This window comes from Talpa occidentalis, unplaced genomic scaffold, assembly GCF_014898055.3.
Source record: "Talpa occidentalis isolate TD23 unplaced genomic scaffold, MPIMG_talOcc4v2.1 talOcc4.3, whole genome shotgun sequence".
Lineage (NCBI taxonomy): Eukaryota > Metazoa > Chordata > Mammalia > Eulipotyphla > Talpidae > Talpa > Talpa occidentalis.
In genome coordinates, this window is record NW_023603184.1 from 62440477 (window position 1) to 62584655 (window position 144179).

The following is a 144179-nucleotide window of genomic DNA, read 5'->3' on the forward strand; positions in this document are numbered from 1 at the left end:
GATTCACCAGAGACAGAGTGGGGAACAGAACAGGCAGACTGATGAAACACACTGCTGAGGGGAGCAGTGGGCAAGACAGGAGAGGTCTGCTGTGCCATGTGGGATTCTCACCGGCTGGCTGGGACCGAACCTGCATTACAGAGGCTGCGGACAGCTTCACAGTGCGGCACTCAACCACCTGCGCCCCCAGGGAGGCCCTGATTATGCGTTTTCTTTGTGCTGTATACTATGCTCCTCTGAACTAAAATATGACAGTCAAGAAAACATGTGTGACCAAGAAGACTATATGACCTAGAGACTCACAGTTCATTCCCTTAAGGAAACTAACAAAATAAGGAATCAAATTCAAATTAAGAGATAAAGCAATAAAAATAAACTGGTTCAATATTAAAATATTGTCTCTAGTGCTGAAAATAGGAGCTAGCATTTTTCATTCTTTGTCCTTATTTCATTTCTTATTCCTGCTATAGCACAGCAGTTGAAAAAAGCCTTTGGTGACAATTTCACTGATTATTGAAAAATAAACTTATAAGTGGTGAGGGTTTCTCGGTTGTGATACCAACTCTATCACTGAAAATGTGAATTCAGTGGTGACCATCCCCCCCACCCCCCATTCCTCCTCTCTGGAAAGAAAGGCTGAAGGTGGATGGCCTCCAAGCCCAGCTCTAATGCCCACGTCTGCCATGTCTTTCAGGGCACCAGCTCAGTCATGCAGAGAATATCTACTGCTGTTGCAAGCTTGATACACAGTCCATTTAGAAGCAGATTCTGAAAAAAACTAAGTAATGTTCATTTGTTTCATTACAACAATTTAATAGGAACAACCATCCAAAAAATGGAAAATGTCAAGTGGGCTATTAAAGGCCTCCAGCAGGAACGGGTGCTTCTAGGCGCAAATATTAAATAGTAGCAATCTCCAGAAAGGAATACAGAGGGGAAATCTGGTGGCAGCAGTTCATACCCCATTTTTGTTTTAAGAGATGATCATGCAGAAGGCTAAAGATCCACAGCAGTGCTGGAGTTTCCACGGTGCCCAGAGGAGCCTTGGCTGGCCTTCCTCGAGCAGTGAATGATATACTCCAGCCGGCCCTTTCGTATAATTCATTGTTGGATTATTGAGTGTGGGTCTGGGACAGGCACTGTGGTAGGGCTAGGGATTCAGAATGGAATGAGGCACAGAATCTGTCCCCATAGATCTCACCAATCTTTGAGGAGAAACAAAAGCAAAGAGCTAATTTCAATATTGTAGAGGAATGTGCAGCAGATGTGTAACAGGAGCTTGTTGTGAGCCCTCAGCATGGCCTCCTGAGCCCTGACACCTGAATAATTACTAGCCAGAGGCATTAGGAAAGCTGAGGGGTATTAGGAAAGATGAGAATGTAGGAAGAGTGTCCTGAAAATCAGCATGTTCCACACAGAGCAGCATCCTGCCCAGCGAAAGCCCTGTGGAGGAAGGAAAGTAGGGCTAGTGCTGATTGAATCCTCTGCAGGGTCAGGAGCTTTAAGGTAGGCAGTCACAGGTCCAGATCATTGGGGGCTTGGGAAACAGCCCCTCCATTATCTGGCAAGAAATTACATCTAGGAGACCAAGAAAATATAACCAAGGAGGGCCTCCCTGCTGGCACAGCGGGTTGAGCACAGTGCTGTGAAGCTGTCTGCAGCCTCTGCAGTGCCGGTTCAATCCCCGCCAGTCGTGGAGATACCCACATGGCGCAGCAGACCTCTCTTGTCTCGCCCGCTGCTCCCCTCAGCAGTGTATTTCAGTAGATCTGCCTGTTCTGCTCCCCTCTCTGTCTCTGGTGAATCCTCTCACCTCCCGCGCATCTGGCCTGTACCCCAGTTCTTGTGTAAATAAATAAATCTTAAAATAATATATATATAACCAAGGACCTGCCCTTGATCCCCACACCACCCCATGCATCCCGTCCCCAGGAGGCTTATTTAGAAATATAATCATCTTTCATAAGCCACATTTGAAACAAAAGATTGCTGGAAAAAAACTTTGGGAAGGGGTGGGAAGAACCCCCCCCCTCCCCACTTGCCTTTGGCCTTCCTTCCAACTACCTGACAGTAGAGAAATTCAAAGAGCAGAAAGTTGGGTCCTCTTGTTTCCAGTTCTCCACGCTTAATTCTAATTTGCAGCTTGTTTCAAGGTCTCTGCTTCCACTTAAATTAAATCTGTAAAAAATAATTATCTGGTAATTTTCCAGTGGAGGAAAAAAATCAAAACAAACCATGTTCGCCCTGCACCTTGCTACCATTTTCTGGACCCTCTCTTCCAAAACTGGGATCCATACTGCCCAGGCACAGTACTCACCATCAAGGACACAGAGGCAGAGCCAACTCGGTGAGTGGTAGCCTCTGGACTCAGTGGGAATATTGCTCCTGGGTGCCAGGGGGCCCTGTGAAAGTCTTAGAAAGGAGGAAGGGGTCACGGAGAAATGGGTGATGGGAGGAACTGCGAGCTAGCAGACTCTGGCAAGACTATGGGCAGAAAGACCGCCCTCTCCTTGATCACAATTAATGCTGTGTTCTTTTCCAGAACATAATCAGTATCATTTATTCCCATCAAAAAAAAGAGGAGGCTAGTCCCAGCACACAAAATGAACTTCGGAATATTTTAAGAAACCAAGAGATCATCCCCCAATGTGGACTGCCCTTCATTAATGATTTTGCCTGTTATTTCATTCCACTAGAATACAGATGCAGTGCAAGCAGAAGGCAGGTTTAGAGAGAGCTGCAGGCTCTTGGGAAGACTTACGCTGACTCAGTGTTTCAAACACTCCCAGCCTCAGCATCCTCTTCTGGAAATGAGAGCAATGAGCAACACTTTACTGATAAAAAGATCTGACAGATACACCAGGCGCTGTGCCACGCCCCACATTCTACCTTCACAGATGTGATGGCTGTGACTGCAGCAGTCCTTCTGTGGTCATGAGGAAAAGGCCAAGACAAGCACATGTATGTCGGTCCTGTCAAATCTGAGTCCTAAAAGCCAGCAGGAAACTGCTTTCAATTACTTGTTATAGAAGAAAAAGGAAAAAAAAAAATGCATCTTAGTGCTTTAAGCCTCAATGATTCAGGTTTTCTGTTACTTCAGTCAAATTAAATGTTGCAAGAACTTTGCTGGGATAATTAAGATAATGTTTGGACATTGCATAGCGCCACTCCTAGAAAACTGCAGGAGTTCAATGTTATCAGCCCTTCCTCTTATCAGTCTTTTCTTTGAAAATAAAATTTTTCCTGGAGCTGAAGCACTGTCAGAGGGAGTGAAGGTGCATTGCTGGTTTGCAGTGTGGAACCAGGCTCTGAGGATCAGGAGGACCCTCCTGTCACACCCTAATCTTGCAGATGAGGAAAGAGATGTCCAAAGAAGAAAATCATTCTGCCCAAGGTCACCAAAGTGTAGGCGGCAGAAATAGCAGACACCTGACAAGCACCTGCTGACATCCTCATGGGAAGGGCCCAACTCCAGAGAGAAGCTGGCCTTAGCCGTCTGACTGCTCTGCAGATGAGCTCTCAGCCTCCGAATCTCCCAGCTGTTCCGAATCTGCCTAGCTGTTCCTTCCTTTTCCTGCCAGTTCCCAGTCCAGGCCTCCAGCTCTTCTCTGGGGTAGTCACAGGCCTCCCACCTGCCACCAGACTCTCCCTCCTCCAGCCAAGTATGGGCCACGTGTGCACCCACCACCACCAGTGCAGGCCTCGCCTCTAACCCTGAATGACCCCGTGAAGAAGCCTCCATTCCGGGCCAGGTTGAGATCAGACTCCATCTAGCCTGTTGCTCCACCTCCACAGCTGACTCTATTCATGTCAAGCAGTTACTCCCCTCCCTGCCCAGCACATCTGGGCAGCCTCTGGATGGTATTTGCCCCATCCCAGCATTTCTGCTTCTTTGGTGCTATTAAAAAATGACCGATATCTCAACAGCCTATTCTTCCTTCTCAGAAATCTAGGAAGACTTATTTTCAGCACTAGACATTTTGGCACTTAGCATGGAAGGCCTCAAATCCCTGCTTAACTCATGTCACTAAATGCCCAATCCTTTCACCTAGACGGCAACTTCTTAGGTGCAAACACTGCTCTGTGTGTCTGGGAATGAGTGCGGGGGAGACTGTCCAGCACGGTAGTGGCCGACCCGCAGCACAAGCAACAACAAATACAGGAGTCAGAGTTGTTGCCTCTAACACCTTCTGAGAACTTGCTACTCACCAATGTTAGCTAGGATTCTGGCAGGGAACATGATGAGCTCACTGGAATCTTGAAAAGACTGAAGAGACTTTTTACAGGTATAAATCAGCATGTATGTGGTATTGACCTCAAACCAAAACAATCAGTTATTCCATCCACAAAGGGTTTATTCAGAAGCAAAACAAACAACCGAAGAGAAGGTAGATGGGAGAGACCCACACGTACCTTCCCAATGGCTGGAGTGGGAGGTTGGGGGTATGGGGAGGAGCAACGTGATTATGCTGATTTTGCTTGCGTGGGCACTCTCTAGACTCCTGACCGCCTTTAAATAAGGTTCTAAATAGTAATCTTCACAGTACGGGTGAGGAAACTGGAAACGATGGTGGTGCAGCTGAGACTGAAGGAAAGGGGAGGAGACCGTATTGGCCAGGGCTCAGGGAGACCGTGAATCATGGAGAAGGACCCAGCCACAGAAGCCATCACTGTACTGTGGCTGAAGGAGCCCAAAACTCCTTTTTGGTGCAAAACTCACAGCAAAGCCGGAAAGAAGCATGGAAGAAATGGGTTAAGACACAGCACTATAAGCTACCTGCAGCCACTGCAGCATGAGTAAGATCCCTAGCCAGAGAGATGACTCACATGGCGCAGCAGACCTCTCCTGTCTTGCCCGCTGCTCCCCTCAGCAGTGTATTTTGGTCAGTCTGCCTGTTCTGCTCCCCACTGTGTCTCTGGTGAGTCCTCTCACCTTCCATGTCTCTGGCCTGTACCCCAGTTCTTGGATGCATAAATAAATCTTTAAAAAAGAAAAAGAAAAAAGAAATACCACCCTCTCTCTCTTCTCCTATCTCTCATCTGCTGATGCTTCCCATTGGCCAAACTCAATGGAAGACCAGAGGCAAAGAAATCTAAATGAGTTCAAGGGGCTTAGCCTCACCCATATTTCCCCAGGACATAGAACAAAAAAAGTCCAGAAAGTAGGGAAAGGAGGAAGCAAAGAGATCAAATGGAGAATAAAGACACAGACAGGCACTGGCTTAACCACTTGCCTGCATTCATTATATCATTTAAGCCTTCCAATAATCACATCAGAAAAGGATTTTGATTCTCATTAACAAATGAGGAAACTGAGGCACAGGGAAATTCATTAACTTGCTCAAAGTCAGAGTTAAAAAGTGACTGAGGCAGGATCTGGATGCAGATAGCCTGAGGCCAGACCCTGCCTGTATGTTTACACAGCATACTAAAATGTTTTATGTACTGAACAAAGGGATAAGCAAATGTAATTAATTAGTGTAATAGTTAATTGTCTCTTCTGCATCAGTCCTTGTTCTGACAAAGCCTAGAGAATCTCCCTCGTTCCCACCAGGGTGAATTTCTCTCCCTACCCTACCCCTCTGTGGAACACACAACCATAACCTAGTTCTCAAAAAATTTTACTCTCAGAACCCTTTACTTTTAAAATTTCAGAGAGTCTTCAGAGCTTTTGCTTATCTGAGTGATATTTGTCAACATTTGTCAAATTAGACAGTCAAACCAAGAAATATTTTCAAAATGTTCAGACACAGAAAAACGATGTCATCACATGTCATGTTATATTGTTTTTACTCCCGGTAAAGGGAGTTTAAAAAAAAAAGTCATCAAATAATATTGCAAATAATTTGAAAATAGTTTTGATCTGAAGAATCACCTTGAAGGGTCTTGGGGAACTGCCAGACCAGAACTTGAAAACTATCAATCCGAATCTTTATTTCATTAAAATAATTCATGTCAACCGCAGCCACACACACACACACACACACACACACACACACATGTATCTATATATATATATATACAGCCTGGTGTGATGCCCCAAACCTTGATTTTCCTTTCTTTTCTTTTTAGTCTTGTGACTGACATCCACTTGATCCAGCGAGCAGGGCACTCTTGGAGGCCACGTGCCAGAACTGGAGCCTAGGAAAGGAAGGCATCTCCAATCAGGCTGCAAGTTAGGAGAAGGTGGCAGGTTATATAGCAAGGGGCATTGTGGAGGCCTACTCAAAGAAGCTGGTAAATTGGCAACATTCTAGGAGGGCCAGTTAGGATATTCACAGGAAGTGACCCTCCCAGAGGAAGCCTGGAGAAAGAAGGGAGGTGCAAGGGATAGGAGCCAGCTCTGCAGTTTGAACACTGCAGACACAGCCATGCTATCATTTTGGAAAGTCTTGCTTTGTGTTCTTGAACATCACAGCAAGACAAGAGAGGGAGACAACCCCCTATCCTTACAGGTGGTCATCTCGCTCACTGAAATTCTAGGCTCGAATAAACTGAAATGCAATCAGAAAAATGGTGGAGGAGATGCTGCATGGATTTATTTGATAGCAAATAGTGTCCTTTTTATCTTGTTTTATACTTTATCTTTCTTTTATGCTATCTTTAAGCTATTTGATTTCGTCCACCTACTTTCTATTCTTCAGCGAGAGTATTTATTTCCTGCAATGGAAAGAAAGATTTCCTATCCTAACCTCTAACATGAAACTATTCCATGGGAAATGGATGTGACCTTGTCTCAGTCTCCCTTCTTGCCCAGGAAGAAAGGAATCCTGTTTTGAAATCATCTCTTCTAACTTACATTGGGCGCCATGCATTCCCAGTCAAGACTCAATACACCTCATCAACTCCACAATCGTTTCTATTTTTCATTCGCTGTGTGTTGAGCACACAGACACACACCCAGATACACTATATAGAGACATGGATATGGCTTTGATACAGATAATTCTAAGCTTACCTCCAGTGCTTAAATGCCCAATCTTCCTTTTACCTAGATTGCAAGCTCCGTATGAACAAAGACTGCTCTGTCTGTGCATATCTTGGGAATATATATATATATATATATATATATATAGAGAGAGAGAGAGAGAGAGAGAGAGAATATGTATATAATTCCTTGGCAATATCTATATATACATATATAGAAACATATAAATAGAGTTTCTAAGCTTCATCACAACACAGGGCAGCTCTATTGAGTGTATATTGTAGATGAAAATACAAAAGAAACTGCGACTGCAAGAAGTAATGTACTTTGTCCAGTTGGTAAATAATTAAGGCACAATTTGGACCCAGGAAGTCTAACAGGCTCAAAAACCCAAGTTAAGCTAGTTTCCACGATGTCTTTCAGCCATGTTTTTCTCCCTAATCAGGAGTAGTCTTGTCATGTGATCCCCTCATGCACCCCAAACTTTTTCACTGTCCTATTACCACAACACAGACACAGACTATGCAGGGGCAGGTGGGGAGCAGGTGACAGACTATAAAGCAGAGGGCACTGGGGAGCCCTCCTCCACTAAGCGCGGCACACAACCCAGCTTCATGATTCCTCACTAAGAAGCAGCCCATTGGACTTCCCAGACGGCCACGCAGAAGGGATGGGCACCACTTCTTGGGCTTGCAGCTGACATTTCCTCCCTGGGCTATCAATGAGAACATCATTCCTTCCTTTCTTAGAGATGATTCCTTCAGTGCATTGCTAATTACCTCCTGCCTGTCCTTAGTGCCTGCAATTCCAATCACTTGTTTAAAAACAAATTAAGTAAATCTTCTTGCTCACTCTGTGTGTTTATTCTCATTGTCCTTGAAGAAATTAACTCTCCCTGGGCATTTGAGGGGGAAAAAAATCCTGAAAAGTAAAAATAGCTGTTTTAATATACCATAGAAAAAGTTCAGGAGGATTGAATGAATGCTTTATTTTCTTCAAATATCAGCTTTTCAAAAGCTCCTGCCACCAACCTTTTTCCCACTCCTAACAGGTTAACCCAGCAGATGAACAAATGTTGCACTTTCCTAACTCAGAAGCATTTCCTGCAGCTAGCCCTGGTTTGAGTGATCTGCACGTGTGCGCATGGGGACTGTGTTCTGTGGACAAGAAGCAGGAGTGCCCAAGTAAATGGTGCTACCCAACACCTACTCTCGGTAGACTTAGACTCCCCGAGGTCTCGAAAAACATGGAAAAGCAAAGACAAAGACATTAATTCACAAGATTAAATTCAGCTCAGGGAGAACGAGGCACATCTCTTATTCATGAGTGTTGGAGATTGCAGAGGTGTGACTCCTGCACTATATTCCTTTTGCTTAGAGTGATGTCATCAAGATGGCAACTTATCTTATTACCAGCTTCAGGCTCCTTCACAAGATGAGCAGCTGGCATCCATTCACAGATAAGACTTTACTGTGAAAGTCCGAAAACCTGAGAGTTAGACACAAATCCACCCATTCCCTTTGACTACAGAAACCAAGAAGGACCTCATTTGAAAGATGAGAGGGTAGATATCACTTCGCCTGCATTGCCCTCCCCCAGGCAGCTCAATGCTACTCCATGAGAGTCCCCATGGGGCCTGTGTCCACCAAGGGGAATGAGAGCCCAAGGTATAAGCCCAAGGTGGATCCAGCTCCCCCTGGTTTGTAGGATACTTCCCAAGAGGTCCACTCAGGACTCACCTCACAGGGATTGTGGCAGGAATCTATAGGTCTCTGCCACTGAAGGTCAAGAATAGAGGCAGGGTTTAAAGCAACCAGCACTCAGATTTTGCTGGACTGTATTTCCATTTGCATGGCATCCAAGCAGAGCCTGGACAGCAGCTCTGCACATCTGTACAGCTAAACTGGTGGCTGAGTGGCCTAGACAATGGATCATAGCACTGCGGAGCCTCTATGGCCAGTGTGCAGAGGGCCGGTGGGTACATGAACAGGAGACTAACATCACTAATCATTAGGGAAATAAAACCAAAAGCACAAAGAGATATCGCTGCACCCCTGTTAGAATGGCCAACATCAAAAAGACAGGGGAAAAAACAAGTGTTGGCAAGGATGTAGAGAAAAGGCAACACTTATGTAGTCTTGGTGGGAATGTAAATTGGTGCAGCCACTATGGAAAACAGTGTAGAGTTTCCTCACAGATTAAAATAAGAAGTATCATATCATCCAGCAATTCTGTGTCTGGGTATATATCTAAATGAAATCAAGTCACTGTCTCGATGAGATATCTGTACCTACCCCATTTCACTACAGCAGATTTTATAATAGCTTAAACATGGAATCAACTCAAATGTCCATCCACATGGATGAATGGATAAAAGAGGTTACAATTATATGTGTGTGCGTACTGTTACATATGTATGTATGATTATCTATCATATATATCACATCCATCGCCTCTCATATATATATATATCACATTATATTATATACATATATATCAAATGAAACAGAGTACAGCCATAAAGAAGAACAAAATCACTGTCATTTATGACAAATCGATGAATTTGAGGACATTATGCTAAGTTAAATAAGTCAGATAAAGAAAGACAAATACCATATGATCTTATTTATAAGTGAAATAAAAAAAACTCATAATAACAAAAAGCAGATTGGTATTTGCCAGAGGAGGGACAGGAATTGAGGGGAACGGGTGTAGGTGATCAAGCCTATAAACTCAGGGTTGTAGGCTCTGAGGATATCATGCACAGCACGGTGACTATAGTTACCACAATTGCATTATATACTTGAAAACTGCTAAGAGATTAGATCTGGAAACTTCATACTTCCCGTCCCCTGGAAAAAAACCCAACTTGGTGAGGTGATGAATCTGTTACAGAATGTCCATGTTCCAGAAACCTACATTCCTTATAAGCAGAGCCCATTATCAGAACCCAAAATGAGAGAGGACGCTCCCTTGGGCATGTGGTGGCTGTGCTTGAGGATGTCCGTGTGCACTGACAAGCCAACACCTGGCATTGGGATCCTTCCCCTGATTTCCTCTGACTGGAGGCCACAGGTCATAAACCATGAACATTCCTGCTCTAACCAGCCATTTACTAATCCCAAAAGAAGACAGAACGTGAAGACAAGGATGCCAAACTGGTGTTTCTGGAACACAGGGATTGAAAGACATTACATGAAACAGGAAAGGATAGGAGGTCAAATAAACACAGGGAAGAAATCCTGCAAAAGCGGACCCTCTGGAGAGTCACAGGGCACGCAAAGGTCCTGAGGAGACCTGCCAGGGAGGAAGAGGCTAAACTGTGTCCAATCTCATTTCCTTGACCACACTCTTGCATTTTCTATGTGACTTGGCTTATTAGTCTTTTATGGAACTGATGTTCCCCTGAGCAGTTTGGGGAAAAATGTTATTCTAAGTTAAAAGGAAGTGCAGGCTGTTTCTGTCAAGGAATTATTTCTCACAAAGGAACCATTGTAAAAAAGCAAAATAACAGCGAGAGAGAGAGAAAATGAATGTAAAATTGAAAATACTCACCCCATCAGCCCTGCCTAAGTAACTTCATATCTCTTTGTGGTTGTCTCTTGTAAACCTTCTGCAAACTTTTATGTTAATTATGTGTGCACATGTGTTACTATCTGTGTAATGTGTGCACATGTGTACATTGATATGTGTGTATGGGGGGAGTCCCCAGGAATGAAGAAAAAGTAGGCTTCATTTAAATCCCTCAAAGGAACAGCAGCTCCTCCTGAACATTGTGAGGAAGGAAAATGCTGCCAGAAGGGTTTTCAAATTGTGCATTAAAAATTAAAATTAAAATGCAATACCTTGGAGGTGTTTTCTTCTCCTTCTCCTAGCTAATTAGTGTAGGAACAGATAAAAGTCAAGTGATCTGGAAAGAAGAATCATGCTGAAGTTTCTCTGTCCAGGCCTGTGCAATTTACAAGAGAATGGGCTCCCGCCACCACACCCATGACCAAATTCCACCTCCCTCCTCCGTGCCTGTGCGGGTCTCAGCCAGCCGCATCCCTCCATCATTGGCCGTCTTCCACGCCTGGGGGCTAATAGAGGGAGACTGGAAGACAGGAGCTGGGGAACAGAGATGTGCTCTGTTTTTTTGGTTACTGGCCCTGCCAGTGTCACCCTAGAAATGGCCCCAGTTCCAGCAGTAGAAATTAGTTCTGATCCCCAGCTCACACAGAACCAACTTGGTTGCTGATCCTCCAGACAAAATCCCGAGTTCCCCAGAGACTCTGTCTGACTTCTCAGGCACCAAGGTATCCCCTCCAGCTGATACCCAGCTCTGGAGGGCCCCTTCTCAGAGCTACTAGATGGTGTAACCCCAGCCGCACGCTCTGCAGGGAACAGTGCTTTCTGCATACTCACCTCTGGTTTACCTCAGTGTTCCCTTTTTACTCCCCTGCTATCCCCCAAGACCTGTGCAGTAGTCCCTATTTAGCCTTGCTTCCTCTTTCTACGGTTTGTTACCCATGATCTGAAAATATCACCTACAATTACATATTTTGAGAGAGCACATTCACATAACTGCTATTGTCACATATTGCTATAATGCTCTATTTTATTATTTGTTATTGCTTACTGTGCCTAATTCATAAATTGAACTTTACCAGAGGTGTATCTATACAGGAAAAACATGGTATGTACATAGCGTTCAGTACTATCACGTTCTGAGGAATCACTGGGGGCCTTGGAAGGTATCCCTTGTGGAGAAAAGAGAGTCTACATCATACACAACTCAACATTAAATTCCCTTTCTGAAATACCTTGTGCTGTTGCTGTGTGTTCCTGACTCATAAAGGACACAACACCTGCCAGCATCTCAGGAAGGCAAATGCAAAGACAAAGCTGCAGACACCCTGAGAGGAAATTTTGCAGAGGCTGCAGCTTTCATGCTGTCCCCCAATGGCTCTTTCACAGACCCTGGCAGCTAAAGTCACCCAGTTGTGCTGCCAATCCTCCCTCAGCCCTATTAAGCAGCCAGCCTCAGCGCTGCCGGGAGAGCCCCAGGAACTCTTTCTCCAACGTCTGACTACTCTTAGCAGCTCAGGAGCCTCGCTTCTGTGTGGCCCACTGGTGAAAGGGCATTAGACATCCCCAGGGAGGAAGGAATGGGGCGAGCAGCCAGCAGCAACGTGCAGGAGAGAGCCGGGAAAAGCAAGCTTGTCTCCTTGCACACACCGAGCATGGTCTCGCTCCCCAGCTTCAGAGTCACACCCTCCCCCACTATTCCCTAACCCTTATTCAGCCATGTTTCCTCCGCCACTCAATAGACCCGACACATAAGAGGTGGTTAGCCAGCATCTGTTGTTTCTTTTTAAATTAAGGTTATTAATGAAGAAATGTCATCAAGGGGCTTCCTATCCGATGAGGCTGATAGAAAAGGTGAGGGGACACTTCCATTCTGAATGAAAGTTCCCATTCCTGATCTATAGAGAGATTTCTCCTGGCCTGAACTGTGTTCCTTCAAAAGTCCTATGTTGAGGTCCTGAACCTAACACCTAGAATGTGACTGTATTCCAAGGCTGGGCCTTTAAAGAGGAAGTTAAGGTAAAATGAGCTCGTAAGGGTAGGCTCTCATCCAAGCAGACTGGACGAGGATCCAGACACACGCAGACCATGTGAAGACACAAGAAGGCCATCTATCTACAAGCCAAGGAGAGAGGTCACAGGAGAAATGAAACCACCGAAACCTTGATCCAACTCCCCACATTCAGCACATAAGAAAATAAATTTCTGTTGTTTAAACCATCCGGTCTGTGATATTTTGTTATCCTAGCCCTAGCAAACTAATAAAAGACCATATATTGCAAATTAAAATCCAGGGCCCAAGTGTCAAAGGATTTGACAGTGGGCAGAGCTGTGTCTGGTCACTCAAGAAAGTCCTCCAGCAAAAACGCTGGCAGTGGGGCCTCCCTCGTGGCACAAGGGGTCAAGACAGCATATGGGGCTGTCCGCAGCCTCTGCAGCACGAGTTTGATCCCCAGCCGGGGACATACATACATGTTGCAGCAGACCTCTCCTGTCTCAGCCGCTGCTCCCCTCGACAGTGTATTTTAGTCAATCTTCCTATTCTGTTCCCCACTCTGTCTCTGGTGAATCCTTCTACCCTCCTCTCCTCTGGCCTGTACCCCAGTTCTTGTACACATAATTTAAAAAAAAAAAACAAAAAAACCGCTGGCAATGACAGTCAAGTCCAAAATGTATTCTAATGATAGGCCTCATGCATATAAACATCTGTCTCAAGAACCATCCTTAGACAAGAGTTTGCTCAAATTGGATTTAATGTGACTTGGAAACATAGAGAATTGTTCCACCTCTTATCAGTCAAATATCAGAGTCAGTCCATATATGCTGAATAGCTTTCTGGCTTGAACTTCCCTAGACAGCCTTCCTATTCCTTTGGAGTTCCTCTCTAAATCAACCCGTTCTCTGGAGTACTAGTGAAACATGCAGCCCATCCTCACATTAGCCATCATCTTCATGCAATCATGGAATGTTCATTGAGCAGGCAGTGTCATGGGCCCCTCCCTGTCATACATGACCCTGCTCACCACACATAGTCACACCACACCACTGCACTTTTTATTTAAAGACAGTTATCAGGATAGCACAGGTGTACACAGTGGTAACAAATAGTCCCTGAAACTCAATGGTTTCACAAAACAGAAGTTTATTTCTCATTTAGTCCCATGTGGGGCTGAGTGGTACCCTAGGGCTTTGGCAGTCTAGAGTGTTTTCATTGTGTGGCTCCACGTATCGCAGGCACTTCAGGCTCACTGAGGCAGGGGAAGGAGATAGACATATTCACTTGTGGGTTTGTCATTGCCCAATCCACACACTTTGCATCCACCCTCATTTCTCTGTCCAGTAGTCACCATCTAAACATGAGGGGCAGGGAGGTAAAACATCCATGACCCCCCTCCAAAAAAAAAGAGAGCAGACTTTGGTGCATGCTAGTAATGTGAGCCACTGACCCGCAGGGGCAATCTTGTGAGAACCCACAAAACACAGAGCCATAATAGACAACAGTGCAGTGGGGCCCACTTGGGCCAGGGAGACATAATCCAGAGCCAAGAATGCCAAGCCACAGCTACTCCCCACTAAGTAAAACTTTGCCAAATTTTACTCCACAAATTTTTATCATTAAGTAGAACCACATTGGATAGCACGTCCCTCTGTATCAGATTATCCTGCTTTGCCCTTAATTGATGTGCCATCTATTACTTATCCGTGGGAGCAGCATGGTGCTGAAAGGTCAAGATGTCACAGCGAATGCTCCTGGATGCCAAGTGCCCACAAGGAGATGAGGGGAGTTCCCAGGACAAAGATGTGACAGGTGGCATCACAGGCAGGCTGAAATCAATGGTGATAGTACAAGGTCCCGAAACTGGGGTGGGTGGGACTGTGGCCAGAGAGTGCCCAGGGTTCCACTTCAGAGCTAGACGAGATAGCCAGCCCATGACGGCCCTACACACACAAGCTATCAGCAAAATCACCCAGGACTTGTGAAGCAGTGGACTTTATCTTCAGCTACCATAAAAACCCAAATAATGGCTGACAATGAGATTCCGGGCCTGGGAAAACGTACTGAGGCCACTCACTATAAACTAACACATATTGAGTCCTAAGAAGTCTAATCTCAAGGGTTTTCCAAACAAATAAATGTTGAAAAATTATATGGTTTGGTTCCTAATGAAATAGTTGCAACTCTTCCCTTACCTTAGAAACATTTTTATAAATACAGAGACCTGTGTATCTATTTCTTTACCCTAAATATTAAAAGATTAAAATACACTCTCTGGGCCTCCCTGGTGGCGCAGGCAGTTGAGCACAGTGCTATGAAGCTGTCCGCAGCCTCTGCAGTGCCAGTTCAATCCCCACCGGCCTCAGAGCAACCCACATGGCGAGCAGACCTCTCCTGTCTCGCCTGCTGCTCCCCTCAGCAGTGTATTTCAGTCAATCTGCCTGTTCTATTCCCCAATCTGTCTCTGGTGAACCCTTTCACCCCCACACCTCTGGTCTGTACCCCAGTTCTTGTATGCATAAATACATAAATCTTTAAAAAAAGATTGCCTTCCTTTCCAAGTTGCTTCAAAAGCAGCTGAATATGGAAACCTCAGCCAAGCAGCCCTACAGCCTGTACCCAGGCCAGGAAACCACATGCTCAAATGGAGGAGTTAGTTCAAGGATGGAGACAGTAGTCTCACACCAAAAGGGAGACTGAAGACAATGGCACAATGTCTGATGGTGCTGGGAAGGCCCTTGCAACATTTCTTACTGTTCAGTCCCCTGGGATGTGTACCTGCCTCCACTGGGGAGAAGCAGACTCAAACCCAGTCCCATTAATCCAACCTTGCACTCCTGCTGCAAATTTTCCTCAAGAGAGAAACTGTCAGTCAAGTAACAAGATGTGATTCATCCCGTTCAAAGGGAAATTTCAATCTATTAGTGGTCAAGATGCTGGTATGGAGACTGTTTTTAAGGCTAACTCCCATTTATAGAAGACACTTAGTACATTGATTTATATCAGGTAATAAAATTTGAACTAACACAGTAGCTTATAAATCCTGAACATAAACCCAAAGGAATCATTCTTTTAGGACTATCAAATTATCTGCTTGGCTAAAGCAACACACTGACCCATCCAATGGTTTCATTCAGCCAGAGCGGATGCTTTCTGGGTTTGAGAGGGAACAGTTTTCCTCAATACGTAACTTGAGGATTCATTCTCTCCTGCACCTGCAAAGTGAATACACTGAGTCCACACAAGAACAACTATGTGCCTTGTGTCCTTCCTCATTGAGTAGAAAGAACCCCTGGCAGACTGGGACCCAAGGAGAGATTATTAAAATGTAGGTGTTCTAGTACCTTCGCTCCATGGTGCTAAGAACGCACAGGTGTGAGCAATGGACCAGATCAAGATTTGCACCCAGGTCTGCCTGTTTCCCAGCTGTGCTTCCTCCATCACACACTGAGCTGAATTGAGGGCCAAGTTTCTTACATGCCACAGACTCTGCCTGCCCAGGTTGATTTTTCTGCCACTCTCTTCTTGTACTTTCTTGGGGCACTCTCCTAAGCAAAAGCACCCTGTCAAGTGGGGAGAAGTAAAATCACAATATCAATAACTCTGTTCAGGGCTGGCTTATTTCAAACTTATGAAAGCATCTGGAAAAAGGTGAATCAATATGTGCTTCTGCCTTTCTAGATGTATAGCAACAATTCCATGCCTTCCATGAGTTCTAAGAAATGCCAATCATTTTCTAGCAGTCAGGGAGCTGTAACTTTTGCTTTTGCCAATATACACCTCAGCCTGAAATGGAAAATCATTTTGTCAAACAGGAGGAGACCATTATTTAAATATAAGATTCATATATGATTCGCGTTTGGGACATGATGTTGAAAATCCTCCTCTCAATCCAGTGACATCGCCTTGGCTTTACACAATGATTGCAAGTCCCTGCACTTTCTAAAAGAATCCCTGCAGCCCTCCAATATGCTGAGACTGCCCCTAAAAACGCTAACCATTGTCAACTTTCCTAAGTAACTTTACTTCCAAGGACATGTGAAAAGTTGGAAAATGAATTCCTCTTCAGTCCAATCCTCTTATGAAAAATATACTTTGCTTACAAATTCTATTAGAAGAGATACACACCTATATGAATATTTTTCCCAGAAAAGAGATGACTGAGTATCCTTTGAATTTTCAAACATCAAGTAGGAAAAGAATTATTTCCATATTCTCCTGTGCTATACAATTAGAAAAGGCCCAGGAATTACACACACTTCTCAAGTATTCTTCCCCTGTAAGATGCCTAAAGTCCAACCCTCTGAAAAGCTTTCCTTTGGGCCAAGTGCTGTCTTTTCCTGCCCTTCCGGAAATGAAATAATCTTAGGAGAAATATAATTAGTTCCATCACACCTACATTGCCTTTAAGAAACACTCACGAGTGCTTGCCCTGTGTGAAATGAACAGGAACATGTCACTCCTGGAGAAGCTGGTGGGGTGGGGGAAGACAGGCAGATGCTTGCTCCTCACAGACTGTGTAAGATGCACAGTGACTGGAGGTGTGAAATATTTCAGAGAAGCCCTTTGGGTGGGGGAAGGAGGAGCTTCAGGTTGGATGAAACTCAACGGGGATATTTTTAGAAGGCAGATGCTCAAGAAGATGTTTAGAAGGCAGACAAGGTGAGAAATGCCCTTTGGAGACCGGGAGCAGCAGGCGTTCTCACTCCAGTGAAAATCTGTAGAACGCATTTGTCGGACTTCTGGGACTTAAATAGGGATGGGTGTGTGGAGTCGTCTTTTCTCTGCCAGGATGGGCTGTAGCAACACTCAGTGTTAGTTGGGGGTGGGGGCAGAGGAGAGGCTACTGCAAGAGGGAGAAGAATACAGAGCAAGTGTTGGGACACACAGACAAATGTCACACAGGCTCCCCCACCTCTCTGACAGTTGAGCCTGAAAGAGATGAGAGAAGTGGTGGGGAGTGAGGGACAGACCAAAGGTGGGACCCTATAAGCAGAAGTCAGAGCCGGAAGGGAGTTTAATCCAACCTTCTCCCAGCAGCTCCACATGCCTGCTTCTTAGCTGAGGCGCTGGCCACACGGGACATGCAGCAACAGCAGTGAGTCAAAGCTGAGCCACAGCTCTCAGTTACCTCCCACTGTTCTGTGGGCTCAGCCCACATGGTGCTACCTGGACACGTTCCTGGGAGTCAGATGAAGCAGAGGATGGCACACAAGGCTATCTCCAGGCTGGATGGCAGAGGGTGTCCCAGTATCTGACAGTTGGTGAGATGAAGGCACAGAAACAGCCCCTGGGAAAGACTTCCAGAACAGGAACTGTGGCAACACTGTGAAATGAATAGTTTGTTCTGGCTCCTCTTGAGTGTCTACCACAGCCCTGAGACTTGATTCACCCACAGAAGGTGAGCACAGGGCCAGCAGGGAAGCTGAGCACAACATAGACCCTGCATGCTGATGTCTGGTACATGCTCCAATGTGTTTGCCATCATTCCTGGTTCTCTCTGCATCTGACCCAAAGGTCACTCCCCCACTGAACCAATTCCTTACCCCAGGAATCTTTGCCAAGCTTGCCACAGCCCTTAGGAAGAAACGTATTACTTTTCCAGCTGAACTCTAGGTTTTCTATAGAACTATGATGTCCAATACACTGTCCAAGATGGTAGCCATGGGCCACATGTGGCTACTGAGCACTTGACATGTGGCTGGTCTGAACAAGTCTGAACAAGCTAAAATACATACCAGAGTCAAGAGTTAGTATAAAAAAATGCAAAATTCTACATTAATAACTATATTGATTACATGTATAAAATAGTATCTTCATATATTGGGTTAAATAAAAGGTAACTAATTCATCTTCTCCTTTTATTTTTTTGAGTATGGCTACTAGAAACTGGAAGATGACACACATGGCTCTCATCATGGTTCTCCTGGGTTTCCAGTTCTCACTTCTCCAGCTTCGCTGCTCAAAATTTTTGTCTCCTTGTCCAGTAGGTGAGTAATGCCTGGCTGGGGAAAACAGCCAAGTGTTAATATGCACAGATCAACAGCTCACACCATGTGGGCAGCAGAATGCCCCTGTACTACTCTCAGTATCCGAACATCATAACTGAGTAGTGTAGCTGATGGAGAACCCCTCTGGGGCTCTCCACCTGTCCCATGGACTCTTTTCCTCCTGACTTTCTCTCCTCCTTATGGTTCCCTCCATTCATTCTCTGCCCTGAAGTCATCTACCCTATGACAAGCTGAAGAATAGAATTCAGCATCCCTAGCTCCATCTTTCCTGTTGTCCTTCACACATCTAAGCCTGAAGAAGGTGAAACTACATATTGTGAAGAACAAAGTGTCAGCCTCAGAAACCAAGGACATGGGCTCTCATCCTGACTCCACCTTTGTAAGTGTATGGCCTTGCGTGCATTCAACCATCTCTGCGCTTCAGTATCCTCTGCTGTCAAGTGAACTCCACTTATCACCTCTGATCATTGTGTGTCTCAGATGAGAGGATGCTGTAAGACTGGCATGGAGCTTGCTTCCCTGGGACCTCCTCCCTGCTGCTCCTAAAGAGATGGTTTAGACCCCTGCAGCCAAGAATACAAGAGTTTAAGCATTGACTCAGTAAGAAATGCATGAAGGCATGGACAGTGGCTGGGCACTGCCAAAAAATGGAGGAGCAAGTAATTTGCACTTGGGAGACTGAGGCACATGGATCCTTGCTCAGAGTCAGTCCCACTGTCACTAGTTTGCTCGGACACACACCTGTGTGCCCCCAGTGGAGGAAAACAAGCCTTGAAGAATCATGGAGGAGACCTGTGTAGAGAGGGAAGGAGAGAGGAAAACAGAAATCAGAAAGGCCAGGTGAGGTAATGTAAGAAGGAATGAGAGAGAGCACGTTTTGCCTGAGGCCTGCCCTTGATGTCACAACTTGAAAAGCAAACTCGTTGATGTGAGGCCAGGAGAACTAGCATGGTTCAACTCCTGATACAAATTTTATACAGCAAATATACAGGGAGCATGGGGAAATAGATGAAACCAACACACTGAACACACAGGACTCATGGGACACCTTCAGAAACCAAAAGTTCTTCTTCCCTCCTACTTCCTCTTACCAAATTCATAAGTAAGGTATAGTTTTATCTCTGCCCTGGACAGAATTATTGACTATCTGAAGAATTTTCTAATCTCTCTTAGATAATAAAACATTCTAGGATAGTGAAATCTCAAACACTGCCATAATACAGAAAGTAGAACGTCCAGTCACATATAATAAGCAACATGTAGAGTCCAGGTGACACTCTTGCCTGTCCCAGAGAAGATGTGCGGGCAGAGGGGGCCAGAGAGGAAGGGGATGCCTTCGTTTCTGTTCTTCCTTAAAAGATCACCATTTCTTTGTTCTTCGAGTTTCCATTGAAACCCAAAATTTGAGTCCCTTCTGCATCTTAAGAGTGGAGGGGGTAAATGGTAAGGTGAACAGCAAAGATATTCTTGGGCATATTGTCATGAGATGGCTTTGTCCTCTCTTGCCTACCAAGGTTTAGAATTGCCTCCTTTTATGGGGGTTTTCATGACTTCTTTGCCAAATGGTGCTGTGGCATTGCCAGTACCTCTCCTTCCCCTAGCCAAGGCTGCTCTGACTTCAGGATGTACATGTACACACACACACACACACACACACAGACTCTCTGGTGGGATCTGTTACTCCCCTGGTGGTCATTTGAGTCAATGAGTCAGTGGCTCTGGACCAGATCTGTCTCCAGAGGAGCCACATCCTTCTAGTTCATGAGTTACAGCCTCACAGATTGTACGTGTGCTGATATTCTGGCAAGCAGGGTTGCCTGGCTGCAGCTATTCTCTTTAGGTCCCATGTAGTAAATAACTCTGACCAGTTGCTGTGTACACAGGGATAAGGAGGAAGTCACAGCACCCCCTGCTGCAGAGGATCTAGGTCAAATTCCCCAAGTGTCCAACTGAGCCCCTCTCTCGCCTTGTACCTCCCCACTTGGGTGGGAAAGAACTTTAGAGAAAGGTAGAACCACCCCCAGAGAAATCCCTCTCCCCAGCCTCTCATTGTGTCTACTCTTTGGAGTAGGTACAGAGAGACTTAATTTGAATGAGAAGTTCAAGAATCAGAGAGCCAACTCTTGGCCACCTACTTTGAAATTTTTGCAAGGTATTCTTTTAAGAACATATAAAACATCATCTATGTTTTCATGTGCCAAAAGCAAACTTTACTCAAAAGATATCAATCTATATATCTTGCTCTTTATGTTTATTTTTCCCCAGCCACTTTCATAGAGGATTTGTGGGTAGAAACTATGGTTCATACCTGAGCCCAGGGAAGCAAACTGATTGCTATGGATCTAACCATGGAAGATATGGGCAAGAGTGCCGGGTGATCCAGGCAGACAGGGACTCCCCACTAAAGAAGACAAAGCTCCGAAAGAGTGATTCACCCCACCCATTTCCCCCAGGAGCAGGAAGCATTGGGGAGTGAGGCAACACAGCGCAGTTGTGTTGGAATGTACCAGGGTTGCAGAGAAAGCCCAGGCCACAGACTGCAGAGATGCGGGTCTGAAACCCAAGAACAGGGTGAGTGGCAGTAACACAGGTACCAGCTAAGCCACTTCACTGGCAGTGGATGTCTCTAGGGCTTTCCCCAACTCATTGAAGTCACAGTAACAGATTAGTTCTCCCTGACATACAGCACTATCTACTGTGAAAGTGGTAGTTCTGCCCTCTTCCTATTTAGAAAGCAAATAATAGGGGGAACCAAAGAAAACACAATAAATGGAAACCTGAGTCCTCAGGTAAATACAATGCCACTGAGAGAGAACAAATCTCCACAACCGAACCACAAAGACATGGAAGATATTTTCTTCCTCTCAAATACAGAATTCAAAATTGCCATAATAAATAATTCAAAGAAATGGAAGAAAACAGAAAAGTTAATCAAAGAAATACAAGAAAACTCAAAAACACAAATGAATGTCCTCAGAAATAAAGTCACTAAATACAAGATTGAAATGGAAGCTTTCAATTACAAAGTAATAGAGAAGCAGAATATAAGATGATCACTAGAGGAGATAAAAGAAAATCTGGAGGGAGAGAGAAAGGAACAAAGAAATAATTTTAAAAATAATACAGAAAAACTTCCCACACCTGAAGAAGAAACTAAATATACAAGTCCGGGAGCTAAAAGAATGCCAGAGTGTCCAGACAGAATGACACCCACGCCACAGTAATGAAACTTCCAAGAGTTCAAGACAAGAGAAAGAACATTGAAGCTGCAGAAGGAAAGGAGACAGATAATTTATAAAAGAAACGTCATCAGGGAGGGCCTCCCCGGTGGCGCAACGGTTGAGCGCTGGGTTGCGAAGGTGCCCGCAGCCTCTGCAGCGCAGGTTCAATCCCCGGCTGCTCCCCGGCCACCGGAGGAGGGTCCCACATGGCGCACAGACCTCTCCTGCCTCCCGCTGCTCCCCTCAGCAGTGCACTTCCGTCCTTCTGCCTGCTCTGCTCCCTGCTCTGGCTCTGGTGAATTCTCTCACCCTCCCACGCTTCTGACTGTACCTAGTGCTTGTATAAATAAATAAATAAATCTTTAAAAAAAGAAAAAAACCTCATCAGTCCTCATCTGACTTCTCTGAAGAAACACTACAAGCAAGGAGACAATGAAATGATGTGATCAAGATACTTAAAGATAAAAACCACCAACCAACAATACCTTATCATTCAAGGACCCCCTTCAGGTAAAAAGGAGAAATAAAGGCTTTCTCACACAAACAGAAGCTGAAGAGCTCGTAAACACTAGACCTCCCTTCCAAGAAATGTTGAAAGGAGCTCTAAATCTAAATCTAAATTGAAGAACATGACAAAGAATTGAACAAGGAAAAGAAGATCAAAATTAAAACAAAATGGCAGGAGCAAACTTTCATATATCCACAATCACTCTAACTATAAATTGCCTGAACTCACCAACTAAAAGGCACAGATGTCTGGTTGGATTAGAAAACAGAATCCAGCTTTCTGCTATCTCCACCTGAGCTCCAAAGATAAACATAGGCTCAGAGTAAAGGATTGAAAATAATCCTACAAGTAAATAAAACCCAAAGGAATGCAGAAACTGCCAGACTTATATCAGAAAAAAATAGATTTCCAGCTAAAAAGGCTACTATAATAATGAGTAAGGAAACAAAAGTGGCAGTAACTGGTCCAGCCACTATGCAAAGCTGTGTGGAGTTTCCTCGGAACACTAAAAATGGATCTACCATATGACCCAGCAATTCCACTCCTAGGGATCTACCCAAAGGACACAAACACACTCATCAAATGGAAACCTGCATGCCTATGTCCACTGCAACACTAGTAACAACCAAGCTAGGACAACAACTTAAGTGCCCCAAAACAGACAGGTGAATCAAGAAGTTATCTTATAGATACATAAGGAAACACTGCTTAGCTATTTAAAAAAAATAAACTCTTATCATTTGTGACACATATGGAACTGGAGGAGACTATACTAAGCAAAATAAACCAGAAGGAGAAAGACAAATACCAGGTGGTGTCATTTATATGTGGAATACAGAGAAACAAAACAAAGGGTCAGAAAAAGCCATACTAATAACAAACTCCCAGCATCTGGCTGTGGAACTGAGGTCACCAATGAGGGAAGAGGGGCAAGAACAAAACCAGGAGGGGGCACTATGGATTATGGGGATGGACTGTGGGTGCTTTGGTGGGGGGCGTGGTATAGTAACAACAGCTGAAAGGATTGATTCTAATTTACTGAAACACAAACAATGTTGTCAGCCAATGTCACCTCAAATAGAAAAAGAAAATAACAATTCAAATACCTTTTCCTCACACCATGTTCCCCCAATTCCATATTTATTTATATCTTTCATAATTAAGCTTCTCAAAAAATAGTTTTCACATCTTCATTTGCTACTCTCTTTTATATATATATATATAAAATATTTAGTGGTTTTTTTTTTTTTAAAAGATTTATTTGTTTATTTATTTATTTATTTATACAAGCACTGAGTACAGTCAGAAGCGCGGGAGGGTGAGAGAATTCACCAGAGCCAGAGCGGGGAGCAGAGCAGGCAAAAGGACCGAAGTGCACTACTGAGGGGAGCAGCGGGCGGCAGGAGAGGCCTGCGCGCCATGCGGGACCCTTCTCTGGTGGCCGGGGAGCAGCCAGGGATTGAACCGGCGCTGCAGAGGCTGCGGGCAGCTTTGCAACCCAGCGCTCAACCGCTGCGCCACCAGGGAGGCCCAATTTAGTGTTTTTTTTTTTAAGATTTATTTATTTATACAAGCACTGGGTGCAGTCAGAAGCACGGGAGGGTGAGAGAATTCACCAGAGCCAGAGCGGGGAACAGAACAGGCAGACTGACGAAGTACACTGCTGAGGGGAGTAGCGGGCGGCAGGAGAGGTCTGTGAGCCATGTGGGACCCTCGCCTGGCGGCCGGGGATCGAACCAGCACTGCAGAGGCTGCGAGGCTTCGGGCAGCTTCGCAGCCTAGTGCTCAACAGCTGCACCTCCAGGGGAGGCCCTCTCTTTTATATTTAAGAAAGAAAAGAATGCTACCACCCCCACCCCCGAGGTCTTCTTCTCCTGGACAGTGAGTGAGAAACAGAAAATATCTGTGACAACATCTCTACAATTAATATAAACTTCATCTCAGTGAAAACAATTCTTGGGAGGCTACAAAAACTGGGTCTGGCACTAGGGCTCAGGGTGGAGATGATACTAATGATGCCGACCATGTTTGCCAAAAAGACAGACTTCCCACTATTGAGAATAACTGCTTTGGCCCAAGCTGAGCCCATTTCGTGCACTGACCATAGAACTCATTTCAGACTGTGTGTCTGAGCACAGGTCTGGCAACATTTTGGGGAGAAAGAGATTTCTCACTGGTGAGCGAATGAAAATAGATGGTTGGATGAAGCAAAAACTCGCTGATTCTTCAGCCATGAAGAGGAACGCAAGCAACTGACCAGGTGTGGTCCTAGCCACCCTCTTGTGGGGGGATGCTCATATCTAACTTTTTCTCAAGTAGCAAAGACAAGTCCAACCACAAAATGTGACCAAGAACCAGAAGCAGCAGCTGTCTGGGGAGGTGTGGTGGGGGATGGGGGAGCTGGGAAAGCTTCATAGACAACAGACCTCATGGCTGGGCCTCCACCATCACTTGGGAGGGGCTCGGGGACTGGTGTCCAGACCCTGACCACCTCAACCTCATGATCCCCTGGCTCACACCCATCGCTGCCCACCTGCTGGGTGGCACACTGCCTGCCTGGCAAAGAGACTCCACCACTTGGTCCTGCCAGTTAAATCTAGGCTTAATAGAAAGAGGCAGAAAGTACAGCCCCTGCCATGCAAACTGATTGCTCCAGTGACCCAGAACACAGCTGAGCCTCATGGCAAAAAAAAAAAAAAAAAAAAAAAAAACGGACATGGTGAGCAGACCCAGCCTTTATGAAAGAGTCAGAAAAGGAGGACATTCCAGTTCCAGAGGCTTCCTGAAAAGGTTGTGCATTCTTGCATTCTGTTTGTAGGATGGTGGTATCGCAGTATGGCTGTGATTAAAGCTTGGAGCAGATTTAGCCTGACAATTTGATGGAGACCCAGGGCCTTGCCTGTGGTAGTTGCCAGTAGCTCCTGGTTGAGGGCTATATCAGCTGCACGGGGCTGTTGTGAGCAGGCAGGACTCGGGTATAACTATAAATTTGCTTCCTCAGCCCCTGCTAGTGGAAACGCCCTCAGAGAGTCAATATCTGCTCATCCCATTGTACTTCCTCAGATATACAAATACCCTCTCAGGTCAGTACTAAATATGTACAGTTCCAAGTAATACTTGAAACCCATTCTAAATCAAATGGACCCACACCCCAAGCTCAGTCATGTTATGACCAGTGGCTGAAGTGGCAAAGGAGGGTGAGGAGTTGGATGGACTCCCAGGTTATCCATTTTTCCCTTTTATAGGTCCATCCGCCTTGCTATTTAAAGTACCCAATCACTCCAGTGTAAGTGTTCAAAGAAAGAAAGATATTTAAGGAGTACAAGAAAGTTCTAGTTTAATCCATTATCAGTCAATAGCCCAGCACCAGAGCAATCTGGGTTTGGCAGAGACTTAGAAAGGGCTCCTATATGGGGGGAGGGAAGGGCCATATATGAATTCTTCAGAGATCCCTGTTCTGTTCCTTAGATGGGAAAATGCATCTCTTGTCAGCATCTCCTGAACCCCTAAGCACCTGGAGATGCCTCTGCGATCTTTATGCCCAATCAGCCCTTCCCTGCTGGTGTCATCTTGAGTGCATGGCCAACACTTTAATCCACTGGAAATAACAAGTATTCCCAAATGACCCAAAACACCTCAAAGGGCAGGATGCCCTGACACAGTCGCCCCACCTTGATTTCACCTTCAGAATGTTTTTTCTCATTCTGATTATGTAAGCATCTTTCCATAAAATTAAATTGAGAGTTTGCAAATGGACTGCATAATTTGCAATTTATTAAATCCTTCCACATACAATCAGTTAAATGTCTGTGCCATGTGAATTCCATTTAATCACTACATTCATTTCTCCACGCAACCAGTAGGAAGGTGAAAAACCCAGTAAAGCCCCTTGACAACCTTCACAACAGGTTAAAGATAACAGCTTGTTTTGTGGAGTTGGATTCCTTCAAATTCTACAGTCTTTTGGTGGCCTGTGTTGCTGTATTCATTCAGACGAATTTGCATGTAGATATGACTTTCAAAAGACAACAGGCAAAAGAGGTCAGCCAAGTGCTCCCAAAGAAGAAAGGAATTCTTGATGGACAGATTCCTGGTGAGATCAGACCAGCCTCTGGCAGAACTGTGAGGAGAGAGAAGGATGTCTGTGGACAGAACATACTACATAATTTGTGAGACTCAGTGCAGAATGAAAATACAGGGCCCCTTGTTCAAATTTTCAAGACAGCGACAGCAGAACATCTGTACCATATCGGCTGTGCCCCACTGAATGGATTGCAGGCCTGTCTGCAGGAGAGAGAAGGAAACTGACATCCAATGAGCAACTGGACTCAGTGCTCCTTGGCACAGTTTAGTAAATGTTGTTCCATAGGATGCTCAAACAACCCAGAGAAGGAGAATGTACTGTCCTGATTTTGCTATGAGGCCCTTGCAGCTGTGAAAGCCTAATGTTTGTCCAGATCAAAAAGCTGTTAAGTGGCAGGTCTGGGATTCGAATCTCACCTTTCCACTGAAGTCACTGCCTCCATCTCTGTCCCCTTCTGCACATTTTCCCTGCCTTCCCCATCCTGAATCCTGCCAGGAGAAAAATAGGATATTACCTCTTATTAGTCCCAGGGGGTCACTCATACTCTGGGATGGGCTGGGATGGGATGGGATGATCCCTATGAAAGACATTTCTCTCATAAAAGAAGATACAGGAGCAAGATTTGACAGGTTGACTTCCGTCCCCCAATTGACTGCTTCTGACATCTTCCTCCGCTGGGTGCTCCAACACAAAATGGCAGCTGCAGAAACTCATAGAAATGCCCCCAAAAGTCCCAAATGCTTTTAAAAAATTTCCAGTCTTAAGTTGAGTAGAAACATTAACTTGTCCTTTTATATAATTCTTCCTCAAATATTAACCTTCTAATTGGAAAACAATATACTGCTCAATATTGAATTGAGTGCTTCTCTTTAGTATCTTCCTAGTCTAATGTTAGATTTATATTAATTGCTAATTAATACTTTTTTGCTTTTTATCCATGCAGAAAGAATCAATGCTTTAATTACAGACTGCTTAATAATATTCCTTTTTCTGTCCTTTAATGGCCCTGCCAGTTTATTTAGATGCAACATCTAAGGATTTTTATATCCCCTGGAGCAATTTCTCTTTTAAATACATTCAGTGATACAGTTGCTTTAAAGCAATAAGCAAACCAAGGAGACGTAGCATGAAATTACATTCCATCTCCAGAGCTTTTGTAATTAAATAAAAATGTGTCACTTACAAGGTTATAATTCCTGATGTGTGGATTTTCTTCAAAAGATTTGTGACTTTATTAATTAATTGATATTGATATCATGTTCTTAAAGAATCACCAGATTGGGAGGTGGTTGGGGATTCTTCTTTGCAAAAAACAGTGGTCATCAGCTTCTTCTTTTTAATGAATTACCTTTGTTTTATATCCTTGTTAATTTTTTTTTTTTTGGCAGTAGAGGATTTCTCCCCTGAGATGTGGTCACCATAGCTCTCCCACCACCAAAGCACCCATAGTCCCTGTGTCCATAGTCCTGAGACCATAAAATATAAAGAAGAAAACATAGGCCAAACACACCATGACATAAACTTGTTTGTGGATTCACCCCCAGCTGCAAGGAAAACAAAGGAGAATATAAACAATTGGGTCCACATCAAACTGAGAGGATTCTGGTCATTCCATTTCCAGATGGCGGGCAGATTAGCGCTAAAACACATGGCCTTAAGGCCAAGTGAACTTTGATTTCAAGGTCAGCTGACATGTCCCACCTGTGAGATCTTAAACCCTTTAACCAATCTCTCCAAACCTCAGCAATCTCCTTTGAAAAATAAGGATAGGGCCTCCCCTGGTTGCACAGACGGTTGAGCGCCATGCTGTGAAGCTGTCCGCAGCCTCTGCGGCACGGGTTTGAGCCCAGTCGGCCTGCGAGATACCCACATGGCGTGGCAGACCTCTCCAGTCTCACCCGCTGCTCCCCTCAGCACTGTATTTCAGTCAGTCTGCCTGTTCTGTTCCCTGCTCTGTCTCTGGTGAATCCTCTCACCCTCCCACACATCTGGCCTGAACCCCAGTTCTTATATAAATAAATCTTAAGAAAAAAAAAAAGAAAAGAAAAAAATAAGGATAGTAACAGCTCATGAGTATTAAAAAGGTTTATACAATGCTGGCATCTTGGTATTTTTATATTATTATGATTATCTGTAACACCAGAGAAAGACAAAATGCTTGGATGTCTCTTAAATATGGTTCCTAACATGTTTCTTCTGAGGGAAATTATAGTTATTACTGTGGCCTTGGATCACAGGAGTTCCTCTGAATCTCTAAACACTGGTTTTGCAACACCCCATCATGCAATTTTCCAGACTATGGTATATATTTTTTTTTCTTCTTATTTTTCAGCATGAGCCATTTTTAGTGATAGAAAGAAAACCATCCAAGAGCAAAACCATTTTAAAGTGTGTCTTTATGGCCAAACGGAAGGCGGGATAAGAAAAGGAAGTAACTAAGCCTGTTCCGAACCATCTCTGCATCCACAGGCATGACCTGCTGACTCCCAGTCTAGATGGAGAGTGAAGGAAAGCCTCTCATTTTTCTTTCTTTATGAGAGTTTTCTGGGAGATTCTCTAACCTATTGGTCCAAGGCTTCATTTTATCTTTTAAATCTCAAACAACTAAATGGGGTGACTCCCTCCTAGAGGGATGGCCGGCCAGTTGGGAAGGCCCAGGCAGCCACATTGCTCTTTGACTGGTCTGTCTTGTCATGGACTCGGTGAGAGCTGCACCTCAGGGAAGAAACAGGATCTGGGAGGAGCGAGGGATATGACTGAGGCTTCACAATGGGTCTGCGCCGTGGCCTCTCTCCCAGACACTGTTTCCCGTATTGGTCATCACTCATGCAATGTGAGACTGTGTGTCCTCGGATGCCAAGAAGGAAAGAGGGGTCAACTGTACATATGGGACTGAGTCACCTAGGAAACTGGACAAAGCTCCCCAGGGTAAGACCATACAACCCTATCTGCTCTGAGTCATGCCTCTCCCCCTCGACCAGCACTAATGATGGTTAAGCTACCCTCCCCCTCTACCCCTCCAGCTGTGTGACTTAGAGATTCACCTTTGGTTACTAAGTCTCAGTTTCCCAGTCTACTGCCTGCGTGTGTGCGTGTGTAGAAGAACTGGGGTGTAGGCCAGAAGTGTGAAAGGAAGTGTGAAAGGATTCACCAGAGACAGAGTGGGGAAGCAGAACAGTTAGATCGACTGAAATACACTGCAAGAGCAGAGGGTGAGACAGGAGAGGTCTGCTATGCCATATGGGTTATCTGCCTGACTGGAGATTGAACTCTGGCCATAGCAGAGATAGTGCTGAGACTTAACCCCTAGGCTACCAGGGAGACCCAGTTTCCCAGTGTATCGTTTTTTAAATTTTTTTTTATTTTATATATACTTCTACATCATTTTTCATTTTTGCACAATGTATGCATTTTCATCTTGGTTATAGTCCCCATATAATTCCCACCACTCTTATTTTGACCCTAATCCCTCCTCTCCTCCCCCCCTCCCCCATAGTGTGTCTCTGGTTTATAGCTGCTTGTTGATTTTGATTTTTACTTTATTATAATTAGTCTTTTCCTGGTCCCTTATTTAGCTTTTCTAAATTCCTGCTATGAGTGAGACCATCCAGTATTTTTCTTTTTCTTTCTGGCTTATTTCACTGAGCATGATCCCTTCCAGCTCCATCATGTTGTGCAAATTGCATGAGTTTATCTTTTTTGATTGCTGAGTAATATTCCATGGTGTATATGTACCACATCTTCTTGATCCAGTCATCTATTTTTGGGCATTTGGGCTGTTTCCAAAGCTTAGCTATTGTAAATAGTGCTGCTATAAACATAGGGGTGCAGGTGCCCTTTTGAATTAATGTTTCTGTGTCCTTTGGGTAAATGTCTAGAAGTGGAATTGCTGGATCATATGGAAGCTCCATCTTTAGCAGATTGAGGAAACTCCACACAGCTCTCCATAGTGGTTGTGCAACAGGGTGGTCCCCAGGAAAGGGGGAGGTTCCCTGCCCCACCCAAGGGAGGGTGGAGCTGAGCAGGAAGAGGAGAAGCTGCGGAAGAGAAGGAGGAAGGAAGCAGGATGGAGCCAGGAGACCTGGAGGAGGCACATGGAGCCTAGAGACACGTGAAGAAACTGCGCTTGTCTTTTGGTCGTGGACGGGGTGACACAGATGTGGGTGAGACCCGTGGGGAGGTGACAATGGCAGCTTTTATCTTGATGTTGATTTTGCTCTTTTCCTTCCGGGCTTGTCTGGTTGTTTGTGACCCTTTTCTGTGGGTCCCCACTGGAAGATGCTTTAGACTTGTGGCAGGCTTTGGGGCCTTGCTCTGGGCCAATCCCATTTGGATGGACTTTTACCCATGAGGAGACGGGTAACTTTGGGTGCTTCATTTAGAAACTAGATTCTTTGCCTTACCTGTATTGTTTCCTAGTTTTATTAAAGTTCCTTTTCATTAAAGTCTCCTATGTTTTGTGTTGATGCGGCGGATGGCAAAACCCATTTAAAATAGGCAGGTTTGCGGGGTTTTGGGCTGCCCCTCTTCCTGTCCTATAACAGTTGGATTGTTAGGGGGAAAAGGATGTCCTAAAGCTAATTCCATACAGGCTTTGTGGACTCCACCCCCACCCCAGGCCAAAGCCAAAGACACTGGGAACTCCAAATCCCATCACCACCAAAGGGAAGGTGGCTGGGACCTGAGGGTGGGGTTAAGCAGCCAGGTTGGTATAAAGCCAGACACGTGGGCTTTGGAGGGGTCCCACATTTTGACTCTCCGCCAACTCGCAGTGTCCGACCAGCTCGGAGAGCACTTTTTGGGTTTCTAGGTCAGCGGATCGGGTAGGACGCATTAAAGACTTTATTTCCCTATTTTCTTCCTGAGTTGTACATTTTCCTTATTTCCTTTTCCCTTATAAATAAACCTTTTATTAACCTTTTGTGTGTGCCTGTAGTGGAGTATTCATAAGTCCCTTGTAAGCGCGCGGGTGAGGACCCACAGCCAGACAACCCGTTCAATATCGGGGATGCCCTATAACAGGACCAGTTTGCACTCCCACCAGCAGTGCAGGAAAGTTCCTTTTTCTCCACATCCTCACCAACATTTGTTGTTGCTAGTTTTTTTTTTTTTTTTTTTAATATGTGCCATTCTCACTGGTGTGAGATGGTATCTCATTGTAGTTTTGATTTGCATTTCCCTGATTACTAGTCTATCCTTTTAAACAGCACTATCACTCCTTGCAAACTCCCCTCTCTCTCTACCTGTCTCCACTTAGGCTTACACCTGCCTCCTGCAGACCTGGTTTCCACAGCTGGGACACTCTCACCCTCTCCTCTGATAGTGAAGTATACCCAGTCTTAGAGATCCATTATTTCACCTCCTCAGAGGGACTTGCAGCTCATGGCACGCCCTCTCTATGTTCTCAGTTCTGTTCAGTGGGCTCATCTGTTTCTGTTGCTGCCCTATCTCCATGGTCAAATAGCATCAGTAACTATCTCCTAGAATTTTCTGGAAATTTCTGGATTTTGCATGGTTTCTGTGCAGATAAATGACAACCACTATAGAAGAGACCCCCTAGGCTGAGAGAGTCCAATGTGGGTCCAGGGGAGGGCAGCCCCATCAATACTTCCTCCCCCTCAGAGTCAGGACACCACAATACACAAATGACTTGCAGGGAGAATCTAGCTTCCACAAAGCAGATCCCCTCCCACCCCCTGCCACCATTTACAGGTCATGCAATCTTAGGAAACAAGTTTTCAGTTCAGTTTCAGGTCCACAGACTCACTTAAGTGGGGGGTCAGATTGTGGGTGCTGTGTGTGTGTGAGAAGGAGATGCTCCAGTGTCAGGCTCACTGATTCCAGAATGTCAGGGCACAGGGAGCAGGAAGAACATAGAGTTCTACAGGAAGAGCTGAGCATGTGTCAGTTGACCCTGAACAATAGTGCAGCAATAGCCTGTCCTTACCATTGAGGTTGGGACAAAGGTCATTCTCACAAAATGGATTTCTGCTTGAAAGGCAATTGATAACCTAACCTAGAATCCTATTGAGGAAACAAGATATATCTTATTTGAAAATTGAGGGGGTATAAAACCTGCCAATTTCCCCTTTAGAACTTGCCTCCTAAATTTGAAGAAAACAATGACTTGTAGTCTTGCTATCTTGTCTTTGACTTCCATTTCACAAACCTGGCATTCCTATTAAAATGCTCTTTCATAAATATCGGTTTTTGGAACAGATCAACAAGAAAGACTCTGGAGATCGATGGCGCTGTCCTTTGTAGCTGAAGCCATTTCTGTTGCTACTGTTACTAAGTAGGTCCTTACAATCCTGTCCTTTGTGCCTCATTCAGGCCAGACACCTGGGACCTTCATAATCCCATCCCTGACCATCTGGTGACAGGGTTGGCCCTGTGTATAATCCAATCAGCCAGCTGACAGGCCAGAAAGCATGTCCTGAGCCCGGAGTATGCGCACATCTGTGCTGAAAAGGGGGAGGGGGACCTCCAAGAGATCTATCCTTCCATTCCCAAAGATTTACAGAGGACCCAAGATTTCTCAAGCACCCACCATTCTAGATACTGAGGGGAGGGAGGCCAGGCACTCAATATAACAATAGATTACAACCCGTGGGAGAGACAGGGGATAAATGAGCACTTAATAAATCAGGAGATGAAATTTATATAGTGGTAAGTGACATGGGAAAAATTCAAGCAGGTAATGATACGGTGACGAGGGTAATGTTATGGGGAAGGTGGCATTAGTCTGCCCGTGTCACAGAGTTTAATTCTACTTGAGGAAAATGCTTGACTCAACAGCGGTGACAACCAACACATGGTAGTTTAGTGAGACTGAGGCCCTCTGGGCTGCAAACTACAGAGGAAGGAATGGGAGACAGGGAAGGTGGCATCAACAGTAAAGCGTTACTTGGAAGGAGCGCCTGGAACTGTGCTGACATATAAGCAACTTGGAGAGTTAGCAAAGTCAGACACCTTCTGTGAGACAGGTCCTTTTGTGAGATGGTCCTATCAGACCCATTTTACAGACAAGGAAGCTGAGACCAAAAAAAAAAAATGCAGCAATGTGTCCAAAACTTGGCTGCTGTTAAATAAAGGGGCCAAATCATACCTACCCAAAGTTCATGTTTTGCCACATGAGAACCTGCTGTCACTGGGCCTTAGAAGAGCATTCTGTATCCAAACATTTGAGAAGAAGTGTCAGGTATCCATGTCTCAGATGGCAGGTAAGATTATTGGAGTTCTAGGAAAGAGGAGTCTCTGGGAAATCTCAGCTCCAGCCCCAGAAACCCCACTGCCTCTGTCGTGCTCAGCTGGCTGCCTCTCTCCCTCAGGGGCTGAGCTCGCCTGAGTGACAGTTCTGTGGCTCTTCAACTGGCAGCAATAGCAGAAGAGGCAGCTTTAGCTAACAAAATAGACCAGGGCAGAGCTTGTCAAAGGACTCTCAGATCCCCTGTCATCACTAAGAACACATAATTCTCTCTCAGCCATCACACACCAGCTCCCAATTATCAGGGGAGGTCATGGGTCAGAAATGGGTCATGGAGGCATGACCTGCTGGGGCCCTTTGGGGAGCAGCCAACCTGAGCAACAGGGTGTGGGACTCCAGGCATTTAGGGTTGAAGCTATATTTTTACTTCTTTTAAATTCCATTTCACTGAGATGTAATTTGCACACGATAAAACATATCTGTTTTTCATGTAGTTCAATGGGTTTTGACAAATACACACAACCATACGTTCATCAAAGATGTGAGGGCTTCTGTCAGGCCCACCTAGAAAATGTCCAGTCCAGCCAATGGGAACCTCACCATTTGCACAGTGGCCAGGGAACTGTTGTAGATGGTCTTTGTGAAAAGACCATTTCAACAATCTATCCCCGAGCTAGTCAAGATTCCCCAGTAACTGTGCAGTCAAAGGTCTCAATGTGTCTCCCACCTGACAGCAAAGATACTCCTGAGCACAAACTGGTTGAGAAGCAGCAAAGGGTCTCTTACAAGTGGAAGAGCATAGTCTCAGTAGCCAGATTACAAGTCCCAGCCATGCTCCTATCATGCCTGTAATATAGTTATAGCACCTTTCTCACAGGGCACCTGAGAGCCCATGAGGTGTGTGAGGTGCTTGTAAGTATGGTGGACAGCAACGAGTGCTGTTACAAAGCACTGCCATCATCTGTGGTTTCAGGGAGCCAGGCGGGGACCCTGTCACAGGCCTAAGGAAATTAAAATAAAAAGCATTTCAGCCAGGTGCCCTCTCTGCTCCCAATGTCTGACCCTCACAGACCATTCCTCTCTGCTGACACTTCAGTGTGCTTGTCTGTCTGCCCTGTGAGCTTGGAGGCCAGAGACCTTGTCCTTCTGTACCCCAGCATCCAGAGCAATTGCTGGTGCATGGCAGACCCAGCAGTGTTTAGGGAAAAGTGAAATGAATGAGGAAGAAATAATCTAACATGTCCCTAGTCTCCCCTTAACTACTTGTGTTTATGTTGGGAAAGACAGTGACTCAGGCATCTCATCTGCTACAAGGTGTCAATAAATACTTGGTGAATTAATCCCAATTACTGAGGGTTGCATTTCTAGAATTTTCTCTATAGCTAAACACTACATCTGGGAATTTTATTTAAAGTATAGAAGTGGTGTTAAAAATTTATTGTATTTGTTTCAGTTTTAAATAGTCCCCTTTGCTGCCAAAGTTGGCTACACTAACCAAATGCTATTGGGAATAGAGACAAATTAAGATAACTGATCATTTATGTATATGAATTTTAGAGACTTCTAACGGGCTTTAGCTGCTATCATCCCCTCTTTACTGCGGTGATCAGGAAAAACTTAGCACCAATGTACAATCTACAAAATCTCTAGTTGCCTGTCCATTTCTATATGCTGACCTAATGGATATTGATTTACTTTTTTACCCTGATTATCTCCCCCTCATGCCTGATTTTCTCATCTAATTACTGTTTATTTTTCTTTAAATCTCCTCAAGTCTTTTTATGAGGATTGTTATAAAGAAATAGGTAAACAGATCTACCTTATGCATGTGTACACATCCACGTATATTATAAACGTCAAAACACATTTTATCATTTTATATAACCTTTTATAAAATGAATTAAACTTGGTCTGAATCTCTGATTCTATGCTGTATAGAAATCCAAAGCCCTCCCAATAATTTCCAGCAATGCTTAAGGCAATTTCCAATGAGGTCCTTCACTAACATTAATGAATATTCAACTTGCCCTCAACTTTGCTGAGTTTGGTCAACTTTGCCAAAGAGGCAGGATCTTGGTGAATTCCCCTGTGGAGCAGGTGATGACCCACCACTCACAGGCTTAGTTATAGACAGAACATTTGTGAACCCCTCCATTTATATGTTGAAGTCCTAATCCCCAGTGTAGCTATATTTGGAAATCAGGTTTCTAAAGAAGAAATTAAGAAATGAATGAACTAAATAAAACAAAAATGACCAAACGAATAGTTACCAGAAGATAAAGGGGAAGAGGAGTGGGGGAATTGAGTAAAAGTGGTCAATTGTATGGTGAAGGATAGAATTGGACTTAGAGTAGTGAACTTAAAACAATACCCACTAACATCGATTTATAATGATGCACACCTGAAACTTATACAATGTCATGATGCAATGTTACTTCAATAAAAACTTAAATAGGGGATATATATTAAAAATGAAACTAAAAAATAGAGAAGCAATTAAGGTTAACTAAGATTGTAAGGATGGAGCCCCGATTTGACAGGATTAGTGCCTTCAAAAGAAGAGAGACCAAAGAACAAACAATCTCCTCTCTTCCTCTTTCTCACTCCCTCTCTGCTTCCTGCATACACAAAAATAAGAAGATATGTAGGTACACAGGGAGACAAGGGCCGGCTGCAAGCAATGAAGTGGGCTCCTACCAGAAACTAAAATTGCATCTTGATCATAGAAGTTCAACTTCCAGAACAGTGAGAAAGTTAATTTCATGGCTGAAGCCCCCCAGTCTGTGATATGTTGTTATAGCAGCCCAACCAGACTAATATGGGCTTCCTCATTTCTCCCTCTTCCATCTCGTTCTACCCTAGGACCTGCTCACCTCATCTTTTTTCTTATCAGTTCAGCCACTACACTTTGGTAGCTAAGCATTCTGGTAGTCCAGCTTTTTATCCCAAATGGCCTTTCAAAGTAATTCTTCAAAGTGAATACAGCGCTCTTTCTAGAGGGAGTTCTAGTGCACAGCTCGGTCTGTTTCATTAGCAAAATCCTGTTACTTCCTGTTTAACAAGAGTCCTGACCAGGAAAACCCAGAGAGCTCAGTCCTGTTCTCTTCTAGGCCACAAGTGAAGGGTTAGAGACACAAACCTCTCTCTCAGGATCAAGTGATATCACCCAGTTAGATCAGGCTTGTTGACATGCAAGGAATGCCCCAAATCTGCTGTTTTGACCCCTTGATCTACCTGTTAACCAAAGAGTAGTGTGGACACATTAGTTCAGAAGTGAAAGGCACATCTGAGAAATGTGGGTTCACCAATAATAAACCCTAAATAGTAGGGCACACTTGAACTTATGCTTAGGGAAGTGCTCTTATTTTCTCACGGATTAACGAAGAAATGAATATAATCAGTCTTTGAGCCGGCCCCGGCAAGTAATAGTGGTAGAAATTATCACCTCAAAATAAAACTAGCAATAGCTAACATTGCCAAATTTGACCCATAAAATTGGACTTTGTGGAATTAATGACTACAAAAGAAAACTCACAATAGCAGAAGCCATAATCAGTAAAACTTCTTACTAATAACAAAACTGGCCAACAAATTAAATCTCCAGAGGGGGAAAAAAATACATGAAAAGAAATGATTTAGATAAAACACAATTTCAGAGAAATAAAAGTGGAAACAATTGGAGGCAGTTGAACTGCACTTCATAGAAAATTGACCAAGAAATTAAATTGGATAATAGAGTTTACTCTGAAAAATACATCGTCAATGAATATTCCTTGGTCTGGGCATAATTCTTATTCAAATATTTGTATTCAAAACACCAAGAGCAGAAAAAGAAGGATCTGAAATGAGGTTCCTGGGCCAGGTGCAGACAAAGTAGATGTTTTTGCATCCTTGAGCAAGCCTGCAGCAGCAGCATACACCCAGTTAACACTTGCAGACAACCTGTTAATTATCTGAAGTGCAGATAGCTCTGCCGCTCTGCCTACCTAGTCAAAAAACTTCCCACCAGAATCCCTTCTGTGTACACATTTAGCTCTAAATTCCTTTTTTTTTTTCTTACTGGCCCAACCAGAATGGAGTGAAGGCCATTCCCACCACCACCAAGACCCCTCACCCTCCACACCTAATATGTCACCCACACTGGGGTGCCCCATTCAGAACTCAACATGAATCACATTTGTGAGATAGGATCAGTTAAAAATAATGAAAAATGTCTTGATTTTGGGACTGGGGAAGAAGCAAATGCTGATTTTGAGAAATCAGGGAATCACTTCATTGTTTCAAAATGCTTTGTATGTAGGTCTGCTGTTAGGAAAAACCGGGGTCAAAAGTGGGGAGGAGAAGTGCTTCTTATGTGTTCTCCTTATTGGTTTATATGTCGGAGCATTATTACTTGTTTAGACAGCTGTCTGCTCTCAGGTGGGTGCCCTCAAAGAGTTGAGTGGGTCTTCCATTAAGAGCTGTGTGTGACACACGCTCAATATTCACCTTTGATTCTTCAGTGTTGGATGAAATTAAGGACCCTGCAAATATTGACAGAAAACTGAACAGACTCAAAGTTCCCTCCAAAATAGTACACTCATAGCCTGGTGACTCAATTAGCAGCAGGACAAGAGACCCACACCCCTGAGAGCCCACTGGCAGAACAAGGGGGAAATCGTCACGTGCATCAGACCATTGCTTAAACCAGCCAGAACTGCTGAGCACTTGAAGCCTGAAAACAGACAGGAGTTCTGGAAGCCCACTTTTACGCATGGTTCCTGGGAGATGATGGGCAGGGCTACAGCCCATTTCACAAAAAGTGGACTGAATCTTATTTTTATAAGCAGAGATGCTCAAGTCCACTCCCACTGTGGGGAAAGCTATGACTCAATAGACCTGGAGTGAGCCCAGGGCATCTGTGATGTTGAGCAATCTCTCCTGATTGAACTGATGTCATGGAAGGCCGTGGCAGACTCATCTGGGGCACTTCAAAAATGCCAAGTCCAGCCCTGCCCACCTAGTCAGGAAGAGCCTGAGCAGGCCCTGAGGAGTCCTTACAGCCAGGGTTGGCACCCCTGGGAACCAAAGTCTGCACTCTTTCTTAGCTGCACTCGCTCATACCATTTGTGTCCCTGAGATAAAGGAGCAATGCTGTCTGCAAGAGACTTTGCAATAACTGAACCACAACTATGCAGTAAATCTGGTGTTTAGTAGCAGATGCTGTTGTCTGTGTCTCTGAAGATTCCAACCTGTGATACCCTGGAGGGCAGGAACCTGTCGCGTGAATCTCTGTGCCCCAACTCCTCGCCCTGAGCTCATACTGCTAATTATTCTTAAACGGCGCCATCAGCCCAAACATTCCATCACAAGCCTAATAGGATCATGGCCATTAAGCAAAGTCAACTCCCCTAGCCAGCTGGGGGGAACACCAGGCCCTGCTACGCCTCCGGACAGCCTCACTTGCTCTCCAAGTGCTGGGAAAACGATGCTTCTGAAAATATCACCCAGCCATGAGCAGAACATGGACTGTGCTTGAGGGTCAGGCCAACCCAGCCTCAAGGCCAGCATCTACCCAGCACTCAGTGTGGGGACAGCTCTGTGCCAAATGCCTGGCCCACCACCTGCCAGGAGGCAACAAGAAAACCCTGGATCTGCCCAGCCTTACAGTGGAGAGGTAACTGTGCAGATGGCTAATGGCCCAACTGGACCCGGGAGCCTCTGGCTAACAGTGAGCTCAGGTTTCCTGAATGCTTTGCAAAGTCAGGTTCTCTCCCCCTCCATGCTGCTTCTGGAGAGGCACGACAAGCTTGTGAATGATAATGGAGAACTGATGATCAGTGTGCATTCCTCAGGATCATCCCATCTCTTGAATAAAGAGTCACTACGCCCCGGGCCTCCCCGGTGGCGCAGCGGTTGAGCGCTGGGTTGCGAAGCTGCCCGCAGCCTCTGTAGCGCCGATTCAATCCCCGGCTGCTCCCCGGCCACCGGAGGAGGGTCCCGCATGGCGCGCAGACTCTCCTGCCGTCCGCTGCTCCCCTCAGCAGTGTACTTCGGTCCTTCTGCCTGCTCTGCTCCCCGCTCTGGCTCTGGTGAATTCTCTCACCCTCCCGCGCTTCTGACTGTACCCAGTGCATGTATAAACAAAACAAACGAACAAATAAATAAATAAATAAAACATGCCTCTAAAAAAAAAAAAAAAAGAGTCACTACGCCTGGCACCATCACAAGCACTTGGAGCACTGGCAACTGCTAGCAGTCTGCAGCCACCAGGTGGGGCTCTGCTGCTATATGTGTGCATGGAGCCAGCAGGGGGTACATGAGGGCAGGAAGAGCGCCAGATCAGAAAACCCCAGTCGGACCCCAACACTGCCGACTACAAGCCATCACCCTGCACAATGACCTTCTGAGCACGCCTGTCTCTTCCTTTTTACAAAGGTCGCTAGAATCCCTACCTCACATCATTACTGTGAGAGTTAAGGGAAGGTGGGAAAGGAGTCTAGCACATAGTAGGCACTCAAATAAACAGTGTTATCATCACACTAACTTGCTCCATGCTCAGTGCTACTCCCTAAATATTTGTGATAGAAATGAATGAATAGATGGATGAAGTCATAAAAAGGAACTGCATAGAGAAGCAACTCTTCCAGGGAAGAACAAATACCCTTGACCCAGTTTGTAGGCCAAGGTCAAAATCCAGAATTTCAAGATATCTATAGGAGCCATTCACTTGGCAGTAACCTGGGAAACACAGCTCGGTGGTTTCCCCTTTAACCACTCTCTCGCCCACAGGCTAGATATTACATGTCGATTCATCAGAGGAAGACCCGGAAGCTCAGAGACCTCCTTATACTTTGCTCTTGTATCTTCCTCAAGCATGGGCCTGCAGAGCTAGGCAGGATGGCAGTGCCCACCTCCTCTATTCTTAAGGGCCAGGCTCAAGTGCTGATGGACAAATGCATCATGTGGCACAAGCTCAGTCACTTCATGATGATCTCCCTAGGGCCTACTGCATGGTTATCAGGCACAAGCCAGCCAATGACCAGTTGGTTGGGTTACCAGATAATTCTTTCATTTATTTGCAATCACAAAAACTCTCTAGGTTTTAATCTATAGGCCAGGAACATGTTTTCACTGTGCTGAAAATATTGTGAGCTGTGAAATTACCTGTCTTCGTGGAGTTCCTGTTGTGATGGAAGGAGAAAGATAATAAGCAAATAACCAGATAATTCTAGCATGTATGGGCACTGAGAGAATGTGGGTTGGGAAACAAAGGGACAAATGGAAAGAGCTGGTTTCTCACAAAGAGGTCAAGCAAGATCCCGCAGATGGAGTGAGTTGGAGCAGATTTCAACAAAGCGAGGGAGCAGGCCAGGAGGATATACCTGGGGGTATGGCTGAGGGAGATGCTTCAGGAGGGGTTCTAGGGGCTAAAATGCTTGAATTGACCCTCACAGAGAAAGGAGGTCAGTGGAATCCAAAGGGATGAAGATGGAGGTTGGGAAGTAGGAAAACTCCAGGAGGGAGGGGGATAACATGCAGGGCCCATGCAGGGCCTGTAAGGATTGTATATTTCTTCCTCTTAACTCAAGGGGGTCCGTCTAGGACACCACCAAAGTAATGGACCCATCTGGCTGGAAGTTTTGGGTAGGTTCCTCTAATATTTTTTTAAGATTTATTTATTTATGCATACAAGAGCTGGGTTGCAGGACAGAGGTGCAGTGTGGTGAGATTCACCAGAGACAGAGCAGGGAGCAGAACAGGCAGATTGATCGAAATACGCTGCTGAGGGGAGCAGCAGGCGAGACAGGAGAGATCTGCTGCACCATGTGGGTAGCTACCTGGCCAGGATCACACTCATGCTGCAATGGCTGCTGATAGCTTCATAGTGCTCAGACTTAACCCCTTGCACCACCAGGGAGGCCTTTGTCTAATATTTTAAGGCTAGGAAGGAGGCAAATCAATAAGCTATTGTGGGAATTTAAATTTATCGATTCACTTAATCCTTATAATGACACTATGAAGAGACTATTGTTTTCCTCATGTATTAATAAGGATATTTAAGCACAGAGATGTTAAACAATACCAGTTGCTTCTTGTCTTTTGGATAATAGCTGTCCTCATGCATATTCCTAGTAATAAGATGACAAACACCATTTCACCTGGCCATTGACAATCTGTATATCATTTTTGGAAAATTGTCTGTTCAGATCTTCCACCCATTTTCTTAGTTGGGTTTGGATTATTTTGTTGTTATTGAGTTTTATGAGTTCTTTATATATTGGGGGCATTAAACCCCTAGTCAGATGTATGATTTGGGAATATCTTCTCTCACTCAGTAGATTGCCTTTTTGTTTTGATGATGATTTGTTTGTTTGTTTTTTCCACATACGGAAGCACTGCATTTTGTTTGATGTAATCCCATTCATTTATTTTTGCTTCTGTTTTCCTTGCAGATGGAGACAAATCCACCAAGACCTCACTAAGGTGATGTTAAATGCTAATCTCCTGTGTTTCCGTCTATGGTTTCAGGTCTTATATTCAGGTCTTTAATCCATGAGAGTTCATTTTTGTGGATGGTGTGACATAGTAGTCTAGTTTCATTCTTCTACATGTGGCTGTCCAGTTTGGTTGGTAGGTAGATGTGTTGTATTTTTTCCATGCTAGACAAGCAGATTGGAAACTTGAGTCAGAAGAATAAATGGGAAAATTTTTAGAATCTTATTGGGAGCAAGAGAACTTATCACTTCCAAAAACTTCAGAACTGGGAAAGTGATAGTGCCCCTATAAAACCAAATTGATAGGTATCACTAGATCTTCCTGGTAGTAAAATCCAAAAGAAAGTCAAGGGTGGACAACACCCTCAGTCCTAAGAAAATGGGTGAGAGGCTTCCAGGAGGGTTTCATTGTGCAGGGGAAGCCACCCCTGGGGAAAAATAACTCAAATCATTCTTCCAGTAGGTTCTGGGCTGTCAGTTCCCATTCTGAATGCTAACGAGTGAGACTTTTGTCAGCGGCTCACCGACAACATTAAACTAACGTGCTGCAGCTGCCAGATGCACCAACAAACTGCTGGCCACGTCAGAAAGAACAGCCTAGAAACCTAAAAGGAGACATTATCCCTCCCTCCCATAAAACTGCAGTTCACTTGCACCTGGAAAAGCATATGGAATTCTGGTCCCTGACCTTAGCTATAATAGAAAAAAAAAAAAAAAAAAAAAAAAAGCCGCAAAAGGCAACCACACTGAGCAGAGAAAATCAAACTTGGCTCCATAGAGTCAACATGTACTAAACCTACTAAACCCTGAAAATGCGCCAGGATCAATCTAAGTTTTTTGCAACATTCAAGCTTACAACGAGATTAAGTACGTTTTCTCTCTATCTGATGTATATTGAGCATGAGAATGAGAAAAGCTAATGATGCCTGTAGGGCCACATAGCTGGCAAGTATCAGTCAAGAGCTGCAGTCCAGATCCCAAAGTCATACCCCATTTGCTTCACCGGAGGCCAGGCCAACCCACAGCCCATCCCTTCCCTACTGCCCCTGCTTCTCAGGGCCCTTTATCTACTCAGTGGAACACCTCCCCACTTCCCAGCAGACCCTCCAGCCAGTCAGAAGACCGAATGGCCACCTCTTTCCCAAGCCCACTAGGCTCCCTCCTGCATGCAGACCCTTAGCTCACCACCAGTAACCATCTCCCTAACCCTCAGAAGACCCATACCCGGAACACTCAGTACCACCCTCCACCAGGATCAAGAAACAACTCTTAGCACCCATTGACTGTAACAAACAATAGCACAGATAATAATTTCTTTCATGTACTGATCAACTTTTCACTTCCCCAGTTAGGTTATAACATCTCTAAATTCTGATTATGCATATAGCCCTCAAAGCAGGGGAGCTGGGCGGTGGGAGGAAGAGTTGACAAGTGCAGCTGGCAGCTGTCACACATGCCCAGATCTCTGTGTTTCCAGAAGTTGAACACATGGAGAGGAAGTATAGTGTGCAAGTATGAATTATTGGTGGTTTATAATTAAGAGTTAGAACTCAGCAAGCACATAAAGCAGCACAAGGCAGATACGGCCCCTGCAGCCTCAGCAAAGGGGATGATTGTTAGATACACACCACATACTCAAACCCTCAGACTTTTCCATGCATCAGTCCACACTATAAATAAAACTGACCAGATATGCCTTTAATATCTCATTATTTGTGTTATAGCAATGACCCCCATGAAAAATACAGTCACCTACAGAGGTAATCCTTGGGCCAACAAAATGACAGTGTGAATCAGAAAGAAATTGACACACTAACAGAGTAGACAAAAAAGCTAAAGCTGCCGGCCACTGAATCCTGGCTCCAATGTGCCCCAACTGTGCAAACCAGAGGAACTTCTCTGGATTTCACTTTCCTTTTTTAAAAAGCATGTTTTATGAAATTAAATAGAATTGAGCACTTGTTGGGCTTTTAAAAAGTTTCCTTTCCTATAATTAATGCTCACTGAATATGTATTGCCATTTCTGGTTCTGTATTTCCTAGGTAAGGAAAAGAAAAATATGACTGATTTTTTTATGATCAAAGTTAAAGAAAATTATTCTCAACCAGCTTTACCTGATTTATTATATTTCAAAACTGTTTATTCACATTTAAACATTTAACTTGGACAAATGGATTATGAATCAATCCCCAAAATGCACTGTACAAATAAACATCTTCTTGTATTGTGGTTCCCATGTCATCAGTGGGGAGCAACCAAGTGGAATTCACTAGTAATTCCCAGGACCAAGGCTGAGTAAAAGCTGTCATCTCACACACATGCTTGTTGTAAATTCCTGCATACACATCTTTGGCAGCATGTTGGAAAATAGGAAAAATAAAAGCATGTTCAATCACACAAGCATATTCCATAAAATTTTCAGTGGAGTAACACATTAGCATTGACCCATGATTTGTTGCTAATGCCAAAGTTGCCATTTCAGAAGGGAACACTAATTTATTTCTGAAAACATGTTAGGAGATTTCTAATAACAAGGTACCAAACAACTATATTAATTAGAAAAGTCACCTGAAGCACTAGTTTTTTTAAAAAAATAATAAAAAACAAAGGCTTGGAGAAAATGAGACTCAGAAAGATTAAGTAACCTGCTTAAAGGTACAGGTAAATTTCTATTTCTAACAAGAGCAAGTTAAATAACTCAGATCAATCTTTCCATGAAAGACCTTTTTAAAAACTGGACAAGTGACTAAGAAAGAAAAAGTCTTAGTGAAAGCATCAATCCACAAACAAGAGGGTAAGGACAATTTGGTTGAGAGCCAGTAAGAGCAGCAGCCCTGAGAGTTGAGCCCAGTTCTCCAGGTTCCTCGTGATATGGAATATTTGCTGATCAAGGTGTAATAGCCAAAAGGCTAAACTGGACTTTTGAAGCCCTGTGGAATTTAAGAGATGAAATTTTAATCGTGTGACTTCCACAGTAGGAAATCCAGGTAAAGCACCCTTTAATCCAGGGTGGGAGACAAAAAAAAGGCCATATCTTAGGACTGAGCATAAAGTAAATATTAGCCAGATCTTCCATGGACAATAGTCTGACTTAAGATCACCTGATGACAAGAAGATTTCAATTTGAAAATCAAAATGAACTTAGGTCAAGGCAATACATAAGGACAAGATCTCTTGGTACTGGGCAAAAATAGGAGAAATCCTCTCCAGATGTAGAGAAATCATGCTAGGACTCAAGTTATTTCAACAAATAAATTTTCACTTCAGGGCATCCCTTGTGGCCTATGGATTAAGCCCAGCGCTATCACTGCTACTACTTGAGTTCCATCCCTGGCCAGGGAGCTAACCCATATATGACACAACAGACCTCTCCTGTTTTGCCCACTGCTCCCCTTAGCAGTGCATTTCAGTAGATCCACGTGTTCTGCTCCCCACTCTGTCTCTGGTGAATCCTCTCACCCCCTCCCACACACCTCTGGCCTACACCCCAGTTCTTCTATGCAAAAATAAATAAATACATTTTCACTTAAATTTGCAGAATATAATCAAAGATAACTAGGTATATGTGAAGACAAACACTGCATCCAGAAAAGCTGGATAACAGAAACAGATCCACAGAGATTCCCAATATTGAGATTATTAGACACAGATTATGAAATAACTATACTTGTATTCAGTGACATGAGTCAGATTCTTAAATTTTACAAAAAATCAGAAAATAGAGAGTGATACAGATTTTTTTAAAGAAATAAATGTAAGTTCTAGATTTGAAGCATACAATAATTTAAATTAAGAAATTTGGGGCCTCCCCAGTGGCGCCAAGGTTGGGCTCTGGGTTGCGAGGCTGCCCTCGGCTTCTGCAGCGCCAGTTCCATCCCTGACCGCCAGGCGAGGGTCCCGCACGGCGTGCAGACCTCTCCTGCCACCCGCTGCTCCCCTCAGCAGTGTACTTCGGTCTGTCTGCCTGTTCTGGTCCCCACTCTGTCTCTGGTGAATCCTCTCACCACCCCCACCCTGCATCTCTGGACTGTACCCCAGCTCTTGTATGCATAAATAAATAAATCTTTTTAAAAAATTAAGGAAAAAAAAAAGCATTTTGTTTAGATATAAACCAACACATATATACTTATATACTTATATATTTTGTCTATGACAAAAGAGACAAGAATATACAATGGATAAAGGAAAGTCTGTCTCTTCAGCAAATGATGTTGGGAAAACTGGACCACCTCATGCAAAAGAATGAAACTAGACCACTACCTCACATCACACACAAAAATTAACTCAAAATGGATTAAAGACTTAGATTAATACCTAAACCACAAAATAGACAGTATAAAATACAAGTAAAACAGTCCATGACATTGGCTTCAGTGATGTCTTGGGGCCTCAACTGCAATGGTAAAGGAAACAAAATCTAAAACTTATTTATTTATTTATTTATTTTTTATAAATATAAAATATTTATTAAAAATATGTATTTATGGGGCCTCCCCGGTGGCACAATGGTTGAGCACTGGGTTGCAAAGCTGCCCTCAGCCTCTGCCGTGCCGGTTCGAGCCCTGGCCACTGGGGGAAGGTCCCACATGGCGTGCAGACCTCTCCTGCCGCCCACTGCTCCCGTCAGCAGTGTACTTCATCACTCTCCTGTTCTGCTCTCCACTCTGGCTCTGGTGAATTCTCTCACCCTCCCATGCCTCTGACTGTACCCAGTGCTTGTATAAATAAATAAATAAATCTTCTTTTAAAAAATGTATTTATTATATAATAAATGTGACATTAAATTAAAAGGCTTCCACACAGCAAAAGAAACTATCATTAAAACTAAAAGACACCCTACTGACACGGAGAAAATATTTGCACAGCATACATCGAAAGGGCTAATATTCAAGCTCAACAAAGAACACATACAAATAAAAAAAAAAAAGAAAAGGCAATCAAAAGTGGACAGAGAAGTTAAATACACTTCTCAAAAAAAATACAGCTGATCAACAAAAAAAAAAGCTCATCATCACTTATCATTAAGTGAAAATCAAAACCACAGTGAGATACCACCTCTCACCTGTGAGAATGGGCCATATCAAAAATAGCAGAAACAAAAAGTGTTAAAAAGGATATGGAGGAAAATGAAGCCTCTTACATTATTGGTAGAAATGCAAACTGGTGTAACACCTATGGAAAACAGTGTGGACATTTCTCAAAACATTAAAAATAGACCTGCCAAATAAACCAGTGCAAAAGAATGCAAAAACACTAATTCGGGTATATATGCAATCTTATGTTCACTGCAGCACTCTTTACAATAGCCAGGTTATAGAAACTACCTAGTTTCCAATGACAGATGAGTGGATTAAGAAGATACAGTATATATACACAGTGGAATATTACTCAGCTATAAAAAAGATGAAACCTTGCCATTCACAACAACATGGATGGAACTAGGGAAGATTATGCTAAGTGAGAAGAGAAAGACAAATCCTGGATGATCTCACGCATATGTAGACTACAGAGAAACAAAGACATGGGAACAGACAAAAGTGAACAAAAACAAACCCTAGAAATCAGACTGTAGATCTGAGGTTACAAAGAAAATAGGTGGGCTAGAGAGTAAATTGGGAACAGGACTCAGTGGACTATGGTGGAGGATTATGGTACTATGGTGGTGGGTGTGGTGTAGTAACATACATCTGAGGTGGTATGAATCTATACTTCTAAAACATATACACTTTGTAAACCAACTTTGCTGCCAAAAAAATACAACTTAAACAAGAATTCATGGATGGATTTAAAATAGCAGAATAGCTATAGCTGAGAAAAGACCACCTATAATAAAGCACTATTGAGAGACAGATTTTTTTTTCTTACATCATTGTTCATTTTTATAGAGTAATTGGTTTCTCCCCTCAGCTGTAGTCCATGTATTTCTTCCGCCACCATATCACCCATAAACCATCACCATAATCCCTTGTGTTCTTTTCTCCCTGTTTTGACCCTGGCCCTCTCCTGCTGTATGCCTCAGATCTATGGTCAGCTTGCTAATTTTATCTTTTTTTTTTTTAAGATTTATTTATTTATTTATTTATTTATTATGCATACAAGAGCTGGGTTACAGACCAGAGATGTGGGGGATGAGAGGATCCACCAGAGACAGACTGGGGAACAGAACAGGCAGACTGACTAAAATACACTGCTGAGAGGAGCAGCGGGCGAGACAGGAGAGGTCTGCTGTGCCATGTGGGTAGCTCCCTGGCCAGCAGGGGATCGAACTCGTGCTGCAGAGGCTGCGGACTGCTTCATGGCACCGTGCTTAACCCCTTGTGCCACCAGGGAGGCCAATTTTGTCTTTTTTTTTTTATCTTTTGCTCAATTTCTTTATAGTCCATATATAAATGAAACCATCTGATATTTATCTTTTTCCTTCTGACTTATTTCAGTTAGCAACATCCCGTCCATAGATTTTAATCCAAAAGAATTTTAGAAAGAACAAAGCAAAATATAGGACAGGATAGGCAAAGAAATAGCATCAAGAAAAGGTAGATTTAAAACTGGCATGACTACATCAAAATAAAAGGTTTTTGTACCTCAAAAGAAACCATAACAAAAACAGAAAAGCATCCTACAGAGTGGGAGAAGATAATTTGCACACCACATGTATGAAAGGGGTTACTTTCCAAATATATAAAGTACTTACACAATGTAACAAAAAGAAAAGCAACCCATTCCAAAAAAAACATGGGCAAAGATCTAAATAGATACATTTTCAAAGAAGACATCCAGGTAGTCTATAAACATATGAAAAATTGTTCAACACATTTATTATAAGGGAAATGCAAATCAAAACCACAGTGAGATATCACCTTGCCCCTGTGGGAATGGCTCATATCAAAAAGAATGGAAAAAATAAATGTTGGTGAGGATGTAGAGAAAAAGGAACTCTCCTGCACTGTTGGTGGGAATGCAAGTTGATGCAGCCTCTATGCAGAAACCTTTAAAAAATGAAAATGGAGCCTCCCCATGATCCAGCAATACCTCTGCTAGGTATTGACCCAAAGACAATAAAAACACTAAAATGAAAAGATTCATAGCAGCACCATCCACAATTGTTAAGTCATGGAACCAGTCTAGCTGCCAATAACAGATGACTAGAAAGTAATTGCGGAATATACACTCAGTGGAATACTACTCATCCACTGAAAAGGATGAAATGGTGCCTTCTGGAACAAAATGGACGGATCGTGCTTGAGGTGATTAGGCTAAGTGAGTCGAGTCAGAAAGTGAAAGACAGGCTGCGGATATAAATTCGATATATAACTAACCACAGCACATATTGGAAAAGCAAAACAGAAACAATTATGAGACTCTGGGGAAAACATGCTGATTACCAGAGTGGATAAGGGAGAGAAGCGGGTAGGACATTGGTGCAGGGGTTTTGGTGCAGGGTGAGTGAAGTGTGTTCACATACAGAGGTGTAAAAATGTAATCCCAAAGTTACATAGATGTGTAAATGACTGACACACTATCAAAAAAAAAAGGTAGATTCAAAGATAAATATATCAATTCTAATAAATATCAGTAAAACAAAGCTCCAAGGGCCTCCCTGGTGCACAAGGGGTTAAGCACAGCACTATGAAGCTATCCACAGCCACTGCAGCACAGGTTTGATCCTGGCCAGCCAGGGAGCTACCCACATGGCGCAGCAGACTTCTCTTGTCTCTCCTGCTGCTCCCCACACCTCTAGACTTGTACCCCAGTTCTTGTATGCATAATAAATAAATCTTTTTTTTAAAGATTTATTTTTTTTACTTATTAAACATTTACTACATGCCACATATTTTTTTTGCCAGTGAATGATGTTTAATTTTATTTTTTTTAAATAATAAATTTTATTTTTATATTCCCCATACAATTGCAACCCCCCCATTCTGACCCCAATCCCTCCCCTCCCACCCCCGCCCCCCAAAAAGTGTCTCTGGTTCATAGTTTTTTGTTGATTTTGATTTTCACTTTCTTATAGTTATTCATTTTCCTGGTCCCTTATTTAAGTTTTCTAGATTCCTGCTATGAGTGAGACCATCCGGTATTTTTCTTTTTCTTTTTGGCTTATTTCGCTGAGCATGATCCCTTCCAGCGCCATCCATGTTGCTGCAAATTGCATGTGTTTATCTTTTTTGAATGCTGAGTAATATTCCATGGTATATATGTACCACATCTTCTTGATCCAGTCATCTATTTTTGGGCATTTGGGCTGTTTCCAAAGCTTAGCTATTGTAAACAGTGCTGCAATAAACATAGGGGTGCAGGTGTTCTTTGGAATTGATGTTTCTGTGTCCTTTGGGTAAATACCTAGGAGTGGAATTGCTGGGTCATATGGAAGCTCTGTTTAGTAGGCCCAGAAATCTCCACACAGCTCTCCATAGTGGTTGGACCAGTTTGCACTCCCACCAACAGTGCAGAAGAGTTCCTTTTTCTCCACACCCTCGCCAACATTTGTTGTTGCTAGTTTTTTTAATATGTGCCATTCTCACTGGTGTACGATGGTATCTCATGGTAGTTTTGATTTGCATTTCCCTGATGACAAGTGATGTTGAACATTTTTTCATATGCCTGTTGGCCATTCGCATTTCCTCTTCAAAGAAGTTTCTTTTTAGCTCTTCTGCCCATTTTTTGACTGGATTATTTTCTTTGTTGTTGTTAAGTCTCATCAGCTCTTTGCAGATTTTTGTGATCAGTCCTTTATCATTAGTGTTGGGTGCAAAAATGTTCTCCCAGTTGGTGGGGTTTCTCTTTGTTTTTGTTATTGTCTCTTTTGCTGTGCAGAAGCTCTTTAATTTGATGTAGTCCCAGCTGTTTATAAAGATTTATTTATTTATTTATACAAGCACTGGGTACAGTCAGAAGCACGGGAGGGTGAGAGAATTCACCAGAGCCAGAGCGGGGAACAGAACAGGTAGAGGGACGCGGCAGGAGAGGTCTGCGTGCCATGCAGGACCCTTGCCAGTGGCCGGGGATCGAACCGGCACTGCAGAGGCTACGGGAAGCTTCTCAGCCCAGCGCGCAACGGCTGCGCCACCAGGGGAGGCCCATAAATAAATCTTTTTAAAAAATAAAGTAAAACAAAGCTCCAATTAAAAGATAAAGATCCTGCTACTGAATTAGAAAGCATATATTATTTTAGAAGAGCTCCACCTAAAATGTGAGGATAGAGAAAGTTTAAAAGTAAAAGAATAATAAAGGACACCCCCGAAAAGTAACTAGTACTGCTATATTAATAATTGCTAAAATAGAATCAATGGTGAAAAGCATTTTAGAAATGAACATTTTTTAATGAAAAATTATCAATTTATTAGGAATGATAGCAATTCTAAATTTGAATGCACCTTTGTAGCATGGTCTCAAAATATAGAAAGCAAATATTTACAGAAACATAAGGAAAAATAAACACAACTATAATTATAATACAGATGAGATGTTGACACACTCAATAATTGATCAAAATAAGCAGGCAATTTTTTAAAAAGATGAAAGAGTAGAACAACTTGACCTAATGGAAGCAAACATTAAGCACACAGCACCCAACAAATGAAAAATACTTAACATGCTTTTTAATTGTTCATATAATGAGCCAGAAAGCAAGTCTTAACAAATTTCAAAAAGTTGAAATCATATACATCTGCAATAGTCAACAGGTTACTCACTAGACATATGGCTATCTACAGCTAGGGTGGGGCCTCCCTGGTGGCACAGCAGGTTGAGTGCAGCGCTGTGAAGCTGTCTGCAGCCTCTGTAGCGCGGGTTCAATTCCTGCCAGCCAGGGAGATACTCACATGGCACAGCAGACCTCTCCTGTCTCACCTGCTGCTCCCCTCAGCAGTGTTTTCGGTCATCTGTCTGTTCTGCTCCCTGCTCTTTCTCTGGTGAATCCCTTCACCCTCCAGCGCATTTGGCCTGTACCACAGTTCTTGTATAAATAAATAAATCTTGAAAAAAAAAATTAAAGCTAGGGTGGCCTAGGGCCTAAGCCTACGTCTCCATGCCGCTATCACATAGACAGCCTGAGTTCGATCCCCAGCCAGGGAGCTGACCCACATGGCGCGGCAGATCCCTCCTGTCTCGCCTGCTGCTCCCCTTAGCAGTAGCTCCACCAGTTCTGTTCCCAACTGTCTCTGGTGAATGCTCTCATCCCCAACCCCAGCACCTCTGGCCTACACCCCTGTTCTATGCAAAAATAAATTTTTTAAAAAATAAAAATAGTTCCAAGCTCTTTCATTCATCATTCAACAGCCATGCCAGCCTTGAACTGATTATTACATCCTCAGGCTTTTCTAAAGGAATACATTCCTTCCATTTGGATGCCTTCCTAGCTGATACACACAGATCTTCGAGAGAATATGGTAACCAATTGTCAGGGTTGAGGCAGGAGTAGAGATTGTCATGATAATGATTTAAAAAAAAATCTATCATAAATTATAGCTGCATAACAACCACAGGATGTCTTGGCATATAGTAAACATCTATTTCCCATGCAGCTGTGATCAGCAAGATGATTGATATCTTAGCTGTGCTCACATAGAGTCCAAGCCTGTCACACATGTCTCTCATACACCTTAGACAAGCAGGCTAGCATGGCATTGCATGGCAATAGGAGAGGAAGAGCAGGGCAAACAAACACATAAGGCTTCCTAAGGCCTGGGCTTAGAATTAGCATACTGTCTGTCCTTTCCATCATGTTCCATTGGCCAAAGTAAGTCACGTGATTGAGTCCAAAGTCAAGGACCAGGAAAATGCATGCCACACAACTTACAGAGCAAAGAGAATATATAAAGTGAAGGGTGAAGAACTAGGCCAATAATTTAATAAACCATAGATATGAAGATGGCAGAGCCGATTGAAACAAACACTTCGGTCACTTCGTGAATCTTCTGAGTCCTACAGAATCTCATTAAGAAGAGTCAGCTCTCAAGTCTTCTTGCTAGAAGATGAGATAGGAACTTGGTCTGTCCTTTTCAATCAAATGTCCTATCCCAAATCATCCAGACTCTCCGAAATCTTAATAAGAATCCTATATATTCAATGATTTCCAGACCTTAAAATAATACATGTGGGATAGGAATGTTGTTGAGAGTTGTACTTCGCATTAGAATCCTTCCCATTCAAAAGTAATAACCCTCTTAAAAATAACCTTTAGCAATAAAGACACTTGCTTAAGCTTGGTCTTAAACAAGTATTGATACAGAGATCCTGATGATGATGATGGTGACAAAATAACCATGACAATGTGATAAAATATACACGTAGACCACATGCCAGCAATTGTTCTAAGCACTATGCAGCCTTAGTTGATACAGTGCTCTCAACAACCACCCGAGGTAGGTACATTACTGCCATCATTTTTCAGGTAAGGAATCTAAGGCACAGAGAGGTTAACTGCCTTGCCCATGTCATGCAGCAAGTAAGTGACAGAAGTAGGATTTGGTCCCAGGTGGGCTGGCTCTGGAGGTTGTTCATGCAACTCTTACTTTCAACTGCTCACGAGATGAGAAAACAACCCTAGACACGTATGGGATAAGCTCCACTTTGATCCACTTTGATTGATATCCTCTACTTACTCAAAGCAATTGAGTTCCTTTCAACCAGCCATGTAATCCCAGGAATACCACCTCCGAAACACTGTTGTCTTACTCCTCTCTTTCAGGGAGATCAGGATCATTAAATTCTAGAGACAATGATAGCTTAATTAAAAGGCAGTTGTGGTATAGGAATGTTTCATCTGGGAGAACGAAGTACCGCTTATTAGAACATCCCAGCAGGGACCAACCTGGTGATGGCTGATGAGATGTTGGAAGGATGTCACTGTTGGAGGCTATAATTCTTGAACTTGAAAACGCTAGCTATCCCTCAGTGCTCCATTAGCTGAAGCACCTGGGGACACTTAACGTGGCAGTGGACAGCAAACTTTTTGCTCCCACAGAATCACTGATTTATAGAGAAGTTGGTAACATATTTCCGCAGTGGAAAGAAAGCTAGACTGGGAGGTGGAAAATACAGCACTGCGCGGGGGTGGGGGGCTGTGTGCTCAGGCCCACCACCCACAGTACTGGGCCCTCTGCTGGTAGGCATTGAGAATGCACCTGCAGTGGGAGGGCAGGAGTGAAGCTGGTGTTTCCATGAACCTTGGCAGAGAGGGAGGACAGGGAGCTGACAAAACAGATAAAGGAAAAAACGCTGTGCCCAGAAGGAGCAGGGCATCAGGTACAGCTCAGAAGATCAGCATGGCCCTGCCTTCCTCAGACAACAGCTACAGAGAGCAACGTGGCCAGGCAGTGAATACAGGCACACACAGGGCAGAACTTGTGCTGTAAACAGACGTGGTCATGATTCATTTTGCTAGTTTTGAAGTCACAAAGTCAAGCAACTGAGAGAGCTGGAGAGCTGACGTCATGGCAGTCAAGACCTCTCAGTTTGCAAGTGAAAAAATTAAGGTTTGGGAAGGTGGGCTTCCCAAGGTGAGAGTCAGTCACTGGCTTTAATCCATCCCAGGGGAACAACTTATGGTGTAGGCCAGCGGGCCTACATGCAGCCTGAAAGTATGGGCTTCACAAAGAGTTCTCACTTTTGCCAAGTGGAACTGTTACAAAATTATATGTGTAGTGTGATCTCAGCTAATGTGTGTGTGTGTGTGTGTGTGTGTGTGTGTTGAGTCAACATAAAATTTTGAAGGAAGGTAAGATATTAGATAAACAGAAGAGGGAGGCAAATTGGAGATGGCAGAGACATCTGAACCCAGGCATGAGCGCCCAATGGGCAAAATCACCTCAGGGTTAGCCACCCAGAGAAGAAAAATGGGTGTCCCGGGTTAACAACAACTTTAGGATTCAGTCATATGTGGGTTTAAATTCCAGTCAGCTACACCACTTAGGATAAATTCTTTACTTCCAAGTTTCATTTTTTCATTGATTTTTTTCATCAAATATTTGTCAAGTACCTATTATGAGTAAAAGGTAAGTACTAGAGTGTTAGCATCTGTGGTATTGCCTCAGTTTCCTCAGTTTCCAGTTACTAATCAAACTGAGGGTGATGATATCTATCTTGAAGGGTTATTGTGAGAATTTAAGTAAAGCAACTGGCAGAGGGCCCAGCACACAAACTTGATCATTAGAACCAGTTCCTGTGGGCTAGACATAAAGGCTGGGATCCAATATAAGGATTCATGGTAAGGGGTGATGTGGATTCCTTCACCTCAGAAATTATTCAGAAAAAAAAAATGGATAAAGAAATGTTCATTAAAATCCAGAAATGAGGTGAGTCTTTCCCTCATTGTCTCCCATCCTCCCAGGAGCCTGGGAATCATTACACAGTCACAGTCTTACAGCAAATGACCTTCAGGTGGGAGCTGGTGAGGCACAGGCTGAAACACAAAGCTGTCTATTACTGGAAGCCATTTCTCATCCCGAATGATTTGGTGTTATCAGTGAGAGCAAGGTCTCCATGTCATGCAGCCATTAGCCTTTTCTGGATGGGCAGCCTTTAATTAGTAAAACCAATGAAAGAGAGTCTGAATTTTTTTAAAAGAAGCAGCCAAGTTGTCAGTAAGAAATAACTTACTATGCGCCTCACAATGAGCATCAATACCTTGGTGCTAAAGCCCGAGTAAAATAGAATGTCTGACTTTTGTTTTGAAAATGGAATGTAACGTGTGCCCTACACAGAGAGGAAGGACAGGTCTCCCAGGAGGGACACACTTGTTACCAGTCCAGAACACCCAGGAGTGAAAAGCAGCTCAATGGAAACTTGAGAACCAGCCAGTTGGGATGTCAGAAGTTTGGCTCATGAACCAATGGGGAAGAGGAAGATGCTCCCAAGGTGCAAAGAAACATTCAAACAGAACTGTAGCCTTTCCAAGCTGGAAGGGACTTCAGCAACCAATCATCCTCAAAGAATCAAAGACATCTGGGAAAGACCAGAAAAGTGGAGAAATTTGCCCAAAGAAACCCAACCAGGCAGGGCAGAGTCTTGCTGGGGTTCCCTAGGGAGCAGAGTCTGAGGCAAAGGTGTGGGTACAGGTGGTTTATGTGGAGAGTGATCATAAAAAAGAGTGGCCAGAAAGACTGAGACAGGGGATGTTGGGAAAGACAACCTAAGGGGGATTTATCAAGGTCACATCTATGGGCAACAGCAGTTTCTATTCCTGCGAGACCCTCTAAGCAGTGTACAATGTCCCTGGGGAATATCTGCCAGGACAAGAGGCAGGAGCATTTGTCCATCAGGAGCTCCTATCAAGTGATGAGAAGGGGTTAACTCCCCTACACTTCTGCACTTACAGTGGCCGAGCAAGCCCCTGCTAGCTCTGCTATGAAAGAGCCCCAAAGCAGAAAGCCAAGACAAGGGACATATGCTAAAGGCCAGACACTATCAGCAAAGAGAGACTCAAAGCCCAGGTAAAGCTGTCTGCATGGTCATGGCTGAACTCGGAGGTGAGATCAGAAGGTGGCAAGTTGGAGCACCAGAAATGTCTGCTACAAAGGGAGATTTTGAGCTGATTCCCTTATGTAGGTCACAGGGTAAAGACAATGAACTGAACAGTTTCTGATAGACCTAGGGAACACACACTCCTATTGCCAGTTAACCAGAGACTCAATATTCCAACCAGAGACTCATTTATAGGTTATCTTCAAGCCTAAATATATATAATTCTACGATCTAATGTCCCAGTTCCCCCTTGGGGCCACAAGGTGATCCTGAGCACTTACGTTACCAGGAAACACTGAGCTCCTTGAAGACACAGACAGCAGCGTGTCCGCACGGTGAGTTGAGATAGAAATCTTTCACCTCTAAAGCACACTTAAAGCCAGTTTTCATGTCAATATGTAATACGGGTCTGAAAGAAAAGGGTCAATTCTGAAAGAACATGTAAGCAGCAGACCTTAAAAGCCCAGAATCAATGCTATCCTCTCCTTGCCAGCCTGTTCCTTACGTACTTCAAGGAAACCAGCTGACAAATTAACTATAGGACCAGTGAAGTGTCTGGGAATGTCAAAAAAGTGACAGGAGATGCCAAAAAGCTGTCATATCCTTTCTCAATGGTGCATACTAACAACCAAACAAAACCTGCCGTTCAATTTCATTGTTCCAGGGAGGCTGCCCGGTGCATGCCATGCTGTGCAAACTGAGCTGGGCAAGCGCCCAGGGAGTGCAGCTGCATGCCAGAAGTACTGCAAAATGCTCAATAAACATGCACATATTCCAGAAGCATCTATTCTACTTGAAGATATCAGAGGGTTTTCTATTTAAAGAGATACATTATGGAACAGAATGCCAAATGATATTCATTTTTAAGATAAAATGTAGAACTTTGAAGAATTGTCATATTGTTATAGGCAATTTGGGCTACAGCCCTCAGGCCCCCTAGGGGTATGAATTCATTCTCCTCTATACAGAAAGGTTTAAAAAGCCCTAGTGAGGGGGAAAAGCTTTCCTGACTCAAACAGGTCTGAATTCTAAAATTTCTTTCTTGCTGAGTCATTTTGGATAAGCTGGTTAGTTTTTCTGAGCCTTAGTTTCCTCGTCTGTTAAAAGGCAAATAATAATGCCTACTATTGGAATTTTGGCAAAATTAAATGAGATAATATAATAAAATGTCTATGATATAATGGTACATAATAGCAATTGCTTATTTCCTCAATTTTGTAAGATGAAGGCAAGTGGAAATTCAAATAGATTCGAGAAATGCTTAAATAGAAAAACAATGACAGTTCTGTGCAGCCAGAGCCTGTGGTAGCCTGATGGCATTAATGCATCCAGGTTTTTACCCTCTCTCCACCCCCAGGCCCACCCTTTGCTCTGTGACTTTGCATAGCCCTTCTGCTCTGACTCTGGACTTGGTCATGTGACTATTGTCCTTGTCTGCTCAGGCTGCTGTAACAAAAGAGCTATCAACAATAGAAATTTGTATCTCAGAGTTCTAGCAGCTGAGAGAGTTGGTGCCTGGTGAGGGCCCACCTCCCGGCACATAGACGACTGTCTTCTGACTCTGTCCTCACATGGTGGAAGGGGTAAGGTTGTTCTCTGAGGTCTCTTATCAAGACACAGAGCACAATCAGGATCCTCCCTCATGACCTAATCACCTCCCAAAGACCCCTACCGCCTAATACTAATACTACTGTATTAGGCTTCAACAACTGAATTTAGGGAGGGATACAAACATTCCACCTATTGTCATTGGCTTTGGAGAGTGGGATATAGGGGACATGACACAGGCAGAGACTTTCCAGGCGTTTTCACTCCTGGCTGGTTCTCTGACTCTGCTTTGGCCTTCCACCATCACCTTGAGAAGGATGTGGTCAGGCTCGCCTACTGGAAGAGAAGACAGGGAAGATGTGGTGGTGCCAGCCAGCCAGCCCATGGGGATGTGGACAAGTCCAATCAGAATCACCTGGTCAGACTGCAGTTGACCCCTGACACCCAAACAAATCTGGCCAGTGAGCTGTTTAGCACCACTGAGCTGTTCGGGTGTTTGTTACAGAGAAGTCTTGAGGTCATTGATAGCTGACTCAGTATTGTGAGTTGAATTGTGCCTCCCCCACCCCTGTACTGGGAAAGCCCTAACCCTCAGTACTTAAGAATGTGACTATCCTTGGAGATAGAGCCTTTAAGAGAAACCATTAAGGTCCAGTGACATGGGTCCTAATCCAATCTGTTTTTGTGTAAGAGGAGGAAATTGAGACACACAAAGAGGCCCCAGGAAAAGATCATGTGAGAAACAGTGAAGAGGTAGCTGTCTGCAAGCCCAGGAGGAACACCTGAGACAAAAGTGGCCCTTGCCATTGTGGCCTTCAAAGAAAACCAACACTTCCAGCAGCTTCATTTAAGATCCAGTCTCCTGAGCTCTGAGGAACCAGTCAGTGGTATTTTGTTATGGCAGTCCCAGCTGACTAGCACATGGGCTCTCCAAAGCTTAGACAACAGATAGGCACTTTCCAGTCCTCATAGCAGCTCCATGTGACTGACCCAGAATCCTGTGCATGGACCACACAGGCGATCAAGAGGTCGGACAGTGCTCCAACACCACACAGCCACGTGCTGCCCCACACCCAGAGGCATCGTCAAGGCTGACATTCCTTCCAAAGAGCATACACAGTAAGTGAGGAGGGCTACACAGCCCTACCAACATTTTTACCTTTGTTCCTTGTCAAAATGAAATTTTTACTGTGTTTTTTAAAAAATCTAATTTTCATGTCAGTACAGGTGACCTTTGCACAGCATATGTTTGCAGATCCACTTCCACACAGATTTTCTGGTAAAGAGAGGACAGAAAAGTTCTCGATAAAATCCTATTTTCCTTGAATAACTATAAGAAAGTGAAAATCAAAATCAACAAAAAACTATGAACCAGAGACACTTTTTGGGGGGTGGGGGGCGGGAGGGGAGGGATTGGGGTCAGAATGGGGGGGTTGCAATTGTATGGGGAATATAAAAATAAAATTTATTATTAAAAAAAAATTTTAAAAAAATCCTATTTTCCTAATAACATTTTCTTTTCTCCACACTTAAGAGCTATAATACATATAATATATAACACAAAATACGTTCATATGTCCTAATATGTTACATTTTGAAAAGGCCCAGTCAACATCAAGCTATGAATAGTTAAGTTTGGGGGGAAATCAAAAGCTATAAGTGGATATTTGACTATGCCGGGGAGTGGGGGGGTCAATTGCTTACCTTGTCAAAGTTTTACCTAACTGACAAGTGAAAAGTCCAGGAAAAAGTCACCCCAAAAAGCTTTGCCTGTATGAGTTATGGCAATATTTATCTGCCATAATAAAAATTAAAAATAAGAACTTTGTAATTGTAATTTGCTTTAAGATAACAATATTAAACTCCTTATACATTAATGTGCATAACCTACTTTTATGAAAAACCACAATATTTTTAATCCAAAAAAAATTAGTGAGAGGGCCTCCCCGGTGGTGCAGCGGTTGAGCGCTGGGTTGCGAAGCTGCCCGCGGCCTCTGAAGGCCGGTTCGATCCCCGGCTGCTCCCCGGCCACTGGAGGAGGGTCCCACATGGCGCGCAGACCTCTCCTGCCGCCCACTGCTCCCCTCAGCAGTGTACTTCAGTCCTTCTGCCTGCTCTGCTCCCCGCTCTGGCTCTGGTGAATTCTCTCACCCTCCCAAGTTTCTGACTGAACCCAGTGAATGTATAAACAAAACAAACAAACAAACAAACAAACAAATAATAAAACATGTCTCTATTAAAAAAAAAAGACTAAAAAAAAAATTAGTGAGAAAAGCAAGAATGTTTTTACATCTTTATAAATCTCTTCACTGTATGACTTAATAGAAGACAGCTGGATTCTCAAAGCTGCCTCTGCATTCACTCTGTTACAATGTGTTGTTTTGGTTGAAATATATGAAGGAATCCAGCCCCACCCAGAATTGCTGTTGGAAGAGGAAGGACAGGTGTGTTAATAGCCCTTTTAGATCATTGTGGATCATTTCCTTTGACACTTTACTAAAACTAAGCAAACAGAAGTTTCCAAAGGAAAGTTTCAATATGTAATATAAATAACTTTCATTCTGAAAACATATCAGTCACTTTTTGTACTCTGTCACAAGTCATTGGGCTACCTTGTACTTTTATTTTTTTTTAATTTTTTTATTTATAGAGGCATGTTTTATTTATTTATTTGTTTGTTTGTTTGTTTTGTTTATACATGCACTGGGTACAATCAGAAGCGCGGGAGGGTGAGAGAATTCACCAGAGCCAGAGCAGGGAGCAGAGCAGGCAGAAGGACCGAAGTACACTGCTGAGGGGAGCAGCGGGAGGCAGGAGAGGTCTGCGCACCATGTGGGACCCTCCTCCGGTGGCAGGGGAGCAGCCGGGGATCGAACCGGCGCCGCAGAGGCCGCGGGCAGCTTCGCAACCCAGCGCTCAACCGCTGCACCACCGGGGAGGCCCTACCTTGTACTTTTAATGGATATTTTGCCCCTGCGTGATTTTCTCACAATTGGTCATCTAGAAAATATGATTCGCTAAATTCTGCAGATTTCTGAATGTTGGCACAATTCATTTTACTCTATAAATCATTACTATCGCCACTGCTTTTGTCAGTGAAACAGATTTTGTTTTTACTGTATGTCACGGGGAAGTATGCCTTGCCTTAATTTTGGCAGAGGTACAAGCAGTTTTACCCACCACTGGATTTGCAAATGTCAACCCCCTGAAAAATACAAATAACATCTCTGTATTATTGTGAAAATAGCTCTGTCCTTACAGATACCCTGGAAGTGTTTGGGTATTCCCCAGGGCCCCAGGTCCTCATTTTGAGAAGGATTTCTCTAGCAATACACAGAAAAGACAAACCGTCATCTTTTTGCCTTGTTTGTAAGTTTTCCATGATTTTTCGTAGCATTGCTGACTTTGACAAAAATAATCGAAGAGGTCATTTCAGCCTAAGTTGGGAGCAGGGAAAAGGGCCGGAAGGTAGGTGGCCTGTCAGTGGGGGAAGATTCCTAGGTTGTCACTCTGATGAATGAGATAATGAGCAGTGTTCCTCAGAAGAAGGGACATAGTCTCCAAATTTGGTTCTTCGGAATAAAATTTATAATCAAAAGTAGGCATAAATCAAAGAAATCTCCCTGAAGCCACATCTGACTACCCAAAAGCAAGTGTGGGTGGGCTTACAAGTTTCAAAACAGCCAAATTCCCGTTTACCATTAATCAACAAAGTTAATTAGCAGATAATCACTGTCCCTTAGGGTGTACGCTACTCAAAACTCTCAGCAGATAAATTAATTTCCAAAAAAAAAAAAAACAACAAACAACCCAACTCTTTAGAAAGTAGTGGAATTAGTCTTTGGTCTCGCCCTGTAAATAGTACGCTGACAATTCCCCCGCTGCAGGATGCCTAGCTCTGTGTGCTGAGCTGTCTAGATGGAGGACATGGAGCCTGGTGAAGCAGGTTGACATAATCAGTCAGTTGCTCATTCAGCCAGCATTCCTGTGCCCAGCCCTGTTGCTGGGTGATTGGCACAAGGTGCTAAGCAAAACTGATGCTGGTGGGCCTCCCCGGTGGCGCAGCGGTTGAGCACTGGGTTGCGAAGCTGCCCGCAGCCTCTGCAGCGCCAGTTTGATCCCCGGTTGCTCCCCGGCCACCGGAAGAGGGTCCCACATGGCGTAGACCTCTCCTGCAGCCCGCTGTGTACTTCGGTCCTTCTGCCTGTTCTGATCCCTGCTCTGGCTCTGGTGAATTCTCTCACCCTCCTGCGCTTCTGACTGCACCCAGTGCTTGTATAAATAAATAAATAAATCTTACTCCCCCAAAAAAAACCTTTAAAAAAAAAAACAAAACTGATGCTGGCCACCACTCACATTCCAGAAGGAGGGAGGCTTTAACAAAAGCCACAGAATTGAATGTATAATTACTAGTCAATTGAGTGCCCTGAAAGAAAAGGAACTTATTTAAAAACCAAAACTATCTTGGGCTGAGGTCTGGAACCTCTGTGGGTAGCAAAGTCTTCTGCTGGGTGATCCGAAGAGAGGGTAGAAGTTCATGGTCACAGGCTCCTGGGGAACCAAGGGACACACAGGAGAGGCCCTATGTCGGGGCACAACATGTGCTCTCACAGTATCAAGAAACACAGGGAGTGATGGAAGGTGAAAGACAGACCAGGTCTGCAGAATATCAAGGACTATGGCTCATTGTATTGAAAGCAATGGGCAGCCAATAAGGGGGTCTTTTTTTCTCTCTAAATGTATTTATTTTCTTACAGAGTTGTTCATTTTTTGTACATTATTTGGATTCTCCCCTCAGGTGTACTTCCTGTGGTTCTCCACCACCACATCACCCATGAACCATCACCGTAGACCCTTGTGCTCTTCTCTCCTCTATTTTGACCCTTCACCTCTCCCCGACCCCACCCCTATGGCCAGCTCTGAGGCTGTGTGGAGGTTCCCCAGATACACAGACCTACCATATGATCTGGCAATTCCACTCCTAGTAATTTACCCAAACAACACAAAAACACTAATTTGAAAGGAAACCTGCCTTGGTTTATTACAATAGGTAAGAGATGGAAAAATCTTCATGTCACAAAATATATAAATGGATCAAAAACTTATGGTGTATACACAATGGAATAAGACTCAGGGATCGAAAAGGATAATCTTATGCCATTTACAGCACCGTGCATGGAGCTGGAAGGGACTATGCTAAGAAAATAAGTCAATGAGGGGTCTTAAGCAGGGTCTGGTGCCATGATTCAATACACATTGACAATAGTGTTCACTCTGCCAAGCTGAGGGTGGGGAGAAGACTTAGGAGGCCTCTGCAGATGTCAGCGGGGGGGACTAAGAGGTGGTGGTGGAGAGAGGAGTGACACAGTCCAGAAATACTGCATTGGCAGAACCAACCAGGACTTACTAATGGAAAGGATTTGAAGGTTAAGGGAAAGGAGGGATGAAGGATAGAAGGTTGGGAATGTTGGAGAAACTGAAGGAGGCTAAACTGGAAAGGAATTTCAGGGGTTCGGCCTTGGCCATGTTGGGCTGAGGTATATGGACCACTGGAGACGTGAGACACCCCGCGGTCTAATTCTGGGTTTTCCAGATCAGGGGCAAGGTCTGAATCAGATGCAAACGTGGGTGATTTAAACCACAGAATGGAAGACGTTTGCCAGGAAAGGGTAAGAAAAAGAGGAAGTAGGGAGGGAAAGAAGGAGACAGGAGAGGAAAGACACTAGAAGCTGAGAACTGGGGGCAGGGAATGTAACAGGGTGGTCCCAGGAAAGGGGGAGGTTCCCTGCCCCCACCCAAGGGAGGGTGGTGCTGAGCAGGAAGAGGAGAAGCTGGAGAAGAGACTAAGGAAGGAAACAGGATGGAGCCAGGAGACCTGGAGGAGGAGCATGGAGCCTAGAGACACGTAAAGAAACTGCGCTTGTCTTTTGGTCGTGGACTGGGTGACACAGATGTGGGTGAGACCCGTGGGGAGGTGACAATGGCAGCTTTTATCTTGATGTTGATTTTGCTCTTTTCCTTCCGGGCTTGTCCAGTTGTTTGTGACCCTTTTCTGTGGGTCCCCACTGGAAGATGCTTTAGACTTGTAGCAGGCTTTGGGGCCTTATTCTGGGCCAATTCCATTTGGATGGACTTTTACCCACGAGGGGACGGGTAACTTTGGGTGCTTCATTTAGAAACTAGATTCTTTGCCTTACCTGTATTGTTTCCTAGTTTTATTAAAGTTCCTTTTCATTAAAGTCTCCTATGTTTTGTGTTGATGCGGCGGATGGCAGAACCCATTTAGAATAGGCAGGTTTGCGGGGCTTGGGCTACCCCTCTCCCTGTCCTATAACAGGAAGAGGAAGAAAAGGCAGAAAGGGGCAGTGGTAGGGTTTACCAACTACTACAAGAGAGTGTCCCAAGACGCTAGCGCTGTGGGGGCTGTGTCGGGAGTCCTTCTTTTGCTCTCTCCTGCCTCCTCCCCACCCTGCTTTGCCCTCTGCTCTGTATCTAACCTTCAGGGACTACATCAGCATAGCCCTGGCCCCTGTGTGGATTCAGCCGATGGGGAGCCCTGGCAGGAGCTCCAGGAAAGGAAGACAAGGAGGTCAAGATATTTCTTCCTTCAGCCTCTCCCTGCATGATGAGCTGTGTCCTTCAGCCAAAAGTCACTGCTCCTTGAAGGAGGACAAACCTATAGGACAGTCTTCCCTTGACTTCCCTTCAGACCCAGGATGGCAACAGCTTGGCTGCTACAGAGTTCTGGAAGAGAAAGCCATCCCTGCAAGTCCCCAAACTGATCAGTCATCAGATGTGAGTCCACCAGGCATGTCAGCTCACTGGGCGGCAGCGTTGGAAGCAGTGCAGGATGAGGGGAAGATGACTCGACGTCCAGGTGGAGCCATGAGAAGCCTAGAGGGGCAACGTTGCAAGTGATGTGCAGCCATGACCAAAGGCAGTCTTGTATTTATCAGCATTGAGTACAAAGGTGGGGCAACTGCATAGGGAGTGTACATGCCTGGGGGAAGCAGTTATTGGGGATGTAGGCTCAGGTGGAGTGACCAAGGAGTACGCCCTGGGGGGCTCCATTATTCCTGCCAGTCTAAGCATATTATCTCTATTCTAATCTCTGCCTTCTGTTGTCAGCAGATACTGGATTCCCAGTATGTTCCTCATACTGGGACTTCTGCCCTTGGTGAGAGGCCCCCTGCATGACCCTACACTTAGCTGACAAGCAGGAACTCTGGGGATTCCACACAGGCAGGGCTGTCTCCCCACCAAATGCACAGCAGCTGAGTGTGAGTCTTATACTCCTGAAGAAGGTTCTGGAGAGCACATCCCAGCATCCATCCACAAACCTATGGGTGTGTCACATGTTAAGTCACCAAGATCCATTTCTTTGTTTAAACCTGGGGACAGTTCCTCGGGGATCCTGGTGGGTGCTCTGCCAGGGGGCGATTCAGAGCAGTGACTTTGGTTGTGGGACATGTTGAAATGAAACAACATTGAACTAAATGACGTTCTGAGCAGCTGCTGTATGCTTTGGTGACAGTGGTTTTTTGTTTGTTTTTTTTGTTTTTGCCTCAGGGCCCTTGCACATGCTGCCCCCTATACCTAGAAGGCCCCACCCTCCCTCTTTCACATGGCTCTTTCTAAAGTCTCAAATAAAATGTCCCTTCTTCAGCAATGTTTTGTCAAATACCCAATATGAGAAAGCATTGTTATAATCACTGATTAGACCCCGAAGTTTTCTTCTAAAGCTCGGATCCCAATATGGGAACATACATTTATTTTTGTGATTGCTGATTTTAATGCCTGTTCTCCACCAGACAAAAATTCCCATGAGGTAGAGAACAATTTCATTGGTGGTAACTGTATCCCCAGCAGGCAATAAACACAGTGCCTGTCACCAGGCAGGTATTCAGACAACATTTGATGAATAAATGATAGTAATAGAAATATCCAGGCAGCAGAAAAGATCAATGTAAGGAGAAAAAAAATAGCTTCAAGGGTAGAGCCATTTGAACCCCAAAGGATCTCAAAAGCTCAGGCTGAAGGCACTCCTATGTTATGTGCTTGAAGGGGAATGAGAAAAACCAAGGTCTCAGTAGCTCATGAGGTTATATCATACTCGCAAAGCAAAACCTCAGTGACCTTAGAATGGTAAGTTCTTAGATGGTGTTGAATTACCCGGCTGTCTGACTTACCCTGCCCTCAAGGAGCTTCTTATGAGTTGGGAAAGAAAGACTATCAGGTATCAAACAGCAAGAGAAAACTAATGTAACATCAAGTCCAAAGGAGAAAGATAAATACTAAAAGTCAAGTAAGTATGGATTACCCTGGGCTGGGTACTTAGAAAAGTCCCGGAGGAGGGAACATAAGCCTGTGAACACAGATGGATGGGATTCGTCTCAATAAGAAAAAGATAAAAGTGTCAATAGAAGGGACTGGAAGTGAGCTAGGAATTTCTATAGAAAGCAATTTACAAGAGTATGAAGCAGTCAATTTGCTATTTCTCAAAAGCAAATGAAAGCAAGAAGACAGTGTTTCCACTTAAAAGTGAAGAAAATATCTAAAGTAGGAAAGGCCTGTGCTGCTGAAGATGTAGGGAAGTGGGCACTGGTGTTGACACTAAGGGACAGTACATTAGCACAGCCTCGTGAAAGGCAGCTCACACTGTGTTTGGACAGAGTTGAAAAACGATCTGTGAGTCCTCCCCTGGGAATTTGTCCTAAGATACTTAATAAGTACAAAGATCCAATCATAGTACTATTATTGCAGTACTATCTTTTTATAAAAATCTGGAAAGAACCTAAATATTAAAAGGGGAATGTTAGTTAAATACACTATGTATCCAACAGGCTTCGTGCACATACTGAGAATATTATCTATTACCATGGAAAGATTGTCATAATGCAAATAGCAAAAAAAAAAAAAACAAGATTTCAAAGCAATATGTATATCATGGTCGAATTTTATATGCGTATCAGTGTGTGTGTGTGTGCACGTGCATAACAGAAATTATCATTGGATAGATATGAATATTTTTAAGTTATTTGAATATGCCTGTATTTTCTGACTTTTCTGTCATAAGCCTTTAAAATGATTTTTTTTTAAATATGTTTTTCTGAAGGATGAGGCAGAGTATACCAGGTGGAAAATGGATAAGCAAAGTCACAGAAGCTGAGAAGGTTGTACAGTCAGGGCAGAGCAGAAACCAGTCAGATGGGAGAACAGGGCTCCTCCTTCCCTGGTTGTGTTTAGAACAGACACAGAAAAACAATTCAGTGTAAAAAGGGGTGATGTGTCAACCTCTGAATAGTGCTGTTCATTCAAGCCCTTTTACAACTCTTAACCTAGCTTGTTCCAGAACATACTTAAGGGCATTTGCAAAAAGACACTGGCTTCAGCAATCACTATAGAGCAGCCTGTCTGTACCAGGCAGCAGGCTAGGCTCTGGGAATATAAAGCTGAGTCGCCCGTTTCTGCCACATGCAAGCTAGCAAACCGGTTAGCTCACAGCAGGTAGGTTGCAGCCCCATGAGGAGAGAGTCCAGCTACTGTAGAGCAGGAATCACACAAAAGCCATCTGCTGGCCCAGCCTGGACAGAGTGTATTGTTTGGCCAGGACAGTTTCTATTCCTTTCCCTTTGTGACTCAGGATGCTTTTAAGCAGGATTTGTCTTCACCAATTAGAGACCACAATGCCTTCCTTTCTCCCTTTCTTCTCACTGTAGTGACTTCTCCTCATCTTCCTGGGTGCATTGGGGTTTGCCTCCCCCAGTGTGGAGAAGAGAACATGGGATTTGGAGCCGCACAGCCAAGATTTCTGATTCTGCTGTGAACTGTGCAACAGAATCAGTCCTTGGCCTCCTTAGTCCCCTCCTCCTTAAAAAGGACTTGAGAAACCGTGAGTTCTACCGTGTGGCCCCTCAGCTGTCAGGTGAGGCCAGGGAAGGTTCTTCATGGCCAGGGTCAATTGTCAAGTCATGTAAGTGGAACGGAAAATTGCCTCTGGCTGGTTTCAGGAGAGGAGAGGACTGGATAATGGATGCCCAGTTCCAAGAGAGCCAGCACAGAGCTCGGGAGAGCGGCAAAGCCAAGAGGAGATGTGGCCACTGATTGCAAGACAGAATCAGTTTTGTATGAAGCAGGCACCTGTTTGGGAATGTCTGTTTGTTGCCAGGCATCAAAGTGAAGTGTGCCCAGCCCCTCCTCCCCAATCCCTCTGCCATTTTGAAAGAGGAGGTTTATTTATCATCCTTTATTTGCAAGTGTCAGCTTTTTCTCCCCGGATTCCCCATATTATTTCCAGGTTTCTCCCATGGTGTAGAGCAGTCACTTCCAGCCCTCAGTGGAAACACTCCTTACCGGCTCAAACCATGGGTTGATTTCTCTGCAGAGATAACATAAGACCTTCACGAGTCTCTCTTTTCAATGCCCATACAACCTGGAGCTCCTAATTACCCAAGATGGACACTAACTTTTTTCTGGGGCTGGTATTGTCTCCCCAGTCATACTGTGAAGCCCAGGAAGTGAAAAGCAGGTACCTCCCAAAACCCCATCACTGACAAACACTTCAATGGGACCAGGCAGAGGTGGATATGCTCTAATTCATGGTCCCTCAGTTCCTGACCTGCTTTCACCTGAGAGAAATGTTTGCTAATGTGCATAAGGAAATGCTGCAAAAGCATTCATAACACTGCTTGTCCCGTAGTGAAAACACTAGAAATATCCTAATTGGCCCTTGAATAGAATGGATAAATAAATGCTGGCATATTCATTCAATAGATAGAGCAGTGAAGACCAACACAGATACACACCCCAGCACAGACGGACGGAAGCATCAGGTTCAAGGAAGCCCCCGTGAACCTGCAAGATGTGGCCCCTGTAAAGTCAAAAGCTGGTGAAACAACACACCGTATGGTTGAGGAATGAACACAGATGTGATGAGATGATGAAGAAAAACAAGGAAGTAATTAACACAAAATTCAGGGTGGATATTTATTCTATTATTAGTCCTTAAACTGCAAATCTTGCTGCATCTGCTGTTTTGTGTGACTGATGTACACAACTGAAAAAGGGAAAAAAGCAAATAAATAACCCAATAGTGCTGAGCACAGTGGTGGACATAGCATTACAGTTCATTTTGTTTCTAATAAAAAGTAAGTCTTTGAAATAAAGGGGGAAAATAACAAAAACCGTGGAAAGGGTAAATCTGTTTCTGGCCAAATAGAAAACTATACTTTATGAGCCGAATGTAAAGAAATAAAAACATCTCCCATCACCACTATTTGCTATCTCAGTCAACTGTGAAAACAAAAACCAAAAGCCTACACCACCATTATTTTATGTATCGCAGCTCCTGGATTCTTACTGGTCGTGGATACCTGTAAATACTTCATCTTATCAGTGGAAAGTATTTGTGTAATTAGTTTTCCTGAATGTCTCCTCTCTTCAAGAAGCTCTTCCTCCTACTTCTGGAAAGGCCATGTGGGTGCAGGAAAGGTGTTCTGGGGAGTGACTGGTTTGCCTCTGGACTCTGGCAAAGGTGGGTGTGGCTGCTGTGGTTCATCTGCATTGACTCAGTCCTCCCGCTGAGCTGCCATTCCCCCAAGAACCCACGGGCAGCATGTTGCCCATAAAATCCCTAATTCTCAGGGGCTGCTGGCCCATAACCCAGGGAGCCTGGGAGTCACATCTCATCTCCGTCCTTGTAGCAGCAGGAAGAGCCAGTGCTGGGTCTCTATGATCGGAGCAGACGGGGAAAGGAGAGTCCTGGAGCCCTCCGTGGCTTTTCAGGCTTTCATTGAGCTTTTACATGTAGCACAGCAACAGGTGCATGGCAGGCAGCGGGGACGGAGGGTCAGGAGGCTGGCAGGCCTCCCAGCCCCCGACAAGTCTTCACTCTTCCTGGGCTCTCCGGCTTCTCTCGTGGTCTCTGCTTCTCCTTTGCTGCTCTGCTGGTTCTGCTCTCTTCTCCTGGTTCCGTTCCCACGATGCCGCCCTTAAAGGCCCAGTCTCAGCCCAGGTGTACCCACCTGTGCATGCCCACACCCTACTCTAAGGGGCCCGCCATCAGGCTCGCACATAGGACCACAGGGATCCATCATCAATGCCAATGGCGAGAGGGCAGAAAAGCCTGACAATCACTTATCCTACACTCCTTCACAAATAATTTTCTTTATTTTTGGATGGCACAAGAGAATCTGTAAGCCCCTAATTGTTCTGATAACTATGTAGTCTTTCCTGGCAATGTCTGAAGGAGCAAGGACAACGCCTGCTCTGAGACTCATCCAAACCATTCTGGAAGCTTCTCTTTACTTGCCTCCTCCCCACCAACGGATGGACCACACCAAGAATGCCTGACTCCACATTCTGACCCCCAGCTCCACTTTTTCCTCAACTCAGTCCTCAGACAGGAATATTCTTTGCTGCCTGCCCATCTCCCAGGGTGAACATCTCACCTTTGGGTTCTTGATGCGCTGTGAATCTTCACTAGCTGTGATAGGTTTGGCTGCAATTGATAAAAGATCCAATCACAAGGTTTTTCCACTCACATAAAGATCAGCATGTGAGTTTTCTATTGTTGTGTGGCAAAGCACCACATTGTAATGGCATTTACCATGAAGTTATGATCTCATGGTATCTGTGGACCAGGAATCCAGACTCAGCATGGCTCAACTATGTTCTCTCCTTAAAGCCTCTCTGAACTGAAATCAGGTGTGGACTGGGCTGGGCTCTGGCCTGGAGGCTCGGGGGGAAGAATCCACGTCTGTGTTCATCCAGGTTGTTGGCAGGACTCAGGTCATGGCAATTGTAGGACTCAAATCCCTGTCTCCTTGACACTTTCACCTTTTCACCTTCAAGCCAACAGCTGCATGTTGAATCTTCCTTGTGGTTTTGTTACAGGGCAGGGAGAGGGGCACCCCAGAACCCCCAAACCTGCCCGCTGTAAACATTGCCAACTTCCCCTTCTCGCTCCCATCAGCTGGAGAAAAGCCTTCTCTTTCAAGGACTGATAAAATATAGATACAGCCTTCCTGGTTAATCCAGGATACTCTTCCAAATTCAAAATCAACTATTAACCTTAACTACCTCTTTAATGTCCATCTTGCCATGTGCTGTACTCACAGAATAACATCAGGGGCAAAGTTCATGGGGCTAAAACTCTGCTTTCCACAGCCAGCAAGGAGCTCTGCCCCATAAAATCCTCAGGACTTAATGCTCCTTTCTGCTCCAACCACCACCCTTTGTCCCTATGTCCAGAAGGTGGACACCAGGAAGGTGGACACAGAAGTCACTGTAAACCGGCTTTAAGGAAGATCCCCAGTGGCTGCCATAAGACATTTCTGCCTTCTTCCCATTGGTCTGATTTTGTGGCTTTTTAACACCCTGGCCAGGCAGCAAGGGAGTCTGGGAAAGGTAGCTCTGTTCTGGGTGACAATGTGCCCAGAACTAAATTCTATGAAAGAATGGCTAGCCAAGGATGATATGTTAAAACACAGTTCAGGGAAACCTACTGAAACCCCTTTTTCTCTTGTAAGCTTGGTTTTTAATACATTAAAATGTTTAAATTAAAACTCACCCTAATAACTTCATTTTTATTCCAGGAAATGGTCACTTTCTCTCCCCTGCAATCAGTACCAGCCTGTAGGCTTGGATTTACTGGCAGAAGAGTGAGGAGAGAGGAGGTGAATTTAAGTAGAAGATAATTCTCATGCCACATTTGAATGCAGAAGACATAAAGGAAGCTATTGTCTCCCAACATGCACCTCCCACCACTGTCTAGAAGCATTTGACTCACAGCACTCCTTATTCTTATACAAGAGGAAAAGAAGAAATATTGCAAGGCTGTCTTTCACACAAGTTTTTGGTTTCAAGTTCTGTGAATGTAATTCCAATTGCAAAGCCTCAAACAAGCAAGTGGTTTTTCTCTTTTACAAGGAAAAAAAATGACACCCAATCATATCATGCAATTATAACCCCTCCAAGCATGCAAAAAAATTACAGAAATGGAATCTACAATGAGTAATTTTCCAGTTTCAGCCAGGCTTAAGAAATAACAGCAGAATGGAGCCCATCACAAGTGACCAGTTGCACCCCATCGTCACTGTGCAGAAGGTTGGGAGTCATGGGGGCGGCTCATTATCAATCAGGACAGGGAGGAGCCACTTGGGTTGGAGCTCTTGCTGCTAATGGAACCCTAATTCGAACACTCCTGGGGGAAAAGGAGATTTCATAATGCAGACACATACCTCAAGCGGTTTACTTTTTCCTGATGCTTACTTCCTAGAAAATGTAATAAATTGGTAGTTTGTAAGCCTAGTGTGGCCTAGAAGGAAAAAAAAAAAAAAAAAAAAAAAAACAGAAACTTTCCATTCTGATGAATCTGAATGTGTAAATTGCCTCAGTCACTTCCCAACTGCGAGAGCTTTGCAAAACAATTTAAACTATGAGCTTTGGAGTCTTCATTTCCAGGATTAGGATATTAGCATACATCTTCCATTCCCAGAGTCCTACTTTAAGGCTCAGAATGAATATATGTGAAGTTCCAAGAACATTAGCAGGTCTCAATGCAATAGGTAGTCATTGTCATTGTAATATGCTGAATCAAGATTGCATCATTATTAAAAGTCAGGATGGCCGGGCTCAGCTGTGAAGAAGTTTGATGAGACATCTTCTATTGACAGAGGGAGAGGGTGTTAATGTTGAGCTGCAGGATGGGAGGGCTCTTGTATGACATTCTGTCCAGAGTGCAGGAAACACAGCAGGTAGTTCTGCATAAAAGGCACGTCAACCCTACTTGTTATGCTCAGGAAATGCTGTGATGTGAGGACTTCGTCTGCTCTGCCTCTAATGAACATGGGCAAAGAGCAGATGCCATTTGTTCCCAAGTGTCATTCCTACCACAGCAATGTCCGTGGCAAGAGAACAATCTCCACAGCCTATACTTGGTATGGCCAAGACGACCCAGGCAGAGGATAAATTTATCCTTATGCATTAGAAATGTTATAGGGTAGTCCCCAGGAAAAGGGGAAGTTCCAGGTTCCCTGCCCCACCCAAAGGAGTGGGGAGGTAAAGAGAAGAAGCTGCAGAGGAGACTGAGAAGGAAGGAAGCAGCGTGGAGCCAGAAGACCTGGAGGAGGCGCATGGAGCCGAGAGACACGTGAAGAAACCGCGCTTGCCTTTTGGTCATGGACTGGGTGACACAGATGTGGTGAGAAACCCGTGGGGAGGTGACAATGGCAGCTTTTACTTTAATTTTGATTTTGCTCTTTTCCTTCCAGACTTGTCTGGTTGTTTCTGACCCTTTTCTGTGGGTCCCCACTGGAAGGTGCTTTAGACTTGTGGCAGGCTTTGGAGCCTTGCTCTGGGCCAATCCTGCTTGAGTCAACTTTTACCCTCGAGGGGATGGGTAACTTTGGGTGCTTGATTTAGAAACTAGATTCTTTGCCTTTTCTGTATTTTTGTATTAAAGTTTCTTTTCATTAAATTCTCATATGTTTTGTGTTGCGGCAGATGGCAGAACCTATTTAGAGCAGGCAGGTTTGCAGGGTCTGGGCTGCCCCTCTCCCTGCCCTGTAACAGATTCATGCAAGAAGGTATCCAGAGAAATTTTCACTCCAACTTTAGGCCAAGACTTACATCCCATCCTCCTTGGATCAAGCCTGGCCTTCAGCCATCTCATAAGTTCCCAGGATTGTGCTGATGCTGGTCCCATGCAGTGAGCACAGCTCAGACCCATGCTCTAGGGCAGGTAGATTGAATCCCTGGACACCTGTGTTTATAGCCCATGAACTCTGAATGGCTTTTACATCTTTAAATGGTTGGCAGGGAGCATATTTATTTTATGACAATCATAGGAAGTCCTCCTTTCAGTGCCCAGTGATAAAGGCTATTAAAACATAACCAAGCTTATTTATTTACATATAGACTATGGCTGGATTTGCACTATGTTTGGGAGGAAAAGAAATTTCCTCTACCCTTCTGGGTTCTTCAAAGTTTGGTCAAGCAATAAATGAAGATCAGACAGATTAGTAGAAGAAAAAAAATAATTATACACATATGGAGAATCTATACAGATTTGGAGTCTAAAGTGAATGGGGGGCAAAACAAGGGTACTGAGCTAAGGAATGGGATTGGGCCTTGGGGCATCAAAGAGAGAGCAGGGGGAGGTCACAAGACTAAGAGAGGGTGACTCCCACGATGAAGACCAGAAGCTCTGAGAGTAGATGTTTGATTGCCATATACTTTTCTCCAATAGAAAGATTATTTCTGGTAATAATCAAAGTTCTGGGTAACAACTTCCATTTTCATTTTTCTATATAATGAAGTGAGAGGCAAAAGTTTCTTAGGAGTCCGCAGGGTCTCCACTGATATCAACTCAAAATAATCCACATGCTAAGTTGACCGTCTTGAGACGACTGGTTCTGAACATCTTCGGGCTGCCATGGCAGCGCTGAGTAGTAGTAGAGACTAGATAGTCACGAACATTTACTCTGTGGTCCTTCACAGAAAAAGTACCTTTCCCTAGGGTATACAAGTGTGGCCTTGTGGGACCCTGGAGGGAAAAGTGTTGCATGCAGAGCCTGGTTCCCTGTCCTTTGTCCAGAGCTCTGGATTCATCTGAATATGGACACTTTACAAAGAGTAACTTCTTTAATGTTTTGGTATTAATAAAAGGAAAAGATATTTTTTAAAATTGCCTTTAATCCCTCCCTTTCTGCTTATATTCAAATGAGAGCAATTACAGGGCAGAGGCCTACTAAGAAGTATGACAATTTATACAAAATTAATGTAACAAGAGCTCGAAGCAAATGTATTTATTAAAGTAACCCACATAATCAGATAGCAGCAAATAGAAAGGGCAAAAAAACCTAGGAACCTGTGATTCCTAGTCAGTATTTCATTTTCGTTTGCATTTAAATGATAACACATCTTGTGGCAAATTATTTCAGACTTTTTCTATCTGGAAAAAGGCAAAGAAAAACGCACTCATGGAAGGAAAGCTCTGCAAGAGGAAAAAAGTGATAAACTTGCCCAAGCCTATTTACAAATGCAGTCAATGAAACAGAATTTTAATGAATTGTGCCACATAATCTGGCGGTTAATGAGCTGCAAAAGCCTTTGTCAATTGCAGTGACTGGGAACTAACTCTTTCAGTTTCAAGATCAATAAGAGAATTCTCAGCTCTGCACTACCCAAGAGTGGGACTCCGGGGAGAAAGGAGGTTGTCAGAGGCACACGGTCTCCACAGATCACAGCAGCAAGGCCACCATCTGTTTTGTGCATCCCCCCTATATTTAATTCCTGACTTCAGAGAAAGAGGAAGCCAAAGACAGTTTGGAGATCAAACAGCACAGCCTCTGTGAAATGCCAATACAAAATGACAACAAAAAGGTTTGAATGACTCCAACAATAGCTCCCAATATTTTAGATGCTCTATTCAGCTCAACTGCTGGTATGGACCTTTGGGAAGGGGCAAAGCCCTTGACATTCAGTGTTCTTTACAAATAGATTTACAAATAGAGCAGGCAAGTGGGCTGTTCACGGACTAAACACGGACCTAAGACTTACTCTTAAATCTGCCTCCCATATTACTTCTTTTATCTGCTGTTTTCATTACCCTGACTCCAAATAGTCACATTCTTTTTTGGAGACCTGGGATTTGCAATGACTGTATCATCCTTCTCCATTATCTAGAGTCATTGCTATGGAGATGCGCTTGTTGCTATGGTCCTAATGCTACAGAATGGAAGAAATCCCAGGTGGAAAAGACCCATCGTTTAACAGCATGTCAACAACGTTTATTGAGCACCTACTACATGCAGACATTAACAAATCTTGGGAAGGTGGCAATAAATGAGACATAAAACCTTGTCCTTAGTTTGCTCTTAGGCTACTGGAGGAGGCAGATTCTTATCAAGCTTACTAATTAATAGACAATTGGTCTACAAATGTTGTTCCACATAAAAAAGATCTTATTTCATTTTAGAAGCCCAGTGACTATGTTTCCATTAAATGGCAGCTCGCTTAATATTTTGACACCCGTACTAAACTAAGAGAAGATGCTTCTCCCAACCATCCTCCCACGGCCAATCTTAGAACTCACTTAGAGGCAACTTTCACTGCACTTCTATTTTCATTCTCTCTCTGGCATCAAGGTATGAGACCATTAGCAAAAAGCACAAAAAAACAATTTCAGGAGGGGGAACCTCATAAAATGTGAGAACTAAAAGTGAACCTGAAGGTTGCATTGAGGAAACTGCCACGGGCAATGCCAGGCTGTCAACAGAATGTTCCACTTGACTGCAGTCAGAATGGTGAAATGTTTTAACACATGGCACTGCAGAGGGGAGGTGGACTGAGGTGCTCCGGGGAAATGGACACCCCTGGGCCACCAGTATGCATTCTTATATTTAGCAAACTTTTATTGGACTATGAAGAGAGATTTACAAAAAAATAAAAGGTAACCCCTGTCCTCAAAGAATTTAAAATCTGGCCAAACAGGCTTGTGTACAGATGTTCCTACTATAAGGGGCAATGAAGCAACTCCTATGACACTATAGTAATCATCCTGGGTAAGGGGAACATCAGTACTCCAGTGACCACTATAGAGGGAGACACATCCCATGGGGAGATGCTCTGAACCCCACAGCCTATGGTGTGTTCTTCTCTGGTTACCCTTCCCTGAACTTGAGGACAGGAGACAGATGCTTTTAATAATCAGAACCAAACACTCTATGCAACCTTTCCCTCGGGTGCCTAACAATAACCCTTCTGAGTAGGGAGAATTATCTGTGTTTCAAAGACTTAACACCAATGAGTGTTTAATCAAGAATCTGTGAAGGGGCCTCCTTGGTGGCGCAAGGGGTTAAGCACAGCACTGTGACGCTATCTGCAGCATCAGTTTGATCCCTAGTGGGCCAAGGAACTACCCATATGGCACAGCAGACCTCTCCTGTCTCACCCGCTGCTCCCCTCAACAGTGTATTTCAGTCAGTCTGCCTGCTTTGCTCCCCACTCTGTCTCTGGTGAATCCTCTCACCCCCTGTACCTCTGGCCTGTACCCCAGTTCTTGTATGCATAAATAAATCTTTTTAAAAAAAAGAATCTGTGACAGACCTGAATCACACCTCTAGGGTAAGGAAAAATGTCAGGCTTTTCTGCCCTCCCGCCATCAGGATAGATGATGGATCCTTGCGGTCCTGAATGCATGCCTGATGGTGGACACCTGGAATAGGGTGTGGGCATAGGTAGATGGGATTCACCTGGGCTAAGACTGTGCTTTTAAGCAGCAGAAGCCGAGAGAGAAGCCGAAAGAGAAGAAGCCCGAAGCAGAAGCAGAGAACGCCAGAGAGCCCAGATAGAGTGAAGATTTGCTGGGGGCTGGGAGGACTGCCAGCCTCCCGCCCCCCAGCACCCCTGCCTGCCACGTACCCGCTGAACCCCAATAAAAGACCTGCAAAAACCCACTGAGGACTCTGACTCCTCCTTTACACGGTCTGCATGGGATCAGAAAACCTGCACTGGTCCAGTCCTGCCCTTTACAACACCCCACTTGCAAGCTATCAAGTTAGTTGCCCCCTGTTATGTCTATATACAAGAAGAGACAAGACCTGAGTCAAGACAAAAACCAATTATTTGTCACTGCAAAAGCAGCAGCCAGAGCCATATCTCATGTCAGCTTCTTAACCCCCTATCCTACATGCAAGGTGGGAGGGCTAGATGGTGCTGAAACCTGCAGCATGGTGCATCACAAGAGAGGAATTTACATGGGAATTTACACTCCTGGATTGTCTCCAGAGAGAGAGAGGCACATGTAAGCTTCAGCTTCTCTTGTGTCCAAGACTGGCTGCTCTGCAAACATCCTTGAACAGATAGTGGGATATGCAGCACCAGAGAGAACTGCTCCCAATACTGAATCCCCAGCCTTCATTGTTGTGTCCACCTGGTCCTCAGATGTATGCAGATAGTTCTCTGGTGCATAGCTCCTCATTCTAGGACTGGTGCCTCTGGAGCCGCAACCCGCTAGTAATGGCCACTGTCTACCCAAACTCTGCTGTGCATAACACACTACGATGGGTACTTTACAAACATCACCTCCCATCCCTGCAACAACCTAGCAAAGTAGATGTCATAGTTACCACTCTGAAAATAAGGAAGATCCTTAAAGTATCTGTGTAGTGGCAGGAACGGGCACGGTGCTGGTTTTCTGATCCCATGCAGACCGGGTAAAGGAGGAGTCAGAGTCCTCGGTGGGTTTTTGCAGGTCTTTTATTGGGGTTCACCAGGCATATGGCAGGCAGAGGTGCTGGGGGGCCGGGAGGCTGGCAGGCCTCCCAGGCCCCAGCAAGTCTTCTCTCAATCTGGGCTCTCCGGCCTTCTCTGCTTCTCTCTCGGCTTCTCTTCGGCTTCTTAGCTTCTGCTGGCATCCCCATGATGCCGCCCTTAAAAAAGCACAGTCTTAGCCCAGGCGAATCCCATCTCCCTATGCCCACACCCTATTCCAGGTGCCCGCCATCAGGCATGCATTCAGGACCTCAAGGATCCATCATCTATCCTGATGGCGGGAGGGCAGAAAAGCCTGACATTTTCTTTACCCTACAGTCTGGCTCATCACTACCCTAGAAATGGTGGTGACATGTTACCGTGCCAGGTCATTGCCTGTGTAAAAAGGGCAATAGTCTGCCTGCAACACCTGTTTTTCTTCTGTTCGTAAAGCCTTGAGAATCAACTAGGGCCCCTGATGAGGTCAGGTGTCTCCCCACCTCAGTGGAGGGAGTGGAGTAGCTGCCTTTCTTACTATTAAGATGAAAGCCATTATTTAACCAGACCCTTCATAGCAAGATGGCCTTTTAAGACTAGCAATTAAGAGTCTACATTTCATAAGCAGATCCTATTTAACTTAGAGCAGGACAAGATAAAGGGAATAAGCTCATTAGTGTAAAATGCCATGCTACCTTTGCTACAAGGGATTTTTAAAGATCCAACAGCCCTAAGAATCCAAAATACAAGCAGCTTCCTACATGCACACAAAACTAACCACAACATTATGGCCACATATGCCAAAACTCTGTGCAATAATACCATTGCCTTTCCAGGCACTGAGCAGATGGGATGGGGCAAAAAGCAACAGTCAGCAAAGCAGAGGCCCCTCAGAATTGCTACTGCAACCTGTTCTGCACGTGCCATTCCTGTCCCAGCCAACCCACATCACAGCCAATGAGAACCTTGGGCCACAGTCAAATGCAAAGACAAGCCTAGAATATTTGTTTCGTGATTATTATTTTTAAATCCCTACCATCCTGCTAGCATGTCTCTTCCTTGGGGTCAAAGCCATTAGTGGCACCTGCTGGGTGTTTCATTAAAGCTTATTTGAGGATATTAGACACCTGCCCATTGGAAGACAGAACTGCCTCTATAAAAAATGGAAACAGTCGTGCACTGGCCGTGGAGGTAGAGCCAGCTCAGTCCAGGTGACTGCTGTCACTGGCGTCATGGATTTTTAGCAGCTGCTGTGGATCACAGTTGATCAACAGGTATGTCATCTATATTGTTCCACCATGAACAATGAGGACCCCTGAGGACCTATTTGCAATGAGCCTTAATTGAATGAAGATTGATGGGAACTGTAGATTTTCCAAGGCCACTTGCAGAGAAGGTTGCCTGTTTGCATAAACCATGGCTGGCACCCGTGCACAGAGCTAATATTCATCTCACGAGTTCCTACTCTTTCGCCAAGGAGCTTCATCGTCTCTCCTCCAGAGCCCTTCAACACTGAAGTTGGGCTCCTTGATGAAAAGTTTAAAGAAGATAAACTTCCTGTTTCTTTCATCCTTCTCGTTTACTCTTTACTCGGGTTGAAAAGCAACTTATTTAACTGTAACGATTCATGGCAATTCATGAACTTGGCCAAGTCTTCCATAAGCCGATGCTACCTTCTCTGTGGCCATTCTAGCCTGCCCTATTCATCCATGGAGACTCTATTGCTAAGTGAAAATCCATCAATAGGAGAAAAATTTTAATCAATTTCAATAGTTTTTCAGTTTTTACACAGAGCTATCAATTGAGCCCTGAAAGTAAGTTTAAGCAATAAACGAAAAATTTGAAAGTGCACAATTAAGGACAATGCAAGGAAGGCAAAGGTGAAGCCTGTTTAATGGAAGTGATGGTGAAGGGCTGAGCGGCATCACACTTCAGAAGGTGCTAGAGTCAGGTCGTCAAATTTCATGCAAGCTTTTCACATCAAAATCAGGAGAATTTAATAATCACTTCCTTTCCCTTAACACTGAGTCTAGAAGAAGCACCTAGTGTGGAAGGAGGTCTACAGAAGATGAGGGATCTGGAAGTGGAAGGGGGGGGTGCTTCAAAAAATGAGGAAATATTGTGCATGGATTCTGCATACTAAAGAAACATGTAACGCTTACCTCTTCACACCTCTCACTCAGTGTGTCTGCACTTGCAAAATAGTTCGGGTTCATCCAAGATGGCACAAATTTAAGCTGTTCCACATATCCGCTGACTAGAAAACATTATGTCAAATCAATTGCTGAGAGTGTATCTGCTTGAACTGCAAAGCCAAAATATCATTTCTTATTTACGTAGAGTATTTGGGAGTGAGAAATCATTACAGGGAGGAAGAGTCAGGATACAAGCAGCCATGTTTCCCAAGAGCCTTGCGGCCAAAGCCACAAAGGGGACAGTCAGTATGTGAGCTTTACTACGTTGTGTGGGGTGGCTGCCCCAGCCCTGGGAGGGCGTGCCCCTGGGGCAGCCCTCCTCCGGGGCCAGGTTTGCCAGGCCCACAGGCCTCACTGAGTGGTCTTGTTATTTGCTTTCTTCATCTCCCATGACGCCTCCCTTGAAAGCCCAGTCTTAGCCCAGGTGAATCTCATCTACCTAGGGCCACACCCTACTCCAGGTGTCCGCCATCAGGCATGAATTCAGGACCGCAGGGTTCCCTCATCCATCCTGATGGTGGGAGGGCAAAAAAGCCTGATACTTTTTTTTACCTAACCCTACAGTATTCAATAATTGAACGTTGTATTTACTGAGCAGCATTTTCACTTATATCTGTAAAGAAGCTACACACATACTAAAACTTCCAGGGCAATGGTTCTCAAGGTGGGGCCCCTGGATTAGAGGCAGACATCCCCGGGACTCCTTAGAAATGCAGATTCTTGGGTCTCATCCCAGCCCTACTGAATCAGAAAGCCTGTGACAGGATTCAGCCATGGGTGTTAAAAAAGCCCTCCAGGTAATGCAGATGCCCACTAACTCAGGAGAACCCCTCTAAAGAATCAGAAAATATTTGATCCAGACTTCTCTGAGGGACCCAAAATATTCAGCTACAGGAGAGAAAACAATGTCCCTAGAGTGGGGACCCTATTCTTCACTTGCTGGCTAACCTGGTGTAGGGGCAGGACAGGACACAGTGCAGGTTTTCTGATCCCATGCAGACCGGGTAAAGGAGGAGTCAGAGTCCTCAGTAGTTTTGCAGGTTTTTTATTGGGGTTCACCAGGCATATGGCAGGCAGGGGTGCTGGCAAGTCTTCACTCTATCTAGGCTCTCTAGCGTTCGTTCTGCTGCTTCTCGGCTTCTGCTGCTGCTACTGGTGCTGCTGCTGGCGTCCCCGTGACGCCACCCTTAAAAGCACAGTCTTAGCTCAGCTGAATCCCATCTACCTGGGCCCACACCCTATTCCAGGTGCCCGCCATCAGGCATGCATTCAGGACAAGGATCCATCATCTATCCTGATGGCGGAAGGGCAGAAAAGCCTGACATTTTCTTTACCCTACACCTGGGCAGTCTTTCGAAGGTAGTGATTGACCAATGTGCCACAACTCCAAGTTTAACAAGAGAGGCTAAGTAATAATTTCTCCCTGCATTTCATTTGGATAAAGAAATGTAAGAGATTTGGAAGTGTCATTCTATTTCGAAACTGCCATTTTATTATGCTTAGTCCACCCAAATGACCACCTGAAGTTAACAACGGGTTCGCTTTTTTTTTTTTAAAGATTTATTTATTTAGGGCCTCCCCAGTGGCGCAACGGTTGAGCGCTGGGTTGCGAAGCTGCCCGCAGTCTTTGCAGTGCCGGTTCAATCCCCGGCTGCTCCCCGGCCACCAGAGGAGGGTCCCACATGGCGCTCTAGACCTCTCCTGCCGTCCGCTGCTCCCCTCAGCAGTGTACTTCTGTCCTTCTGCCTGTTCTGCATCCTGCTCTGACTCTGGTGAATTCTCTCACCCTCCCGCGCTTCTGACTGTACCCAGTGCTTGTATAAATAAATAAATAAATCTTAAAAAAAAAAAAAACATTTAAAAAAAAAAGATTTATTTATTTATGCATACAAGAGCTTGTGTGTGGGGTGAGAGGCTTCACTAGAGTGAATCAGAGTGAGGAGCAGAACAGACAGATTGACTGAAATATGCTGCTGAGGGGAGCAGCAGGTGAGACAGGAGAGGTCTGCTATGCCATGTGGGAAGCTTCCTGGCAGGGGATCAAACTCATGCTACAGAGGCTGCAGATTGCTTCATAGTGCTGAGACTTAACCCCCTGCACCACCAGGGAGGCCCAACAATGGGTTCTTTAGGGCATGAAAGCATAGTTTTCATCCCTGTTTCCTAATGGCTCAGCACAAAACTGGCTCAGAATTAATGCTCATTGAAGGGAGTTACATGTGGCTAAAGAAAAAAAATCAACATGGGGAAAGGGGAATGATGGGTTTGAAGTCATCTATAGAGGTGAAGCATCTGTGCTGTCCTTGCTCCACTAGGTATCACTGACCATTGATTTGAGTCCATTCTCGAACAAGATTTCAGCAGCACAGAAAGAAAACATATGGTCCCCGTGTAATAATGTGGTATTGTATAGACATAACCTAAATTTGAAAACCTCTTAAAATAGAAACCTTGATTCCATCTGTCTCTTAAAAAAGAAAAAACTCATAATTGCTTATAATCATGTTCATTTACCATTTTCTCAAATGCTTAACAGCTGGTGGGGGGGCGGAGGACAGAAGGGCGGGAGGAGACATGGGTAATTAATAAAAGTCGTTATCCTGCCTTGATTTTAAATGTTATCAGTGCTGAAAATGTCAACACTGTGTCCCCGGTGTCCTCAGATAACTCGCCCATAACATGTCACACCAACCCCACTATTCCAGCTCACCTATTCGCCCCCAGAGAAGTCTAAATGATGATTGACCACCTCTCTAAAAGAACTTTCAGGAGGCTCTGACAAAGGTAGAATACTTTTTCAGGGACAATCCAACTGATGAAGAGCACTATATGGCAAATATTTATGTCTTACCATTCAAATTGAACTCCTTTCAAGACTAGGAATTAAACCAGTGGGAAATTGGACCAGGTGACTGTTTCTGCAAGGGAATGAAATTGATGCGCACCTAACACTGTGTGTAGTCACAGGCACACTGGAGCTCGTCACACATGGAGGAGAATCTGCCTTCTTAGGCCAATATCCTGTCCAATGTTTTCTCAGAGGCAAGTGTGAGGACCACCAGCCCGTGAGTTCATACATGGCGCGTGCCCACACCTGCCCCCAGGTCCAGAACCAAGTCCCTGCGTGGGATCAGACCTGCGAGTCAATAACTCCTCAGGTGATACTGGTGCAGGTGAGGGCTGCTGTTTCCCTGGCACTCACCCTGGGCATTGGTAGTGCGACCAGTCTCTCCTGCCAGTTAGCACACTCTGCAGCTCTCTCTAGAGCTAGTATTTAGTCCACAGCTTCTTCATAAGGACAATAAATGGGGTTGTTGGAAATGGCTGAGCACAGAGCATATTCAGTGAGGAGTCCCTGGGCAGCACCTTCTCCTTTGTGATAGAGCAGCCTGTCCCTGGGCATCTCTGGGCTTCCTGGATGGGCTCCTAGCACTTCCTCTTCCAAAAAATGTGAGTTCTTTGGTCTGGGTTACTGGAAGCATAGCCCGTGTCTTCAGCCAGACTAAAACTTTCCTGTGACCATCACAGGTTCTGCTAGAGCTTTCTCCCCACCCCACCTCTGGGCATGCCAGGCTGCTCAGGAAGAGCAGCTTATTACTATACAATAGCTCCTTACTACATGTGAAAACGCCTCAGTCTCATCATCTGTATCTCTCATACTCCAGTTGGTGGAGTAGGAGGAATAACAAGAATAATTGAGATTCAGGTCCCATGCAAAAAGGCTTGGTATGCACATCTCAATCTATACAACATTCCTGTGAGACACTAACACACACCTATTTAGTAATGAACAAATGGAGGCACAGAGAGATTGGGGGACTTACCTGAGGACACACAGCTGGACATTGCTAATAGAGCAAAGTGGTTAAATTTGGAACGTGGATTGACAGTCAGTGTGCTGAGAGTCCAAATCCTTCCTCTACCTCTTAAAACTGGATGTTGAATTATCTTCCTTAACTTTCTTTTTTTTTTTTTTTTTTTAATAAATTTTATTGTTATATTCCCCATACAATTGCAGCCCCCCCATTCTGACCCCAATCCCTCCCCTCCCACCCCCGCCCCCCTAAAAGTGTCTCTGGTTCATAGTTTTTTGTTGATTTTGATTTTCACTTTCTTATAGTTATTCATTTTCCTGGTCCCTTATTTAAGTTTTCTAGATTCCTGCTATGAGTGAGACCATCCGGTATTTTTCTTTTTCTTTTTGGCTTATTTCGCTGAGCATGATCCCTTCCAGCGCCATCCATGTTGCTGCAAATTGCATGTGTTTATCTTTTTTGAATGCTGAGTAATATTCCATGGTATATATGTACCACATCTTCTTGATCCAGTCATCTATTTTTGGGCATTTGGGTTGTTTCCAAAGCTTAGCTATTGTAAACAGTGCTGCTATAAACATAGGGGTGCAGGTGTTCTTTGGAATTGATGTTTCTGTGTCCTTTGGGTAAATACCTAGGAGTGGAATTGCTGGATCATATGGAAGCTCTATGTTTAGTAGGTCCAGAAATCTCCATACAGCTTTCCACAGTGGTTGGACCAGTTTGCACTCCCACCAACAGTGCAGAAGAGTTCCTTTTTCTCCACACCCTCGCCAACATTTGTTGTTGCTAGTTTTTTTAATATGTGCCATTCTCACTGGTGTAAGATGGTATCTCATGGTAGTTTTGATTTGCATTTCCCTGATGACAAGTGATGTTGAACATTTTTTCATATGCCTGTTGGCCATTTGCATTTCCTCTTCAGAGAAGTTTCTTTTAAGCTCTTCTGCCCATTTTTTGACTGGATTATTTTCTTTGTTGTTGTTGAGTCTCATCAGCTCTTTGCAGATTTTTGTGATCAGTCCTTTATCATTAGTGTTGGGTGCAAAAATGTTCTCCCAGTTGGTGGGGTTTCTCTTTGTTTTTGTTATTGTCTCTTTTGCTGTGCAAAAGCTCTTTAATTTGATGTAGTCCCAGCTGTTTATCTTTGCCTTCACTATCACTGCTTTGGGTGATGTGTCTGTAAAGATGTCTTTGATGTACAAATCACGTAGTGTTTCGCCTATATTTCCTTCTATATATTTTATGGTTTCAGGTCTTATGTCTAGTTCTTTAATCCATTTTGAGTTGATTTTTGTGTATGGTGTGAGGTGGTGGTCAAGCTTCATTCTTTTGCATGTAGCAACCCAGTTTTCCCAGCACCATTTATTGAACAAACTTTCTTTGCTCCAATGCATATTCTTTGCTCCTTTGTCAAAGATTAGTTGACCATAAATCTGTGGGTTTATTTCTGGATTTTCTATTCGATTCCATTGGTCTGTATGTCTGTTCTTGTTCCAATACCATGCAGTTTTGATGATTATGGCTTTGTAGTATAGTTTGAAGTCTGGGAGTCTGATGCCTCCATTCCCTTCTTTTTTTTTCAGGAGAGCTTTGGCTATTCGGGGTTTTTGGTGATTCCATATGAATTTCATCAATAATTGTTCTATTTCTTTGAAGAATGACATTGAAATTTTGATTGGAATAGCATTGAATCTGTATATTGCTTTTGGTAGGATGGCCATTTTAATAATGTTTATTCTTCCAATCCATGAGCAGGGGACGTCTCTCCATTTCTTTGTGTCTTCTTCTATTTCTTTTAACAGTGTTTTATAGTTTTCTTTGTATAGGTCCTTTACCTCTTTTGTTAGATTTATTCCCAAATATTTGATTTTTTTTGTTTCAATAACAAAAGGGATGGTCTTTTTGATTTCTTCTTCTTCAGATTTATTGTTTGTGTATAGGAAGGCTACTGACTTTTGCGTGTTGATTTTGTATCCTGCCACTTTACTGAACTGATTGATGAGTTGAATTAGCTTTTCTGTGGAGTTTTTGGGGTTCTCTATGTATAATATCATATCGTCTGCAAATAGTGATAGTTTGACTTCTTCTTTTCCTATTTGGATTCCTTGGATGTCTTTCTCTTGTCTTATTGCCCTGGCTAGGACTTCCAGTATTATATTGAAAAGCAATGGTGAGAGTGGACATCCTTGTCTTGTTCCAGATCTTAATGGAATTGCTTTCAGCTTTTCACCATTGAGAATGATACTGGCTGTTGGCTTGTCATAGATGGCCTTTATGATGTTGAGGTATGTTCCTTGTATCCCAAGAATTTCAAGGGCTTTTATCATGAATGGGTGTTGCACTTTGTCGAAAGCTTTCTCAGCATCTATTGATATTATCATATGGTTTTTATATTTCTTTTTGTTGATGTGTTGGATAACGTTGATTGATTTTCGGATGTTAAACCATCCTTGTGCCCCTGGAATGAATCCAACTTGGTCGTGGTGAATTATCTTATGGATACATTGTTGGATTCTGATAGCTAAAATTTTATTGAGGATTTTTGCATCAGTGTTCATTAGGGAGATTGGCCTGTAGTTTTCCTTTTTTGTGTTGTCCTTGTTCGGTTTTGGTATTAGTGTAATGTTGGCTTCATAAAACGTGTTTGGTATTGTCCCTTCCTTCTCAATTTTTTGGAAGAGTTTGTGAAGGATAGGCACTAATTCGTCTCTGAATGTTTGGTAGAATTCATTTGTAAATCCATCAGGTCCTGGGCTTTTGTTTTTGGGGAGGTTTTTTATTACCATTTCAATTTCGCTAATTGTAATTGGTCTGTTTAGGTGTTCTATTTCTTCTTTATCTAGCTTTGGGTGATTGTAGAGTTGTAGGAATTTGTCCATCTCCTCTAGATTGTTAAACTTGTTTCCATATAACTGTTCATAGTAGTTACTGATTATTCTTTTGATTTCTGCTGTGTCCGTTGTGATTTCTCCTCTTTCATTGATGATCCTGTTTATTTGTGCTTTCTCCCTTTTTTCCTTTGTGAGCCTGGCTAGGGGTTTGTCTATTTTATTGATTTTTTCAAAAAACCAGCTCTTGGTTTCATTGATCTTTTGGATTGTTTTTTTAGTTTCAATTTCATTTATTTCTGCTTTGGTTTTTATTATTTCTTTTCTTCTACTGGTTTTGGGGTTTTTTTGTTGTTCTTTTTCTAGATCTTTGAGCTTCGAGATGAGGTTGTTTCTTTGCGTTCTTTCTTGTTTCTTGATGTGAGCTTCTATTGCTATATATTTTCCTCTTATTACTGCTTTTGCTGCATCCCATACATTTAGGATATTAGTGTCCTCCTTGTCGTTCAATTCAAAAAATTTTTTAATTTCTTCTTTGATCTCCTCATTAGTCCAATGGTCTTCCAGTAGTGTGGTTTTTAATCTCCATGAGGTAGGAAAGTTCCTTGCCTTCTTTTTATGGTTTATTTCTAGTTTGATGCCTTCATGGTCAGAAAAGATGGTTGATATGATTTCAATCTTGGTGTATCTGTTGATGTTTGTCTTGTGCCCCAGTATGTGATCGATCCTGGAGAATGATCCGTGTGCGCTTGAGAAAAATGTGTACTCCGTTTTTTTGGGGTTTAGTGTTCTATAGATGTCTGTTAAGCCTAATTGCTCTAGGTCCTTATTTAGAGCTTTGGTTTCTTTACTTATTTTTTGTCTTGTTGATCTATCCATTGTTGATAGTGGTGTGTTGAAGTCTCCCACTACGTATGTGTTTTCTCTGATGTCTGTTTTCAGAGAGGACAACAGTTGTCTGATATATTTTGGTGCTCCTTCGTTTGGTGAGTATATGTTAATGAGTGTTATTTCTTCTTGAAGTATTGTCCCCTTGATCATAATGTAGTGACCATTGGGGTCTCTTTTTATCTTTTTGAGTTTGAAATCTGTTTTATCTGATATAAGTATAGCTGTTCCTGCTTTCTTTTTTGGTCCATTTGCTTGTAGGATTGTTTTCCATCCTTTAACTTTGAGCCTATTTTTACCTTTTGTAGCTAAATGTGTTTCCTGGAGACAGCAAAAGGTTGGGTTTTGTTTCTTAATCCAGGCTGCCACTCTGTGTCTTTTTATTGAAGAGTTTAGTCCATTTACATTTAGAGTTAATATTGATATGTTAACATCTGTATTTGCCATTATGTTTGTCTTTCCTTTGATTTTATTTATTTATTCTTTTAATAACTTTTTTTTTTTTTTGGCCTTCTTTCATTGTTATTCGTCCCTCTGAGGTTCTGGCTTTAGGACTCCTTGTAGTATTTTTTGGAGTGGGGGTTTAGTTGCAATGAAATTCCGGAGTTTCTGTTTGTCTGGGAAGGTCCATATTCTTTCTTCAAAGAGGAAGGAGAGCTTTGCGGGATAGAGTATTCTTGGTTGGCATCTGTTTTCTTGGAGTCTGTTGACTATGTCCCTCCACTCTCTCCTTGCCCGTAGTGTTTCTTCGGAGAAGTCTGATGTCAGCCTGATTGGTTTTCCTTTGAATGTTATCTGTTTCTTCCCTCTTGCCAGCTTCATTATTTTTTCCTTGTCCTGGATTCTTGGGAGCTTTACTATTATGTGTCTTGCTGTATTTTTCCTTTCGTCGTGGATGTTTGGTGTTCTTCTTGCTTCTTGTATATCAATTTTCAGCTCCTTCTTCACATTTGGGAAGTTCTCTTCAATTATCTCTTTGAATATTTTCTCTGTTCCTACATCTCTCTCCTCTCCTTCTGGTATTCCTATAACTCTTATATTTCCTTTCCTCATGGAGTCAGATAGTTCCCGAAGTCTTTCTTCGTTCTTTTTCCTTCGTACTTCTCTTTCCTTTTCTGTTTTGGTTCTTTTTATTTCTGTGTCTTCAAGATTACTTATTCGTTCTTCCATTTCATCTATTCTGCTTTCATTGCTTTTCCCAGAATTCTTTAGTTCTTCCATTAATTCTTTGATCTCCTGCATTTCTTTTACTTCCCTCTTTAGGGACTCAATTTCTTTCTTCTGACCATTGTTTTCCCTCTCTAGGGACTCAATTGCATTCTTCTGATCGTTGATTATTTTTCCCTTATCATTGTTTTCCTTTATGACTTCTGTCAGTTTTTTAATCACGGCAATTTTAAATTCTCTTTCTGGAAGGCTCAGAAATTCTTCCAAGTTATTGTCTTTGCAATCTGGGGGCTGGCTTTCTTTTTGTGGTGTGCTTTTTCTCTGGAGAGTTGCTAGGTTGCGTGTGGTTCTTCTCCTCCCTACTGTCTGTTTTCTAATTTGCCGTATGCGTTGGGACACTGTGTTGTTGGGACTGGCCGGCATCTTGGGTGGGCTTCTCTGTTCCCCTCTGGTTCTTCCAGGAGTCATCTGTCAGTTTCAAGCAGCCTTTAATGGAGAAAGGTCCCTGTTCTAAAATGCCGATGTGGGGACACACTCCCCTGTGCGCCTGGTCTGCCCCGGCGGTGGGTTCCTGCTCCCCTCTGGGCTTGGACTGCAGGCCAGAGGGGGTCTGGCGTGGGCGAACTTCCCCCGCTCACCTCTGGCTCCTGAGGAAGCCTTCTGCAGGTAGTCTTTACTGAAGAAATGTCCCTGTTCTAAAATGGTGATGTGGGACACACTGCCTGCGCGTCTGGTCTCAGGCACACTCTTCTGCACGCCTGGTCTGCCCCGGCTGTGGGTGCTCGCTCTCCCTGTGGGCTCAGACTACTTGTTCGGAAGGAGCCAGGTGTGGGCTAACTCCCCAGCTGGCCACTAGCTCCTTCAGTAGCCTGTGCTGGGGTCAAGTCGCTAGGTGGCGCCAGAGATCTCTCCTGGAGCCCTTGGGGAGCTGATTTTCCACCCCGTGGGACAGGGAGCAGAGCGGGGATGGTAGGGTACACCTCAACGGCTTTGGGGTGCTGTGTCTGCCTTGTGCCCCACCGTCGTGGGGAACCCACGCCCCTAATTTCGTGCCCCGGGTCTCAGTTCCAAAGCCCTCAGTTCCAGGACGCGGGCTGTAGCCCAGATCAGTGGCGCGGGAATGGCGCCTTTTGAATATCGCTCCCCTGCCTGGGCGCCTGGTTCCTGCTCACTCAGGGAGGGCCTCCGCCGTCTCCCCGCAAGCCTAGGTCGCAGGCGCGGGGACCTGGGCAGCTGCGATCCGGTCTGGATCCGCGCCACTTTCCGCGCAAGCTTACCGGGCGGCCGGGGCTGTGTGCTGGTGCTGGTCTCCTCCTGGGGGGCGGGGCTCTCTTTAATGGCGCCTGGAGCTCACCTCCGCGGCGGATCCTGCAGGGTTCGCCTCAGCTCCCGTTCACGGGGTGTGGTGGCTGCAATAGTTCCTTTCCACTCACAGTCCCGCTTGCTGTGTCCGTTTTTCTTGTTGGCCGTTTTGGTTTGTTGTTTCCCTCCTCTCTGCAGGTCGGAGAGTGCCGACTTTGTGGGCGGGGGAGGGGAGCAGGGTTCTGCGCTTCCCTCCCTTCTCGTCCTCTTTTATGGCAACTTTCTTCTTCGGGCAGTTTGCTGGAGTCGTCCGTTTATCTTCCGTGTCCCAGTTCTCACTGGGACCTGCCGCTTTTCCTCCCTATTAACTTTTTTTAATGGGAGATCTTACTCGCAGCGTCTCCTCGCCGCCATGTTGCTCCGCCCTCCTCTTCCTTAACTTTCTTAAATCTTATTTTCCTCCTCTAAGAAAGGGGAATCAGAATTGTCTTAGGGCTACATAAGTTAAACTGCAAAATGCTTAGAACACTGCCAGCTCATAGTAGGCAATCCATAAATGTTGTTGCTGCAGCTATTCAGTATTCCAAAGGTGTTCTGTCCCCCCTGGCCCTCTGCATAATGCATCTATGCAAATAGCCTCCAGCCTGAGGAGCAGGATCCCTCCCTTCCCATTCAGGGTCCTGCACCAAGCTCCCTAGTCAGTAGCCATCTACTATCTATCTCCTCTGGGTGCTGCATTTTGTCTACCCAGGGATAATGAGAAGGAGATGGATCCTGTTTGCTTGCCGGGAAGAAGCCACCTTGGTGGCAGCCTTCATCAAGAATGGAGTTTCCTACACTGCACAGAAAATCCAGGTGAACAGCACTTCCTCTCCACCTCCATGGAGCATGCCACCAACTCCCACCCCACCTGCAGCAGAGGTTGAACCTGCATGTCCACTGGTCTGTCCTCAGTCCCCAATGGCCTGGACAATGCTGAGACACAGCCCTGGCATTGGAACTACTTGGAAGACTGAGTTAACCTTCCTGGTATCACCAGATGGGCTGCAGAGTAGACAGAAGCCAGGTATGATTTCACCCATAGAGGATGTCCTTTCTTCTCTTACTTTCCTGTCCACACCAGCCTATGTGCATTCTCCCTTGACTATATCCTGTGAGCCTCTACTATTTGAACACACAACTATTTTGAATTACTTTAATTTTCCAGCCAGACTTCCCTGTTCCTTCTCCTCTGAGCATTTGGGATTGAATGTCATACTCACAGACCGGAACCTAAGAGGATGAGCTGAATGAGGTATGGTTTGGGACAGGTTTCCAAAATCCTTTTTGTTGAAGGGTAATTTTTTTTTTTAATCTCTGGCAAACTGGTGCGTTCATCCACTGCTACAAATGTGTAACAAGGTACAGGCTTTGTGGAAGGCGATTTATCTCCATCCAAATCTAAAATAGGTATAACTTCCTACCCAGCAGTTCCCTTCCAGAAGTCTATCTCAAGAAGTCCTCACATGTATATACAAAATGTCATATTTTAAGTCATTCATCACATTTAAGGTTTATAATAGCAAAAAGTTGGAAGCTACCCAAACTCATCCATAAAAGAGTGGCCAAATTGTTCCAGCATACTAAGCTAAAGAAAGTGGTACTGTCCTGGATGTAACTAACAGAAAGATATTAAAGCAAATTAAGTTAAAACAAGGATTAGCAAACTTTCTACAAGGACCAGATAGTAAATATTTTAGTTTTTGCAGGTCTTATCATTTCCATTAGCAATTATTTAACTCTGCCACTACAACACAAAAGCAGCCATAGACAATAAGAAATGAAAGATCAGTGCTATATTCCAGTAAAATTTTCCTCACAAAAACAGTCTCGGGGCTGGATTTGGCCCACAGGTCAGAGTTTGCCAACATCTGAATTTAAAAAAAAAAAAAAAACACAAAGCAAATTCTGCATCAATATGCATAAGCTAAAAAACAAAGTTATGCCAGTTATGTAACAACAAAATCCTATAGGTTTGTATATGGTTATTGTCATGCATAAATGTGCATTTTAAAAGTCTTGAAGGATTATTTAGAAATAATAAAATCATTAGACTACCTTCAAAGAACAGCATGAGGAATTTCAACAACTGTTTCTTTTATGCATGACCTGTATCCCCCTCAATCATCATTTAGATAGCAACCCTAACACATTATTCTTCTAAGAAAGGAATGAAGTGAAAATGTTCAGCCCCCTCACATGGGAGCGATTGGCAGGCAACCAAATCTCAGGGCTCTCTCCCTGCATCAGAATGACCCATGTCAGCCAGCACAGGGCCTAGGCAACCACAGGCCTGCTGGACCAGGAACTGTCATGCCTGGTCATTGCTCTTAAAGATTCCAAAAGCCAAAAGCAGGAATTTTTTAAAGGGCAATTTATTTGAAGTATTAATTAAAATGCAAATTACTCCAAGATGGCTTGGCTTTTAAACGTTTGCTCTGAAGTTTCCATGAATATAAAGCATATGACAGGCGCATATGACAGGCTTCTGTTTAGAATGATCTGCATACATACTCACAGTTGAAAATTTGCTTGACTTGAAAATAACCAAGAGGTGCAGTGATTGCCAAAGGAGGCAGCAAAGTCCTTCAGTAGGAGCTGCTCCCTTGGGGAGGACAAGAGAGGAAAGGGGTTGAGGAACCACATTTGGCTAAGAAGCAGTCCCCTACTCTCCGCAAGGTCCTCTGAGGGGCTGCAGCTGGCATCTGCCAGGAAGGGGAGCCAGGTCACCAGGGCAGACCTCACAACCTCAGTGCAACTGGAACTTCTCCAACGCATTGACAGCCAGCCAGCCAGAGAGGTGGGAAGGGAAGGGGCCAGGGGGAAGAGAGGAAAAGGGAGAAGGAAGGAGGGGACGAGGGGAGACCAGGGAGCTATGAACAAACATGAACGGGAGGAAAGACATGAAGCCGCTGAATGGGAGGGAGGGAACCCATCATAATCCTCAAGGAAAGAGAAAAGGGAACTCCCCGATTTTAAGCACCTTCTTCCTGCCAGACACTAAACCAAGCATTTTGACATCACCGTCCCACGTGCTCGGACACTCCCCGCAGCCCCAAGAGCTGGGAACTAAATTCTTATCTCAGAGGGAAAAATTGAAGCAGAAAAGTTCAACATTTTGGCTCAGGGTCATGAAATTGAACAGAAAAAGAACAAAATGGAAGTAAAGCAATAATAGCTTTAATCATTAGAACAACTACTGAAGCTCCATGGTGGATGCGGAATATCACTTCGCTGAAGCATCTCCTCAGTGACCAGGACGCTGGCGCTTTACCCTATGGCATAGAACCCCCTGAGGGGCCTCACACCTATCAATCAGCTCATGGCAAGGCTACAGTGGCAGCTTCACAGTGGTGAAGGGAAACCTTTTGTTTTCATCATTAACCTAATCACCACCACCTCAGACCAGTTAGTCAAACTATTGCTTTCTCAGAAGCATCAGGTTGAGGAGACTTTTTTTTTTAAAGATTTATTTATTTACTTATACAAACACTGTGTACAGTCAGAAGCGTGGGAGGGTGAGAGAATTCACCAGAGCCAGAGCCGGGAACAGAACAGACTGACGAGGTACACTGCTGAGGGGAGCTGCGGATGAGGCACGAGAGGTCTGCACGCCATATGGAACCCTCGCCCGGCAGCTGGGGATCGAACCGGCGCTGCAGAGGCTGCAGGCAGCTTACCAGCCCAGCGCTCAACCACTGTGCCACAGGGGCGAGGGGGCCATTTTTATACACCATCATCATCTTTGTTCCTACACCTGCTTTGGCTTTCCCCAAATTCAATCAAGAAGGTGCCACAAAGAGCCTCCTCAGTCAAAATGAACTAGCTATGTATAACTAATCATTGACAAAGGAGCAAAGACTATGCAATGGAACATGGACAATTTGTTCAATAAATGGTGCTAGGAAAACTGGACCACTACATGCAAAATAATGAAACTAGACCACTACCTTTCACCATGCACAAAAATCAACTCAAATGGATAAAAGAATTGGACATAAGACCTGAAACCATAAAATATATAAAAGACAATATAGGTAAAACATTATAAGGCATACATCTCAGAAACATCTTTAAAGACTCATTACCCAAAGCAGTGATAGTGAAGGCAAAGATAAACACCTAGGGTTATATCAAACTGAAATGCTTCTGCACAGCAAAAGAGACATTAACCAAAACAGAGAGACACCCCACTGATTGGGAAAAAATCTTTGCATTCCAGTCAACTGATAAGGGACTGATCACAAAGATATACAAAGAACTCACAAGGCTCAACAAAAGCAAAATAAACAATCCAGTCAAGAAATGGGCAGAAGAACTCAAAAGACATTTCTCCAAAGAGGAAATGCAAATGGCCAACAGGCATATGAAAAAATGTTGAACATCCCTTATTATCAGGGAAATGCAAATCAAAACCACACTGAGATACCACCTTACACTAGTGAGAATGACACATATCAAAAAAACTAGCAACAACAAATGTTGGCGAGGATGTGGTGAAAAAGGAACCTTCCTGCACTGCTGGTGGGAGTGCAAACTGGTCCAACCACTATGGAAAGCTGTCTACTAAAAATGGACCTACCATACGACCTGGCAATTCCACTCCTGGGGCTCTACCCAAAGGACACAAAAACATTGATCCAAAAGAGCACCTGTACCCCTATGTTTATTGCAGCTCTATTTACAATAGGTAAAAAACTGGAAACAACCCAAATGCCAAAAAACAGATGACTGGATCAAGAAGATGTGGTACATGTACTCAAGGGAATATTATTCAGCAATCAAAAAACATAAATTGATGCTATTCACAGCAACGTGGATGGAGCTAGAAGGAATTATGCTCAGTGAAATAAGCCAGAAGGAAAAAGAAAAATATCGGATGGTTTCACTTGTAGCAGGAATATAGGGGAACCAAATGAAACATCAGTGTAAAAAAAAATAATAACAGTACAAAACACAACAAAGCAAAAATGGACAATTATAAATCAGAGCCATCCTGCAGGGGAGGAGGAGGGAGAGGGATCAGAGGGAGGGAGGGAGGAGCACAGGGGACTGAGGTGATAGTGCACAGGTGCCTTGGGGAAGGAAATTCTATGGAGACTCCACCTGAGGGGTTGGGGGGAGGCAAATATTGTTTAAAAATAAAAAAAAAATTTAAATGTGTATATGCATACATTGTGCAAAAATGAAAAATGATGTAAAAATGTATAAAATAAAATTTTTTAAAATGTGAAAAAAAAAGAGCCTCCTCAGTCAAAATGAACCAGCTATGTAGTCTAATGAACTAGCTATGTATATTTTACTGAGGATGTTGAGGGTAAACAGAGGAGAGTTTATTTACTTCACACCTTCCACAGCCAACAGCTCTAAGTTCGTCCTTTGTTATTTCTGTTCTCAAAGCACCTGTTGGGCCCTGTTCCCCCAGAGCACTGCCTGTCTGCTCCTGCGTTAATTCCAGATTCCCTGGTTCCTCCCTCTGGATCCCCCTGCCTTGCTCCCGATTTCCAACTCCTATATCACGCAGCAGTAGATCTGAATATTTCTGATTATGAGTCCCTGGATATTTTATTTTCTCCCCTGTATTATTCAGAGAAACTCTACCCTTGCCCAGAGCATATGTCTGCACTTGCACACCGTGCGTTTCCAAACAAGACCTTGGGGAAGACAGTCTCTCAACCATCTCATATGTTCCCGGTCACAGCTCACTACTCTGAATAGTCATCAAGGAATCGCTTTCAACATAAATGGCACTCTGTCAGGAAGACCTGAGGTGAGAGAAGTCATGCGCACATTTTCCCATATTCCCTTTGAATACCTGAGGGGGAATAGGAGGAGTAGACACCACGCAGCCTTCTCTCCTTTAGACCTGTCCCCTAAGGACCATTTCTGCATTGGCTACTGACGAAAGGCTCAGCAGGCCCTGAAAACAGTCTCCCTCCTTCTCTCCCTCTCTCTCTCTCTCTCTCTCTCTATCTGAGCCATAGGGAACAAGTTGCTCTGTTGGCAGCAGGAGCCCGGGTGACAGTTGTCACTGTAACTCAGAGAGGACAATAGTTTCCATCATAGGAGCTGCCCACTGTGGAACAGGCACCTGCAGGGCAGTGCCCCCCGCACCACCCCAAGGAATTGGGAGGGTCCCCCATGGCCACGTGGGGCAAAGGTATGTTCGCATGAACTTCTACATTCCCCCACATAAGTGCTAATTCTCTCCATTCTCAATGCTCAGTCTTAAGAGCTGAGATACTGACCCAAATGTTGATGAAAAGTGTACTTCTTTGCCCTTACCTGGCCCTGTTACCACCTGACCTTGCTGCTCATTCACTCACCAAGGAGACATTTGCTGCTCAAGCTTGAATGAGCAAAGTACATGTCACATTAGCACCCTTGGTCTGAAAAGCAAAAACAGTCAACTCTTCTAAATAGGTTACAGACACCTCTCACATTTTGTTATGCTCTTCATCTGTATGAAAGAATGCCTTTGGGGGGGGGGAGTTGCGGGGGTCACGATCAGTCCTTAATTTAAAATTTTTACCTAAACAAGCTTTCCCTAGCTTTGAAAAATTCTAGAGTGTAGCTGTCTTTATTCTACCCATTTTACAGAATGATATACTTAAGCAGAGAAGTGAGTGCAAGTTGAGCCCAGCTTCCTGGCCCATGCTGCCCTACACATGTGTCAAGGGCCCTCAGAGACCCACCAAAATATCCTTCTCAGTAATCCAATTGTTAGGGGGAAAGGATGTCCTGAGCTAATCCCATACAGGCTTTGTGGACTCCACCCCCACTCCAGACTAAAGCCATCAGGATATTGGGAAAGACAAATCCCATCACCACCAAAGGGAAGGTGGCTGGGACCTGAGGGTGGAGTTAAGCAGCCAGGTTGGGTATAAAAACCAAACATGTGGGCTTTGGGGGGGCTCGCTATCGCTCGCCTCCTGGCTACACAGTTCCTGGCTTGCAATCAGCTCTCAGAGCGCCATTTTGGGATTCCTGATCGGCGGATCGGGTAGGACTCATTTAAAACTTTGTCTCCCACCTTTTCTCCCTGAGCTGTACATTTCCTCATTTCCCCTTCCCTTGTAAATAAACCTTTCATTAACCTTTCGCATGTGCCTGCAGTAGAGCATTGATAAGTCCTTTTAAGCGCGTGGGTGAGGACCCACAGTCAGGCACCCCGTTTTGTATCGGGGTTGCTCTACAACACAGTGACCCCCAGTTGTTTGGTTTGGTCTGGTTTTATTTAGTTTTGCTTATCTTTGCTCTACTTTGTTTTGCTTTGGATGTAGGGGCCAATGGGAGTAATACAAAAACACTACGAAAGATCCACATTTTAAATACATGTATATGTTAGATGTGTGGTGTGTTCCCGAAAACTACAAGTAAACAGAGCAGTGTCTAAGTTCCACTCTGCCCCCAAACCACCTAAGGCCTACACTCAGTCCAGAGGAGGCTGAGGCCGCAACACCCAACACCCATGAGTTCCCTCCCTGAAATACTTTAGAGCGCAAACTTTGTGTGCAAGGTATGAAGTGGGGCCCCCTGCAGAACCCCACATTCTGAGATATGACACTCAGTGAGAGAAAACAAGCACAACAGCTCCATTCAGACATTACGACACTCTAAGAATCAGAGGGGAAGGGAACATAGTCAGGTTGCCGGATTCAGGAAATAAAAATACAGGATATGGAAAGTATTTAGGACACACATGTACAAAAATAATTGTTCATTGTTCATCTGAAATTCACACTGGGCAGCCTATCTTTTCTCTAACTGAAGAAATAAGGCCAAGATTGTCAGAGGAGATGGGATGTATGAACCAGTGTGTTCAAGAGTGAAAGGGTGTTACAGGGATTAGTGGGGCCCGTGCAGGTGAGGGGAGGTCAGGCAGAGCTGGGGCAGGGCTGGGCTAGTGCTCCCGGCTTAGTCCATCCGCCTGCTATGCAGTGTAGACACAAGCAGGCCACAGTTCTGGAGACTGGGATGTCCAGATCAAGCCAGGCAGATTTGGTGTCCGGCTTCCTGGCTGGTGGAGAGCCAGCAGCTCACTGTAACCTCACGCAGTAGAAGAGGACAATTAACTGCCTAGGACTGCTTCCCTGAGGGCAATAATTCCAATGCTGAGGGCTCTGCCCTCAGGACCCAAGTACCTCTCCTCCCACAGCCCCCACTTCCGGATATCATCACCTTGAGGGTTTGCATTTCAGCATAGGCATTTGAGAACACATTTAGTCCACAGCGGCGCCCTAAACTGGAAACGCAGAGCAGGCAGGAGGCAGATGATGAAGAATGCTGACTAAATTGTGTGAGGCCCACAGAGACAAGAAACCTCCTTCATCAGGCCCATGTTGGAAGGCGTGAGGGAGCTTCCCATCAAAAGGAAAGTGCCAGGGAAGGTTGCGCAGGGCCAGGCTACCCCCTCCCACATTATAAATGTCAGACAGGCCTTGTAACTCAGCGTCAGTCCTAAGGAAAGAGCCATCTGTGCTGCAGTGCAGACCAGCTCATCTCATGCCCGGGGATTTCCTGCAAGGGGTGTTTCAGCCCCATTAGAACCAAGTTTGATCAAAATGAGAGAGGTGTACAGCAGGAGGTTTTGCTGAGGTTAGGCCTGTGAGGTCTTGGCAAAGTCCCACAGCCTCTCTGTGCCTCCATGTCTTCATATGTGAGCCAAGCAGGGCAAGGAGCAGAGGCAGTGCCTGCTGGACACTGGCATCACAGAGGGCACAGTGGACACCCCATAAATGGTAATGTTGGCAGGAACCTCACTTCCAGTACCATTCTGATGGCTACATGCAGATTTCTGGGCTACAAAACAGTCATCTGAGCAGTCTTCAATCTCCCTTAAATAAAAGTTTATGAGCTGAGTCCTCCTCTTTCTCGCCAGTTACTCTTTAACTAAAACCTCATGTGCGGCAGCTGCACAGCCTGGTTAGCAGCGAGCCAGCCAATGGCCCGGCCAAGTGAGCTGAGCCCGGTGCACCTGCCAAGGCTCTGAGATCCGAGAAGAAGCACATGGTGGCCCCGGGCAGCCGGCCAAAGTCTGCCGTTTATCCTTTGCCCAATAAACTTAGCACATCCCCAATCCTCCGTGTGGGCCACGGAGCTTTTAATTAAAAGATCCTTTGACAGGGAATCAGCAGTCTTATTTTTCTGAGCTGGCTTGAGCCAATGTTTCCACCACAGAGGTCAAAATCTGCATTTGGTTCCAACTCCATGCCATTCCCTGATGCCCAGTAGAGTCCTTCACTGCCAGCTGCAGGTGCCCACCTGCCCACACCTGAAGGCCACAGCAGGTGACCAAGGAGGTTGGCACCTGCTCCGGTAATGGGCATTGAAGACAATTCTTGAGCCTTGTATTTGGCCCTGAAAAAATAATCCTCATGAATTCCCAGTGACAGATCCAAGTTTACTACATACCCTTCCAGTAAGTATCCTGGGTCTGTGGGTGAGTGACTCTGATACTTAGCAGCAGTCTGACCTCAAGACATGACATGATATCAACTCAATTTCCTCATCTGTAAAATGGGGCGAGAGCTGTTGTGGGGCTAAAATAATTCTATATGATTGTATCATTAAGCACTGCCCCATGGTTTCACTCACGAAATGGTAACAGTCATGAGAAATAGCACTTTTTAGATGACTTGGTGGTGGGTGGACCCATTCCCCTATATCATATACAGTGCTGTAAACCAATGCTAACCCGATTTTTAAAGAGATGTTATAAAATCTATCAATTAATTTATTTGTTAATTAAAACCTTGCCTGCCTATAAAATACTCTCAAATAAACATCTGTCAGGGGAGAAAATGTGTTTCCTTTGCGCTAGCAATCATTCTGTTTTCCAAAAATCAACTCATGCAATTCCTGTAACAAAGTTACAAGGAAAGGGCGGGAATTATCCTCCGTTTATCCAATGAGGAAATGGAGACTCTGTGTCTTTCCCAACTTCATGCTGGTCTTGCAGGTCAGCTAGGAGTTCACAGTCTAACTCCAGACTCCCTGGCCACCACCAAGTACTTGCCTCGGAATAGTTACCAATGAGGAAAGTTGTTCCCCTGCAGACAGCTCGGCCACAGGGTTAGCCAACTTCAGAGGGGGCCAGGGGCCTGAGAGCGAGGCTCACCCAGACCCCTGCCTCCACCAGGGCTCGCACCTGCTCCGGGCCCGGGAAGCACGGTGTCCCGCCTGCTGCGGAGTCCATCATCTCCTGCTTCTGAAGCTCAGTTCCAGCAGCACACCTGGGAGACCCTAGGGGGACAGCTCAGCCCAAAAGCCCGTCTCCATCAAGCAGAGCCCTTCCCAACATTCCACGGCATGGATGGGCCTTCCGGCTTATTTTCAGAAAGACATAGTCTCCTTTGTTGTCCTGCCTCAGTCTCCTTGCAGGTCCACCCCCACCCATTCCAGGGCCACAGGAAAGGCCAGTTGCTTACTACACACTGCATGGCGCACACTTGGCTCCGTGTCCTCAGCCTCCCCGGGGCTCCTTGGTCCCTCTGGCCCCACACAAGCTCAGCCAAGGAAACCCGCTGCTAGTGCACCTGTAGCCATCTTCAAATCACTCAAATCACACCTGGGAACCGCCACCTTCTGGCCCGTGGGCCCAACTCCAGTATGCTCTGGGGCACAGCCTCTTGGTTTCCCAGGACCCTGAGACTTCCACATTCGACGTGTCACCCACTCTGTCCAGAGGCCCAGTGGACAGCAGCTCATCCACTGCTCCCCAACAATAATACCCACTAGCCCCACGCGGACCAGACCTCCTGCTCTGTGCCTGGGCCAGTCCCCAGCTAACCTCCTCTCGACATAGGCACTGCGGCTGGAAATCTTAAAAGCAGTTCCGATCAACATCTCCATCACTGGAGAGCCTGGGAAATATAAAACTTGCTTTGCTTGAAATATTAGTCCTTTTTACAGCTCTCCCATTAGGAAAAGTTCCATGAAATTGACTTTAGATTCCCATTTATTTGGCATTTGTCTGTTTTGCTGTTATTTCTACACAAATAGAAGATATAGTGCAGTGAAAACATGAACCTGCGTGTGCAAAAAAGGACCAGGTAACCACTATGGCCCACATGTTCCACCAGTATAGTATATTTTCTGGATAAATCACTTGTCAATCATCTGAAACTTTAGTATGACAAGGTCTATCTTCTCGGTAATAAACTCTAATAACAAGAAACTAAGACATAAAACAGGAAATCTAGGATGGAAGAAAGGAGGAAGAGACAGACACATCATTTCAGGAAATGATTCAAACCCAACCACCAGGAGCTCCCTGGCCTGTGTCCTTCACAGGATACATTTGGTACATCAAGTCACAACAGCACCCCTGCTTACATTCCTACCCATCCACTTTCTTCACCTCCTGTCGCCTTGACTTGTGTTGCTGCTGCCTCCTAACTAATCTCCTTCTTCCTAGTCCTGTCCTCTGTCTATCAGCCACATTCCAACAACAGGAAAAGTAACCTATTTAATATATAATCAGATAAATTCATATTCTCTGCTTTAAGTACTCTAAAAGCTTCTAGTTTTGTCTGCCACAAAACCAAAGCACTATTTTATCTCCAAATCAAAGACCATCAGTGTTCTCCAGACAATGAAGCCTTCTTCCACAGGCCAAGACCAAATCTGCCTCAGGACCTTTGCACTTGCTGCCACCGCCATTGAAAATGCTTATAGTTGATTCCTCCCCTCATTTCCCTTTCTGGTGGGCAACTTTCCAAAAACCTTTTGAAAAATAGTCAGCTCCTTCCTCCTGCTTTCTGATATCCCATTATCAACCTCGTCATCTTTTGCAGAGCCCCAGTGAGACAGTGAGATTGCATTAGGTATACACAGGTGTGCTTATTGTGTGTTTCCCCTACTAGAACATGGGCTCAGGACAGCAGAGACTATGTCTAACTTCCCAGTTTGTCCAAGTAACTAGTAATTGGTGCTGAGATATTTATTGAATGAAAATGAGTGAGCAGGGTGGTGCCTATAGGTGTGACTCCAGTGGCTGCAGGTATTATCAGCAGGCCAAATAACTCTCAGTGCCTCCAGAGTTCACCTCCTCACCTCAGGTTACCCCTCTGGGGGCTCCACATCCAGTGAGGATTGAGTCCAGGGTAGAGAGGCTGGACCCAAGGGAGCTGATCTCTAATGTGCTGTTCTGGCTTCAGCAATGCCCCCGGGCCATGCTTTTCTGTGGTCAGGCCCACACCTCAGCACTCTCTTCTGTCTATTCTTGCTCCTTCTCCTTCTGTCCACAGCTTCCAGTTCCCCCAGGCACCCCCTAGCAAACTTTTGATCCATGTAACTGCTGCTCAGAGACTGATTCCTGGGAGACCCAACCCACACAACTCCTCTGCTGAACGCCACACCAGGGGCAGCAACACTGAGATGCAAAGACCAGGGGCTCTTACCAAGGGTGGAGGGCAGACAAATCAGCCCACGGGTCAGCACTACTGCTAACCAGAGAGGAAGAATTTCAGCTCTGAGAACCAAGTGACGGTAGCCAGGAGGACATGTGGGGCAGCAAGTGGATATGTGGGTGTGTGGGTGCAGGGAGAGAAAGCCGAAGAGGTGAGAGACAGCTAAGGTGTCCTCACCTGCATCTGTGGGAGCAAGATGCAGGCCCCATGGAAGAGGAGATGCCCAAACCCCCACCCCACACACCCACTGTTAAGGTCAAATGGGGCATTGACTGCACATCACAGCCACCTCCCCCCCCGCCCATCTGCCCTTTCCTCATGATGGGCCCTGATTCTCTGGGTGCCTCTGTGCCCTCCACTGCTCTGCGGGAGGGCGAGGAGGTCCCAACCAGCTGGCTCTACCTAAAGCCTCTTCTGACAGGACCAGCCTCTGTCTCTCTCCATTCCCCAGGTCATGTCACCAGCTGCTCCTCTAGTCCCTGCCCTTTCCAAATTCTCCCATCACCAATCTCATCACTTGGCATTTGTCACCTAAAGAAAGGTCTACAGCCTTTCAAATCCAAAGGCTACCATCTGACTAAAGCCAACTCACTGCATTTCCATATTCCTGTCAAAGTTACATCGTCTACCCTTGACCAGAGTGCCCGATGATCCTGTTAATGAAATACCATGGTGATTAAAGCTTCCTTCAGGCTTGATATTTGAAAATATTGGTGGCTTTTTAGAGAACACACTTCTCAAATTGCCTGAAAAACTCTATCACTTAGGAGAATTTCCTTTGCACCCAGGACTGAATATTTTTAAGAAAATGAAGGACCAAGAGAGGCTTTGGGCTTCAGATTTGCATTTGCTGGATCGCTTTTTTTAGTCGTGGTTGTTAGTTCACTTGATTTCCTGACTTTTCATAAAAGCTTTCGGGGTAACTGATATTTTAATTCTGAGAGCATTTCCATCTACAGCAGATCACTGGCTCAGTTTTAGCTAATTAAACTTAGTAAACGAGGAAATGGATAAAGGTTCATTTCAGAGGTGCAGGCTGATGCAATTATGCATGCTAATTGGGTCTCTGCCCCGACAAAAGCGATGCACTGCAGGCTTACTGCAATGGCGGCCTGTACCTCCTTTACACAGCCCAGGGGAGCAGGGGTGCAGGTAGAGGGGCCAAACTGTGAAATCTACCAGGGAAATTCTGGTATTTACAACATGATACGTCACTGCTTGCTTTCATATTTTATAATTTCTCCTCCCCCCACAACATTTCTAATACTGCTGACAAATGACCCAGCAATGACTGGAAGGAGCCTTGAAAACTTTATATCATCATCCAGAAGTTTCAAAAGGAATTGCACATTATCAGTACAGTAGTTTGTTATGAAACACGAGTCCAATACTCTTCCTAACAAAGGTTTCTGTTTAGTAGCTATTCTGTACCAGGTGCTATCCAGATAGCATTTCTTTTCAGAACAAATCTACGAAACAGGTATTATTACTGCCAATGTCTAGAGAAGGAGCAGCAACCCTGAGAGGTCAAGAGCAAGTAGGTAACAGATTGGAACCTGGCCCACCTGACTCTGAAGTCCCTTCTCTGTCTGCAGTTGGAGACTGAGAAACAGGTACTGGGATCTGGTTGAGTTAAAACCAGTCCCCCTCTCCGGCAGAAGGAGGGGAGAAGGGTCTGTAGTCCAAAGGCTACAGGTTTACCTAAGCAATATTTTCCTCCCCTTTGTTCTGCAAAGTTCTATTTCTGCTGACAATATTCCCTTTTCCTGTCTTTAAGTAAAAGGAAGGTAAGGAATGCCCACAACCCCCACTCCCAAGGGATATTCCTGGTTTAGATGCATCTGAAATCTTCCTGTTTTTTTGATGCTGAACACAGGGCAGGACACATATAAACCCCAGTGGCCACTGGATGGGGAACATACTGTCAAACTGCAAACCAATGAATGTTCTGGAACAGGCACTGAGTGTCACACACAGGATGAGGCCATGACTGATGAGCATCTCTACATAATGACAAGTTTATATTGGCAGCCTCATTTTTCCCAGTGAGCTGTGTAGAGGAACACGCCAGCATTGCCAGGAAAATTGGGGGCAGGGATGCAAATGAACTTAACCAGATATTAAAATATATCCCAAAGCTATAATAATTTCTAATTAGTATTTGTGTAGAATAGGCAAGAATAAATAAAATGAAAAAGAATAAGGTTACATCTAAATGCATATTTTGCAGACCGAAATTTTACTGGTGATAAATGTAATATTTCAATTGACAAAAAAAGATTAATGAATTTATAAAATGGTTCCATATAATTGCTAATACAGCAATTAGCAAAAATTAGTTTGATTTATTTTGGGAAATAAATTTTAAATTTTGCATATAATTTCATTTGTTTCTGGATATCTACCTCAATTCCTGTCAAAATAAATTCCAGAGAAAGCAATTAAAATACAAGAAATAAAAGCAGGTTGGCATAGAAAATGAGAAAACATATTTATAATCTTAGAGGCGAGAAGGCCTTTATAAGCATCAAATAAAAATGAGAAGCCATACAGGAAATACTGATAAATCTAAACATAAGAATTTAAAACCAACTATGTACAGTTAAAAGACAAAAATCAGAAAAATATTTATAACTCTTCACAGATTAAAGGTTAATATCCTTAAAATACAACGAGGTCTTATACTCAATCAGATTGACATGAACCCAATAGAAAAGCATAGCATCAAAACCATTTAGCAGGAGATTCAAAGAAAATAAAATGCAATTGACAGCCTCACCCAAAATTAAGTAAATGCAAATTATAGCAACATGAGCTATCTCGTTGATAGCAGTTGCCTCCTTTTCAAATGTGGTTATGTCTCCCTTGTTTATTTTGTTTACATATTTTTACATCATTTTTCATGTTTTCACAATGTATGCGTTTTCGTGTTGGTTATAGTCCCCATACAATTCCCACCCACCTTATTTTGATCCTACTCCCTTCTTCCCCCTTCCCAGTGTCTCTGGTTTATAGTTGCTTATTGATTTTGATGTTTACTTTATTATAATTAGGCTTTTTCCTCATCCCTTATTTAGGTTTTCTAAATTCCTGCTATGAGTGAGACCATCCAGTATTTTTCTTTTTCTTTCTGGCTTATTTCTCTGAGCACAAGCCCTTCTAGCTCAATACATGTTGCTGCAAATTGAATGAGTTTATCTTTTTTGATTGCTGAGTAATATTCCATTGTGTATATGTACCACATCTTCTTGATCCAGTCTTCTATTTTTGGGATTTGAGTTATTTCCATAGCTTAGCTATTATAAATAGTGCTGCTATAAACATAGAGGTGCAGGTGCCCTTTTAAATTAATGTTTCTGTGTCCTTTGGGTAAATACCTAGGAGTGGAATTGCTGGATCATATGGAAGCTCCATCTTTAGCAGGTTGAAGAATCTCCATACAGCTCTCCATAGTGGTTGGACCAATTTGCACTCCCATCAGCAGTGCAGGAGAGTTCCTTTCTCTCCACATCCTCGCCAACATTTGTTGTTGTGTGTGAGATAGTACCTCATTGCCGTTTTGATTTGCATTTCCCTGATTGCAAGTGACATTGAACATTTTTTCATATGCCTGTTGGCCATTTGCATTTCCTCTTCAGAGAAGTTTCTTTTTAGTTCGTCTGCCCATTTTTTGACTGGGTTGTTTACTTTGTTTTTTTAAGTCTCGTCAGCTCTTTGTAGATTTTTGTGATCAGTCCTTTATCATTAGTGTTGTGTGCAAAAATTTTCTCCCAATCCGTGGGTGTCTCTTTGTTTTGGTTACTGTCTCTTTTGCTGTACAGAAGCTCTTTAATTTGATGTAGTCCCAGCTGTTTATCTTTGCCTTCACTATCACTGCTTTGGGTGATGTGTCTGTAAAGATGTTACTGACGTGTATATCATGGAGTGTTTCGCCTATATTTCCTTCTATATATATTATGGTTTCAGGTCTTTTGTCTAGTTTTTTAATCCATTTTGAGTTGGTTTTTGTGCATGGTGTGAGGTAGTAGTCAAGCTTCATTCTTTTGCATGTAGTGACCACTTTTCCCAGCACTATTTATTGAACAAACTTTCTTTGCTCCATTGCATATTCTTTGCTCCTTTGTCAAAGATTAGTTGACCGTAAATCTGTGTGTTTATTTCTGGATTTTCTATTTGGTTCCATTGGCCTGTGTGTCTGTTCTTGTTGCAATACCATGCAGTTTTGATTATTATGGCTTTGTAGTATAGTTTGAAATCTGGGAGTGTGATGCCTCCATTCCCTTCTTTTTTCCTTCATAGGAGAGCTTTGGCTATCTGGGGTTTTTGGTGGCTCCATATGAATTTCATCAATATTTATTCTATTTCTTTAAAGAATGTCATTAAATTTTTTTATTTATTTAGATGTTTTTAAATTTTATTTCAACAGCATTTTGCAGTTCAGAGTATACATTTTACACTTGTTTCATTAGTTGTTGTTAATTATTTTATTATTTTGATACGATCATTCATTACCATGGTTCAGAAATACATTAGTTTTTTTAATAACGATCTTAAATTCTGCAACATTGCTCAACTTGTTTACTAGTTGTACTGCTTTTTGTAGATTTCTTAGGATTTCTCGATCTACAAGCTCCTGTTAACCATGAATATAGATAGCTTGACTTTTTCCTTTCCAATCTGAGTGCCTTTTATTGTATTTCTTTTGTAACGACCCTGGCTGGAACTTTCAGTACAATGTTTCATGTAAGTGGCATGAACAGACATCCTTGTCTTATCCCTGCCCTTAAGAAAAAAGCAACCAGACTTTCACCATTAAGTATGTTACTGGCTGTGTTTTTCATAGATGTCTTTTATTAGCTACAAGAATAAAGGAGAGCAATTATGTGCTTATAGCTTTTGTTATATTAATCTTTGCTTTTGACATTTCTGGTTCTTTTCATTTGTTCATCACAGGGAGATAGACTTACCCTCTGGAATGTTCCCTTTACCCTTAGCACTTTTCTCCTATCCATTTCCTTTCTGTCACTGAATTTTTTATTGGAATAACATTGAATCTGTAAATTGCTTTAGGTAGGATGGCCATTTTGGTAATGTTAATTCTTCCAATCCATGAGCAGGGGATGTCTTTCCATTTCTTTGTGTCTTCTTCTATATCTTTTAACATTGTTTTATAGTTTTCTTTGTATAGGTCCTTTACCTCTTTTGTTAAGTTTATTCCAAGTATTTGATTTTTTTGTTTCAATAATAAAAGGGATGGTTTTCTTGATTTCTTCTTCAGATTTATTGTTTATGTATAGGAAGGCTACTGATTTTTGTGTGTTGATTTTGTATGCTGCTACTTTGCTAAGCTGATTGATTAGTTTGATTAGATTTTCTGTAGAGTTTTTGGGGTTCTCTTGTATATTATCATACCATCTGTGAACAAGTGTCTCCCCAGTTTAAAGCTCCTCAAACTTCTCCCACTTCTCTTAAGAAAGGATCTAAACCCTTAGTGGGTCCCATGTGATCTGATTCTGAACATACCTGGTCATTTATAACTTCTTCCTCCCACCCGGGTTTTCTTTCAGGACCTTTTCTATGTATGCATTCCTTCTCTCTGAGATGTTCTTCCCTTTTCTCCTTTCCTCCTTCATCTAATGAGTTTCTATTCATTCTGAAGTGGCAGCTCAACTGTCCATTCCTTTTTGGAGTTTTCTGTGTATATCTGATGCAGACTGACTAATAAAATGAGTCTCCAGAATCACCTTGCCCTGTCTTGTATTAGGATCGAGGTTTATGAACTTGCAAATGGCTTTTACTAATTGCCCTTGATTTTACCCAGTGTCTGGGTGATTTGCCATTGTTGTAGATAACCTCTGGAGTAGCAGGAAAACTTCAAAAGAGTATTTTAAACTCTGAGTACTGGTTAGTAGACAAGTATGTTTAATGTTGTGACATGTATATTTAGAATAGTCAGATTTGTTCAATGATATTGTACCAGAGTATATTAGGCACTAGGGGGTTTCATATATCTGAGAACATTTTTATCTGTTTATACTTTGATGACAATATTACCTACGAGGTATGAATATACTTAAATTGACCAAACTTGTTTTTTTACAAAAACTAGCCATGGGACCACAAACTCAGCCTCACCAGCTTTTAAAAGTGGTTTTTAAAATCTTTAATAATAGAGACCAAAGTAAAGGGTTAAAAAGGTAAGAAGGCTGTGGTGAGTGAGTAAAGGCAGGCTCCATTAATAGTGCCACCACGGCCAGCACCCTGCAGACCCAGGCTTCCCCAGGCTCAGATAAACAGAAGACTGACCTGCCTGGAATAAAGAATGGAGGAGCTTCAATGGCCCCACGCTGCAGGTACAAGTCTGGGCACTGGAGCAGGAATTGCACACAACCCAAAACTCCACCTGGGCCATGCCCCAGGGACAAGCAGGAAGGCCACTGGAAAAGGGATTGTCCCCTTCTCCAAAGGGAGGAGGGACCAGACCCTCAGCTGCCAGCCTATGCCTCCTGGATGATGAGTGATGCCTCCTGGACAAGTGACGCCTCCTGGATGACAAGTGACGGGGCCCACGGACGTTGCCAGCTCCCCAGCTGACCATCTCCATGGCTGAGCCTGGGGTAACCCTAGAGGTCGCCAGTAAAAATATTAATTTTCTGATTGCTACGGGAGCCACTTACTCTGTACTCCCCCAGCATTCTGGACCCACCTTCCCTTCCTCACAAAATATAACAGGAATGACCTTAACAAAATCAAAGGTCACTAAATCTGGTTATTGCTGCCCAAGGAAAACATGTGTCTATTAACAAGACAAAGCACATGTTTGAGTAACTTAATTTCTGGTCCTCTTCAACCTACAGATAGGACTAGCACTTTTTATGTCTAACTGTTTTATATAAGTTTGCTTCTAACAATCTCCTGCAGACTCCCCTTTACATGACTGGTACTTCTGAACACTTTGGAGCTTAAAAGGGTTCAATACTGTCTTTCCTAATACCTGTTCTGCCTCAAAATTGGAGGATATAAAACCTTGGAGCCATCATTCTCAGGTAAAATCTTAACACTTAAAAAGGTAGACAGTGGTCCCTCACTCTAATTTAACTTTAAAACTCACCCAACTTTCCTAAAATTCTGACTAGCCTCACAATGATCATGCTCATGACACTGTCCCTAACAAACCTAAAAACTAGAAGTTTCCACGGGGCTTGCATCTCTACACACACAGCAAGCCAGCCCTCCCACTGAGTCCGTGGCTATATGCCTCACTCCAGCACTTCAGGTGGATGTTGCCCTTAACAAGGGACACATGGGATCTAAAACAGCTCCTCTGCTGGGAGCAAATATCCCATTGACAATCTTCTTAGTCTGGCAACACTCTAAAAATGGGTTGTTTCCATGGTAAAATTTATTCCCAAAACTTACTATTTAACTGTTGCTCATCTTGTTAGTAAGCCTAACAATCAATGGCTGGCCCCAAATGACTATACATGTTACCTAGTGCCCTTAGCCGCTGCTATACTTCTCACTCTCCTCTTTAAACCTGAACATACACAATCTCCTTATTAAATTTGTTTCTTCTGTCCTAGAGGGAGCTCTTCAAGTTTAAACTCCTCCTCCAAACAAACAGCTAGCCCATACAAGAGGAACAGCCTGTCTAATGCCCTACTCCTTAGACTCCAGAGGTCCAACCTCTTGCATCCTTCCAGAACCAGCAACAATAGATAGCTCGGGGACAAGTGTTAGGGAGACCATACCCCAAGCCCTTGTAGGTAGGGCCAGCTCTACGTCTCACTCCAGCAGGAAGCAGCTACAGAAAATGGATCTCCTCCCTTCAACTCCCCAAAAGATTTTGGGCAGGATATGGTCAGGGGGGGAATGATGGAAGACAAGAATAGAAAGACTGGAAAGGAGATGCCCCAAGACCAGAACCTGACTCACAAGGAGGTGGGGGTCGAGGGGAATAACAGGACCCTTAACCCAGCTGTAGAGGTCGTGACCTTCAAGTGCCAGAGCCTTATCACAAGGCATGAGACCCAAGTGGGATCAGATGCTACAGGGAGTGGAGCACAGGCCTGAGGGGAGAGATATGGAGATTAGGCCAACCCTAGAATCTCTGTTCCCTTTCTAGTTTTGCTTGTTACCCAACATCAGCAACAAGCAGGCCACTCCACAGAGGAGTGACCTCTCCCAAAGAGAAAAGGACTGTATCAGGGCAGTCTCTGCACAGTCTCCGGGCAGCACTCCTACTGCCCACCTGTGACTATGCAGGTGCCTCTTCTCACCAACTCTCTCCCTCTGCAGGGCAGCAGCTTCCTGCCTGTCCGTGACCTGTCAAGGCCGCCCATCTGCAATCACGCAGGCCTCTCTTAGCAAAACCTGTCCCTTTCCATAAAGAGCATAAACCTGCTCTTTAAATATAAAAAAAATTGTCCATTCCTGGGGGAAGCTTTTCCTGGTCACTGGCCCATCCCTAATTAGACCAGCTCTCTTGTATATGATCTCCTATCTATCATGTATTTCTCTTTTATAACACCCATAAAAGTGGTAATTCTCACTTATGTATGTGATTATTTAATATATGTTTATCTCTCCATCTGAACCACTAGTTGCATTGGGAAAAAGCCCTGACAAATGCCTTTTTTCCTCCCAATATATTCTTAAGATACATGCTTGGCATATAGTAGATATTCTGTAAATACTTTTGAGGGACCCAATAAATGAAATCATAATTTTTTCTGTAATTTTGGCAAATATTGGGAAGGCACTCAAATGCTACTGGCAAGAAAAATAGTTGGAGGCCAATTCAAGTTGCACCAAGTGGGGTGAATTTGTCCATTAACAAGACTGGTAGATAAACACAAAGATATGTGGATGCTTGCAGCACTGTTAGCAGTAGCAAAAGCTAAGAAACAGCACACATATTCCTCATCAAAGAAAAAGTTAGAAAAATTATAATATATCCATACAGTGAAATAATGTGCAGCTACTTCAAAGACCAACACTGATCCTTACAGAGGTGTAGGAAGATGTCTAAGGTAAAATATGAAGTGAAATAATAAGTTGCATGAATGGTCCATGCAAAGTGATTCTGTGTGCAATTTTTAAATAATATGATAGATAGCCTTTTATGTGCATAGGAAATTTCTGGACAGATAAACAATAAGTGATTAATTGTGGTAACTTCAGGGGAGGGGATTAGAGGCTGACAAATTTTCATGTTACACCTTTCTGGACAATTTGGATCTTGCCAAGGATATGTATTATATTTTTTAATATTATAGACTAGTCATTTTCAAAAAATAATTGCTTAATAAGTTATCTCAAAACAAGTTGATTAGCACCAGGATACAGATTTCCATTTTTTCCAATTATCTTCTTTCCTCGGTTATCTTAAAGTGTTGAGGTTCTGAAACCAGGACCCTCATTTTCTCTTCATTTTGCCTGTTTTCAGGATCACCAATGACTGTTAAGCATTAAGAGAGCTTCAGTTTTGAGGAATGTTTTCATAAAGCAAAATCCTTCTTAAATACTTGCAAGCACAAGTATACAAGCAAGTGCACATATACAAGTACCTATGCAATAAATCCTCTTTAGGCTGGGACTTCATACACCAAGGCTCACATAGATCAAGCTACAGCAGGTCCTTGAACAATGTCATTTTGATCAACATCATTTTACTATCATGTTGATGGAGGTAAATACCAATTCTCTCCAGGACCACTGTCTGCGGAGTTTGCACGTTCTCCCCATGTCTACATGGGTTTTCTCTGGGTACACACAGTTTCTTCCCACATCCCCAAATGAATTCGTGAGTTTCATTGCTGTGTCTCCACTGTCACAGACTTAGTAAGTTCAGGTGTGTGAGTATGCTCTGTGATGAGAGGGTGTTCTGTCCATGGGTGAGTCCCATCTTGCCCCCTGAGCTGCCAGGATAAGCATCAGTCACCCATAACCCTGAACTGGAATAAGTGGGTTGAAACGTGAATGGATGGATGATGGAAGGATGATGGATGGATGGATGGATGGATGGATGGATGGATGGATGGATGGATGGATGGAAATGATTGTTTAATGTTAGAAGTGTGTTGGGTCTTTATTTAGAAGTTTGATGATGTTGTGTGACCAGAAATATGCCATAGAAAACTTAACTCTTGTTTATATCAACCAGTCTATGGTAAAACAGGTTTTGTTATACCTTGTTTTGGCTAAAGTCACAATTTCCAAGAACCTTTCAACATCATTGAGAACTTAACTGTACCCCAGGGAAGTCCCTCCCATACTTCTACATCCTTTTGAATGGCCCATATAAGGAGAGTCTATTGAACTTAAATATATCCATTCTCAGTCTGAATGGAGCTGCTTCTTTCTGATACCTCTCTTTAGTGCTTTGAATTAATTTTCAGGTTGAGCTGCCAAAAGCTAGTTACTCCAGAAATAAATATATACCTAAAGTAAAACAAATCTACCTGTAATAACCATATGGAGTATACCAACACTGCATTCAGGAGGAGAGAGGAATTACATAACAGCACACTGCGGTGTAGTAGAGCTTGTTTCCATGACTCTATAAATAATAAAACCACCCCAGATGCCACCTTAAGTGAGCTATGAAGGATACTTGATTTCCTCTAGTTTTGTTGGTCGTCTACCATCTGTTGTGCTGATAACACCACTAAAGGGAGCATTAGCACAACTGAAAACCTCCTTCAGGTTATATCTTTCCCTGTGTGCTCTTCAAATAGTGTACACTGTTGGGGTAGTGATTTGGCTATTCATGTTTAGAATAACTCCAGGAACGTGTCTCCATCTCTCTTTCTGCCTCCATTCTGCCTGGTTGCTCTCCCTTCACACATCCTTGCTACTGTTGGCAGTGAGCTAATTTCCTTTGGTCAAACAGGGCGTGACCTACAGTCCCCACCCACAGCAGAAAAGCAAGAGACAGCTAAACCAGTGATTATTCCCTCCAGGTACTTTTGTCTTCTTGCCACCTCTGGCAGGTAGAAGAGGCAGTCTAGGGATTCTGTGGCCTGGAGAGAGGGGACTCTTCCTATCCAGCGACTGCACAGTATGTGCCTGCTGCTCCCAAGAAACTCTCTCCTCTGAACCCACTTCTGTCCCCCCACTCCATTGCCTGTTTTCTGCCCAAAGCCATGGGCACTTGGTTAGGATGACATGTCTGGAACATCATCCTTTCCTGGCCATGCCTTTCTCCTCAACAAAAGGGTAAGTAGGTTTTTCATGCCAGACAACAGAAGTCTGGCAAGGGACTGAGCTAGATTTTGCTTTGGGTTTACTTTTACTAGCTCACTCATTAAGCAAATGGGTTTTCACCCAGATATTTGTCCTTTGCCCTATAGTCAGTTTCTAATGATACCATCCACACCTTTCCTCAAAAAGCAAAGTCCTTAATGAGGAATTGGGATTTTGAATAGCAGAGTATTCTCCTTAGGAGGACTTTGTGGAAGCATTCTTCACAGAAACAGAAAAAATAAAAGACCTCAAAAGCCAAAGCAATCCTGAGAAGAAAGAACAAAGCTGGAGATATCACATTTGCTGGTTAAATCAAAACAGTGCGGTACTGGTACAAAAACATACATAGACCAATGAAACAGAATTGAAACTCCATAACTAAATTGAAGAATTTATGGTCAACTAATATTCAACAAGGAAAGCAAGAACACCCAAATGAGAAAGGAGACTCTCTTCAACAAATGTTACCAGGAAAAGTGAAGAAACACATGGAAAATAAAACAGGACCTCTGCCTCACACCACTCAAAATAATTAACTCAAAATGGATCAAAGACTTACACATAAGACCTGATATCACAAAATTCCTAGAGAAAACAAAGGGAAGAAGATCACAGGTGTTGGTCTCAGCAATGTTGTTTTAAACATGTCACCAAAAAAGCACAAACAACAAATGAGACTACATCAAATCCAAAGCTTCTGCACAACTAAAGAAACAATTGCCTACAGAAATGGGAGAAAAATTTTTGCAGGCCATATATCAGACATGGCGTTCATATCCAAAATACAGAATGAACACAACATAATTCTAAAATTTGATTTAATAATGGGTCATAGAAATAAATAGAAAAAGGGGGTCATCCAAAGAGGTCATCCAAAGCAACCAGGGCCAACAGGGGACATGAAAAAGATGCTCATCATCACTTATCAAGGCACTGCAGTCATATGACAACAAGGTACCACTGACCCCAGTGAGAAGAGTTAACATCAGGAAGACAAGATGGGGCCTCCCTGGTGGCGCAAGGGGTTAAGCACCTTGCTATGAAGAAATACGCAGCCTCTGCAGCACGAGTTCAATCCCCGGCCCACCAGGGAGCAACCCACATGGCGCAGCAGACCTCTCCTACTTGCCCACTGCTCCCCTCAGCAGTGTATTTCAGTCAGTCTGCCTGTTTTGTTCGCCACTGTCTCTGGTGAATCCTCTCACCCCCCTTATGTCTGGCCTCTACCCCAGCTCTTGTATGCATAAATAAATAAATCTTTAAAAAAGAAGAAGAAGAAGAAGACAAGAGACAACAGGGGTCAGGAGGATGTCATGAAAAGGAGCCCGTATGCATAGTCAGGCACCTCATAGCAACAGCTTGAAGTTAACAACAGTCCACATATGTGATTGTGGTCTTCATATAAGATGTAGGTGTGTAGGTGGCTATAGCATCTAGATTTGTATGACTATATTCTATAATGTCCACACAACAATGAAATCACCTAACAATGCATTTCTTAGAATACATCCCCTACTGTTAGGTGATGTGTGACTACACACTGCTGGTAGGACTATAAGTTAGTTCAATCACTTTGGAAAATAATCTGGAGTTTCCTCAAAAAATTAAATAGTACTCCTACCATATGGCTAGCCAGTTCCACTTCTGGGTTTATACCCAAAGAAAATGAAAGAAGTTCAATAATATATATACACTTACCTTTTCTTCATAGCATTATTTCCAATAGCCAAGATATGAAAACAACACAAATACCCATCAAAAGACAAATTGATAAAAATGATCTGGTATATACTCATGTGTGTCTTATCAGTCTTTTGGCAATGATTGACCAATACAAAGTAAATTGTACCAAGTAGCTAGGTGTGTGGTTAGCTATTCCATAAAGATTTACATGATTACACCCTATGACGTCCACACAACGAAATCACCTAACAACATATTTCTCAGAACCTGTCCCTGTTGTTACATGATGCATGACTAAATACACAGTGAAGCATTTTTCAACCATGAAAAAGGAAAGGCTTTGAAGAAATTATGTTAAGAGACGTAAGTCAGATAGAGAAATACAATACTGTATGATGTCACTTATATCACTTATATGTGCAATCTATGTCTAACTTGTTTTAAAACAATAAAAGAACCCACTTTATTTCTGTTCCTTTTCTGCTCAATAAAGTTTTTCTTTCTCTAAACAAAAAAAAAAAAACAATTAAAGAAAATGATGGTTACCGGAGGATGGGGGGCGGAAACAGGTGGTATTTAAGGACACAAACTTGTAAATAGTAAGAAATAAGCCATAGAGGTTGATCACACACTACAATGAATATAGACATCAATATTGTACTATAATAATAAAATGTGATAAATATCACCTTAATGGCAATCATATTACAATATGTAAATGTATCAGTTATATCTTATGTATCTTAAATATGACTTTATATATTTAATAAATGTTAAATATAACTTGTTAAATTTATCAAATAAAAAAAGAAGGCTTTGTGCAAAATGTAGAATGAGGGCCAGGGACTCCAGGAAGAGGTAAAAGGTAGCAGGTCTCCATGAGTCTTTCTTTGGGGACACATCAGTCCCACTGATTATCTGTGGCGGTAGATGGTTAAAAGCTGATGTGTACCATCCGGTATTTTTCTTTTTCTTTCTGGCTAATTTCACTGAGCATGATCCCTTCCAGCTCCATCCGTGTTGGTGCAAATTGCATGTGTTTATCATTTTTGATTGCTGAGTAATATTCCATGGTGTATATGTACCACATCTTCTTGATCCAGTCACCTATTTTTGGGCATTTGGGTTGTTTCCATAGCTTAGCTATTGTAAATTGTGCTGTAGTAAACACAGGAGTGCAGGTGCCCTTTGGAATTAATGTTTCTGTGTCCTTTGGGTAAATACCTAGGAGTGGAATTGCTGGATCATATGGAAGCTCTATCTTTAGTAGGTTGAGGAATATCCACACAGTTTTCCATAGTGGTCTCACTCATAGCAGGAATCTAGAAAACCTAAATAAGGGACCAGGAAAAAGAATAACTATAAGAAAGAAAAAAACAAAATCAACAAACAACAGACACACACTATGGGGGCGGGGCAGAAGGAGGGATTGGGGTCAAAATAAGGGGGTTGCAATTGTATGGGGAATATAAAAATAAAATTTTTTTAAAAATTAAAAATTAAAAAAAGCTGATGTGTACCGGCGCTGTGCTGAGGTGCGAATTTGTTCTGATGCCTCCCTCTGAAAATCCTGCACAAGGAGCATCCATCCTAGACAGACAATGGGTCCTTTAACAGCATAAAATATCAATATCATTATCTGCTAGCTCCCTTTAAAAATATGGAACCTACTGGCCAAAAGCATGAATACAGAACCAGACAGAACCCGATTCAGATCCTCTCTCTGCTGCTTAAACAGCTGTCATTCCAATGTATCTTAAACTCTCTAAGAATCAAATTCTTCACCAGTAACTGAATGTAAAGAAATCCACTTTGGGGCCTCCTTGGTCGCTCAGGGCTTAAGTCTCAGCGCTATCAAGCTATTGCCAGCCACTGCAACATGAGTTGGATCCCTGGCCAGCAAGGTGACCCACATGGTGCAGGAGACTTCTATTTCGCCCACTGCTCCCCTCAGCAGTGTATTTCAATAAATCTGCCTGTTCTACTCCCCACTCTGTCTCTGGTGAACCCTCTTACCCCCTCCCCCTGCACCACTGCCCTGCACCCTAGTTCTTACATGCATAAATAAATAAAAATAAATCTCTATAAAAAACCCACTTTGTTGTACTGGCATAAAGATTAAATCAGATCACATGCTTAAAGTACACAGCACATACCTAGCAGCCTGTTCTTTTCTAAAGAGAGAAGTACACCCCACCCTGCCTCCATCTTCTCTATGGCTTGCAGGGTGCTCAGGGCCAAACTGAGAGCAGCACGGGAGGCCAGCTACGGGGCTCTTCCTTGATCTCCTCCAGGCTGAACATACTTTGCTTATTCTCATTTTCCTTGGACCTGAATCACTGTCGCTATATTTATATTGTTTTATTTTATGTGTTTCTGCTTTAAATTGCCTCTGGGCCTTATTAGTAGGATTAAGTATATAAAGAATCTCATGAAGCCAATGAGGCACTTGCCTGCCCCCCTGCTGGGCATTCCTCTGTGGGCTCAGCTGCGATTTGACCAATTTGAACTCAAAGATGACTGATAGTCTTTGAGCTCTAACAGAACTAAGTTTAAAGTGTCTTTACTTATCCTCCACCACAGAAGTTATGTCACCTGTGCATTTATTTGGAATCCACTGTAGATAGGGGAAGAAAAAAACCAGGCTGTCTCCCGAACAGCCCAATCTGGGACTGAGATGTCATCCCAAGTGCCCTGGGGCACCATGCTCCCCTGGGGGTACATTAGTCCCTGGCCCCAGCTGGCCACCAGCCACAATGTGGTGCATCTGACAGATAGAAGTAGCTGAGAGGTCACCTGCCATTGGGACCAGAGTGTCTAAGAGGGCATCCTGCCAGGAGGCTCGAAACACAGACCACAGGACTGGGAAGATTTTTGCTTCTGCTGGAGCTACAGACAAACCTAGGAGCAGAGAAAGCAGGAAGGGGCTTCTCTTGTCACTGGTCATGAGAAAAACAAATGCCACCCTGGAGCACTGACACACAGCAATGTCACGGGAGTGCCCTGGGGGAGGACTCAGAAGCCCACACTCCATGTGCTAAGGAGTGAAGACAACTGCACCCCCAGCAGGAGGGAGACAGGGCGCCCTCAGCAGAGCCACACTCAAAGTATGAGGGATTTCACCTATCTAGAACCCCTCCTAATGCCAGTCCCTGGTCTTGGGGCAACACCTACACCACTTACTTAATCCCTGTGGGAAGCCCGTGGAGACCAGTTGGCACCACCATACTCGGTCCTCAGCTGAGCCTTCCTGTTTGTTCTTGGGCACACAAGTCTGCACCCTTGACCTTCTTGGTTCAATGCACCGAACCAAACCAAAGTTCAATCCAAGTTTCATTACTTAATCCCAAGTACAACAAGACCTACAGGTCCAAACAATGAATTCTGTGACTGTGCTGGGAATTTCTTGCATTACACCCTAATCTCCAAGGCAGTCACTCTTTCTTCACAGTATCAGGGGACCAGGCCATGGGGGAGGCAGTGCCGCACAAGGTCATCTTGAGGTTCTCTCCTACGCCCTCAGATGGGGGCCCTGTCACCACCTCCTCAGCAGCCTTCCCTTCGTCAGCCTTAGCAGCTCAGTGCATCTGCTTTTCCTGCCTCCAGTAAGCCACCTCTGCCACCAGCTTCCGAAGGCCTCACTCTCTCCTGGCTAAGCCCAGATTCTGAGCTGCCTCACAGAGTTTCTAAGTCTGTCCAGATTCACTTCCTGGGTCTCCATTTTAATCCACCGCGGGAGTCAAACCACTAATATTACTGAGAATGAGCTCTCTACCCAAAGTGCATAAATCATTTTAGGTACCAGGTGTTTGAGAAGAGAAATCAGCTTTATTTGCAAATCAATAGCAAGGAGGTAGGAGATAAACTCAAATCAACCTCGCTGATTAAAAAGGGAAGGAAGCACATGGATTGTGGGGTGAACTAAGGGTGATTTGGTGGTGGGTGCACTACAGGGGCAATACCTGATGGGGGTGTCCGAGGATTACCTCAGTTTATATATAAATTTTAAAATAAATAAATAAAAGCAAAAGAAAAAATAAAAAGAAAATTAGATTGTACAAATTCAGGGGACCCAGGTTGAGAACAAATGGTTAATTCATTGGATAAAAAGCAAGTTTGGGGCAAAGAAATGTGCAGTTGGCTGAAGTTCATTGGCTGGTTACAGAGTGCTTCTTACATGAAGAATGTGAAGAGGCAACCTCCCTGGTGGCGCAAGGGGTAAGATGCAACCTACGAGGCTGTCTGCAGCCACTGCAGCATGAGTTCCATCCCCAGCCAGGGAGCTACCCACATGGTGCAGCAGACCTCTCCTGTCTCCCCGCTGCTCCCCTCAGCAGTGTATTTCAGTCAGTCTGCTTGTTCTGCTCCCCACTCTGTCTCTGGTGAATCCTCTCACCACCCGCACCTCTGTCCTGTACCCCAGTTCTTGTATGCATAAATAAATAAATCTTTAAAAAAAGAAGAAGAAGAAGAAGAATGTGAAGAGGCTTTTCTTCAGATAACTGCAGTTTTGAATCTGTCGGTGAGTCTCTCCTCCCCTGGGTAGTCCCTTCCTTCTCTGCTTTTCTCAGTCCCCAGCTGGCCTTGGAATTCAACTCAAGATTGTAGATAAGTCCTCAGCCATTGCTAGGTCTGTTAAGATAAACACTAGGGGAAAAATTTTGAAGAAGTTTTTTTCTTTCTTGTACTTTATGGTCTGAGATCAATTTAACCATTTAAGCTTTGTTTCAGTTCTATTACCATGTCTCACACCTCCCTAACCTCCCTGTTCCATTCACTCAACAAATCCTTTGTAAGCACCCTCTAAGGGCACTGTATTGTACTAGGTCTTGGAGAAACAGAAAAATCTGTCACCCAGACCCTCAATAAACTGACATTTAATGGCAGAGATGAAAAATAGCCCCCACACGTGCCAGCACCTTATTATATGATCCTGCAAAAACCCCGTTCTCGTCTGTGAAAGAATGCAAGCTTTGTTCTTACCCACCTACAAATTCCCTCCTTTCATAACAGAACCATTTGTTTCCCTCCATATTCTTAGCCATGTGAAGTAATGAGGTTTAACTCATCCCTAGCTTTAGGGTAGGACTCCTAATTCAGTCAGGGTATACTGAGCCTCTGGCCATGAAGAAATGGTTCAAGGATGGACACGAAAACTAGTCAAAGTTAAGGTGTGCAGAGATTTTCCAGGGGCTTATGGAAATGAATGGTCTCTCCTTATTATAAAAAAAGTCTACTAGGGCCTCCCCTGGTGGCGCAGGCGGTTGAACGCCATGCTATGAAGCTGTCTGCAGCCTCTGTAGCGCTGGTTCGATCCTGGCCAGCCAGCGAGGGTCCCACATGGCACGGCAGACCTCTCCTCCTGTGCCCGCTGCTCCCCTCAGCAGTGTATTTCATCAGTCTGCCTGTTCTGCTCCCCTCTCTGTCTCTGGTGAATCCTCTCACCCTCCCACGCATCTGGCCTGTACCCTGGTTCTTGTATAAATAAATAAATAAATCTTTTTAAAAAAATTTTAAAAAGCCTACTAGAAGAGCCCCTCAACACTTAAACTCTGTTGATGCAGCCATCAACAGATGATTGAACAAAAAAAAAGTGTGTTATATATATATATATATATATATATATATACACAAAGGAATACTACTCAGCTTTAAAAAAGATGAAAGTCTGCCACTTGCAATAACATAGGTGGACACAGAAGGTATTATGCTTAGTGAAATAAGTCATATTTCACTAGTCCTCCCCTAAAAACCATATGATTCCACTATTATATGGTACATAAAGAAGCAGAACAAACAAAAAATAAATAAAACAAAAATAAACTGACAAGAAGGCCAATTAGTGTTATCAGAGGGAATAGGAAGTGCGGGTGGGATAATAAGATAAAAGTGGTCAGTTACATGGTGAAGGCTGGAATTAGACTTTTAGTGGGGAACTTAATGTAGTATATATACATATTGATTATCAAAGATGAACACCTGAAATTTATTTAGTTATAATGCATTGTCACAACCATAAAAGAAGAAAAGAAAGAGACACTCTCTTCTACTGTATGATACAATGTGAGGTTGTAGGAAAGAGAACCCTTGAAAGTGGTTTGAAGTTGCAAGTTTTCCTGAGCTGCCAGGAGCCTTCATTGTGAACTTGTGGATGAAGCCTATTCGAGGGAGGTGGGACCAGGACAGGAGGGTATCTGGCACGCAGAATACCTTTTGAGACCTAGATCAAGCTTCACCTGAAGTCACTACCTCTGAGCATATGAGTTACATGAAAGAACCAGTAAATCCCCTTTATGTATCAAGCCAGTTGGAGTATTTTAGGTCACTGTTATAGAAACACTCTGTCTGATGTACTCCCTCACAGAAGCAAGATGAGAATTAAGTAACCAGCAGCTCTGAAATGTACAACAAGCTCTCCACACCCCAGGTAGTGCTAGGCAGCAGGAAGGACTCTGCAGTTGCCCAAATAAACACTTTTTGTATCTTAAGACCTTTCACTTCTGCAGAGAAATTATCTCCAAGTCTGAGATATCTCTGAACCAGAAGTTTCTCTAACAGCCGCTATTGAAAGCTACCAGAGGCCAAAGTAGTCACACAAGTTCTAGCCTTAGGCATCCCAATCCACCAGGCTGTGAAGGTCCCAAAGCCCCAGGCAGGAAGGAGGGACTGGTCTGCAGTGCCAAGGACTAAGCAACAGTCTCAAGACCTCAGTCCTGGAAACAAGAACAATCCAAATAATGACCAGAACAAGGAAGAGATTGGTGGTGGAGGAATAATCAATTAGAGAAGATACATAATACCCCCAAATCAGTGTAGTAAACCACCATTATACCTTAATAAAAATAACACAATAATAAAAATCAATAAATAAAAATTTCACTATGAGAAAGAGAAAAAAAAAGGGGATGGAAATGCCCTTTGGCTTCTAGGGGACAGATACACATATGCACTCAGAGAACCAGAGATGTTTCTTAATGAGTGATGGTCAAAATATGACCTTGGTCTTTCTGGATGACAAGATGATACCATCAGTATTGTTATTTTATGCCCAAGCTGTATCTCTATGCCAAGGATATGGTGATGCATAGAGACTCTGAGAAAAGGACATCCTGTGCATTAGAAGACCCCACCTCCCCATAACACCTGTTACCTGCTTTGCGCCTCACCATAGATTGCCAGAGGAGCACCCTGATGGCCTGCCCCACCTGTTCTAGGATCCCTCGTCCTGGTCCACCGAGGGTGGGAGCAGAGCTCTCATCATACCAGGTGGGAAAAGAAGATCAGGGGTGTCTACGCTGACCAGGAAAGGATTTGCCCCCAGCCATGGCAAGCACATCTTTTAGGATTCCCTGTAGACAAGCATATGTTCAGATGTCCAAACTGACCTGGACAGGAAGGTGGTCTCCAAAGCCCACTTTCATCTTGAAGGACACAGGACTACCAGGTAGAGTACAGAACCCTGCTTCCCTTTCCAAGGAGCCTCTGCTCCCTAGAGAGCACCCAGCCCCGCTCCCACCTCAATACACAAACACCCAGTGGCTACACACGCAATCCCAGAACAGGAAAACAAAGCTGCCTTAGTTATGTCAAGGATGGTGGGGTACTCTGTCCTTTTGTGAAAATTCATAGACTTCAGTGATAGGAGACTGAGTTTTTCCTAAGGAAGGAATTGGCTTTTAGTTTTCTAGTGGTGCTGTGAGTTTGTGTGTCCTATTTCTTTAGTTTGGCTGTTAGGAAGTTTTGAACCAAATTTGTAACAGGCTCTAATATCTGTCCAAACCCTAGATCAGCATTTGTGTACCTACCTGATTCTGGATGTATCTTATTTGTACACCTTCATTTTGCCTCCACTTCTACTTCTCTATCTCTTCCTTGGCTACTTTTTTTTTTTCAGCATGGATGACAAAGAACTACCAGGTAGAATACAGAACCATGCTTCCCTTTCCATGGAGCCTCTACTCCCTAGAGAACACCCAACCCTTTGAGTAATTGTGTGTACACATATAGACACGTGCATATACATACATACACATACACTTATATACATAGAGACTACCTCACACTCTTCTTGGAAGGAGGGTGGAGAGCATGGGGTGGAAAGAGATAGAATAGATCAAAAAAGAGCAAACCTTTTAAATCATATGCCTTCTGATGCAATCTCAGGACAAAATAGGGACTACGGAAAAGAAGAATTAAAGCCTCAAACTTCGGTACCATTTTGCCAGGCTCCCTGGTCAGAAGTCTCGAGCATCTCAGAAACAACTTTATATAGGTTCAACAGCCAGAGTCACTTCTGGAGGTTATTTATAAACATGGGTGATTCCTCATGGAAATTAAACCATACTTCTTAGAGAAGTCAGAAAAGATTCAGAGACTAATTCAGAAAGTACTTGGAAATGAGCAGACAACCAAGAAGTAGAAATCCCATGAATATGGAAAGGACATGCCTACTGACTGCATAATAATTAGGCACCTTCAAACCAGGGACTGTGGCATGAAGCAAAATGCTGTGCAGCATAATTTACTGATACCTGAGCCAAGGTCATTCCTGGGTGCACCATTCACAGGATTTAAACCAGTTCATAAACGGTAGTTAATGGTCCATGCTAAGGAGACCCTCTGCATAACTAATGACTATGGGTGACATTTTAGAAAATGCATCCATGCAAAGTTACATACATAGGAATCTGTGATCAAGTGCTTGCCATACAGTCAAAAAAATGCTTCAGTCAATGCTTCAGTCCTAGGGTGTGCTAAACATTTCTGAGCGCTAGGGCATACAGAATTTTATGTCCCTGTTTTCCTCTTCCCCTCCCCCCAGGGTCTCCATGTCCCCCTCAGATGACTCCCTGATGCTCTACCTGCTTGGAGAGCTATCTTGGACATCAAACAATGTACTAGTGCTGAAGAAGTGGCCGCATGCATGGCGATAGTGTACCTTCTAGAAAGACAAGCATTCTGCTCATTCCCCATCTCCTGAACGTCTTGATTAAAGTGATGATCAGAAGGGGCAGCAAGATGAAGCATGCGACTAAGCTAGAGCCATATATGGGGGGGAGGGGTGGTCCAGAGCATAGTACTTGCTCTCAAGGTGTTTATGTTCTACTTGAAGAGGTGAAAACTAGAATCCCCCTTTTGACCCCTGAGGATTAGGTGCCCCCTTGGCAGAGTCGTCACTTGACTTTTCCAAAGTCAAACTGCTTGTTAGTGACAGCCTAAGAGTAGCATCCAGGATCCAAGTTTACCTGAGGGTACAGCAGACTAAAATACTGGCCATGATTTCCAGTGTGTGCATTTTTTCACCCATGCCACCAAGCAATTCTCGGTCACCCGCTGGGTGCCCTACAATTCAACTCAATTCTGACATAATCTACCCCAAGACAGCACCAGACTGCAGAGGTTGAGGGCTCAGTCCCACCAATTCAAATCAGAGCTCCAGGTTGTTGCCTCCACCTTTCCTCGGTTCAACTTAGTGGCTAAGGCAGCTCGTAGAACTAAAAAAAAAAACAGTTTACTCACAAGATTACTGATATTTTACAAAGGATGTCAAAGGATAGGAATTGACAATCAGATGAAAATAAGCATGGGGGAGCTTCCAGCCTTGTGGAGTCTAGGACCTGGCACGGTAGTACCAAAGTCTTCTGGGCCTCCAACCTGGAAGCCTCTGCCCTCTCCATTTTGGAGTTTTTATGGCGGCTTCATTACATAGACACGACTGAGTAAAGCCTTGCCCATCGGTGACTGATTCAACCACCAGCCCTGACCCTCTCCCAGGAAAACAGGGGTAGGACTGAACGTTCCAACCATCTAATCACAAAGTTGGTTCTCCTGGCAGCCAGCCCCCACCATCTCCAAAGTCATCTCACTAACATAAACCCGCTCATGGTGGAAAGAGCTTGTTCTGAGAACAGGACACCCATTTTACCTTTATGGCTCTGAAGTATTTTCAGAAACTGAGAACAAGATATCAAAGATATTCCCATAGCTCCATTGATCAGGGAATTACAGGGGCTTGGGTTGCTGTGAGCCAGGATGAAGACCAAATATATATGAACCCCACCATTTGAACCCCACCATTTCAGGTGATCCAAATACAGTCAACTGCTGGTGTCTACATCTCTACTGAAGGCTTTTCTGGAACCATGGAAGAATGCTCTGCTCACCTGCTGACCAATCAGATGTGCCCTGGAATTACTATCCCAGGGAGCAACCCTCCACCAACAGGAGAAGGTTCATAAATCGCCCAGCTCCAGCACCCCTGGGGAGGGGTCATGCTGAGGCTTCCCTTTTGTGCCATTTTCCTACCCTCCTGAATGAAGTACTTGCTCTTGAATACTAGTTCTGCATTTATATCCCCTAGCAAAGGAGATATACAAGGAGATACAACAACTTAGATGGAAGAAACAGCTAGACCGTGTGGAAAATAAGCAAGCCATGGGATTGAGTGGGGAGAAAGTGGGTTCTCCAGTCAGTAGGCCTGGTTTCAGTTCTGATTCACTGCCTCTCAGCCGTGGCCTCGTGATTCCTTTCATGGCATCCCCCACTGCTCAGAACTTCCCGTGCTCTCTACTGAGTAACTTGCTTCTGTGGGGAAAGTCAGGGAAAGAGCCACTTGTTACCTAGAGGAGTAACTCGAATTCAGTCTTGGCTGTTTTTCCATAATGGTAGAAATACAAGAGAGGACAATTTTGTTCCTGAGGCAAAAACCACAGATGTCTGCTTGGTTTGGTGCCCAGGAGCCAACCCAGCAGCATCACTGGGCTGACTTTTTAGCCAATTTCCCTCTAAAGAGCAGCTTACAGGACACCTGCTCACCAGGTCCTGGGCTGCCTGGCAAATCACCCCTTTCTTTCTCTGTTCCCACAAAGGCACTGCCAGCAGCCTGAACACATCCACACTGAGGAGCCCCAAGGCTTCTCTGCAGCCTTGCCCACAGGGGCTGAGGTTGGGACTGTCCTGCTGGGGACAGTCTAGCGCTGTTGCTAGAAAGGATCCAGCACACAGACCCTCTGTCCCAGGCAGCAGCACTGTATCCACCTCTGTCCTCCTGTCGTTCTACTTTCATGCTTGTACCCTGCATGGGGTGGATTTTCCTTTCCCCCAGATTAAAAAAAAATCTATAAGGAAAAATTAGAATACAAAGTCACAGTTGAAATAAGTGATAAAAACAAAGTATGAGATAAACAAAAACAGAATCAATTCTACTTGGGCCAGTTGGAGAGTCTCAAGTGATCAGGAGCTCAGAGCTGAACAGAGAGAGCTGTTGCTGCTAGAGGGACTGGCAGAGCACAGGCTTCAAGGAGGAAATACCAGCATGTTCGGGGGGGTCCACAAGTAGAGCCAAAGGGCAGGACCCTGGTGAAATGCGAGCTCCCTGAGGTTTTGGCATCACTGGGCCCTCTATCTTGATGTGGTAAAATGTGTGGCACACCTCCGTGCTTCCCCGAGGAAGACCAAAGCTCTCTACGTGCAGCCATCTCAAGCCCAAGTGAGGGGGTGAATTATATAATCAGATACTAAACAAGAGACTTCTTTTGAATTAGGTCTACTGTGTTTGGTATGACATAACTAGACATCCCAGGTCGGCATGTCCCCTCTCAGTGGACACAGCTGGGACAAGTTCATGGGGGAATTCCCAAGGCCGACGTAAAAATCTGCAGGGCTACAATGGCAGAAATGCCGGTTATTATCCAGGCCAGTTTGTCCCATCACACCAGGGACCTCTGCAAATGCTGAGAACCAGGACTGGATTGCAAGTGAGAAGTTCTGAACCCTCAGGCGGGTCGAGCAGTGGAAGGGGGCGGGGGTGGCAGCAGTGATTGTGAACTCTGGAAGCCAGGAGGGGGGAAACCCCCCCAGGCAAGGGGAAGTGAATGAGCATGCTAGCAATGAGGCAGTGTTGGGGAGTCCTGGCATGCAGAACACCCCACAAAGAAAGTGCCTTCAGGGTGACTGCTCAGGGTTTGCTTCCATTCACCTCCTCCCCATGCTGGCTCCTTGGGCTCAGGGGCTGGCTTCTCCAGCCCAATCACGTGGCCGTCGGTGCCAACACCAGCAGGCACTCGGCTGGGTAAAGAATGAATCCTGTTAGCTTTAGACTCTGAATCTCGAAGACATACTGGCATAACAACAGGCAAGTGGGACTAGGTGTCTGAGGTGTGACTCCGTTCCCTGCCCACTTCCCCGTAAATTCTCCTATTGGTTTCACATCCTTGAAAGGCGCTTGAGCACATGAAGGTGGAAACATATTAATCCAAGGTCTACACTAATTGGGTCTAATAAACACAGCCTTGGGCTCCCCCTTCCCGATGCCTCTCTACTGACCTAATAATTGTAATTGATGTGACAGAAAAAGTGCACAGTATGGAGGATTTGTTTTGCTAGGTGTAAAGAAAATACCCACAGGTCAGACGAAAATGAAAATGTTACGTCCCCTAATGCTTATCCCTGCAGAAAGCTGGGACTAAAAATCTCACTCGAAGAGGTGGGCCCACCCAGTCGGGCACGCTTCCTGTGCGTGGGCAGGAGTGGGAGATGGAGACAGACAGGCAGGACATTCATGCTGGCTTCGCCATTGGGTTTGCCCTTCTGTGCACAGATGAGGTATTCAACTCTAAGGGGGAGATCAAAAGTGGTATTTAAAACCCAAACTGACAGTGGCTGCTTTTGCCTTTTGCAAGCACTATGATTCATATGTATCACAGGATAGAACAATATCCTACTCTTCCCGTTTCAATTTCCACTGAGAACCAAGACAATAGATGTCCAATACTAGATCATCTGTAAGACAGGCCACCAAATGCAGAATTTATGAAGGCAGGATGAGAACCTCATCTCTGATGTGAGAACTCCATGAATCCAAAAAAGGTGTCATATATCTTTAGAGCAAGCTGTGATCTGAATCCTACCTCTGGCTCAGAGAGTGAGGTGCAGGGGTGGGGTGGAAAATAATCAGCCAGGATGACTTGGGACCAAGAGGACCTCCCTGACTACCAAAAAAATCTCTGCAGCAAGAAGCAGAAAGGTAACATTCCTTGGGGCTGCAGGTGTCCTAGGCTCCTACCCAGAGTAGAGAAGGACAGGACTGCTCTAAAGAGCCAGAATCAAGGGACCCATAGGAGGAGCTGAAGAGCCTTCCAAATCCCCCTTCCAGCCAGCTCGGTGACCTGCCAGTCCAGGGGCCAGGACGCTCCCAGCAGATCCCTCCTTCCACTTGCACCTCCACATTCCTCTTCAGGAAGGTCTGAAACAGACTGGATTGGGGCCAAGAAGGGTGTGATACACGGCAGAGAAATTAAGAGAAAGCCACTCATGTCCGTGAAACTGGGTCAAGGTGGGAGGGAGGAGAACACTGCCAAACTGAGTTCATATCTTGGACTGGCCATTCCAATAACTGAACTGAGACAGACTATCACTCAAGAGTGTACAAAGCCCTGGCCTGACAGTGTCACTCAGGAGCAGGGCAAAATTACCCTGACAGAACAGCCTTTCCGAGGAGCGGCAGACAAAGTCAAAGCTGAATTTGGTCACAGCCCACCAGGTATGCAGTCCACATAGTGGGTCAGTATCAAGGAGGCAAACCTCTGCTCTGCTTGCAGAGACTGCATGCAGAGATGCACTCCAAGTTCATGCTCCCCTCTGCCCAAAGCAGCACTGCACCTGAGCACAAGGCTAGCAATGAGGTTATGTCCAGGCTCGGTGTGCATGATGGAACTCTGGGACCAGCTTCCTGTGGAAGGAATGTGAGCAGAGATGAGGTGTGTGGCTTCCAGGACTACTCCTGTGGACACTGACTCTGAACTCTTCCACACTCCCTCCCTTTCTCACAATTCCTCCTTGGGACAGGGTTGAAGCACCCAAAGGAGGGAACTTGCTTTCTGAATGAGTTCATGAAGGGGATATGGACTACCCAAGCCCCAGGAAATTATGAAAAGCAAAATATGTTTCTCTTCTAAAGGTATTGCGTTGAGTTACTTTGCTATAGTGGCTTCATCCTCACCCTAAGAAATATGAGGGGGGAGCTGTGAAATCTGGAAAAACTGTCTGTTTTCCTGCACTTCAATGAACCATTGGATTTGTAAAGAAAGGTCCAGTGTGGAATACCTGGTTAGGAACTGCCAAGTAGCTCTAAGTAATGTCAACCTCAAAATCCAGGAGTCTATTATTAAAAAGATCCAGTGCATTTATTTGGAATCAAAGAATTTGCAATTCAGGGAGCACAGATCTGGGTAGAAACCTAAAATGTGTCCTGGAACAAAAGTCAGCTTGCTTTATAGAGAGAAAAAGAAGGATGAGATAACAGTAGGGTGGCAGAGTCACAAGGTAAAATGACCAAATGGAGGGGTCAGAAGGTAAAAGTAAGAGAAATTGTTTTCATCGCTCCCTTTAGATAGGATACTCTCTGCTCCTTGCTCACATCTTTGGTTTTTGGCAGCTCAACCCCAGCCTAGATTAAATGGGACCACAAAGCAGTTTGAAAGCAGCGGCCACCGAGCCCCATTGTAAATGGCTCCACTTGTCAAATTTCACAATAATGAAGTGGGAGCATTTTTTGGCATAGATACAGATAGAAAGTGATGGTGGGCAGAGGAAAACCCCAACACAACAGGCAGCTGGATTTCAAGTTGTGGGAAAGATTAGGAGATTTTTTATGAAAAAGAAAAATTGGCCATTATCTGAAGCTTGGTGTGGCCTCCTCACCATCACCTGAGTTTCCAATAAAAATCCACCACACTGAGCTGATTTATGTGTATGCTAGCTTTATTTTGTTTATGCTACATCAAGGCAATTTGAAAATATATAAACTATGGAAATGAAGTTTTAAAATACATCTGAGAGAAAATCACCAAGCCTGGTGTAGCATCACCCAAATTCAACAATTAACACTCATGGACAATCTTATTCCATTTCTGTCCTCACTCTTTTTTCCCTCCCTAGTTATTTTCAAGCAAAACCTTTTTGATGGCAGCAGCACTCAGTATCAATTCAGAAATAGACTTGCAAAAGACATAACACCAGAGTCCAATGAATCCTTTCAATTGTTTGATTTCTTTTGGCAAGAATACTTCATAAATGGTGTTGAAAACTTCCATCGGGAGACATAAAATATCCAACTGTTTCTTCTTTTATGATACCAGTTACAATTGATATCATTGCCTATATCCATTATTTCATTAGAGATTGTAAAAAGAGTGGTATTCTAATTGTGTCATTTCTTCTGTATCTATAGGTTCTATAAAGAGAAAATTCCCTTTCAACTATTTAGGTGTTCTGAAGTTCAGTTAGTATGTTAAGGGTAGAATAAGGAATCATTACTTTTACTTTCTTTGCTATGTTTCAAAATAATGCATGGGTTCTCTGGAACTCAAAAGTTGTAAATGAGGTTTATCATCATCATCATCATCATCATTGAACTTCTGTATTTAAACATATTTAATGTGTTCAGTGCAGTGGAATTATTTTTATTGATGGTCACTTGTCCCACATTTACCAAGCAGGAACTCTTTTGGTATGGCCCAATAGTCTTAGACAGTTTATTTTCACAGAAGGAAATAAATAAGATCTGCTTCTCATGCTTGGATCAGGGACAGAACAAAAATACTGGAGCACAGCAGAAAACATAATTTGACAAAGTCAGAACCCTAGCCAGATAACTAGAAACAAGTATAAACAGGACTTTGTAAAAACAATGGTGAAGGTATCAGACCTCCCACGGGACATGAGATAGAAGATTGAGCTAATCTTATCCAGACAGACAGAGGTACCCACTGCCAGCATCTGGTTTATGTAGCACAATTGTGGCAGTGACTAATACTGTTCTTCCAAGGCTTGCCATCCTGTACCTTTTTGGTGGATCCAATGGTATCTCAAACACAGGCGCCTACCACTTCCAACTCTAACATTCCAAAAATCATGTAATACACTCGTTCTCAGTGATCCTAACTTGTCTTACAGTCTTGTTTAATTAATTTGTTTGCCTTAGCAAATCCACAAAAAATAATTGCAGTCCTTCAAAGAAACAGGATTTTTTAAGAAGTCTGGCAAAATGGTAAACTAGGAAATCATTCCTACTAGATTCTAGTCCAGGTTGTCCATAATTAATAAGTCATAGACATCTGAAAAGTTGCAGTGAGATTACTACAAACCAATAGCCCTCATTCCAAATCAGGTCAAGGTAGAGTAAATTCAATAGACCTTAAGTCTACTACTAAACATATCTACAAAACCTGGACAGCATGCATGGAATAGCTGTGCACTTCAAAAAAAGGAAATAATACAAGAATTAGGGAAGATCAAAATTCACAATACCACCAAATCAGTAGACTCAAGCTGAACATGCCTGAATGTATTATTTTTTTTTAAGGATTTATTTGTATGCATACAAGAACTGGGGTGTAGGCCAGAAGAGCGGGGGGTGAGAGGATTCACCAGAGACAGAGTGGGGAGCAGAACAGTTTGACTGAAATACACTGCTGAGGGGAGCAGCGGGTGAGACAAGAGAGGTTTGCTGTGCCATATAGGTCTACTCCCTGGCTGGGGATCAAACTTGTGTTGCACTGGCTGGCGATAGCTTGATAGCTATCCCTGTGCCCCCAGGGAGGGCCTGAATATGTTATTTTTATTTTTTTTTTTTAATAGAGGCATGTTTTTATTTATTTATTTGTTTGTTTGTTTGTTTTGTTTTATACATGCACTGGGTATAGTCAGAAGCGCGGGAGGGTGAGAGAATTCACCAGAGCCAGAGCGGGGAGCAGAGCAGGCAGAAGGACCGAAGGACACTGCTGAGGGGAGCAGCGGGCGGCAGGAGAGGTCTGCGCGCCATGTGGGACCCTCCTCCGGTGACCGGGGAGCAGCCGGGGATTGAACCGGCGCCGCAGAGGCCGCGGGCAGCTTCGCAACCCAGTGCTCTACCGCTGCGCCACCGGGGAGGCCCCTGAATATGTTATTAAAGAGCAAACCAAAGACTTTGAGAATCCATATTTCTCAGACTGGCAAATGAATAACATACATGTGAGATAGACATGAATAGTACCTAAAAGACTTTGAAGATTAACCTGAAATTGAAACCACATTTCACAGAGACCCGGTCAGTACTGGAGGCCTAAACCTAGGCAAACTTTTGCCACTAAAATAAAAGTATCATCATCTCCATAGGATTTACATTAGATTCATATTTGCATAACATCATATTTAAAGCATTCAGGACATAATCCAAAATAACTCTCCCTATAAAGAACAGGAAAATCTTGATTTGCATAGGAAAAGACAAAACAACTGATGCCAGTATCAAGACAAAACAGATGTTGCAATTATCTGGCACAAAATACTTTTTAAAGATTTTTTTTATTTATTTATGCATACAAAAGCAGGGCACAGGCCAATGATGCGGGGGTGGTGAGAAGATCCACCAGAGACAGAGTAGGGAACAGAACAGGCAGACTGAGTGAAATACTCTGCTGAGGGGAGCAGCGGGCAAGACAGGAGAGGTCTGCTTCGCCATGTGGGTTGCTCCCTGGCGGGCTGGGGATTGCACTCCTGCTGCACTCCAGATTGCTTCATAGTGCGGTGCTTAACCCCTTGCACCACCAGGGAGGCCCATGGCACAAAATATTTTTTAATATTTTAAAAGTTATTAGAAAGACTCCAGGAAATAATGGTTAACACTCTTGAAATAAAAGGTAGAACTTTGCAGGAAAAAAATTCCAATATAAAGATGAAACCTTTGGAAAATAGTACGTACATTCCTCAGAAAATTAAAAATGAAATTACCATATTATCCAGTGATCCCACTTTAACTTAGTAAAGAAACTAATTCAAAAAGACATATGTACCCCCATGCTCATTGCCACACTAGTTACTGTAACCAAACTATGGGAACTACCTAAGTGTCCTATGACAGAGAAGTAGATAAAGAAGATGTGCCATATATGTGTGTGTGTGTGTGTGTGTGTGTATACATATATCTGATAGAATATTACTTGACCATAAAAAGTATGAAATATTGCCATTTGCAATTACATGGATGGACATTGAGGGGATTATGTTAAGTGAAATAAATCAGAAGGAGAAAGACAAATACCATATGATTCATTTGTGGAAGATAAAGGACAAAAAGCAAATGAAGCAAACAAAACCCTTAGACTCTTAAAAACAGAATCGTGACAGGCAGTGACTAGACATTCGGCAGTGGGTATGTATATGCAGGTTGCCAAGGTGGCAAACTGTACATCTGAAATCTATACAGTGTTTTGAATTTACCTCAATAAAAAGAGAAGGATGCATTGAGAATTTAATAACTGAAAAAATACAATAACCAAAATAAAAAGTTCACTGGATAGGCTCAAAAGAAAAATAGAGATGGCAGAGGGGAAGAAATCAAAAGCTTAAAGGAAAACAAACAGAATTTATTCAATCTGAACAACTGAGAGGGAGAAAGAAATTATTGTAGTCAAGGGAGAACAGAGACTAAGAGACCATTAAACAATACCAAAAAATCAAACATTCTTGTCATCAAATTCACCAAAGAGCACAAAATGTAGTTCTAAAAAATATATTTGATGGAATAATGGCTGAAAATTTTTCAAATTTGGCAAAAGACATGAACCTACAGATTTAAGAAAATCAGCAAATCCAAAAGAATCCATGACCTGAAAAATCACCATTAAATTTTTGAAAGCTAAAGAAAAAATGTGAAAGCAGGTAGATAAAGATAAGGTGTTAATAACGATGGAGCGAAAATTCAAATGACTGCAAATTTCTCATTAGAATCCACGAGACCATGGTACTGGACAACTATTTTTAAAGTGCTAAAATGTAAAAACTACTAAGCCGTATTTCTATACATGAAAATATCTTTTAGGGCCTCCCCTGGTGGCGCAGTGGTTGGGCGCTGGGCTGTGAAGCTGCCCACAGCCTATGCAGCGCCGGTTCGATCCCCGGCCACCGGATGAGGGTCCCTCATGGCGCGCAGACCTCTCCTGCCCCGCCCGCTGCTCCCCTCAGCAGTGTACTTCGTTGGTCTGCTGTTCTGCTCCCTGCTTTGGCTCTGGTGAATCCTCTCACCCTCCCACGCTTCTGACTGTACCTAGTGCTTGAATAAATAAATAAATAAATAAATCTTTTAAAAAAGGAAAAAAGAAAATATCTTCTAGAACAAAAGTGAAATAAAGACTTCTTCAGATAAAGGGAAACTGAGAAAAATAGTTGCCACAGAACTTCTTTTTAATATGGCCATTATATATAGGGGAACCAAATAAGACATCAGTGTAAAAAAATAATAACAATACAAAACAAAAACAGATAATTATAAATCAGAGCCATCCTGCAGGGGAGGAGAAGGGAGAGGGATCAGAAGGAGGGAGGGAGGAGCACAGGGGACTGAGGTGATGGTGCACGGGTGCCTTGGGGAAGGAAATTCTATGGGAACTACACCTAGCAGGGGCGGGGAAGCAAATACTGTTTTAAAATGAACAATGATGCAAAAAAATAATTAATTAATTAATTAAAAATAAATTAAAGTGGTGATTATTCAGCCATAAATAAGAAAATCCTGCCATTTGTGATAACATAGATCTACCCTGAAGGCATTATGATAAGTCAGACAGAGAATGACAAAAACCACATAATCTCACTTATATGTGGAATCTAAAAATCAAAAAAAAAATGAACTCATAGAGAACAGTCTGGTGATTGTCACAGGCAGGGGATAGAGGTGGGGGTGGAAGAAAGGTAGTGAAATGGGCAAAGAGGATCAAAAGGTACAAACTCCAGGTATAAAATAAATAAGTATTGGGATATAATGTACAAAATGGTGACTATAATTGACAGTACTATATTGCATATTTGAAAATTGCTGAGAATAGCTCTTCCAAGTTCTCATCACAAGAAAAAAATTGGAACTATGTAGAGGGATGGATGTTAACTAGACATATTATAGTGATCAATTTACAACATACACATATATAAAATCATTATGTCACACACCTGAAATAAAAGTAATATTATGTCAATTGTATCTCAATTTTAAAATTTAAAAATAACAAAAAAAAAAGAATTGCTGAAGGGAGTCTTTCAAATAGAAAGGAAATAATGCTAAAAGTAAATTTGGAGCATAAGGGATGACAGGGAAGCAAGAAAAATGGTAGATATATGAGTAAATATAGTACAATACTCTTTCCTCTTGAGTTCTTTAAAATATGTTGGACAGTTAAAAAATACAAGTATAAATTTAACACAAAGGAGAAAGGGCAAAGGTTTAGTATGTGTACTGCAATCTCTGAAGCAAGCACTAAAATGTGTGTGCACGCACACACACACACACACACACACACACACACATAGAAGCACACATGTATAAAATCATTGTCACACACATATAGAGAACAGACTGATGGTTGCCAGAAAGGAAACACTACTATACATATCCATGGGTGCATATGTTTATGTAGATGGGTAGAATGTCAAAAACACAATAAAGTAGAATACTAAAAAAATACAAATAACTCAAAGGAAAGCAGGAAAAGGCAGAGGAACCCAAAAAAAAAAAAGAAACAAGCAGAAAACAAATAAAATAGTAGCTCTAAATCCAAACATATCAATAATTATATTAAATGTAAATGGTCATAGACAGGAGTTAGCAAACTTTCTGTGAATCAGCTAGACAGTACATACTTTGTACATGGTTTTTCAGACTATATCTTTTTTTGTTGCAATCACTCTACTCTGTACCATGAAGACAGTCTTAAACAGAACACAAACACGTAACAATGCCAAGTTTGGTCCACAGTTAATAGTTTGCCAACCCCTGATCTAAATGTATCAAGTAAAAGATTATAAGAATAGATAGTAAAGGGCCTCCCCAGTGGAGCAGCGGTTGAGCGCTGGGTGGCGAAGCTGCCGGCGACCTCTGCGGCGCCGGTTCGATCCCCGGCTGCTCCCCGGCTACCGGAGGAGGGTCCCACATGGCGCGCAGACCTCTCCTGCCGCCCGCTGCTCCCCTCAGCAGTGTACTTCGGTCCTTCTGCCTGCTCTGCTCCCCGCTCTGGCTCTGGTGAATTCTCTCACCCTCCCGCGCTTCTGACTGTGCCCAGTGCATGTATAAACAAAGAAACAAACAAACAAATAAATAAATAAATAAAACATGCCTCTATAAAAAAAAAAAAAAAATTTAAAAAAAAAAAAATAGATAGTAAAAATTGTGACCAACTATGTGCTGTCTATAAGAAATTGACTTCAGGGGCCTCCCTGGTGGCACAAGGGGTTAAGACCCAACCTGTGTAGCTATCTGCAGCCACTGCAGCATGAGTTCGATCCCTGGCCAGGGAGCTACCCACATGGTGCAGCAGGCCTCTCCTGACTCACCCACTGCTCCCCTCAGCAGTGTATTTCAGTCAATCTGCCTGTTCTGTTCCCCACTCTATCTCTGATGAATCCGCTCACCTCCCACACCTCTGGCCTGTACCCCGGCTCTTGTATGCATAAATAAATAAATCTTTAAAAAAAAGAAATTGACCTCAAATATAATGATATGAATAAATTAAAAGTAAAAGAAGGGAAAAGATCTTTCATATGAACACTAGTAAAACAAAAGCTGGATTGCTGGTAATAACATCAGACATATTTCAAGGTGAAGAAAACTATCCTAGACAAAAAGACATGTCATGTAATTCTAAGAAGATGTAAGAATCCTCAATGAATAAACACCTAACAATAGAACTTCAAAGCGCATGTTACAAAAACTGATAGAACTAAAAAAAGAATTAGATAAATCCACAATTAAAGGTGAAGTCTGCATTGGTTATCTGTTGCTGCACAACAAATCATAAACTTTGAAGAGACAAAAGAATGCATTAATCACCTTGCAACTTCTGTGAGTCAGGGCTGCACATGAGTTAGCTGGGTTCTCTGCCTGCAGTCCAGGGCTGCAATCAAGGTGTTGACCAGGGCTGGTGTCTCACCTGAGACAGTATCTACTTTTAAGCCTCCTCAAGTTGTTGGAAGAATTCATTTCCATTTGGTTGGAGGTACAGAAGCCCTAGATTCTTGTTGATTTTCCCCTGGAGCTGCCTCCAATGCCCAGAAACTACTCTCAGTTGCTCAGCACAGGAGGTTGCCAACATAGCTACTGCACATTCAAGGCCAGTAAAAGAAAGTCTCCAGAGTGTATCTGCTAGCAAGCTGGTATCTTATGTGTAACACAACTGCAGAAGTAATATCCATCACCTTTGCCATGTTCTGTGCATGAAAAGGAAATCTTAGATCCCACTCAGACTCTAGGAGAGGGAATAAAATAAGGGTATGGACCTCAGGAGGCAAGACTTACAGGGCACCATTATAGAGTATGTCCTTCATAATTTTCTTTTTTAAAAAAAAGATTTATTTTTATTTTTATACAAGAACTGGGGTACAGTCAGAGGCGTAGGAGGGTGAGAGGATTCACCAGAGACAGAGTGGGGAGCAGAACAGGCAGACAGACCGAAATACACCACTGAGGAGAGCAGCGGACGAGACAGGAGAGATATGCCGCACCATGTAGGATTGTCTCCGGCCGGCCAGGAATCGAACCCTCACTGCGGACAGCTTCACAGCACTCCGCTCAACCCACTGTGCCACCGGGGACAGAATTTACAGCACCCCTTTACACTTTACGCTTCAGAATTTACAACACCCCTTTCTTCAGTCAGTGGAAGTAGCACACAGATAATCATCAAATATATAGAAGAATTAAACAACTGGATCTAACTGCTATAAAAAGACCACTATTCAATAGCAGCAGAATATATGTTCTTCACAAGTACACAAGACATATTCATTAATACAGACCACACTCAAGTCATAAAAACAGATGTTAACAAATCTTAGAGAATTGAAATCCAACATAAAATATTGTCTGATAATAACAGAATAAACTAAAGCTCAGTATCAGAAAGAGGTTTGGGTTGTCTTCAAACATTTGAAAATTGAACAACATACATCTAAATAATCCATGAGCTAAAGATGAAGCCTAAGACTGATTAGAAAATATTTTGAACTAAATGAAAATATAAATCTTCATTTTTCAAATTTTGTTGGATACAGCTAAAGTAGTGCAGAAGGAAAATTTAGGGTTATATGAAAATGGAAGTAATATCTCAAATCAATGATCTAAGCCACCACCTTAAGAAAGTATAAGAAGAAGAAAATAAATCCAAAGCAAGTAGAAGGAAAAAAATAATAAAAACAAGACTAGAAATCAATAAAATTCAAAAGTGAAAAATCCATAAATTCTTTAGAAAGATCCAAAAAGAATGGATAAAACTTTAATAAGACAGAAAAAGAAAAATGTATAAACTACAAATAGCCAAAATACATCTTCAAAATGACAGAATGTTATACATAGTTCCATATACATAAATTTGTCAATGGAAACAGAAAAATGCCTTGAAAACCAGAAATATTAAATTTATCCAAATTGAAATAACCTGAACAGTCCTGTAACCACAAAATTGAATTCATAATTTTAAAGCTCCTAAAAAAAAATAACCAGGTCAAGTGAAAATTCTACCAAATCTTTAAAGAAGAAATAACACCAATCTCTTCCGAAATAGAATTTGACTCATCTTAAGATTGGCAGTAGCCTGATCTTAAAGAAAGTACAAGACAGAAAATAATAGTCCAGTATCCCTCATAAACATACATATAAAATTATATAACATAATTTTAGCAAACAAAATTGAACATTCTATAAAAATAATATACCATGACCAAGTGGGGGTTATCCTAGGAACAAATAGTTCAATATTCAAAATGCAATCATTCAATATAACACACCATATTATCAGGCTAAAAAAGAAATGGTCATGATCAAATCAATTGATGCATGAAAAACATTTGACAAAATTTAGTGCTTTTTCATGACAAAAACCCTCACTGCATTTAGGAATAGAAGCCTAATAAAGGACACTCACAAAAACTTACAACTAACATCATACCTAAAATGAAAGTGAATGTTTTCATCCTAAAATTGAGAACACAAGAATGTCAACTCTATTATTTTTAAAATTATACTAGAATTGTCAGCCAAAACATTAAAACAAAGGGGAGGTGTATGCAAGTTAAAAAGGGGGAAATAAAGCTATTTATATTTATAAACAACCTAAATAGACAATTGCATGGAAAAAGGAAAAAAAAAATGTTAGGGTCGAAAGGTTACAAATGAGGCTAATAAGTAAATTTCAGCCTAGAGCTAGTCAGTGAGCTTAGCAATACAAGGCTAACATTTTTTAAAAAATCAATTCTATGTCTTTGGAAACATTTCATTAAAAAATTATACCATTTATAATAACTCTAAGAAAATTAAACACATATATATAGATATCTAATAAAATTTTACAGGATCTGCAAGCTGAAAACTACAAGTCATTGGCAAAATAAACTAAAGAGGACCCTAAATAAATGGAGAGACATACTGTATTCAAGGATTGGAAGACTCAAGATACCAAAGATGTCAATTCTTCCCAAATTTTCCATAGATTTAATACAATTTCTATCAAAAGTCAAATCTGATTTTTATAGATACAGAAAAGCTGATTCTAAAATTATAAGACAAAGAAACTAAAATAGCCAAATTAATTTTGATAGCATATAAAGTTGTAAGACTCAAATTCTTCTATTTTAAGGTCTATTATAAATGTACAATACTCAAGACAGTGTGGTATTGATGAAGGAATAAATATACGGTTGAATGAAACAGAATACAGCCGAGAAATAGACCCAAAGACAAACATATGAAAAATTCATTGGAAAAAAGTGTTTTCAACAAATAACATTGGAACAGCACATAACACACACACACACACAAAAAAAAACTTGACCTGAACTCTATATAAAACTAACTCAAATCTATTAAAATACAAACCTAACCTTAAAACTTTAAAATAAAATATAAGAGGAAATCTTCATGACCTGGGCATAAGCAAAATATTCATAGAGAAGTTACGAAAAGCACAGTTCATTTTTTTAAATGATTGATAATTTGGACCTCATTAAAATTTAAAACTTGTATTCTTTGAAAGCACTGCTAAGAGAATAAAACAAAACAAGTCAAAGTATAAGAAAAAATATTTGCAAAATATGTATCTGATAAAGGACTTATATTCTGAATATATGAAGAGCTCTCAAAACTGAATAATAAGAAAACAAACCACCCCAAAATGGACAGAGCATTTAAAGAAACACTTTACCAAAGATGTTCCTCTAGCAAATAAACACATGAAAAGGTACTCAATACCATTCATCATTCTGAAATGTAAATTAAACTCAATGAGATACTACTGCATATCTACTACAATGTCTAGTTGTTATTCTTATTTTTGTTGTTCATCTGACAATACCAAGTGTAGACAAGGGTGCAGAGCAACTGAGTTCTCATACACTGCTGATGGGAATGCAGTCTGTATTTTGGGAAATGTTCAGCCATGTAAATTATAATGTAAAGCTAAATGTTAGTTTTATATAGAGTTCAGGTCAAGTTTTTGTGTGTGTGTGTGTGTGTGTTATGTGCTGTTCCAATGTTATTTGTTATTTGTTGAAAACACTTTTTTCCAATGAATTTTTCATATGTTTGTCTTTGGGTCTATTTCTCGGCTGTATTCTGTTTCATTCAACCGTATATTTATTCCTTCATCAATACCACACTGTCTTGAGTATTGTACCTTTATAATAGACCTTAAAATAGAAGAATTTGAGTCTTACAACTTTATATGCTATCAAAATTAATTTGGCTATTTTAGTTTCTTTGTCTTATAATGTAAAGCTAAATGTACACTTACCATGCAAACCAGAAATCCCACTCCTTGGCAAAATGATACCTAAGTTTACTGTGCACAAATGTTCATTATGACTTTCCCATAACTGTTCAAAACTGAAAACAATCCAGAGGTTCATCAACTAGTGAATGGTTAAACAAGCTGTGCTACAACCATATGATGCAAAGCTACACAGCAACAGAAAAAGAATGAACTTCTAATAAACATAGCAACATGAATGAATGGCAATTGTGTCATGCTAAATGAAAGAAGGCAGATTCAAAAGGTTTCATACTGTTAAGTCCATTTACATGACTTAGCAAAGACAAAACTATAGGAATAACATGCGTGATCTTTGGGGACAACAGAATTATTCCACATCCTGATTGCAGTTACACAAATATATTCTTTTCTTTTTAAATTCTCAGAACTATACACTAAAATGTGTGAATTTTACTTAAATTTTAAAAGACACTGTGTGTCCATCCCTTTTCTGTTCCTTTACTGCGCATGCGCTGAGCCTCAAAGATGTACCAGGCATGTGATTTCCCTGGCTTTGTCTTTAACCCCCAAGATGGCACTTCCTGTTAGACCACAAACAGCTGGGGCTCCCCAAACAGCACAAGTTTAGCAGCTGTTTAGTTCTCCTGGCCTAAAACAACAAAGTTTCATGGCTTAGCTTCGAAGAATGTGTTTGCTTATAACCCACCAGGAGACCAAAATGAGAGCTCTCCAAAGCAATTTTATCTTCAGTTTTCAGAACAACTTGCAATCCCTTTATAGAGCCAGCATGAGCCCACAAATGCATACAATCTCCATAATGGAAAAGCCCAGTGAGTGAGTGAAGCCAAATAACCCAGAGTCTCCTCACCAAAGATTACTTCAAGTCAGCCCCACCCTGATCCTATTGCCTCCCTTCCTGCTCTCAACAAAAACTCTATAAACATATAAGACCAGTGCTAGAAAGTAGGTCTGTATTTTCTCTAGCCTAGAGTAATTTCTACCTAGGGAACTTCCTGCCACAGTTTGTCAAGCAAATTCATTTGTCAAGCAAATTAAATGTAGCTGCTAAAAACGTGACCCTGAGCTGCTATATTCTTGATACTCTAATCAATCCCACTCCTGCCTCTTGAAAACTGTTAGGGACAACCACCTTCTCCAAGGCTCTCCAGTACAAGGATAGTTCCCCACACGTATTAGACTGCTAATAAATAGCTACTGAATCAATAAATGAATAAATGAGCAGATAAAAAGCCATTCACAATTCATATCTTAAAATACTTATCTAGTAAGGAACAGAACGTATTTGTTGAATGCTTCTCCCCAGTATAGATATGGCTGAGAAACCAATGAGAAAGATAATTTTTTCAGACAGCTTATGATGAAGGAAATCACTATAGAACACCCTGTATGTACAAACACATCTATGAAACAGGAAGTCTTCTAAAAGCCCTTCTCCTATGCACAGGCTTGTCCCTATGACTCAGATGTCTACTGGGCTTCCCAAACTCTTGATATTTAGTAAAATCAAGTAATACCTGTAATTCCAGTTTGCAAAGTTGAAAGTTTTCAAGAATTTGAAGATTCCCAAAGGGCTCACAAGGATAACCAGTGTTCTGTATCAACCCAACCAGGTGTAACCTGGCCTTCTGGTCTTCATGCCACACACACACACACACCAGTCCTCTCTCTCTCTCTCTTTCTCTCTCTTTCTCTCTTTCACACACACACACATACACACACACACACAATCACAAAATTTTTCATTTACGTTGGTGAGCATAGCAATGTTCACTAAAATCTGACAGCTCCCACTCACTGGGAACAAGGGGGGTTACCATTTGTCTGCTACTCTGCTGTCCTCTTTCAGCCTACCCTTTCTTCTCTCCTTTTTCAAGGACATAAACCAAATCCATCTCACTATCTCATTCAGAGTAGCTCAGAATCTCTTGTTGTGATTTAGGAGCCCTCTAGACCATGTCGTTAGGGACTCACCATCTTTCTCCACAGTTTCTCAGGTTCTCTTCCAAAGACAGTTCCTCCCCAGGAGGGACGGGGGTTTAGACGTTACAATAACTGCTGGTCTTGAACTAGGACCTGGCCCAGCAAAGTCAGGAGGCTTCTCTGGCCTGGATCTATCACTACCCCTTCCAGTTAAGCAATTTCTTAAAAGAAAAGGGCACAGGTCCAAGTCTGCTCCTTCTTTGCCTCACCTTGCATTACATCCAAGTGGGTGGGCCTAATCCTTCAGTATCTGCTTACTTCCCAGTACAGGGTTCATTGAACAATTGTCCCACCACTTTATGCACATGTCCTCTCGTGCTCCAACTTTTCTCTCTGGTCATTGAAACCGGCCATTCCCCCCTACTAGGGTCCAGAGTCCTCCTACCCCCCCCCCAGTTGTAATGACCCCAGACATCCCTCCCACACACCTTGACTTCTGTGGTACCCCCCTGACCTTCCAGGACCTCTCAGCGTTCTTCTGAGGGCTCTAGTAGCACAGTCAAAAGTTATGATGCTTTAGAATAAGGAACTTCTGTGGGAGCTAA